Source organism: Magnolia sinica, chromosome 6, assembly GCF_029962835.1.
Source record: "Magnolia sinica isolate HGM2019 chromosome 6, MsV1, whole genome shotgun sequence".
Classification (NCBI taxonomy): domain Eukaryota; kingdom Viridiplantae; phylum Streptophyta; class Magnoliopsida; order Magnoliales; family Magnoliaceae; genus Magnolia; species Magnolia sinica.
Genome location: NC_080578.1, coordinates 17,896,021 through 18,040,199, shown reverse-complemented (window position 1 = coordinate 18,040,199; position 144,179 = coordinate 17,896,021). Strand labels below are relative to the sequence as shown.

Here is a 144,179-nt window from a genome sequence, read left to right as displayed (position 1 = left end):
TTACTCGACTACTTAATGAATAACATGTCATTGCTTGATGCACTCAAGCTACATTTGGCAATACTACAGTGATACATGTGTTTTATCCAACCGTCCACCCAAGTCGTGTTTCCGGATTGGGATTGCCTTTTGACCCTAACAGTAGGGAGTGGCTGCTGGTCGGTGCCCTGTAGCCCACCATGATGTATGTATTTTATCCACGATGTCCATTAATCTTGTCATATCATTCTATGACATGAGCCAAAAAAATGAGTCAGATCCAAATTAATATCAGGTGGCCGGACCACACCACAGGAAACACAAGTCATTGAGCGCCCATCATTAAAAACTTCTTATGGGACATGAATTTTTTGGATCAAGCTGATAGTTGTTTTCCCTTCTTCAGGTCTGTGTGACCTCATCAACAGGCCAGATGGCAACAACAAAAAAAAATTACAGTGGGCCATAGGAAGTTGTTAATGGTGGGCATTCCATCACCACTGTTTTCATGCGCCCCTGGTCCATCTAAAATTCAGTTTTGACTCACTTTTGGGCTTGTAACCTAGAATGATATGGAAAAATGGATGGAGGGTGTGGATAAAACACATACATCGACTAGTAGTCCCCTCACTACTTGTAGCGTGCAAACCTGCAATAGGAAACTAGGTGAGGCCCATTATACTGTTTGTGAAAAATTCATTCCGTCCATTAATTCTACCAAAATATATTAGGGCATGAACCCAAAAATGAGGCAAATCCAAAACCGAAGTGGCAGCATGATAGGAGACAATGAGGATCGAACATGCACAACAGTAAGGATTGAATGTCCACAATTGAAACATTGGTGGGCCACAAATTTTTTTTTTTTGTCAGGCTAATATTTTTGTGATTTCAGTTCATCGCAAATGACCTATGAACAATGTGGATGACATATATAAACATCACGGTGGACTTGACCAAAGTTTCAACAGTAGGCATTTTTCTAACCACGCACCTTTTCTCCTTCTGCCCACTTGAGTTTTGGATCTGCATGCCGGTGGATTAGGTGAGACCCTAGACTCACCCAAAGACTGTGCAGCCCTTACAGTGGGGCCCACCTTGATGTATATATTCTGTATTCAGGGGGTTCATTCATTTTTCTAGATCATTTCAGGGCATTATATATGTCAAAAAATATCCAATAATCAGGTGAACCATACCATAGGAAACAGTGGTGATTCAAGGCTCCAACATTAAAAACTTCTTAGGGCACACTTTAATCTTTCTATACTATTTATTTGCCATCCAATACGTTGACAAGGTCACATAAACGTGGACAAAGGGAAAAAGCAAACGTCAGCTTGATCAAAAACTTTTGTGCTCATTAATGGTCAATCAACATTGTTTCCAATGGTATGGTCCACTTGATTATTGAATATACTTTAATTTTGGATCATCGTGGATACAAATTACATACACTAAGGTGGCCCTAGGGTAAGGGCTGCACCCTCTTGGGTGAGGCTGGGTCTCACCCAATCCTTCTATCTTTTGGCCTATATCCTAACATGATCGAAAAAAAATAAATGGGTAGAGAAAATTTCTTACAAATATTAGGGTAGCCCCACCTAGCTTCCTCGGTGGCAAGTTCTCAGCCTGCATCTGTCTGATTACCCATCTTTCTGGAAGTATTTTACATGCGGCCTAGCCTCGCCCAAGACAGTATTCCCCTTACCTTGGGGCCCCACCTTGATATATGCATTGTATATCCACATCATCCATCCATTTTGCAAAATCATTTTAGGACATAAGCCTAAAAAATGAAGCAGCTCCAAATCTTAGGTGGGCCATATTGAAGAAATAGTGGTGGTTAATTGAATGCTCCACCATTAAAAACTTCTTAGGGCCCACGTAATGTTTTGCTAATGTTCATTTGCCATCCAACCTGTTGATAAGGTCACAAAGTTGATGAAAGGATCAAAGAAATATCAGCTTGATCCAAAAAAATTGTGACCAACAAAGTGTTAATGGTCAATCACCACTGTTTCCTGTGGTGTACAATACACCAAAAATGTGACTATTTTTTTAATTCTGGTACGGCTTAAGACCGTACCAAATTTGCAACAGTAAATTTAAAGAAAAAACCGTACTTTCAGCCCCAGCCGCAGCCACTCTCTCTCTCTCTCTGGATCTCTCCCTTTCTCCCACTCCCGATCTCCCTCCCTCTCGATCTCTCTCCCTATCTCTCTCCTGCTCCCGATCTACCTCCCTCTCAATCTCTCTCCCGCTCCCTCATTCCCAATCTCCCTCCCTCTCGATCCAATTTCGATTGAACCGCATGTCCCGATAGCAGATTCGATCTCTCTATCGATCAGGATATCTGATGGCGGAGATATATGGAGAGCTCGAGGACTGGCTCTCTTAGAGATTGAAAAATGCTTGGCCTCGCATAGAAGAATGCCGGGTTCTGTAATTCTCCCGTCGTCTGTCAAACCGGTTTGGGCGAACGGAATCTGGTCTAAAGCACAAGCTGACATCGCCTTCGATCAGCACCAAAAGGTTTTTCTTTTTCTTTTTCCTTTTTTTTTTGTATTTTCTTGAGGAAATGGTTATAGTGGCTTAGTCAAGTCACTTTAGATGGGTTTAAGATGCACATTTCTGTCCCCACTACAACAATTGGGACGGCGCTAGTCAAGCGCCGCCAATTGTAAGCGCGGGTAAAAGTCACTCCTAGCGCCAGTAAAAGTGGTTTGTGGACACTTTTCCTCACGAAAAAGCGTCGTAAGATTTCTACACAAGCGCCGGTAAAGGCCTTTGTATGGATTTAAGAGGCCCTAGCATACCAGTAATTTTTTATTATTATATATAATTCAATCAAACCTGTATTTTTTTAAATATTTGAAACATAAAAATGATGCAATACAAATAAAACTGAATATTAAACAAAATTTATATTACTACAATTAAAAAATATATATAAATTTATTACAATAAATAGTCTTGAATATAAATAAATAAATAAAAACAAATCCTCTATATGGTCTACTCCTAGCACGAGTGGCGTCAAAAGGCTGAAGTTATTTGAACTCTGGATTGCCCCACTTGTATGCCGTTTGAGATGGCGTCTGCATAGTGGCCAGAGATGCAGAAGAAGCATCAAAGTCAAGAGTACTGTATGCAGAACCGTTATTGCTAGGAACTCTAATTTCTTCCTTCTCAGATGTGCCTAGCATCATTGTCATTTGCTTCAAATCTTTGAGCTTGGATTACGTCAACTTCGGATTCGGCTCCTACTGACAAACCTCCAAGTTCTTCTGAAAATTCAAACGGACCACGGTGTTCCTTGTCAGAAAACATGTAAGAGGGCTGCAAGTTTTGTAAATTTTCAGTTAGATGAGTAAGGAAACTTCAAAACTCATTATCATCATCATCTAAGCCTTACCCCAACTAATTAGGTTCAGCAGAGAAGTTGAAAACTACATAAGATTTTTTATTCTTCTTCTTCTGGATGCTGTTCTAAAACAAGGCATTTTTTCTAAAACTAGAGATCCCAATCCCCCAGTTAGATGCTTCTGGATGTTGTTCCATATATTCTGTCATATCAAATGAAACCTGTTCAAAAGATAAAACACAACATTTAATCCAAGGCCCAAGATTATAGCTACACATGTACTTACATTCATAGGAAAATAAAACTCCTTGATTTTAATCAAGAAACCTAATTACAACAATTGAGCATAACTCATAAGGAACTAGCATAAAGCACTCAACGTCCAATGGTGCAGATTAGCTATAAACTTTAGAAGTCAAACCAAATTCGGATGGATACACAAGTGAAGAAAAGAAAATTTGCATAGACTATGGTTTGTCACTTCTTTCACTTAACATGGAAGGAACTGTTGGATTAGCTATAAACTGTAAATTAATTAAATTTGCATGAATGCATAAGAGACAAAAACAGATAAAACTCCTTGATCTCTAATACATATGAACAAGACCGATAAAAAGTCTATTCAACAAACAAAACAAGAATGAAATGAAAGACGTATAACAAATCAACCACCTGTAAACATGAACCACTTAACTCTTAACTGTTGCTTCCATAAGTCATCCAGGCAATAATACTCAGCTGATGAATCCAAGATACTCCAACATTTATCTATCCAGCCATTAGTAGATCAGCAGTTACTCCCCTATACAGAGTAAAAACAGAAAATATCAGATTCTCACCCTGCACAAAAAGGAAAGAAAATATCAGATTCTTGCCCTGCACAAAAAGATGAGACTTGGATATGTGGAGCCACAGGAAACTATGTAAAGAACAAAACAGTGAAATTCAAGTAAGCTAACATGTTCAAGGTCTGCAAGATCTGGAAATCTTCCTCACGAAAGCGGAAAAAAAAAAAAAAAAAAAAAAAGGAAGAAGAAGAAGAAGAAGAGAAACTAAAATATAGTGAGAATCAGCAAACAAAATGCAGAGGAGCTAAAAGACCCTGGTTACAAGTTCCAAATCCCAATTTCAGGTTCAAGATGATGACACTGAACCATGCACCAAAAAAATCTACATCTAAGAGATGATTGTCTATAAAGATGAATTGGATCCAGGGACTCTCACTTCTTGCCAAGGAACTGCCCCATATGAGCTTCCCATTGGCTGCATTTGTGCAGTTAAATAATGATGGAAATCTGGACAAAAAGAATATTCACTGGTATTAAAGAAAGCATCAAACGACCTTGCTTTTGTCAGATAAATAATGTTGGCTACAGTCTCTGAAGTTGTTGCCATCGGATATACTCCAACAGTCATGACCATTATCACAGTCATCCCGTCGTAAATTGCCAGAAAACCATGACAAATCAATTTCATCTGTAGGCACCTCATCCATAACTTCAGCTGACAAATAATACTATGATTAGAAGATAATTGGATTGCAGAAATGAGGATCTCATGTCAAATGGACTGAATATAAAGGCTCTAGAGTAAATATAACCAACCTGCCTCTTTGACAACACTCTCAAGCCTAACTGTGTGTGCCTGCGATATGAATGAAATCTACATTCAGACAACGAAAAAGTCCAAACAATGTGAGAGAGGCAGAACACAAACCTCTTGTCCAGGCCCACTAATTTGAAACTCTCCATCCATCATTAAGTTTTTATTGGCAACATTTATTTCATCCACCGATGGGCCAGGCAGAACTGTAGGCTCCTGTGATTTCTGATCCTTATTGGAAGGATCAGAATTTGAAGTCATATTGACCATCACTGAGATCCTTGGAACTGGATGGTTTCCATCTGTTTGGGAGAACAATTCCCGCAACCCTTTTACAGTACAAAGCAACAGGCATTGATTAATTACGGAAGAAATACCAATATTGGGTCATGAAAATAACTCTTGCAACAAAATGTGAGGTAAGACGAGCAAAATTTCAAGACCACCATAAGTTCTTAGAGGTATCCATGTTAAACATACCCCTCATGTATCTATGTATCCTACTCGCATATCAACCAAAACGTGCTTTACAATCAAATTTCCTGTGTGTTAACTAGTTCACCTCATACCTGTTGAGAATAGGCAGGATTCCACTGCTGGCCCGGTGCTTGAGGAGCCTGTGGCCAAGCTTGAGGTTGAAGTCCATAACCTGCAGCCCACTGGTTCTGTGCATTTGGATATATATGCACCTATGAGCGATTGAGCTTGTGAAGGAACAGCTGCTTAATAGGTCCTGACTATTAAGAAGAAATCAATCAAATAATGCATATCTTCGGGTTTCCACGTAATCAAATTAGCAGATTGAGAGAAGCACTTCAGATTTCTCATGAAAGTAGAATAATTTCATGTACAAACACTTGATTGTTAGAAGAAGTGGATAATAGATCTCTTGGCCAATTGGGTTGACCAAGATCATTCTACCACTTTATTCTAACATTAAGATGTGGCAAACCCTGAAATTAGACCATTTCCTCAAGCTAAAGTGGAGAAAAGATCATTCTACTGTGAACATGAACTATCATCCTACACATGCAGATTAAACTAGTTGCTTGTGATCTTTAGTCATTGTACATGTACCATCTTCATAATAATATACCTTGTAAATCACATTGATATGATTTTACGTAAAACCAATATCTATCATTTATGACATTTGTCTTTATTTATTTGCCTATGCCAAGCCAAATAACTTATGAAAGAATACCAATAATTTGTCTAATCATCATGTGAACCACCAGTTACTATCTTTTAGAATAAAAACTTGCTCATGATATACATCCAATATCCACGTGTAGATTGCTTGATGAGTGGACTATCCTGATTTTTGTATGGACATTTTGATGGTGAGCCCCTCTACCTAGTGTTCAAATGTCCCACAAGCTTGCCACATTAAAATTTGCATTACATGTGAAGGTGCAAATAAAGGGCGTGTTAAGGGTTATAAATACTTAAATGTGATAAACTGTTGACATACTCATAAATCATAATGTACATTGCATTGTGGCTTAGATTGTGCCATGATTTTTTTTTTTAAATGCTGGCCTCACATGTGGAAGTATATATCATAAAATGATCTGGTTCCACGGCTTAGTTTAGACAGACAGTGTTTCAACTATAAGATCATGTGTTTGAGTGACCATGTGGTGTGATGTGGGCGTGTGACCGTGTAAAAAAAAAAAGTATATTGTGTAAGTGCAGGTTTTATGAGTCCAAGAGTCACCATGTTATGAACCCCAATGGTTTATGAGTTCTAATGCTTTCGGCAAGTTGGTTGGGCTCTTAGCAATTGGTAAAAGAGCCAACACCACATACTGTGTTTGGTTCACGAAAGAAGCCAGTTGCAGCTGCACAAAGTAACTGAGGACTAGACTAAAAGTAGCTCTGATCTCGTGATTATTTGAAAACCAGTAGATTCAACATGTCATGTGAGTCTCTAGAGGACAGGCAGTACAAAAAAAGGGGCCATGCCACACCTAGCTAAATGTAAACATATACAACACTGAAAAGCCAAAACCTGTCAAAGGCCTATAACTGAACAGAGGACAGATAGCTAAACTCACTTGGCCACTCAGAACAGTGGCAACCGCTGCACAAGAGCCAGAACCGCGACTAAAGATCTGCAGCAACTTCAGTGGCTTGGAAATTCTTCCCCATGCGCCCCTCCAGTGCAAGGAGCAGGCAAGCGGATAAGAAGCAGACACTGCACCATTGTTCCAGCAACCACAAGATTTTCAGCAGCCAGCAGCTCAAACAAGAAATGCACAGCCCGCTCCTGGAGTAAAAACAATTCAATGACAAATAGAACTGCAAGCAGCCCATATCCAATTTAGAACATATGATGATGTCCTATAAAGAGAATAAGGGACATTGATGTATTTCTCATTAAAAAATTTGATATTTAGAAAATACAATAAAAGTAAGAGTAACTCTACAGAAAAGCACGACAATGATGAAACCCTGTAGTGTGGTCAAAGAGAGCAATTGGTGCATCTGGATAATCCATATGGTGGACCAATTATGCTGAACAAACAGTAGAAAAATTACACCCGGGGTCAGGAATTATGCCCAATTTATTTGGTTTTCAAACCTTCAAACACCCCCGCAAGAAAAAAGAAAATAAAATAAAAAAGCACTAAAAGTCGGTAATGTTTGTACCACTAAAAGTGAACTGTTTTGCTCAATTGCAAACAATAGTTGCTTCCACCGCTGAATTGAAAAAGACAAAACAGAGGAAGCCAATAGTTAATACTGCAGGCCCTAAATTCTTGCCACCTCCACCCTTTAAAGAATGCTTTCCAAAGAGCACAAAAGAATGCAGGCATGTGTTGGTTTCTTTTCTTTTCTGTTTTTTTTTTTTTTTTTCATTTCCCTTCTTTAAATACTGTTTAATGCATTTGATGTAAGGAATGTTATCACATGTTGTTTCATTTTAGTAGATTTGTTTTACATTATAGGATTTGTTCTCCACAGTTTCTAAACTTAAAATTTTTTTTTCATCTTCTATTCAGGATTGAACCAGGGTGTTAGTGGTCTTCCACTAAAAGGATGGCCTCCACTTGTGATATTAGACAAACCAGGCTCATGACTACCAAAGCCATGCATTCATGGGGTGCCTCCTCTTGTGATCCAAATGACACCATGCCAAAGCCATGCACGTAACTTTTGAGAAAATTTACTGGATGTCTCCACTTGTGATTCAGATGAAATGAGAAAAGATCATGACAGAATTTCATGGCAAGAATGGAGGAAAAATATTATTGCATTTGGTACACATGATGATCAAGATGCATATGCATTGAACAAGAGTAGTCCACACTGGTTTACAATAAGAAATTCAGAATTCTTAACATTGCCATTAAGGCCTATCCCAGTTATTTGGGATAGGCTGAAATTCATACATGAGATGAAATTAGAACATTTCATTGAGTATGCATACCTCATCAAATTGAACACTTCCAACTCTTGATAATTGTCAGCAATTAGATGCAAACTCTGGTCCAAAATATTCTGCAACTTGCCACATTAAAATAAAATAAAATAAAAAAATTTTAAAAAAAAAAAGGAAGAAGAAGAAGAAGAAGAAGAAGAAGAAGTTAAAAACGTGCTTCAATATAAAAAATTTTAAGATTCAACAATATAAAAAAAATGTATAGAAACAATAACAAGGAAATATTTTCATGCATTATATACAGGGTTGTTTGCTAGACACTTAAAAATGTGTTCATCTCATTTTAGTTACTCATAATATGTATTAGAGATCATGAATGTTGGTTATCAAGATTCTTTTTAATCCTGGAATGTGATATCTAATACATGATAAAGATTGACGGATATGAGATGAACTCAATTTAGGCGTCTACCAAACAGTCCATGAATGTGGACAACTTCTACATTAAATAGAGCACCACTAACAAACCTGTATTTGTTTAATGCTTTGTAGCTCTTCAGCCCCGTATTGTTGAGTCTCAACCTATAGGAATTTAACAATAATAAAATCAGGACAAGATATACCGGTGTAGCAGCAAAATACTAAATTCATGAAAGAGCCAAAACCTATGAGACACGACATAGATAGAGTAACATAGGCTAAACAAGTGCTATTCTAAACACTTGAGTGTCTTCCTTTGCCTTCCTAAGCTTCAAGAAACCCTTGATCAGCCCATGGTAAACACTCACATCAAGCTATCTTATCCCCTCCATAAACCAAAGCAGCTAATGTTGTATTAGCAGCACTAATCCCTCTCTTGAGCATTTCGTCAAACACCATTTATGCTTCATTCAGCTTCCCCTTTCTACACAACCAAATGATCAACAGATTTCCATAAAAAAATCCTCAACCATAAAAATACTATAAAAAAATCATAAAATCAACAGATTTTCAGCAGAAAAGGGGGGAAAAGTGAAGATCGAAGGGATGGATCTGACTGTCTCCGTCCTTCTCAAACATGCCAAATGCCTCCTTGAACTCAGAGATCTGATAATCCCCAAACTCACCTCTCTCAGCGTCGATGTCGGCGTGGACGGCAAACCGAGCATCTTCAACGAGAGAGAGAGAGAGAGAGGAAAATCGAGACCGAGAGCAAGAGAGGAACAGTCGATTGAGGAGAAGACGATGGAGAGATAAAGGTATTTTGTGGAGAAGTCGAGAGATTGGGTTTTTTTTTTTTTTTGGGAGAAATGGTTAGTCGGTGGGTTTTTTAGGGAGGAGAAGAGAGTTAGAGAGAGAGAGAGAGAGAGGTGAGGCGATTTGGGTTCCGGGACTTCTTCAACATATTTGTGACCGCAGGTGATTTATGGGAACTATCCGTCAGACACTTGTAAAAAAGCGCCGGTTATTCCAGCATTTCTTGTAGTGCTCACAGGGTTATGGTTCAATCATCAAGGGATACATCCTCGATGGTGTTCTTTTGGGGCCGGCAAGACGATTGTCATCCCTTGGAAGGTACCTAATGCCTTCGCAGAAACCCTTGACCTTCTCAATGCATTAATACAGATTGTTTAACGGTTAAGGTCTGAGGAAAGGCAACTCCTTTGGATGTCAATTTTCCCTATTTTTCCACATCTGGCGACCTCATTTCAATACGGTGGTCTAAATACCTGTTTATGACTAGTGGAGCTATGATTCGGCTGAATAATGTATCCTACTTAGCAATTTTATCTTCCATTTAAGTGCCAACGGGGGCCACATTAACTCCCAAGCTACTTGTGAATCTGATGGCACTGATCATTTGGCTGCTGGCTTGTGTTACAGTAGAACTGACAATCTTTTTCTAGTAGATGTAATGTGATTTTGTTTTCAATTGTAGCATTTAGAGGCAAGGAAAGACTACAAGTTTTGAGGGATTCCTTTTGGCATTCAAGTAGAACTGACAATCTTTATCTAGTAGTTCTATGTTGGATTAACAATGAGGATTATGGGGGAGTCATAGTTCATGAAGATGCAATGTGTACTGTTTATACAAGATTTAATCAGCAATTATGATATTTGCAAGTTCTCTGCATTTTTATTTTGGTCTACTTATACTTCTTCTCTGTCAGCTGCCTGAAGAACGGAAACTAGATTTGCTAAAGAGCCTTGCAGAATGTTCACCTCATACAACACCACAGGATTCATGCCAGCTGCTTCCATCTGTTGTTCGGCTGTTAATGGTACATATTTGCACAGTCTAGATTGCGGTTGAGCGGAAGCGTCTGTTTTCAGTAGTTTGGGTTCATACTCTTCTTAGCATTCAGCTACATCTCTACAGCTATTTCATATCCTTCATTTCCTGCTGCTATGTAAATGGGACACTTGCATCTTTGTTGGCGTCAAAAACACATTTGGGGTGTCCGAAACTGGGACTGTTAGAAGTAAGGCTAAAACAAAACGTCACAATGCCAGTTACAAAGGGAACAGCTACTCTACGTGGAGTTATGCTATGAAAAATGCTTGCTGAATAGTGGCTATTGTTTTCTCGACAATGGCTTTTATATAATGGATTAGCAGCTGTTATCAACACCAGGATATATGGCATTAAGTTGTGATATGTGATGCCTTACATTGAATGTTTGTTGTACACATTTCACCATTTAGCTCACAAGGTTAGTGAAACCTTTTCAATCTATTGACTTATTTTATGTTTGTCTGGTTGTCCTTGCTGAATTGGTACTAAATCTGATGCAGACTCCTATTGCCATGAATAGTCTGCGCGGTTACAAGATAGTGACTGGCCAACCATCTGACAGGCTCGGGGAGGATTTTTCAGACCAGTACAAGGACTTCACTGAGAGGTAAAACTGTTATCAAAATAATTTGATCACTATTTCCTATTTCATATAGGGCGGACATTAATGCTTAACTTTTGTGAACATCTACCAATGAAAAGTTTGTAAAAAAAAAGAAGAAGAAGAAGGAAAAGATTCTTAGCTTTGGCGTTCTTACCATAAGAAATGTTTTTTTTTTCCTTTATAATTTTTTAATTCCTTTTTTGTTTCTTGTATTTCATTTGCAAGTCATTGCTTAGAGGTTAAATCTTTGTATTGGTATATGAAGTAATAGGAAGTAATAGTACCTCTTCTAGAATCTCTCATCATGAATGTGCATGCTATAATCTGCCCTTGCCCGTGCACATGCAAGGGTACTTTTCATAGGAAGGTCCTTATGTAGTAGTGGAACTTAGATTTCCTTATGATTTTTGGTTTTGACTATGTGCTGTATAGAGAAAAAGGTCCTTTGTTGTGCATCTGTTCTCCCTGGTCTGGTGAGCCAGTTGGCTTGGTTGCTGGAAGAAGTTGCAGTGCAACCTTAGTTCTTCCATTTGTCTGGTTTAAAATGTTCCACCAGTAAGGAGCATGTATTTGTGCTATTCTGATATGTTCCTGATTTTTGTCTTCTATTGGAATTTCCACAGACAAGGCAACAAGGATCTCCCTTCTTAACAGAGCTGAAGCAGAGACTGCTGCTTCCTTAGGGTGAGGCTGCACTGGCTGGGACTCGATACAACGTGCCCCTAATAAACTCCCTTGTGCTTTACGTAGGAATGCAGGTAACTTCTTTTGCACCGTTCGTGGTTCTTTATTTATATTATCATCTCCAGGTTTTCAAAAGAGGACAAATTTCAAAACTCACTATTTTAGACATACCTAGTGCAAGAAGATTGCTGTGAAGTTTTGTAATTGAAAGTAATGCTTCTGAAGTGATGAAATACCTGGTATTGTTTTCCCATAAGGCCATGTTTGGAAACCATGGATTCCATGCCTGACAATGGAAACGGAAAGGGGTTTGCCTTTAATATGATGACTTGTTTTGCTTGGATGGCAAAGAAAGGATGGTTTCCACCCAGTAATAATTACACTTTTCCATCCTCAAGAAACTAGCAGAGTATTTTGAGAGGAGTATGAGATTTCCACTTGCTATCCAAACAAGAACTCAAAATTGGAATCCATGTTTTAATAGCTCTCTTGGAAATCATCATTGGATAATTTATTTATTTTTCTTTTCCCCTGGATTCCATATATCCAAACATGCCCTAAGTGGTATTGGTTTTGGAATTAAAAGAGATGCTTCTGAACTGATGAATTACCCTCTAGTTTTTTTTTTTTTTCACCGAGAACCCCCTTCAATGATTTTTCTTTTAAAAAGTTTTTTGAAATTGATGAATAAACTGCAAACAAAGAGAAACAAAGCCCAAAAAGATCAGTAGAGATGGGTGACCCAACAACACCCACACACACATGCACACACACAAATAAAATAAGAAGCCCCAAATCAAAAGGCCACTCCTCCCTAGAACACTAGGAAGGAATTATGGCAAAAAAAGATCAACAGCGATGGGTGATCCTCTGGTCACCCTGCCAAGATTAAAAGACGGCTTAGCCAACACCGGTGATCTTCTGTCACCCTTCCAAGATTGAAAGACTGATAACATTAATTTCCAAGAAGTGTCCTCCCTACGTGTTGGCATCAGAACGAATCAAATGTCATTGTGAAATAATGCTAATTGCAGCAGGATGTAGCATCTGTAGCCGGTTGTTATTATTAAATAAGGCTATGATAGCGCCGGTCTTTAACCTCATGCTTATTTACATAGTGGCAATAGTCAAAGATATGATTTTGTAAAATTGTCATGGAGCTGTTTCGTTGTACTGGATTTCCACCTAGAAGAAAACAGAACATCTTTTGACTCTTTGAGTTTCGGAGCACTGCGGGCTATCCTTGAGCACTTGCTGTATATTTTGACTCCTCTCTCTCTCTCTCTCTCTCTCTCTCTCTCTCTTCATAAAGCTGACCCCAAATAATTCTTTTATCATGATAAATAATGAAACCTGGAGGATCTTAAAATTTCATCACTGTAAAAATTAATGGAAGAATGACTGAAGCCCTAACAAATGACAAAACCACCTGACATTCTCTATCCCCACCACCACAATAAACTTCATGATCATCATCATTTAAAATCAAATCACAGGAGCACTTTCTTTCTTTCTTTCTTTCTTTCTTTCTTTCTTTCTTTCTTCTTCTTCTTCTTCTTCTTCTTCTTCTTTTGAGTATTTGTATTATCTGGTGGTGTTTTTGGTCCTGCATATCTAGAAACTGATGACAATGGTTTGGGTTAGTATCAAATCATGTAGATCAGCTTCTACTGAGTACAACATTCGACAAATTTCTATTTAGCACATCTTTGAAATGTTAATAGCCTAAATTTCCAAATTAACTGAAGCTTCAGGAGTTTGCATTTTATTTACCTTTTCATGTTTGTTGAAATTCGTTAATTGTTACTAAAATGGCTGATCAATCGTGGAGGATTGAATAAAAATACATCAAACTGCTTTTAAGAAAAAGAAATAAAAAACCTGCCTTGAATGTGTACTTATTGAAGTTTGGTTGTGGCAGATTGTTTCTTCTAGTAATTCTTAGCTACTGATTATATTCCCGTCTGTATATAGTATTGTATGTATCAAACAATTTTGCTTGTTCATTCCAAAAATGAGCATTAACTTATATTTCATTGTTTATAATTCATTTATGGTTGCAGGACATCATCCAGGAGCAAATAATGAGGGTGTTGTTGGAGCGCCTAATTGTCAACCGACCCCATTCCTGGGGTCTTCTCATCTCTTTCATTGAACTCATCAAGGTAAATTAAAATAATTGGAACCATCAGTATACTGAGAATCCAAATGTTGAGTTTTTGTTCTTCTGGGCTGTTGGTATCTTTGTTTTTTTTTTTTTTTTGTTTGTTTTTTAAACTAGAATCAATCTCCTCCTTGTACCAAAGTTTTTGTTTTTGTTTTTTTTTTTCAGATCCTTTTATTCTGATTTTATTTGTTATATTGGATATCTTGATTGTTTATCAGACTTCTCAGACTTTCTCATATAGTTCTGATGGAAAGTTTCTAGCATCCTTAGGAAGTAGTGGTCCTTGTTGGGTTTGGTACCTAACTTCATTGACAGTTGTAGACAATTTACCAAGAGAAAATGTGAGCAGCTTGTTTAACTTACCTTTTTTCTTTCGATAGGCAATCTAGGCCCGAACCTATAATACTGTTTCATGTATTGCTGATTTTGAAACTGTTTCACAGGCCAGCATGGATGCATTGTTTCTCAACATGGCATCCAATATTGACCTATGAGATTGTGATGGGATTCAAGGGTATTTTCATTATTTTAATGGCTTAAAAAAAGTCCATTTCCTTCATTAAACCGACCCTTGGAAATTAGGTGTTTACCAATTTTCCTAGTCAGTGCTATATGGCATGCTTGCTTCTACTGTAAAGCTTTCTGCCTTAGCCCATACCTGCTTTCTTTTCTTTTTCTGCATTAACTTTTCTTCCTAGCTTCATTTTGTAATTTATTTAACCTGTCAATATGTGGATGCAATGGAGCAATTACTAGCGGGGGAGAGGAAGTGGAGAAAGCATAGGATAATTTTAAGTGAGAAGGATATTTTAGTATGTGCTCTTGAGCATCTGCACGACTAGCATGCAACACACATCAGTCACTTTCCTATTGTAAATATAAATAAGGGAGATGGGTCATTGTATGGAAAATTCTCAATATATCATTTCAAAACAAACACAAGATACATATCAATCTGTGATCTGAGAGACTTTGTATAAACAGAGAGATTGAAATATGGTTAAGTTCTCAATGCAGTTTGAAGGACAGCTTGTTCCTAAATGGAAAGATGCATTTGTTGATTACTGGTAGTTGAAAAAGGATCTGAAAAAAAATACATCTTCTCAATGAAAAGAATATGGTCTCAAAGCAGGAGAAACCTTCTGTCTTATACCAATCTCTTCTTCTCACGTTTCAGGAATTTCTTCATTTGGGGTCATGATCATAGGGACCATGGTGTCATTCAGGCATTTCTCTCTCTCTCTCTCTCTCTCTCTCTCTCTCTCTCTCTCTCTCCTTTTGTTTTATTAGCTGTACTTGAAAATTTAATGTTGTTATATGTTGTTCTTATTTGGGTCTCTCTCTCTCTCTCTCATGGTTATTGTAATTATCATTTTCATGTACTCTCTCTCTCTCTCTCTCTCTCTCTCTCTCTCTCTCTCTCTCTCTCTCTCTCTCTCTCTCTCATGGTTATTGTAATTGTCATTTCCTTATTTGGGCTCTCTCTCTCATGGTTATTGTAATTGTCATTTCCTTATTTGGGCTCTCTCTCATGGTTATTGTAATTGTCATTTTGCTGTTTTCTTCTTCTTTCTCAAAGGGATTTCTTGGTGTTGTTCTTTCATGTTTTTCTGGCAATGCAGGTTACTGATTTTCAATTAGCAAGGGAGAATCAACAGAATGTTTTGAAGCTCCATGCCCATTTCCATCTTTATATTGCTAACAGAATGTCCTTTACCTTCACTATGGTTTTATTCAAGATGATGGTTTTCATACCTTTTCTTTTCTTTTTCAGACTATTCAACGTCTATGTTCATGGCTTGCTCAGCTCCAAGAGACATACATGTTGCAAGGTACCTATATGGTAACCATTCCTTTTTGTTGCGTCGAAGAAATGAAACGTTAATCTTGGAATTGTTTCAAAATACTTGATCTTTTGTTGTTATAGCTGTTTATGGTTTTTCATTCTAGTTTCACATAAATAAAATTCAGGTGGAATGATTCCACGTTTCCTTGCAAAAAAAAGAAGAAAAAAAGACCATCAGCCATCTATTTTTTTTTTTTAATTATTTTTTAAAGGTGATTATGGTTTGAAGGTTGTGTGTGTTGGGTGTGTGTGTGCATGTGTAATAACAAAAAAAAAAAAAAAGTTGTGTCAGGAATATTATATTGTATTGATGCTGAGGGTCTTTTAAGAATTTGTCTGTTCTCAATATTGTTATGCAGGATTTGGCAACTGTGGTCCCAGATCTTGAACTAGCAGAAATATTATAATGCAGGGGCATTTTCACACTAGGCTTGAGTGGGGTCGCCTGTGGGATGCAGGGGCACACTCGAGGTGGGTGACCCATGCGATTTGGGGCCCACGGGGGAGGTCTCGTATTCAAGACTCTTTACCAGGGATGATTAATGCACATTTCACACCGGGTTCGAGTGGGGTGGCCCGTGGGATGCGGGGACACACTCAAGGTGGGCGACCCATGTGATTTGGGGCCCACGAAGGGAGTTCAACCGAGGTCCTAACCCATAAGATATGGGGCCTGGGCTATGAGATAAAAGGATTAATTCACCATACTCTAACAGTTCGAGCCTTTAGAGCAAGGGGTTAATTGTCCTACATCATATTATATATGGAAAACAGTGAGGGAGGATATGATGTCTCTTCTGTGGCATAAGTTCAAGGTTTGATCAGTTTGTTGGACCACTTTCTCTGAAATATTAACCCAATGTTCACTTTCCATTGCAGCTGACATGAATGAAATCAGGTTAAAAGTTGTTTTATGTGGCGGGTTTTGATAGGATATGGTGCCACTGGCTACAATTCGTCAGATGCCACAATTCCTTGACTATAATCTTCACTTGAATATTAACCCAATGTTCACTTTCCATTGTACAATTTTTTGGTTAAAAACCGTTCCAAAATAAGAAAAAAATACTATTCCTAAAATATAAAATTGAGCTGAATTTTTGCGACGGTTTTCAACCGTCCCTATTTTTTTGTAACACCCTATTTCAGAAACGGTTTTCAACTGTCCCTAATTTTTTGCGACGCCCAATTTACTCACGGTTGAAAACCGTTCCTAAAAAGTTTTTTCAACCATTCCTAGAGAGGGATTTTGGTGTAGTGTGTGGTCCACCTAAGATTTGAATCTGCTTCATTTTTGGGCTCATGCCATAAAATGATGGGAAAAATGGATGGATGGCTTGACATGGCCTAATTTTCCTCCTGCATTAATCAGACATGCTAATTTAATGCATGTTCTTACTACAGCTCATTCTACGGTCCTTAAGAGCATAGTTTCAAAATCGAAAAATCGACTAATCTTAGGGGACGCTCAAATGCCTGAAATTTTTTTAGTTGTAAACACATTACACCTGAAAAGAGTATCAGGTGTAATTGGTTTACATACTATTTCGTTTTGCTTTTAACTAGTAATTTGTTCACAGGTAAACAGATTGTGTTTGTCTAGCCTGCAAAGTGTTTACAATGAGTAAGTATTTATGCCATAGAAAGACTTGATTTTTTAGGGCCCTAAGAAAGCATTAAAACATGCACACACTAAATGTATTGGATGTCTTCCACCCATCATAGTGGGGCCTAAATGCAATCTAGAAGTTTTTTATGGTGGACATCCCATCCTTCCCTTATGTGGTCCATTTGATAATGGATGAGCTATTTTTTAGGGCCACATGAGAGCATCAAAGGAAGTACTGTAACATCCCGTCTAACCAGAACAGTGCCCTGGAGCCTCTACGTAGGATTTGCCATAGAACCATTCGCTTAAACCACTCGTAGGTGGGGTACCACAAATAAATTAACTTATGATTAGCCCATTAAGGTGGACCAATCTGGTTATGATCAAACTAAATACAGGCCTTCAATCCAGATAGCCCATTTGCACTTAACAACGGCCCGTGCGGGCCATACAGCTGCTAAGGAAGGTCAGAAAAATCTAAAAATTTAGAGAACCACAGATCTCACTGGGCTTATGGTCCATTGCGGACCACGGACTCAGTAGACATCCAAAAATTAATTATCCACGCCGTCCCAACGGCACTTGCCAAGTGCAACTCACCCCAGCCTACTAGACTCTAAATCTGACACTCTTAAATGAAACGGAGATATAAGACATTTCAGCCGTCGAATTTCTTTTAAATTTATGTTGAGGGCCTAAAGTATTTTTCTACCTCCGTCCACAAAATTGGGAACCCGATCGTGTGACGGTGACCGTTGATCGTAAATCGGACCCGTACGATAAAACCCCGCGTCCGTTTGCGTTCAAATTTTGCACGCCCCTTCATCGGGCCATGGAGCACCTATCCTGTAAGTTTCATAGCCAGGGGGCCATAAGAACCGCCCTAACAACTAGAATGGACCTCGTAGGGCCATTTAAAGATCGGAGCCGTACGATGAAACCCCGCGTCCGATCATCGTCAAATTTTGCATAGCCCCTCATCGGGCCATGAGACACCTACACACAAAATTTTGTAGCCCAATGGGTGATAAGGCCACCCTAAAGCTAAAAAAGGGAGTCCTAGAGGGCCATTGAGGGAATTTGTTAAACCTAAGGCCAATGGGCCCAAGTCTAAGAAATAAAGCCCTAAGGCTCTTCCTCTCATAACTCTCACCATCACTCCATCAACCAAAGAGAGTAAAGAGAGAGCAAAGAGAGCAAAGAGAGAAGAAGGAGAGTAAAGGTGAGAGTGAAGGTGGACCATAGATCGAAGTGGAGCCCAAGGGAGTTTCATCTAGCAAACCCCTACCTCTTCTTCAAGAAAACCCTCCACCACAACTGCAAGAACCGCTCCAGCTGATTTTATAGGTAAATTCCTTGTCTCTTTTTCTTGAAACCCTTGTGTGGAGAGGGGATTTGCATGGAGTTCTAACATGCAAGTGCTTTGCCTTAAGGATTCTGGCCAATTGACCCCAAAATCCACACTTTTAGGTCGTTCCCGAGATCTCAACGATCCATAGGTGAGGACTATTATTCTTAAGTGGCCTAGCACCAATTTTAGTATGAATCTAATGATTATGATTACTTGAAGATGTATTTGAAGAATCTAGAGAAAACCTAAGCTAGACCTTACATTTTAGATCCTCGCAATTAACAAGGATTGATTATGGCATGATTGTTGTTCCTCAACATGATTGGGCATGGGTTTGGTGAATGCATGTTCATTATTGCTTGATTCTTGTGTGATGATCCCTTATAGTTTGTATGTTACATTAATCCTTGTTGTATACATGTGCTTACTTAAGTCTTCAGTGTATGATATGCTAGCATTAGCCCTTGTTGCATGTTTGTATTATAAATGGTTTATAGCTCTTGATCTCCTCGCTAACCCCCACCACACATATGCACGTTTATCTTATAATACTGTTAGCATTTAAAATTATAGAAAAATCTGAACTTTCATATTTTAAAGTATGAATGCATGACATCACTTGTGTTAGATGTTAAATTCAGAATTGTTGAAGTGTCATTGATTACCCTCAAATCCCTATGTTAGTCAGGAAACCGAGGTGAGAGTAGGTGGTCCCGTTGGCAGGACTTCCCTGAGGCTACACCGGCGGATTTAGGCGGATGCGAATGAGCGACAGTAGTTAGACTACATGGGTCGCTTATACCCGATGTCGTCCGTCACGTGCTCGCATGGACTCGCCCAGTCTAGTCCACATACTGACTATGTTTGTTAACCCTGTTTGCTCACGCCTGTATGGAACCTAGAACACCCTTCAACCGTTGAAGCCTATCGATAACCAATTGAAACCGATCCACCAACTCATGAGCCGGGCATGGTGAAATGGGACACTATGTTCGAGTTGTCGGCCTACGCTGAGGTGACAAGCCTCCCCGTAGTAACCGTGAGCGATCCTTTTTTTTAGCATTCCCCATGTGCTTGAAGTCGGGAATGGGGAATCCGACGGGATCAAGGATCGCGGGGTCCTGACCTCGCACTTTGAGGGGCCTTGGCCTCGCAACTAGTTGAGGGCATTGATATGTGGGGTGTATCAGTTTTTCCAACCTGCTGGATGAATGAAATTAAATAAGAACTCGGCTAACATTATCATAATTGCATCGCACTAGTTAGGTTGGCGACTTGGCAACTGAGGTCGCGATGAGGGAGTGTTGGTCATACGCGATCGTTAGACGGAGTCGCTCGAGGGAGTGTTGTGGCGAGGTCATGCATCATATTATTTATCATGCATCTGCATTAACAAAATTGTTAGGTCTTTATGGATGCTTGTCTTTCATTAAATTCATAATGAAATTGATGTTTGTTACAACTTAACACTAATAGCACCCACTGAGTTGATCACTCACTCCCACTCTGAGATGGTCTTTTAAAACACCAACCAGACTCTCCCATAGTTGCAGGTGACGCAGAGTACGAGGAGCCTGGCGACGCGAGTCTTGATGAGGAGGACAAGCTGTCCTACTTCCAGCTGATGGGCAGTTCTCCACCAGCCTAGTAGACGGATTTGGATCGTTGGGTGTTGGACTAGCTCATCATTCTTTTTGGATATATTTTTGTGATTTTGTTGGGCAACACCTTGTGCACCCATTCATATTATTTTGAACTTGTATATATTTAGCCTCTTTCATTTCAGTAGACTAGTTGTGGCTGTGCTTCATGTTTCAAGAAATTCCATATTGCGCATCTAAACCTAATTAAATGTAAATTAGTAAAATCGGTTATAAATGATACCCGGGAACTTGGGAGTCGAGTGTATGCACGACTCCCAATTTTCAGGGCGTTATAAGTACATGATGGATAGATTGGATGTATCATAAACATTACGATGGGCCCCACATATCATGAGTGTATATTAACCATGGTGTTTTAACATGTATAATATCTTTTTAATGGTAAAGACTTTACCTGTAATATGTAATATGGCTTTTTATCAGGTTTCATATTACAGTTAAAATTTGTAATCTGTTTACAGCATATAAAGGCTTTACAGGCAAGTACATACATCCAAACAGCTCATGTAATTAGATTACCTATAATTCCTTTACTACTTGAGAACTTTACAAGTATCCAAATGACTCCTTAATGTGTATTCGGCTAGGTTGACTCGAAGGCTCTTACAACTCTTTACTAGAGTTGATATTTAATAATTAAATTAATCACGTTTATAAATATTTAAAAATAATTATATATTCAAAGAGTGTAAAAATAATGAAAAGGGATACAAGTGCATAGTGCTTGGTTTGTTGATTTGAAGCGTTGTTACCGTTATCAGAGGTCATAAGGAATCTTTTCAAGCGAGTTGACTCAGCCAAGTTTCAAGTCAAGTTACTGAGTTTTAGAACTATGCATGAGAGGATTTAGAGATATGTTAAAGCTATTGTCTCGGGCTAATATTTACTCAGCCATGTGATTTGGCTTTACGACCCTTTTCGACCAGGTTGGTGTCTCATTAATTGTAGGTCTAACTCAGTTATTGTATCTTCCTTGTTTCTAATCACATCTTTGTTGATCGAGTGCCTTTAATCTAGTGCAGTGTTGTTTCGTTGATTGAGGAATTCTTAGGTCGACTGAAGCATGTTGTCATGTTTCCGATCGATCGAGATCTGTTTCAGTTGACCGAGAGATTGTTGATCTCTCGGTCAACTAATGGTGCAACTAAATAGAATGTGTAAGTGTAGGTTTTTGTTTCTAATTTCGTGCGGAAGTGTATAAACTGGCTTCTAATTATGAATTAGGGAGAACAAAAGGAGTTTAGTACATTTTCAAGGGTTTTGATTTAGAAGTTCGGGTTTCTCATCTGTAAGTTATTTTATTTCTTGTAACTTTCTATTCATAGTAGATTGTTTGTCACTTGGTATGTGGTTTTTTCCTATAAGAATTTTTCTACATAAAATTTGTATGTTCTTTGCGATTGCTTGAATTTTTCTTTTCCAATTGCATTGTGTGATTCCGTTTGAGGTTGCTTCCACACCTGACAAGCCGTGTTAGTGCTTATCGCGTCCCTAACAAATGGTATCAGAGTGAACGTTGGGTTTTTTAAATTGAATCCAAGACATGACATTAAGGGGATCGAATGTGAAGTTCGAGATAGAAATTCACGGATAAAAATAATTTTGAATTATAAAGGTTGAAGATGAAAGCCCTCCAAATTTAGCAAAAGCTGCAGCAAGCACTCCTTAGTAAATTGAAACATACTGAATCAATGAAAGAAGAGAATAGGGATGAACTTATCAAAGGGCGATTAACACAATATTTCAATTGTGTTTAGCCAATGAAGTCCTTTACAATGTCATTAATGAGATGATTACCACGAGCATATGGGTGAAGTTAGAGAGCATCTGCATGACAAAGTCCCCTTTAATCATATATATTTGAAGAGACAACATTATACTCGGAGGATGGCAGATGGTTAAATCTCTCAAAGCACATCAATACCCTTAACAAACTGATTTGTAAACTAACAAGTATGGAGTTGAAGATCAATGAAGAAGACAAAACCTTAATTTTATTGATGTCTATAAGTATCTAATGAATACTTTGTGTCGTAGTAGGGATATCTTAGACCTTGATACAGTTATCTCATCTATTCAATCAAAGCGGTTTAGAAGAAATAATGGTAGGAAAGGCACTTCTACGAGTGCACTAGTTGCTAAGGGAAGATTGCCTGAGTGAGAGAAGGGTAAGTCGCAATCAAAGTCCAAGTTGAATGACAAAGGGAAGTATTGGAATTATGGTAGGATGGGACATATATGGTAGGATGGGACATATAAAGGACTTTATAAATTCCAGAACTCAGAAGGATAAAAATCAGATGATTCGCCGATGGAGGCCAATTTAGTAAAATCTAATATAGAAATGAGTGGTTGTGATGTACCATTCGTGTCCAAGGTCTATCACTTATACAATGAAAGTAAGAATGAGTAAATTTTGGATAGGGGGCATCATACCTTATGTGTATTCATTGGAGTTGGTTAACCACGTACATCGATTATGATGGTGTAGATAAAACCCATACATTATGTTGGCTCCTCATTGCCCTGTCCATTCCTAGCCAGGGACACAGGAGGAGGTAGTGCCAATCTGCGTCCGCTAATACCAATCCAATTTGGATGGCATGGGCCGTTTGGAGGACCCATCACCAATCGCTCCTTGTAATAAATTACTTTGTTGTGAAGATGCTTTTGCAGAGTCCCGTCTACACAAGAAGAAAATAAATGAGATATGAATACATACAGCTCATTGCATCCACGTGCATAAACAAACAACCCTTTCATCATGCCAATGTGTCAGATGTTCAGGACATCAAAGCTGTGCAAAAAGTGAGCATGACATGAAAACCGTTTGACTTGGAAAATCAGGCCGATTCACTCTTTAATTGAATTACACCTGAACATTGAATCAGACCATGGACAGTTTGACTGACTTGGACAGTTTGTCCTGCTTGAGTATCAGCCCAAACTTGAATTGTCCATGAATGATAGGGCTGCATCATCCCGTATCTGATGCAGAGCGGGTTGTGGACAGTTTCATGGCCAAGATGGATAAAAAAAGGCACGTTCGGAAGTGAAAGTGATCTTGACCGTCCAGATCTTAAAACGGACGTATCTTGCAAACCGGAATGAGTTATTCAGCGTACCATATATGATTTTGGAGTAGGACAAGCTACTTTAGCCACCCAACCTGCTACGTCAGGTTGAGCATGCCGAATTTGCGAAATATCATCATGTCAGCAGTGGATTTCCTATTTTAATTTCATTTTTACTATTTATGGTAAGTTTTAGTTTGAGTATAACTCTTCATTTGTTGGGCTTTAAGAGTTGTGCCCAACATGAAAAGCACTTAGAATAATTAGGAGAATAGTCATGACCACCTATAAATAGTAAGTTTACTATTTATAGTAAGTCACAATTTTTAGGAGTTTTAGTTGTAGTTTAATTCCGAAACTTCTTCCATGGCCTAGTATCCTTATTTAAAGGGTTGTAAACTCATTCATTTGGATTATCAATTAATTTATGAATTTTCTAAAATTTATTTCTATTTTTCTTATTCTTTTCTTCGTGGATTCGAGAAGTCTATGTGATGAGTCACATAAGTTTCATGGATTCGGAGTAGTTATCCCTGAGGAAGAAAGTGATCGGCCTCATCATGTTCAACCCTGCATCAGTATCAGCCCAAAACAACTAGAAACAGAGTGATACAGGGTGTATCGCTGGTGAACAATATGATACCTGACACTGGTTTTAAACAATAGCCAAGAGGTCCATTATCATATTAACCCGCCTTTCAAATGAGGGATTTCAATGAGCTTGGTCAATCACAGCGTGAGCCTGACCGGAACATACAACAAATGTCCGAGTCCCAGACTGGCTAGTTTAGCAATTTTTATGTGTATATTTGTAATCAGGCCTAGTCAGTTGATGAGCTTGATGTTAGCAAAGTCCAAAAACTAATCTGGCCCATCCAATGATAGGCCTAGTTGAAGGGCCTCACCGTTTGGCACTCTTATTTAAAAGGATCATGCTACGGAGGAGATGAGACCATGACAAGGCCTGCCTCGCTTCATGCCTCGCTTCATGTGGACGATCATTTGGATTGGGGTAATTCAAATGTCCATGTATTTTAAACCTATTATCTTTACAATTCCCATGTTTGGAGGACAATGGACATAGAAAATTATGGCTGTAAGAGCCCATGGGTTGTTTTCAGGTAGGTACGTCTAGAGCTGTAGAGAGTCGAACCGAGTTGAGCTTGACACAGCTAGAACTCGGCTCGGCTCGGTTCGGTCAGCAGTTCAGGCCAATTCGAGCCGAGTTCAAACTTATACGGCACTTTCTCAAACACATGAAGTACACCTTCAATCTCTTACAACTTACAAAACAGCAGCAGCAGTTTACAAGTATTTCATCAAACACTTAGTATACTACATCAAAATCAAGATTCAAGGGTAGTTTTATCATATATTGTTTGTTTTTTTAGTAGTGCTTTGTTTCATATCCATATCTTCCTCTGCCGGCCGATCCTATGGAGAATGCATCCACCTGAAACAACACTTCATTTAGTCATTTCATCAAACACTTGGTGGGCAACGTCAATATCAAAATAACCGAGTCACTGAACTAGTTCAATCCGAGTTTGATTCAAGTTGAGGTTCGATCCAAGTCGATTCAAGCTCAGCCAAGCTCGAACTAGACTTGAAATTTCTTCATTCTTCAAAAATCAGCTCGATTCAGCTCAAACTTAGTTTTGAACCGAGTCGAATCGAGCTTTTTCGAGTCGAGTCGAGCGAGTTAACCGAGCTAACTCAGTTCGCGTACAGCTCTAGGTACGTCAAAGGGCTAGCTATGGGGCTTTCGGGCTTGCTCCTTGGACCAGTGTATCTGGCATGAGGGCCAAGCCAGGGCGTCAAATTCAAGCCCATTTATTACCTGAGCCAGGCGTGGGCTGTGAATTGGCAACGTCCAATCCCACCCTATTTACTGTTTTCGATGGCATTTTCTTACTATATCACGACCACAGTTTTTTGTTGTCCATATCACGTGTATGGTCAGGACTAATGATCTTGCACAAAAGTGGGTGAACGTGCAAGTCTCACGACTATCTTTTCTGCCCCATCATGGGCCTGGCCGAGCTGGAGCCTAAGATTTTCTTTTCAGGCCAAGGCTCGGACATACCTGGGTCCATCCGTTGACAGCCCTAGGTTTGGGCTGGGAAGTGTCGAAAGTTACATGGTTCAAACATGCAGAAACAGTTGAACGATAGGAACATTGTATTCTCTGGTATTGCCAATGGTCCAATAATCATACTACAGAGAGCATCCTCACCGTTGATTTGTGGAATTGAATGTGGGTCATTGAGAACTTTCTTTTCAATGATCCACATTCAGCTAACAAAGGTCAGATTCACCTGTTCACCCTAAATTTCTTACTGTGCCCGTCAACTAGACACGGACGGTCTCTATTCTTGGACTATCTCTACATGTGGGCCCAAGCTGGTGTATGGCTCTTTAGAAAGTGGGTGCACTACCAACTCTACCAAGGAGCGGTCGGTGATGGGAAATGACTACTTAACCAACAAGGGAAGTTACCTATACCGGCAGGAGATGTGCCAGATTTCATACGGCATACATGATACAAAATGCCCAAATGGTGGGGCCCACTTTTTATGGAGATTCTCAAACACGGACGCGGATTGGGTACTACCCCACCCGCCGAAGCTACGAACGGACAGGACCCTGAGGAGCCACCCTGATTTACGGGTTTTATCTGCACCGTCCATCCATTGTGCCATATCATTTTACGGTACAAACCAAAAAATGAGGCTTATCCAAGACTCAAGTGGACCACACCAAAGGAAGCAGCAGTGATAATGTCACCTACTGTTGAAACCTTTCTAGGGCCCACCGTGATGGTTAATTCCCATCCACCCTGTTCATAAGGTCACATAGATCTGGATGAAGGGAAGCACAAATACCAGATTGATCCAAAACTTTTGTGGGCCCCAAAAAGTTTTCAACGGTGGTTATTTAATCCTGAATGTGTGGTCCACTTGAGCATTGGAACTGCCTATTTTTGGGATCGTACCTTTTTTAAGGCATGATAAAATGGATGGATGGTGCGGATAAAACCCATACATCACGATGGCCCCTCAGAGCCGCTGTCCGTTCCTGGAGTGAAACCCAATCCGCTTCCCCGAAACACATGACTTCGTCGTTGAACATAGACATTTGCCGTTTTCCATCGAACATCTATTTGAATGCCACCAATTGGATGGTCAGGATCATCCCACAAGTTTGTTTTCGATCTATGTTCCACCGGAAATAGGGCCCGGTTAGATTGGACAATTTATATGAACGTTATGGGCACGGTTAGTAAAAGCCAAAAAGAATTCCAGTTTCAACGAATCCCTGGTAGCCTTTCGCTTTCTAATCTCATAACGTATCACTTATCCAAGTGCGAGGAGGATATGGTCTTTTCCATTGTTTTGACTGGCGCCCACTTCGCGGGCATTAGCTGATCCAGGTTCCCAGAGACAAGGAACTGCATGATCCTCGACCCGGCAATATGAATAATATCCTCGGGCCCTGAGTACATAGAAGTGGGGGCAATGTCTCCATGATCAAAACCATTGATACGATGATCCCAACCATATATAGAGGATGGCTCAAGTTGCGAAGACTGTGGACGCCCAATCGTTTGTCTTTTTAATTTTTTCCACCAAACGTGGGCCATTGATGGATTTCTCTCTGACCATCTATTTTCAGGCGTGTTGGTCGTGTCTGAGGTCTGTGACTTTCTATCAGGTGAGATTCTGCGAAATCGTCTATACTAATGCTACTTATTTATAAACGGTCACAATCTCTCTCAAATGAGGCCATATATGTATTTGGGCCAAAAGTCAATCTAGCCCACTTACACTGATTGTATATGTTCTACCCAGAGGGAGTCGATCGAGGGCCTTTACGTGGCCTACTGTAATGTAGGTGTTTTATTTACGAAATCTATCTGTTTTGTACGACCATTTTAGAATATGAACTACAAAAAAAAGAGACAAATCCAAAGCTTAAGTGAACCACATCACATAATGCAGTGGTAATAAGATGCTCGGGTTGAAACCTTATTAAGGCCCATGATGATATTTTTTTTCCTTCCAACCTATTCACAAGGTCATATAAATATAGCTGAAGGAAATATCAGCTTGATTCAAAACTTATGCATCTCTCAATAAACTTTTAATGGTAGACGATTCAATCCTTAATGTGGTCTACTTGAGCCCTGGATCTGCATCATTTTTTTAGTTCACAAACTAAATTTATCTGCCAAAATGGATGGACGGCTTATGTCAAGTTAGGCCCTGCCAGAACCGAGACCATCGTGGCAGGGGCAGAACGCAGTTCGCATCCACACGTTGGAGTTAAAGACGGTCAGGATAGTATGGCCAACATCTCATATTCACCAAACAAATAGAGCCAACATACAAGGGGAACAGTCCCGATAATTGGGCTAGGTAAGTTCTCAGCCATGCGTTCCGCGAAGAAAACATTAATCTCAAGCGAGCGAGCCACTACATATGCATCCTATGCCCGAGGATAATAACAAAATTCCACACCAACGAACACTTGCGCTCAAACCGCCTTGCATGTCGACCCGCCAATATGCAAAATCTCCTCCTATCGTCTTCACTCTCTGATCTCACCACATCCATCCGTTGATGTCATCCTCTTCTCATAAGAATTAAAAACATCATCTCTCTTCATCCCACTCTCTCCGTTAAAGACGGATTCCAGAAAAGTAAAAAGAGAGAGGAAAGAAAACGGAGATCGTCTCAAATTCCGAAATCCATTTCCCAAGGTGTTCTTTCAATCTCTCCTTCAATGCCGATTTGAATTTCAATTCCCCATTCCGCTCTCCGTTTTCAAGGTCTGATCGAATCTAATCTTATTTCAAATGTTGTATTTTTCCGCCTCGGACTCCTCGATTCCTTTCATTGTTTTTGCATTGAGCGAATCAGCCTATCGAATTCTTTGTTTTGAGAGAAAGACACAATCCGCATGTTTGGATTCTGATTTAGGTCTTTCCAATGGCATTTCCTTCTCTGACTTTGATATTTTTCCAATGGCATTTTCCTCTATGATTTTGATCTTTCTCCAATGGAAATTTCCTTTTCTGTTTTTGATATTTTTGGGCATTTGCATTTCCAATCCCTTTACGGAATGTACATTTGAAAGATTGAGAGCTTGAGTTGGTAATCATCTTCGTTTTGCTTTTACAGGAGCTTGGTGTATTTATTGCGTCTGTTTGATTTGCAGATTTCTAATATTCAGGTACGAGGAGATACAAGTCATGCTGGCTATTAGATCGATTCCGGATCGAATTTGAGTAGAACGATATGAACTCAGATGAATATCTTTGTTTATTTTTGATATTTCAGATTAGTCTTTATTATTATTATTATTATTTTATGCAGTCAACATTTTCAAAGTCGATATGACCTTTTTTTTTATAGACAGTTAATAAATAATCTAATGTGGTATTGGTAGGTCAGAAAAATATAATGGAACAAGAAACCCCCAAAAAAAGAGAAATTGCTGATACAGGGGAAAGCAGAGCATTGCCTTCAATAATACAAGGGGAGAGTTCGGCAGTTCTGGTTCCAGGCGGACTGCTCCATGATAGAGAATGGAATGCGATGGAACCTCCAGGCAGTGAAGATTCGTTGCGATCTTCGAATTGGGATAACGTGACTGAGGCTTCTGAAACTTCTTTGGGAAAGGCCATGGCAGAATTGGATGAGGCTTTGGCTACAGATATGAAATGTGATCCTTGTGAGAGTCTGGAATTGGAGAAACTATCTGCTCAGGGGCTCAGGCAGTCCTCATCATCGGCTAGTTTCAATTCTTCCTCAACTTTCCATGGAGAGAGTGCGGTCTCTTCTCCAATTGGGTCACCGTCAAAACCAAGGAATATGAAGCCTGCGATGCCCAATGTATCGCCGGAGCTCCTCCATTTGGTTGATTCGGCTATAATGGGGAACCCCGGGAGCTTAGAGAGGCTGAGGGGCATAGTCAATGGTAAGGAGGATCTTGGAGGGGAAGAGGAAATTGAATGTGTGTCTTTTTCTGTGGTGGATGCGCTTCTGGCCACAATGGGTGGCGTTGAATGTTTTGATGAGAGTGGAGATAGTTGTCTGCCTACTGTAATGATGAATTCCCGGGCTGCGGTTGTGGCTGGTGAGCTGATTCCTTGGCTTCCTTGGAAGGGAGATTCAGAATGTCACACGTCACCTAGGACACGAATGGTTAGAGGATTGCTGGCAATATTGAGGGCTTGCACAAGAAACAGATCAATGTGCTCATCAGCTGGCCTTCTGGCTGCACTTTTATGGTCGGTGGAGAAGATGTTTCTGCAAGATGTCAATTGGACAGAGAAAATGCTTTGGGATGCTACCCATTTCTGTGATTGTATTCAGCTTTTAGCAACTCATTCCCTCTGTGTGCTTGATCTGCATAGGTGGCTTCAGATGATCAAGAGGACACTTTCCACAGTATGGGCAGCACATCTGATGCTTGCATTGGAGAAGGCTATGGGAGGGATGGAAACGAGGGGCCCGGCATGCACTTTTGAGTTTGATGGTGAAACTTCTGGCTTGCTTGGCCCGGGTGACAGCCGCTGGCCATTTGCTAATGGGTTTGCATTTGCAACATGGATATATGTAGAATCATTCTCGGACATTCATAATACTGAGACAACTGCTGCTGCGATAGCTGCTGCTGCGGCGGCCAGAGCTGGAAAATCCTCAACTATCTCTGCTGCAGCCGCAGTAAGTATGCTTACTGGTGAAAGTACCGCGCACATGCCACGGCTGTTTAGTTTCATGTCTGCTGATAACCAGGGCATGGAGGCATATTTTCATGCACAGTTTTTAGCAGTGGAATGTGGTGGTGGCAGGGGCAAGAAATCTTCTTTGCATTTCACTTACACATTCAAACCACAATGCTGGTACTTTATCGGTCTAGAGCACACATGCAAAAATGGTCTGCTTGGGAAACAAGAAAGTGAATTGAGATTGTATATTGATGGCTCTTTATATGAAAGCTTTCCATTTGAGTTCCCTCGGATATCCAAACCTCTTGCATTTTGCTGCATTGGGACAAACCGTCCTCCTGCCATGGCTGGTTCACAGCGCCGTCGCCGTCACTGTCCACTATTTGCTGAAATGGGGCCCATTTATATCTTCAAGGAGCCGATTGGTCCAGAGTTGATGTCTCGTTTGGCTTCTAGGGGAGGCGATGTTCTGCCTTCTTTTGGCAATGGTGCGGGCTTGCCATGGTTGGCAACAAATGACCATGTGAGGGGCTTGGCCGCAGAAAGTTTGTCACTGGATGAAGAAATTGGAGGATGCCTTCACCTTCTCTACCACCCCAATTTGCTCAGTGGGCGCTTCTGTCCTGATGCTTCTCCTTCTGGTGCAGCAGGTTGGCAAGAGTACCCCCATATTAAACTTTTCAAAGATACTATTTTGTCAATATGCTAATTCTGCAAGTTATTGTTTTATTTCTTCTCTCACGGACAATCAGAGGAGCTTGCATAAACTCTCCCAGGTTTCAAGAGTGTGTCCATTACCACAATTTCGGCCTTTTGACTGTTGCTTGCCTTTTGGAAACTTACTATCTCTTTCAGTCTTGAATTAGATTACATGGGTTTTATTCGTAAGTATTGTGGTTTGTTCTAAAACTCTGTAGTTTACTGCATCCCCATTAATAATTGGGGTCGGTTTCTCAGAGTAAACCTAATAACAACAACAACAACAACAACTCTAACCAGCTCCTGTCTACTGTCTGTGATGTACATGTCCCTTTATTCTGCCTGTAATGTATATTTTCTCATTCATCGGTGTCCTTTAGGATGATTGAGATAACCTTTTGTGCTTCATGTTCTTCAATGCAATCTATTTTCTTCTTTTAAATTAGGAACTAAAGTTTGTTGGCAGGATGATAGCATGTGCGTGGATCTCTCACACAAGAACGACTCTTGGGGTTTAGCCTGTTTTTTCCTTCAACAAAAACCATGGGAATGGATTGATGATCTTTATATATTGGAATTGATGTAGAGGCTAGGGAAAAGAGAGTATCTAAGTGTAACCATCACCAGACTGACACAATAATGTTATTAATACAAAGGTGACCACAATGGTACTCCACAGGACTACATAAACAGTACAATGAAATGAGCCAAAAAACACTATAGTACATTGCATGACTACAAAAATATGTCTACACTCCGCTCTCAACTTGGAGTGCAAATGTCAATCATGGCTGATTCTCTGATTGCCCTTTTACCAGCAAACCACTTTGTGTCTTTGATTGTCACGAACAGTCTCTCTGACAAGTAACAAACAAATCAGGGTTCTAAAATCAATCAACTGTAAAGGTTAACTGACAATCACCATCATCATCTAATCCTTGTCCAACTAATTGGGGTTGGTTTGGTTAACTGACAAAATATGGCTCTTAAATCAGGTTTGGATATGGAGCTATAAACTGTGCCACTAGTAAGATAATCTGAACAAACTTTCTTCTAGTTGTAGTCATTGTTTGAATTATCTCCGATATTATCATTATCTTCAGCTTGGCGATACCGATAACACCGGTAGTATTAGAAATTCCAAGCACCAACAATGTATTGCTAAGTACTGCCAACGAATCGATATTGCCAATATTTTCAATTGTGTAAATTCCAGGCGTAGCTTGTATTACTAATGTACCAATATCGCCAATGTATCACCAATATTTTCAACTGTGTAAATTATAAGTGACGCTTGTATCACGAGTGCATTGGCGATATTCCAATAATATTGCCAATGTAGTGATATCACAAAAAGTTTGTTTATTAAAAAAAAATCTATTTCAATTTTTTTTATGAATGCATTTTTGTATGCAGTTTTCAATTTATCATTGCTAATATTGATAATATCTCAATATTATCATTATTGCAACATGCGCGATATCAAGACCACAATCTTTTGTTTCCTTTCCTGTTGTTGATGATTTCTTTCCAAATATCATGAGTTGTCGATATTCTGCAATATCGATGGAAGTTTGGATGGAAGGTTGGATGGATGGGATGGTTAGCAAAGCCTGCAAATGGTTCTTACGATGACACACATGCTTTTAAGCCCCCATTAAATGGAAACTTATTGTGTATACATTATTTTTATAATTTTTTTAATTCCTTAGTATGAAAATATGTGTATTTTAGCATCTCCTGAAGTTTCACTGAAAATTCTATCATTTTCCCCATGTTTTCTCGCATTTCTGGTTATCAGCGATATTATCAGCAATATCGATATTGTTTCCGTATCCCTGACCAGCGAAACTTGTAGTGATACCGATACTTCGAACGTTGGTTGTAGTATAAATTGATCTTACCATTCTCTTCAGAGGATTTTATTTTGCTTATTATTATTATTATTATTTTAATATCCATGTAAATGAGCAATAGATTTGCCATAATACTTGGCATTAAATAATAGCTTCATGAAAGAGCAAAGCATGTAATGCTGTATTATCACAACATAAGACAGGATGCTGTAACAAATGTCTAAGTCTAATGTAAATGTATTCCTAGCAATGCATATATCTATAGATGGTTATTTAGGAGAAACCTCCTACAAAAAAATGATTAAGGTAATCAATAAATGCTGTAAATGGTCGATCTTTATTCAATCTGGAGAGTATGGGTTGGTCATGTAAATGTTTCTTTTTGGTTCTAAATGGTTAGGTTCTTTGGTTTCTATAGTCCCATGCTGGGATCGTCCAAGAGTCTATTTCTTATGGTCACTCAGATCTAGACTTAGTCCATAGCTTGAAGTTCCTGCAATCACATTCGCTTGCAAGAAAGAAAGTTGTCATAAAAAATTCCTATAAAGTACTCACAGACAAGCTTATTAAGAAATTGCTTCTATACCCATTGCCACTAGATAATGGTTGTCCATGGTAAAAGTTGTTCATGCTAGTGCTTACTATATCGATATTGCGTTACGTATCACACCTTTGGGATACAAATACGTATTGGTTATCGCACGGTATTGGGTAATGTATCGCACTTTTTGGGAAATATAGGGAAACATTAAGAAATTGGCCGAATTTTTCAATGAAACTTAAGGGATTGTTAAAAAAGACCTTAATACACACTTTTAAATCATAACATCACCAAAAAAAAAAGTGCACATAATAGTTTTCATTTGTATAGGGTCCTAAGCTATGCATTGTCTCACCGAACTGATGCAACTATATTCATGCATGTTTGATTTTGTGTTTAGAGTGTAAGATTGCAACCAATTTGGAAGATTTGGGGAAATTTTTTATTTTTTTTCCAATCTCCCCCAAATCGGACCACCTACCCTCAAATGTTGAAATTGAATATTCAAATCCTTGATTTTTCATGCAAAACATTAAGAATCAAGAATTGCTAACCTTTCAACAGTGATTTTATAGGATTTACATGAAAAGGGGATTGAAATGCAAAAACACTCACTGAATGAGAACCAGCCTCAAATCCAGAAAAATCATGATTCCGCTTTTAAATCTACATTTTTCTCCCAAAAGATTGCAAAGGACAGACCCGAAATCCACCTACAATCTCTTTAGAAGAGAGAAGATTGAAAGCAAAAGTGATAAAAAAAAAAAATAAAAGAGGAGTTAGAAGGGGTTTTTGGAGGAAGTCCCTGTGGTTCCTGTTTGGTGTCGACGATATCATCAATACAAAGAAATTTTTTAAAGGAAAGATCGCCGATATCTCGCGATATATTGTGATATTGGTGATGCATTGTGATACTCTGGCAATACATTGTGATGCATTGACTGATATCAGGGAATTGGTACATTCCAGGCAGGTTTTATATTGACCACGTGCGATACCGGTAATATCGGCCAATATTATTGATATTGTAAACATTGGTTCACGCTACTTGTGTTAATGCCACGCACATTGGTACTGTTTGTGAGACGTGGCTTCTGTGCTGTCATAAAGGAAGGACAGTTTTAGCTAGCTAAGGATGTCTTCACATTTTAACCCCTGGAGCTAGGGTACATTCTGATACCTGACATTGTCTGGATTATGTGCTCTCCCTAATGGCATATTGTGTAACAACTTACAATTCATCATTACCATTGATTGATGAATTGTGAGGCATTTTGGCTGACATGCATCCTTCTTTATACATCATTTGGTGCCTTGCCTATATGTGGTGTCTGTACTGTATCAGATGGTAGCTTTGAGATATAACCTGCCTCTTCATTTTTGGGCTGAATGAATGTCGCAAACTCAAGTTATAGTTCTGCATCTTCTATATGATTTTCAGGAAGTGTTTTTGTTTCAGTTGTTTGAAACTGATATGTTGTAATGTTTCAGGAACTCAGCGAAGATCTGCCGAGGTTCTTGGGCAGGTTCACATTGCTGCTCGGATACGGCCGGCAGAGTCTTTGTGGGCCTTGGCTTATGGTGGTCCAATGTCTTTACTTCCCCTGGCAGTAAGCAACGTACAAAAAGAAACATTGGAACCGCAGCATGGAGATTTTCATTTGTCTCTGGCCACAGCTTCACTGTCTGCTCCAATATTCAGAATTATTTCCATGGCTATTCAACATCCTGGAAATAATGAGGAGTTGTGTCGCACTCGAGGGCCTGAAGTTTTGTCTGTAGTTTTGCACTATCTTGTGCGAACTCTGTCTATATTGGCTCCTGGAAAGCAAAATGCACTTAGAGATGAGGAACTTGTTGCAGCTGTTGTGTCTCTATGTCAGTCTCAGAGAAGTAATCATACACTAAAAGTTCATCTTTTACGTTCTCTGCTTTTGGATTTGAAGATTTGGAGTTTATGCAACTATGGACTACAGAAGAAGCTTATGTCTTCACTTTCAGACATGGTTTTCACAGAGTCATCTGCAATGCGGGATGCTAACGCAGTGCAGATGCTTCTTGATGGCTGTAGGAGATGCTATTGGATCATTCGTGAAACAGACTCTGTTGACACATTTACACTGCATGAGGCACCACGGCCCATGGGTAAAGTGAATGCTCTGCTTGATGAGCTATTAGTGGTTCTTGAACTTCTAGTGGGAGCAGCATCTCCTTCGCTGGCCGTTGATGATCTCCACAATTTGAATGGGTTCATGGTTGACTGTCCACAACCTAATCAGGTAGCCATGTTTACATTGCCTACTAGAGTTATTTCTTAGCTGACATAATATGTTTGATACATATTCTCTTGTTTGACATGAGGTTGACTGGATTTCAGGACTCTTTGGTATTCTCTTGTTTCTAACTATATTATTGCCTTTCTTGTTCATATTTACCGAGTGAAAACATGATTTTTGAATGCTGAAGTGTCAACAAATGTATTGTGGTGTTTAATTGTACCTGGTCACAGCACCTTTAAATTTTATTTTTTTTTCTCTAGCGATAGAATTTTCTTGACTCACTGTGTTTCATCTGACCAGTTTGTAGACCTATCATGTTTAGAGATTAATAGGAATATTGTTCATAAAATCTTTGTTTGTTGGAGAGATGATTTGTGGTTGAGGCTATATTCTTCAAGGTCTGGATCTGTATGTTTCCTTAACCTGAAATTAGAGTAAGCTCTGTTGTGCATGCTTAGAGCTTTTTAGGAATATTGTTCGTAAAATCTTTGTTTTTTAGAGATGATTTGTGCTTGAGGCTTATAACTTTTAAGGTCTGGATCCATATGTTTCCTGAATCTGAAATTAGACCAACCCCTGTTACGGCTGCTTCTACAATCTTTTCATTGACAAAATCATTATTTCTTAGCCTTGTCCCAGCTATTTGTTGTCACTTTGAATCTCATAGCTATCACAAACACATATATATGATATGCTAATTTCGACAAGTGCTTAATGAAGTCCTGTCTTTATTTTGTTTCTTTGGTATTTTTGTGTTAGAAAGGATTTCAGATAGATGTTTGTTTCCAGGTTGCCAGGGTGTTGCACCTAATCTACAGGTTAGTGGTACAAAAAAATATATCCAAGGCTCAAATATTCGCAGAGTCATTTATTTCTTCTGGAGGGATAGAAACGCTTCTTGTCCTTCTGCAGAGAGAAGCAAAAGCTGGTAATCACTTAATTTTAGAAAATTCCAGCATAAAGTGTGCTGAAAACATATCAGTTCAAGGATCTGGACTGGACCCATGTAATGTTCAAGATAGAAGTGAGCCTGGATCTCTTGAGGAAAAGGTATCTCTTTCTCATGAAGGTTCTCAATTGCAACATTCCGGTAGTGGTGATAACTCCTCTATGATTTCCTTGCGCACAAATATAGAGAGAATGTTATCGTCTGAAAATCTTTTTACGAGGTATTTGGGTGATGTCGGCTTCTCAACAAGCCCTGAAAGTGCTAGCAACAACATTTATAGTGTTGACAATGATGATGGGATTGTTGTCGGGATAATCTGTCTGTTGGGTGCATTAGTGAGATCAGGCCATCTGAAATTTGGAGCAAATGCTGCATCTCCATATCTGCCTAGCATTCTCGATATGCCTGATGACGGTAGTACCATGTTTTCCGATAAAGTTTCTCTGCTACTCTTTGCTTTACAGAAAGCTTTTCAGGCAGCACCACAGAGGCTTATGACTGCCAACGTATACATGGCTTTACTGGGGGCAACGGTATGGCTAAATTTTGATTTTCTTTTTTCAATATTTCATTTTTCCCTTCCATATGATTTTCTTTGAAATTTCTGTAGTCCATTAATTAGCTCCTTCATGTACATTTCTAGTGGAATCTGCATTACATTCAGCGGTGGTAACATATCTTGGAAGTTTCTTTTGCATATGAATGGGAGCACTCCGGCTGGATCTGAGCACCATTTAACAACTGTTGACTGTGATGCTAGTGTCTTTTCTCCCACTGAATATTTCATAGACTGCTTTCAATCTTTAGTTGTGGGGATTCAGTTCTATGTTTACTTTCTCATGATCATAAATTGATTTATACTTTATGACATTCAGGGTTATGCATTGAAGTTTAGAGTTTTCAATATATGTATGGACAAACACGACATTTTTTTCAATGCTTTACTCAGTCCAATTCAGAGTTTTCCTTCACTCACTGTCACATCTATGTTTTTTTTTTTTTTTTTTTTTTTAACTGCACATCTATGTAATTGTGTTATGTTTAGATTGTTCCTTCTGTTTGTAAATTATGATTTGATCATCGGTAAAACTTCCATTTGCCTTTGTTAAGTTGCACAGACTCGCAGTAAGCTATGATTTGATCATCGACAAGAAGTTCCATTTTCCTTTCTTAAGTTGCACAAACTCGCAGTAATTGCTTTTCCTAATTTCATTGCTGTTGTTGTCATCATCATCTAAGTCTCCTATCAATTGGGAGAAGATTGTGACCATTACAAGTGGAGGGGTATTCAATAAGAGCTCCTACCTACTTGGGCTGCAAAGTGAAATCCAGGGCAGTGGGGTTTTATGTGTACTATTGACAAGATAACCTTGCTTCATTATAGAGACTGAGTTTAACCATGTACTGCATGAAGCAAATGACATTGCCAACCTTTTAGCTAGAGACGGGGAATTTATCCTCTTTGTGTACTGATTGACGAATCTCTGCATCTACCTTAGTTCGTATGTCTTTCTAATCTTAGTAAGGATTTATGACTAATAAAAAAAGAGTGGTAACTATAGAAATTATCTATGTGATGAAGACATGTTACTTATTGAAATTCGCTGTCTTGGCTCATGTCTTTGTCTCCATTCCAATGCTTTTGGATGCTGTTCGTATAGAAAACTATTTTTTATGCTTAATTATTATTATCTTATATTTCAGAGTTACCTTTTGAGTATACATAATTGAATTCTAGTTTTATGTCTATTGTTATCATTACTGTTATTTGATTTTTTTACTTAGAGTTAATTACAAATTTAAAATATACTATTCATCATCATTATAGTCTTCCCCTAACTATTTAGGTTCAGCTTTACAATCATCACCATGATCATAATCATCTTAGCCTTTCACCCACTAATGGGGTTGGCTTTTAAATGGTTGACTCACATAACTTTTGCAGTTTAAAATTAAAATATAATACTTTTTGAGGAACGCTCAAGCACAATGGGGTGTACTTATAAGTACACCCTGGTACTTTTAGATATGTGGATTGTCTGTCCAATCATTAACCTGGACCATCCATTATGTTTATCTAACTCTTCATGGTCCACCTTGAGAAATACTTAGTGATCAAAGGATCCTCTCCATCCAACCAATGCCTACAATGGTTTCTATCATCTACACGAAAAAAAGGTCCAATTGTCAAATTGAACCATCTTTTTGGAAGGAGCCACTTTAGATAGCTCGTGCCTACAAAATCATTTTCATTAGATAATCATAACCATCCCATAAATCATTTTCATTAGATAATCATAACCATCCCATCTGTGTCCTGGAAAGTTGATATTTATGGAAAATTTGATTGCATTTTGTTGGTTAGGATCATTTGATCAATATGAATTTTTCATTATCCATGACAGTTATCCTGAACCTAATGCACTGTCTAGGTCAACAGCTGGACAGTCCAGATGTTTAAAAACACTGGGATGCAGTTAAAGCTTCAGTACACCTAGGTGTACTTGAGAATTCCTCATATTATTAGGATTATTTGTACAGACATGGTGAGTTTTAAGGCCAAGTGTCAGTGTCCAAGTTGCATCGGTCATTACATAATAGTTGGGCTATGTTATTGTGATTAATCCCAAGCATGATGAGCTTATTATGCACTTCTATGGTAAAACTATGGTGTTACCGAGTTTACCGTGACAAAACTATGGTGTTACCGAGTTTACCGTGACGTTTACTTCCTTGATTACTCTAGAGTTAGATATTGTAAACCATTAGGTAGGCATGTGAACAATTTTACTTAAGGGATCTCAATTATCTTTCATCTCTAACAATTTTTGTATTTCCATTTATAAAGCAGGTGGTTACTTATATAGTGCTGTAAATATATTTTGTGATATAACTCTTTGATTTGGTTACTGTCTTGGGCCTTTTTTCATCTTGATGATAATGACATACTGGAAGCATCCATTGTCTGCTCAGTTTTTGGGAAACCGATATTTCCAGGAACTTTTTATTAATTTCTCTGTAAGGGTATAATCAGGTGATTTTCCTTTTGTTGTTAGACACACATAGTACGCACACCCACACACTCAGGGACACCCACACATATACATATATTGTGATGGATTTTTTTATTTTCATTTTGTTTCTACTCTCTTGCTTTGTTTTGATTTTAGTGTTTGCTTCTGTCCAGTTCTTTCTGTGTTTCTTATGTTGAAAGAATGTTCTGGACTTTTAAATAATGCTTTGATCAATCCTACGGGACTCAGGTCTATTATGTGATTATTCATGCTTCACTGATTTCGACTTACATATCTGGGCTTTATTTAGAGAAATCATCTTTCTTCTAAGCCATTTCCTTTCATGTCACATTTTGCCTTACAGATTAACAATTCTTCAAAGGAGGATGGCCTAAAACTTTATGATTCTGCTCAACACTTCGAACACGTTCAGCTTTTTCTAGTTCTTCTTCGTTCACTTCCATATGCATCGAGTTCATTTCAATTTCAGGCCATACAGGTAGAGCCTTTCAAGCTTTCAAGTCTTTTATTTCAAACCTTTTTTTTCATTATGAAAGTTGAGTGCATGCTTACAAATTATTCTGCATGGTTATGTGTGTGTGTGTGTGTGTCAATATTTTGCATGGATATATTGACTGGCATATGCATAAAAGACATGTATTGGCTACATGTACAAATAAATCTATATAACACTTTTTAAGCACCCCAACAAAAAAGCAGTCCTGTGCTTATGCTACATGTATTTTGTTAGTCTGAGTTATGGTGGATAAAGATTTTACAAACATGACTTATAAGCAGCCGCATGCATTAGGAGGAGTGAAGTTTCTAAAGGCCAATATCTTATAGACCCTACAGGATAAACATCTCATCAAACCGTGTTTTCAAAGTCATTTCCTCAGTAGATAGATTTGATTATGCATCTCTTGGAGTATCTGTTTTCTCGAAGAAACCAAATGCATATCAAAACAGCTTTCCAAGTAGATAATGCTTTCAGTTCTTGCTTCCATTATGATTATCTATGGTTCATTTTCCTCAAAATACCATAAAGGTGTATGTAGGTGTTAAACTCAAGAGACTATATCATGGAAGACATGGAGAGCAAGTAAAGAGAGAAAAGAAGAGACTCTCTCTCTCTCTCTCTCTCTCTCTCTCTCTCTCTCTCTCTCTCTCTCTCTCTCTACTATTATTTATGGACTATTTGTTACAACTGATAATCTCAAAATATATGCAAATGAAATCTAAAAGATGCACCATTATCTCTAAGGATGTGGTGCAGAACAAGACAACTAAATATATGTGTACTCTCATAGTCAAATACACTATAATGCACAAACACCGAAGACTATGTACTCTAGCACTCCCCCTCAAGCTGCAGCATGTATATCATGCATGCCAAGCTTGCTGATGATTTTGGAGACTATAAGAGAGGTTAACTACTCTTTTGGTCATTGAGGTTGCTAGGATTTGACTCATAGGCACTTCTTGTGGCTAGGATGTGAGTTATGAGCATTTTTTTGTGGCTGCAAAGGATTGATCGCTCTTTTGGTGGTTTGTTGTATTATGCGGTTACACATCTAGTGGCTATATGACTTTCTGGCAGCACTTCCAGTGGCTGGATGATGATCCAATAACACTTCTAGTGGCTAGACGATGTTTCAGCAGCAATTCTAGTGTTTGGATGATGATCTGACAACACTTTTAGTGGTTGCTGATACACAACAAGGCTCTTTTTATTTCTAGGCAGATCTAGAGAGGCCATTAAATCTTCCTGAGGGAGAGCCCTTTATAGCGTCATGACAGGGTTGTAAAAAAGAAAAAGAGAGAGAGAGAGAGAGAGAGGAGTAAAAGAAGAAAAAAAAGAAAACGAGAGACTATTTTCTTCATATTTGTCTCCCTCTACTCGCTCTTATTTATAGACATTTGTTACAACTGATAAGCTCAAAATAAATGCAAATGAAATCTAAAAGATATATCACTGTCTCCGAGGATATGGTGCACAACAAGACAGCTAAATATACGTGTACCAGTCTTTTAAATAACTTTTCTATGTAGCGTGTGGCTTACATTACGTAGCATAGCTTAGCCTTAACACCACGTAGCTCATGAAAATAGCTCAAGTCACGTCTAGCCTATGCCACATGCTAATTTTGCATATGTTACACACTACATAGCCTATGATACACACTGCATGGCTTACACTACATAGCCTATGATACACGCTGCATGGCTTACATACAAATTAGTTTTCACCAAAACATTAAATCAATTAATATTTATAACAATTTGTTACATTTTTCATTTTTCATGACAAATAGTTAATCTGTTCAATGATTTTAGTAAAATAATATTAGTCTTAAATTAGTTAGGTTGCTCTTTCTTTGATCTATGACTATTTTTCCTAATATTTTAGGTTGTGTTTGGTGCACTGTATGTTATTAAATTTCATTATTAATTAGACTAATTTAGTGGAAAATATCATGAAATTTCATGATATTTGGCACAACCAAGCACAACCTTAACTAAAATGCTAGAAGTAGCATATAGCTTATGCTACATGCTATGTGGCTTAAGCCTTGCACTTTAGAGGGGTGAATGCTACACCGCATGCTATTTGCTATTTAAGACACTGATGTGTACTTTCACACTTAAATACATTGCAATGCACATACACCCAAGACTATGTACTCTATCAATAGGTAAGCAAGGGTAGTTATTTATTAGTTTGTCATGAAATGTTGATTGAGAAATGCTAAATTTTTCTTTGAGAATTTGTTATTTGATGCTCATAACATATATAAACTATTACTGATGCAGGACAATTAACCACTTGCTCTAAAAGCTCGAACTAATAGAGCATGGCGAATTAATCCCTTTATCTCATAGCCCAGGCCCCAAATCCATGGGTTAGGTCATCGGTCGAACCCTACTAGTGGGCCCTAAAAATATGGGTTCCGCGGGCCGCCCACCTCGAGTGTGCCCCTGCATCCCACAGGCCAACCCACTCAAGCCCGGTGTGAAAATGCCCCCGCATTAATCATCCCCCGGTGAGGAGTCTCGAACACAAGACATCCCGCTCTTATACCAATTTGATGCAGGACAATTAATCACTTGCTCTACAGGCTCGAACTGATAAAGCGTGGCGAATTAATCCATTTATCTCATAGCCTAGGCCCCAAATCCATGGGTTAGGTCATCAGCCAAACCCTCCTCATGGGCCCCAAATCCATGGGTTCTGTGGGCCGCCCACCCCGAGTGTGCCCCTGCATCCCACAGGCCACCAACCCACTCGAGCCTTGGGCGAAAATGCCCCCGCATTAATTACCTATTTTTTGTTCTTTGATTCTTTCTACATGCTTTTAGATGCTTGAACAAGATTTGGTCATGTGAAAACGCATGAAAAGAGATGATCTAATGGGAATTATGGAAGAAAGAAGAGAAAAGAAGAGAAAGGAAGGAGAGAGAGAGAGAGAGAGAGAGAGAGAGAGAGAGAGAGAGAGAGAGAGAGAGAGAGAAGAAGAAGAAGAAGAAGAAGAAGAAGAAGAAGAAGAAGAGGAAGAAGAAGAAGAAGAAGAGAGTGGATTGATCGCCACAATGTATAATCTGCATCTGAATAATTCTGGAGATGACCATGAGATCTATACAGGATACCTTTCCTAAGTAAACACAACCTGAGGATTCTTATAATTGTTGCTAAATGTGAAGCTCCTGGACTTTGGATAAATTGACTAACCATGTCAATAGAAAATGCGATGCTAGTCATTTAACGCTCAAATAAACGAGCTTGCTAACGAGTTAACTATACATGCCAGGGTCTGTCAAAAACTCTCCTTGCGCTCAAGTTTGAGATATTGGTGTATTTACAGGCTTGGTGCCTAGCATACCTCTCTCTTCCAATAAGTCACAAACATATTTCCTTTAACATATATTTACTCCAACTTTATACCTCGCCACTTTGATGCATAAATTTTTTTGAAGATGACCAAAATCTTTGATTTGAAACTAAGATTAAAGATACGAATTCAGTTTCTCAATACCCTTTAAGTCATCACTGGTCATTATAATATCATTGACATACACAACAAGTACAATATAGTCAAATGCGGTATGCTTTAAGAAAACAGAGTGATCTACTTTACTCTTCAATCCATATGATACCGCCACAATGTTAAACTTCTCAGACTAGACTCTTAGCAACTGCTTCAATCCATATATATACTTATTTAGTTTGCACACTTTAGAAAACTCCCCCTAAGCAACATACCCAAGACGTTGCTCCATATAAACCCTTTTGTGTAATTCTCTATGCAAAAATGCATTCTTTACATCTAGCTGATAGTTGGGTCAATCATTATTTGTAGTTACTAATATAACAACCTTTTTTTTTTTTTTTTTTTTTTTTTTAAAAAAAAAAGTGGACTCTTGCCACGAGAAATTCATTCAAATTTGAAGATGAAACTACACATTCGAGCAGGTCCCAACAAAAAAATAAGGACCATGCCTATCATATACACCCCAACAAAACAGGCACCCTGTGCCAGAAAATCCCAAGACCGCCTACCTAGTAGAGCTACACGTGGTGCTCCTAACGGAATTTCTGAGCGCCCCTAAGCCGATTTTATCTAACCTATATAGGCCCCTGATGTAGTTTGGGAGAGCATTCACGTTGTCATACACCGTATCAATCTGGCTCATAGCTCCTGCCTTTGCTAATCCATCAGCTGGGTCGTTCCCTTCTCTCGGGATCAGGGAAAAGGCAAAGGTACACCTGTTCTTCAAAGAGGAGATCCGAGTCCACCAATATATCCATCGCCAGGTCGGTGAGGACCTCCCATTGAAGATATCAGCTGCACATTCCGAATCTGATTCAAGCAGAATGTGATCATAACCAAAATTTGCACATAGAACCATCGCATCATACAGAGCGCGGAGTTCCGCTCTGTTATTTGTACCTGTCCCGTACGCATCAGAGAACGCAAAAAGGAAAGACCCAGCTAGGTCCCTGCAAATGCCGCCTCCCCTAGAGGGCCCAGGATTACCAAGGGCTGACCCGTCCACGTTTACCTTCACCCATCCTGCGGTTGGTCTGGACCATTTAACAATCTGAGACATCATAGTAACAGTGGGCCTAACCGAAATGCCTAGACTGTGGAGGAGGGAGTTAACAGAAATGGAGGTGGGCCTGGTGGCAGGGAGGTTGATCTTTAAATTTGCCAACCACCATTTAACTCGAGCCACAACTTTACCCACCATGGGGCTAATCCCATCGAACCTGGCTGCATTCCTGGCTTTCCAAAGTTCCCATAAAACCAAGCAGGGCGTGATGCGACGTAATCTGGAAGATGAAATGTGTGGGAGCTGAACATTCCACCATGAGTTGAGCCTGTCGCTGACTAAAGCTTGGGTGCGGATATGGAGATTGAATAGAGTGTTGAACATTGCCCAAACCTTTACCGCTAGTGCTCCAGATAAGAAAAGATGAGAGATAGTTTCTGGTTGCGGGGTGAACTCATCATGACCTTCGCAGCATATGCATTTTGACGCCAAAGAAACGCCTTTTTTTTGGACTTTAACATCGACTGGGGAGGCTCCCAGGATCAGCCGCCAGATGAAAATAGAGATTTTCAGCGGGATGTCAACACTCCAATTCTTCTCACCCCATGATTTTTCCTACCCTATGGACCTGCAGATACTCCAACTAGATTTAACTGAAAAATAGCCCGTGCGGTCGAGTGGCCAGAACAATTGATCAGGCTCTTCGGAGATGCAGAAGCCCCCTGCGTTGATATGCTCAGCTACCTCAACCGAGAGGAGGCTGACAGCGGGAGAGCACGTGTGAAGCCCGTCATGGTGGAGCACCTCCCGAATTTTGAGCTGATCGAGCTGCTGGGGAATAGCGTGGGGGATGCAGTCAGCGAGTGGTCCAAGACCCGTCTAGTTACAGTACCAAAAACTGAGATCGCCCCGCCCCACATGCCATTGAGCAGAAGAGGCAATCAAAGGAGAAAGTCTCACAATCTGTCTCCAAAGTGGCGAAGCGAACGCAGGAAGGTTGAAATCAGTTGTGCCAGATCCATATTTGGAGTGAACAAAATCTACCCAAAGACTTGAGCCATTTCTGTTAGCCACCGCCCAGGCCATCTTTAGTCGGAAAGCTTTCAAGACCTCCTTTAATCTCCTGATCCCCAACCCACCTTCCAGCTTTGGTTGGGCCACTTTATCCCAGCTCAGCCAATGGAACTTCCTCTTACCTTCATGCCATCCCCAGAAAAAGTTGGCGATTTTTGCTTCTATCGTTGCCAACACTTGGGAGGGGATCGTAGTGGCCGCCATTGTGTGGATTAGGATGCTGCAGAGCACATGATTAATGAGAGTATAACGACCTACTTGTGAAAGGAACCTAGCAGACCAACCCTGAATTTTTGCCTCAATTTTTTCCACAAGAGGCCAGTACAAGGAGCACCTGATTCTGCCAGCTACAAGCGGAACTCCGAGGTACGTAAACGAGGCAGTAGAAGTAGGAATCCCCAGAATTCTCTCAATGGTCCTAGATCTGCTCGACAGGAGGGACGAGGAATGGTAAACGCAACTCTTCATATAGTTGATCTTCTGACCCGAGAGGGACTGGTAGGAGGCCAGGAATTCAACCACGGCTTTTAACCACTGCACTACCACCATTGAGAAAGAGAATTGTGTCGTCCGCGTAGAGCTGATGGGTCACGAGCTTATATCCTTGCTTAAGCTTGAAAGGAGAGCGGCGCCCGGTAGACACGAGGTTGGAGAAACCTCTGCTAAGCACTTCAGAGGCGAGGATGAATAGACTGGGGGAAAGCGGGTCACCTTGGCGCAGACCTCGGGACGACTTGAAGAAGCCAACCCCTTCGCCATTAATGAGGACCGAGAACCAACTATTATTCCAACATTTCTCAATCATATTAATCCAGCAAGCGCTGAAGCCGAATCGGAGGAGGACCTGCTTAAGAAAGTCCCATTCAATCCTTTCATAAGCCTTTTCCATATCTAATTTCAGAATGATGTTCCCTTCACGCACCTTTCGATTGATATCTCTGAAAATTTCTTGGCCCAGTGCAATACTTTCTGCAATTGATCGGCCTTTCACGAAAGCCCCTTGTTCTAACGAAATTAATTTCGGGAGGAGTTTGGCAAGCCTAGAGGCAATGACTTTGGCAAAAACCTTGTAAATGCAGTTGCAGAGACTGATGGGTCTGAAATCGGAAAATCTTCTTGGGGCTGACATTTTTGGGATCAGACAAATCAGCGTGGTGGTGAACGCTCTTGGCAAAACGCCCCCCTGGAACAGGTAAATGACCGCCTTGAGAATATCAAGACCAATCACCTCCCTGCTCCCTGCGAAGAATGCCGCAGAAAATCCGTCCGGACCGGGAGCCCTGTCTTTTGGGATGGACAACACCGCCTCTCTGACTTCATCCAAAGTAGGGAGCTCCAGCAGCTCCTGGTTATCGCCATCCGTGAGAAGGGTTGGAATAGCTGCCAGCAGGTGATCCACCTGACCATGAGTTTTCGATTGAAATAGATTGGAGAAAAATTCAGCAGCCGCAGCCTTGATTTGGGTTAGGTCTGATGTGGTCGTATTGTCGTCGAGCTGCATTTATCCAATAGCAGTCCGCCTTGACCTTTCAGTAGCTGAAAGGTGGAAAAATCTGGTATTACGGTCTCCTTCCATCAGCCAGTTATTGCGGGCTTTTTGCTTCCAATATATTTCCTCGGAAAGTTCCAGCTGCGCCAGATGTCGTCGTGCCTCGACAAGCGCAGATTGGCTGATCTCCAAAGCGCCGGTCTAGGCCTGATTTTTAAGCTGCATAAGATTGATTTCAACAGCTTTGAGATGTAGGAAAATATTCCCGCATGTGTTCCTATTCCAATCCTTCAAACGGTCTTTCACTTTTCTCATTTTAAGCATCAGGTTGATCATTGGCTGATCCGACAGGTCATCCTTCCAAGCATCAACAATGAGCTGCTCGTACCCTTGGTGGAGCTGCCACATCCTTTGAAAACGAAAGGGCTTGGCACCGAACTGGTTAGCACTAGGGAAATTCAGCAGTAAAGGGGCGTGGTCTGAGTTGACCCGGAGAAGATGCTCAACATGGAAACGAGGAAACTGGGTTGCCCAATCACTATTATAAAGAACACGGTCCAGCCTGGCCCATACTCGTGCGTTACCAGCTTGATTGTTACACCAAGTGAAGCGATTTCCGGTGAAGCCCGCGTCTATTAAAGCTGCATTTTCAATAACTTCAGCGAATTCAGACGTGCTTCCACTGTCGAAATTTCTGCTTCCTCTTCGTTCTGCAATAGACAGGACAGCGTTGAAGTCCCCACCCATGACCCAAGGTCCTGTAATATTACTAGCCAAAGAAGAAATGTCTACCCAAAGTGCTCTCCTTTGCAGTTTAGAACATTTAGCATATACAATAGTAATAGTGAAATGCTGTAAAGAATTTCTAACTTTTATCGAAAAGGATATCATTTGCGAGGAAGTTTACAAAACCGAAACCTCTAGACTTGAGTGAAAAAAGAACCAGATTTTGCCTCCAACTTCCGCATTGGAATATGACGAGTGAAAACCCAACTTCAATCCGACTGCAGAACCAGATTTTGCCTCCAACTTCCGCATTGGAATATGATGAGTGAAAACCCAACTTCAATCCGACTGCAGTTCGTCTATCCTCCTTGTCCATAGGCTCCAAGATGGCTAGCCACCAAGGGTGATGCCTACAAATGAGCCTGTTGGCCGATCTCAGCGTCGCGGAATTGGCCACGCCTCTGGCGTTCCAGATAATGACTTTATCCATCGGTCACATTTCCGAAAGTGATCGTACGCCTTTTCAGCCTCTTGATCTTCCCACACCAATCCACAGTCAACCCAACGTTTCTATTACTTACAAATTTCCTCCTGCCTGTCCTTTTTTTTCTTTTGATGGAAGTTTTCCAAGAGTGGGGCAAGATCCTGGACTGCGAAATTCTGCTAAGCTTTTGAAATTGCTGAGACAAGGGGATATCAACATCCAGGTCATCTACCTGGGCATCATTGTCCTGTTCTGTCTGTATGAGGTTTGTTGTTCGCTGCGCCTCCTCCTCGCTGATAAAATATGACTCCGTAGCTGGAAAAGTGTCGAATGTGTGCCCATCATTTACCGCCTGAAGCTTCTGGACTGGTGGGAGGTCCATAGTGCGAATGATCGAGCAGACGTCATCCTTGGGAACTTCAGACCTAGTAGGGGCCTATGTGAACCTTGTTGGCCTCCGCGAGTTTACTTTGGAGGGGCTACCCGACTGCCATAGGTTGATAGGGGAGTTACCCGCCGATCTGGACCTGGGCTGAGAGGGGCCGCACCCCGAGTCGGTATCTCGGACCATCGTCGGTCTGGAGCAGGCTCGGTTCGTGTTCTGACTAGCAGGGAACTATTGACCTGTATCCTGGAACACGGGCAGCGCCTCTGGGTGCACGGGGAAAGGGAGATGACCAAGATCGGGCATTGCACTGTCGCCACAGGCAGAACCTTGGAGCTCCTGGACAGAAATAGGCTGATGGGGCAAGATGTTGGGGCTCGCACACCGGTGGCAAGATATAAGAGGAATGATGTCCATCCGGGAATCAGCCATTGGGATAATGTGTACCCAGCCATTGGCGAAGGGAGGAGGGTCCGAGTCGGGGATAGGGGATGTGCTAGGCCGGGACGAGACACGGACGGGGATAGGGGATGGGGCAGAAATGGTGTGGGAGGGTTGGGGTGTAGATGTAATGTGTAAGGTTGGGGGTGGGACAAGGCATGCACTGGAAGGGGTATCAGCGCAAACAGATGGTAGGGTGCTGGGAGGGAGTGGTAAGGGTGGGGTTATGGAGGGAAGTTCGGGCAGGCTAGTGCCAAGCTTAGGTGCAGGGATGGGAGGGGTTGAAAGGAGAACAGGACCCGGTGAGTTATCGGGGTTAGACTGACAGACCAATGCATCGGAAGCAGGAGGGGGACCTTGAGGGGTGGTAGATGTGGAAATGGGCAGTGGGGAATTATTACAAACATCTGCTGGGCGGTCGGTACCCGGAATAGTCCCCCCCCCCGGGAAAGACTTGATCACCCACTGTTTGGTTGTTTCCAGCGGATAGGGTTTGTCCGAAACGGCAGGATTTATGGCACTCGTCATCTTACAGTCTTCAAGAAAACCCAGAATTGGGAAATCCCTACCATTGACAGAAAGGTTCCTGACTCTGGAGAGATCAGGTGAAGGTTGGGGCCGGACCCGCACTCTAACGAATCCCTGGAAGGTACCAAGAGCAGCAACACTATCAATCTCGAGAACTTCCCCAAAAGTGCTGGCCAACTGATGAAGGACGCCTGGGTACAATGCGTGAGTGGGGATTCCCAAGAGTCGAAGCCAAACACCCTGAGATAGGGTAGTAACAGTCGGAGACCAAGCTGCAACGTTGATAATCCTCATCTGGCGATGTAGAGTCAAATCCCTTTCGAAAACCACCATGTCTTGTCTAGCTTTGAATTTCAAGAGGAATCTGTTCGACGCTAACAACTTGTACCGAATTAAGCTTCACCATTAGTGAAAAGTATATAGATAATTTACTCCATAAACTTGAGCATACTCCCTATCAACTAACCAGACTGTGTAACGATTAATTTATCCATCAGGTAAAAATTTTACCATGTAAACTCATCTACACTTAATTGATGTCTTATCTAATGACAAATCAATTATTTCCCATGTATCATTGGAATACATGGTATTCATCTCTTCATCCATAACCCCTTTTTCAATTTTCATCCAACTATGCATCCTGAATGAACTTAAGGACAAACGTCAGACATGTCAAGACCAAACTTCTGATAATTTGTAGACAAGTGTGTAAATGTAACAAAATTGGAGATTAGATGAGAAATACCTGAATATTTACCTTTATGAATCGCAATAGGTAGATCATTGATGACTTCTGCAAACTTAAAAAGAAAAGTTTAGCCACATTGGAGGCATCCGACGTTTTCGAGCACGGAATGAAATGGGCCATTTTGGAAAAAACAGTCCATAACCACAAATATGGAATCGTGTTTCTTGATGGTTGTTGGTAAACCCAACACGAAACCCATACTAATGTCTTGCCACGAAGTATGGGGCACTGACAAAGGCGTATATAATCCTATATTTTGCTTTCTCTACTTAGTTGGTTGACAAATCCTACACTGCCAAACTATTTTGGCTACAACTCTCTTGAGACTTGGCCAATAGAACATATCCTCCACAAGAGCAATGGTCTTGTCCCTCCCCAAATGACCATCTACCCCTCCTGGATGAAGTTCCCAAACTAGGAAATTACGGAGGGAAGTACGGGGAATGCAGAGTCTATCACATTTAAATAGGAACTCATCGATAATGACAAACCCATGACTATTGCTCGACTGACCATCTCGTAATGACGCATACAACTCACCAAAGTCGGGGCATATAGGATACTCTCATCTCAGCCGCTCAAACCCAGTCACTTCCACACTCATACTCTGGAGTAGCGCCACACGACAACTAAGGGCATTAACAGGTTTATTCTCAACCCCGGTCTTATGTTTGAGAACGAAAGCAGATTCCTGAAGAAATTGAACCCATTTAGCATGCCTAGGGTTTAATTTCTTCTGGGAATTGATGCTCTTTCTAGTTTGGTGTCAGAGGAAGATGGTGCACTAGTTGCATTCTTCCGTGAATCATCGAAAGGTATGGATGTAATGGACATGCGTCCTTAGAGATGGCTCTAATGTCTGTGGCTATAGGCACCTTGAGCCATGCAACGACAACAATGTCGTAGATCAATATATTGAATATTATCCACAACTGTCCATGTGAGGGATAGGTTTCTTGATCTCTTGGAGGCTCTTTAACTCATTTGAACCAACTGGGCTCCTATGGTTTCTCAAACCCATTAGGCTGCCTCAATTTCAATCCAGTGGGACACCGTTCCTTGCCCATCATCTCTAGCCCTCAAGACTTCCCGACATGAAACTGCATATCTAGGTGTAAGTCTGGTTTTAAGAACTGGATCAACCGCACTCAACTTCTCTTTCGGTGTCTTGCAAGTCCCAACAACACGTGTTCCAGTTTGCCGGATCTATTAGCATGTCTTGACTCTATTCAACACAAGCCCTCATGCAGTCAATGGTGCATTTATATTCAATTCAGTGTAAATCTCTCAACAAGCGAGCCATGCACCTAACTGTTTGATTTTGGACATCTCAAACAGTTGCATTTGCCTTTCCAGTTTGTGCTACAAGATCAAGTTTCATCATTGAACAAGGTACAATTTCAGGTGTTAGAAAGTTATTTGGGGCCTACTGCTGCAATTGCTCTATGACTGCCTAACCAGAAGTGGATGCGCACATAGTAGACCTGATGATGGCTCCCAGATTGACAACTGATTCTAGAACTAGTGCTCCTGCTGTGGACAATGAAAGCTTTAGTCACAGGTAGGCAGACTCAGGAGAGCCTTAATTCAATTAGTTGACCAACTTCAGCAAGATTAGAAGGCCCTTAAAAGGCTAATTAAGATGGTTAAAGCACTTGCATTTCCTTCAGGATGGATATAAAAGACTCTACTAAAGCATATTACAAGAGGAAAGTTTGGGTGGAAGCCATGAAAGGCAGATTGCATGAGGTCCCAATTCTTCTCCCTAACCATTCCCAAACCAATGCCCTCTTTCCTCCTTGGCTTTTGTACTTCCCCCCAATTTACATGATGGAATTGTGACCTTCTTTCCTTATTAAAGAAATTTTCTTTGCAACCTTTCTCTTCTCAATCCTTTCAATGATAACATCCCAAAATGTAACAATTGATGCCTTAACCTAGTCTGAATTCTGAGTGCTTCGCAAGGTGATTCTTTTCTTTTCTTTTCACCATTTGTCCTTCTTACATTTTTCTTTTTTAAACCCAAGTTACCCAATCAATCTGCCAAAATTTGCACCTCTTCCTCAGACACTACAACACCAACGTGTTCCGTATCCGTTATGATACGACCGTAAAGGCCAATACATATAGGTAATGGCCGTGATTATTACGCGATATGAGGGTGAAATAGAGTAGTTGGTTTTTTGGGACCATATCGGCTGTAACGGCTACTACGGTGCATAATGACCGTTACCCCGGTAACAGTTGAAAAATGACCACTTTTTTTTTTTTTTTAAATCCATTTTCTCATCATGTTTTTCACTTTTTTCATTCCAAAAACTTTTTAAAATTATTTTACAGTAAATTTCAACTACTCTTACTATAGCTTTTAGGATTAAAATCATAGGTTGAAGTAATTTGGATGAATAGAAGCTCCAAGGATCTTTTTTTAAAATCAAAAAAATTAATATTTATGCCTTTTTTTTTTTTTTTTACAATTTCTAGTTTTAATGCTTGATTGTGGTGTGCAAATATTAGAGGCACATAACCATGTTCATAAATTCACCAAATAACTAGATACAACACTCTCACCAAAGAATGGACCGTTACCATAAACATGTTTAAAACAAAAAATAAATACATATTTGGAATATTTACATTATTTTGGATTTTCTAAATAAATTTTTAAAATTTTTCTGGCAACAAAAAAAAAAAAAAAAAAAAAACATTATGGGGGTTGTAACGGTCGTTACGCCCCCATATCAGCCGTTACAGCCGATAGTTGTATCGGTAACAGTGGTGACCATTATGGCCGCCATTACAAATACAGAATACCTTGTACCACACTGACCATGGTACTTTTACTTACATTCACCTAAAGACTAGATACTGCTTCGAAGCATCAACAAATGCTTTAAGATTTTTTACTTGCTCCACAAATACATCAGTTGATATTGTTCGTGAACTAGAGATGAGAAATTATTGATTCTAGCTTGCCTAAAGAAAAACCCATAATATGACCGAGATAGGATGCCCTTCTAGAGGCAAACCTAGGTTCCCTACAAAAATAGAGAAACGGAAAGGAGAAGGCAGGTCACCTAGCCAAAGTCTTCTTGAGTGGTTGAAAATGTGGAAGGTGAACCGTTAACTAATATCAAGAAAGACACTAACGATATGCACCCACTGAACCATTTTATCCACAATTCCCCAAAACCCATTCTACACAAATACTTTTAAGAAATTCCAATCCATATGATCATATGCTTTTTCCTTATCAATCTTTCACAGAGTGCCAACTTCACCTATACTTTTTTTTGAGCAATACATTTTTTGGCCAATAAAATCCCATCCATCATATGTTTGTCCTTCATGCATGCTCCTTGGGATGAGCCCATGAACTCCCTTAATCTGATCGAGGAGAATTTCACAAGAACTTTGTATACATTCCAACTAAGACACTGTGCCGAAATCATTTAAATCAATTGCCTCCTTAACTTTTGGAATATGAGTGCTGACAAGAGTTTTTAAAACACTTTAAATAAAAGGGTTTGAGCTTCAAGTGAAAAAATGATGTTGAAGATGGAGAGAAGAAAATGGGGGATTGATTTGAGAGAAAAGACAATCTTTTTTAACAGGAAATTGAGATTTTGAAGGGAGGGAGAGATTGAGGAAGAGGAAATTAATGGAATAAGATATTTTAGGAGAAAAATGAAAGAGGAAGACAACGAACCCGCGGAATGTGCTTAATAGGCCACCTGATCAAAGATTGACAAATTGTGAGTGTTAGAGGATGGAGTGGATTTTATCGGTTGGGCGCTTGATGAAGTAGAGAGTTGGATCAAATGACTCTTTCTATTGAATGAATGGAATTTAGTATAAATGTATGGTATTTATAAACCTCTCAAATCTATACCTTGAAAGATTTTAGAGATTTTCTCAAGCTTATTTAGAGAGACACCGGAGATATTTTCAAATCCTATCTAAATTATCTAAATAGATTACACAAAAATCCATATACAACATAGAGTTTACGTAGAACGCCCTCCTACACATTACACCACAATGTCTCTACAGAAGCCACCTTTTCTTAACGAGGGTTGGGAGTGGTTGGAATCCTCCAACTTCCTTTCTTATGAATGTTGATCAAAATTTATGTCCAATTTTTTTAAGTTGACCAAAATCTATTTATGATCATTATTTTCTTCAGGTTATGGTCATCTTAAAAATTTTAGGGAAGTTTGAATAATTTATTCGATACATGTATTTACTTTTTTTTCCCATCATGCTTCATCTCTCTTATTGCATACGTTCTTTTGTTATGAAGAACTAGCTGGATTTTCATGTAGATTCTGATTTCTGAACTATTTCTCTCTATATGATTTCAGGATCTTCTGTTTTTGGCTTGCAGTCATCCAGAGAACAGAAAAGCTCTCACTTGCATGGGTGTATGGCCTGAGTGGATCTTGGAGGTTCTTATTTCAAATTATGAGGTTTGTATTTGATTCGAGCTTTAATCCATTTCAAACTACTTCTTTCCATTCTTATAATAGTCTTAGTTAGCTAATGTGATGTATACTTAATGATCAAAATGCTTTAAAGTCTTGTTGATTGCACTAAAAAGGTGGCTTTTTCAACGGTGTGGATGTTGTTATATCAATATCATGAGTTTTATATGTTGTCTTCACTTTTCCAATGAAATTACCTACTCCTGTAGAAGGGTTCAAGCAAATGTTCAAATGGAGCCAGCTTTGGAGATGTGGAAGACCTAATACACAACTTCCTGATCATCATTTTAGAGCATTCAATGTTCAAGAAGAATGGTTGGAAGGTCTGTTTTTATTTTCTTTTCTTGCATGTCCATTCCATTATTCTTCTTTGTAATTGGCAGTAATTCTTACTATGGGTCTACATATCCTTTTAAAAACACTCACCCTCCATTTTTGCTAGTTTACATCTTATATATGATATATCTACATTGTACTTTTAATTTGCTAGCTATTTTTTAGAGCTGATTAGGTCCACCCTCATTACACAATACAGGTGAACTGGTCCATTAAGTGATAGATAGAGAGAGAGATATATAGATAGATAGAGAGAGAGAGAGAGACTATTGTGCGCTAGTCTAATGTGACTAACACAACGTTATTAAGAACGTTAATCATGAAAAAGAGTATAGTAGTCTGCATGTCTACATAAACCCATGCACCCCACACACATATTTCTCTAGACTTTTCCCCAAGGTGGAGCATGAATATCAATCATGGCCAGCTTGTGACATGCATTGTGAAGTTGATTACAACCTATGCCCTTTGTTAAGAAATTGACAAGCTAACCTCTTAGTAAGGCACCTTTTAACGAAGTGACAAAAAACTTTGATATGCTTTGGTATGTTCATGGTAAATAGGATGAAAGACACGTGAATCGCTGCCAAATTGTAATAATGAAGCGTAATAGGAAGAGACATGAATGGTCAGCTTGTTTAATAATGTCTTCAAACAAAGGAGTTCACACAACCCATTTGCCATGGCCCAATATTCAGCCTTGAAATGGCAGGCAACAACTGGTTTTTTAAAAAAAAAAAAAAAACACTTCCATGTAACCAAATTTGATATTGTAGAGGATACAGAAACATGTATCAACATCATTGATATTGTTGCTGATATCTGGAAATGTATTGCTGATGGAGAGAAACATGGGAAAGTCAGTGGAATTTTTTGCGAAACTTCAGGAGACGTTAAAATACACATTTTCATATTGAGGAATCAAAAGATTGCAAAAAAGGCACATACATAATAAGTTTCCATTTGATGGGGGACTAAAAGTATATGTTGTCATAGAAAATCAGTGCAATAGTAAGTAAAATGAGTTAATGTAATACAAATGTAGGTCGTAAACAATAACTAAGACATCTAAAACTAAAAAAACTAAAAAATATACCCATCCAACCAACCATCCATCCATGCATGCATACTTACATACATAAACACATGCATGATGATCCATCCATCCATCCATCCATGAACACTTACATACACACATGCATGATGATTCATCCATTCAACCATCCATCCATCCATCCATCAATCATTCATGCATGCATGCAGACATACATTCACACATGCATGATCCATGCATCCATCCATTGATCCATGCATGTATACATACATATATACATATAATGACACATACACATGCATGGTCCATCCTTCCATCCATGCATGCACACATACATAAATGCATGATCAATCCTCCAACCATCCATCCATCCATCCGTCCATGCATGCATGCATACATGCTTACATGCATTTTATCATACAACCATGCATCCATACAAAAAACTAAACAAAAAAAATTACTAGATAAAATTCAAATGATTTTTTTTTTAAATAAGAATTTTTTATTTTATTTTTTAAAATTGACTTTCCACCAACAAATGCAACCCATTGATCATAAACATGGATATAAATAAGAGCTATCAGAACAAGACAAAAATCTTTTAAAAGTTGAAATTATTATTATTATTATTATTATTATTTTAAAATATAAATAATTAAAAAAAAAATTGAAATTTTGAGTGATCAATATGAATCTATATATTACCTCACCCTTATATGTTAAAATTTAGGCCCCGAATTTCTTATTTTAGGTAAGAAAATGGGGAAAATCGGATTTCCCTAATTTCTCTAAATTTTTACATATTGATCCTCTTTAACCTCTCAATTTTCCGCTCAAATCCATGTCAATGCTTGAGAACCATGCTTAAACATGGAACTAAAGTGAAATCCATGAGAAAATTAAAGAAAAAACCCATTATATGACAATATTTTATATTTTCTTAATTTTGGCCCATCGAGCTTCTGATTTGCGATTTCTCCCCCAATGGGAGATTTAATCTATAAGAAATGAAGAAGTGGTACCGAAATCAACCCCCCCAAACTTAGATCTACAAAAAAAATTCAAAATATTTCGATTTTATTTTTTTATTCTTGAATTTCTTGGAATAATGTTTTGAAATATCGACCTACCAGACTACTTCATAGTGAAACATCCCTCCTTCCTATTTACCAAATGTGATTTCCTAACATTATTGGGACCACACCAAAGAGATTTTCTTTTCTTTGAATTTTCTCTAACTTATCCACCATTTTTGCTGGGTAGTAGAAGAGGGACAAAACTTATCACTACAATTAACACATCACAAATGAAGTAACAATCCACCTTGATGTGTTTAGTCCTCTCGTCAAAGATAAGATTGGAGGCAATTTGAACAACGTTGGTGTTATCTACATGAAGAGGAATTAGGGTAGTGATATGAATTCTGAAATCCGAAAGAAGTCCTTGTAGCCAAACAACCTCACTATAGGTAGAAGACATGACTCTATACTCAACCTCCATACTGGATTTGGAGGTTGTTGTTTGCTTCTTGCATTTCTAAGATATAAGGGAAGTATCAAGAAACATACAATACCCTGTCATAGATCTTTGAGTGAGGGCAAATCCAGCCCTATCAACATTGACAAAGGCAACAAACTTAAGTGGATATGTAGAGAAAATGAATAATGACCGATCTATGGTGCCTCGCAAATATTGAATAATTCGCAAGACAATTGTCATATGCAAGGTACGAGGCTTAGCAACGAATTGACTAGAAACTTGTATAACATAGGTGATGTTAGTCTGGTCATTGTTAAGTAAAGTAGACTGCCAACCAGGCGACGAAATAGTGTAGGATGTTCCAAGATATCACCATCTTGTCTACCATATTGGACATTCAATTCCATTGGCGTCTCAACCATCCTTTGATCAGAAAGGTGGGCGAGGTTGATTAGATCCAGGGTATTTTTTTGTTGGCCTACCAAAATTCCACGATTAGTGCGCGAGACTTCTAATACAAGGAAGTATGTTTGTGGGCCCAGATCCTTCATGTCAAAGGATGATTGAAGAACTTGTTGAAGCTCCATGATAGCAGCCGTGTCATTGCTGAGGAGTAAATAGTCAACATAAACTAATAGAATCATAATACCCAAGATGAAGATCATGTGAATAAGGATGGATCATGACCACTCTAACTAAGACTAACACTAATTACAACGTCGTGGAACCATTGGAACCAAGCACGAGGTACATGTTTAAGCCCATATAATGCCTTCCTAAGTCTACACCAAAAATTTCTGACCTATGGTGAAATCAAGAGGTTGAGTCATGTACATAGTTTGGTGCAGTGTTTGAAATATCGATACTATCGGCCGACGTTATCGCACCACTATGAGACGATACACTCGCGATAACCCCCGGAAGATACCAAAAAATCCCAAATACCAGATATCGGCCGATATATCGTCGATATCGCACGAGAATTAAAAAAAAAACTTGAATTAGAAAAAAGAAAAAAAAAAAGAAATCGGAGAGTACCTGGCTGTGGCGGTGATCGGAGGTGGGCCATTCGACAGGTAAGTAGGATTTTCTTGCCATTTTCTTCAACTTCCCTCTTTCTCGGAGATTCCGGCGAGGAATCAGGCTGGATCGACGAACACTTCCTTCCGGAACGAGATTCGAGGGGTTGTGTTACTGCGTGGATGGGGGTAAAAATGGAGATATAAAGTGAAAGAGGGGCGCAGATTGGGGAGGGAAAGTGAAAGAGGGAAATCGGATTGCGTACTAAGTTACTCTGTATGCTCTTATCATACTGAGTTACTCTGTACGCTCTTATCGTACTGAGTAAACTCTGTAGGGTCCATTGTCATCCCTACACGCAGCCCATAGTTCATCCACACCGTCCATCCGTTTTTCCAGATCATTTTAGGGGTTGAGCCCAAAAATAAAGTATATCAAAATCTCAAGTAGACCATACCAAAGGAAAAAGTGGAAGTATTGATTTCCACCGTTGAAATATTTATAAAGCCCCTAATGATGTTTATTTGTCATCCAAACTGTTCATAATATCACAAAGACATGGATGAATGGAAAAGACAACTATCATCTTGATCTAAAACTTCTATGGGCCCCCACGAACTTTTCAACGGTAGACTTCAATTCAAACTGTTTCAGGTGGTGTGGTCCACTTGAGCTTTGGATATGATTAATTTTTCGTTTAAATCCCTGAAATTATATGATAAAATGAATGGACGGATTTGATAAAATTCATGAATGACAGTGGGCCCCACACAGTTTACTCAGTACACAGTGCGCAATCCATCTTTAATGTACTCTCTTATCGTACATTACTCAGTGGTGCGTTACTCAGTACGCTCTTATCGTACTAAGTAAACTCACTTGGGCCCACCTTTATTGTATGTGGTCCATCCGCTTTCCCATCTAATTTAAGGGTTGATCCCAAATTTTAGAAAAATATAAGATCATACCACAGGAAACAGTGGTGATACTGATTTCCACCGTTGAAACCTTTCTCCACTGTTTTCTATGGTGGGGTCCACTCAAGCTCTGGATCTGACCCATTTTTTGGCTCATGCTATAAAATGATCTCTTCAAATGTATGGACGGTGTAGATAGAAAAAATACATCATGGTGGGACCCACGTAACTTGGTGATGTCTTGTGGCCCATCAGGGACGCAGATTGAGTACTGAGTAACTCAGCACGCTAAGCGTACTGAGTAAACTCTGTGGGGCCCACCATGATTTACATATGTTATCTACTTCGCCCATCCATTTTAAAGATAATTTGAGGGCTCTAGCCCAAAAATGAAGTATATCCAAATCTCAAGTGGACCTCACCACGGGAAACAGTGAATTGAAATTCTACTGTCGAAAATTTCTTAGGGCCACAGAAGTTTTGGATCAATCTGTTATTTGTTTTTTCCCTTCGTCCATGTCTGTGGGATATTATGAAATGGTTGGATGACAAATAAACATCACTGTAGGCCCTACTAAGATTTCAATGGTGGAAGTCATTATTCCCACTGTTTACTGTGGTGTGGCACACTTGAGCTTTGGGCATTCTTCAATTTTCTATTCAACAACTAAAATGAGTTGGAAAAACGGATGGACGGCATGGATAACCCACACACATTCATGGTATGCCCAACTGAGTTTACTCAATACGATAAAAGTGTACTGAGTAACTCAGTACGCAATCCGAATTCGCCCGTCAGTGACGGGCGTTCATATGCGTACTCAGTATGCTCTTATCTTACTGAGTAAACTCTGTTGGGCCCACCATGATTACACGTGGTTTATCCACGCCGTCCATCCGTTTTTACTGATCATTTTAGGTGTTAAGACCAAAATTGAACCATATCCACAACTCAAGTGGACCACATTACAGGAAACAGTGTTGAATGAACGTTGACCATTAAAAACGTTTTGGGAGCCATAAAAGCTTTGGATCAACCTGATATTTATTTTTTCCCTTCATCTGGGTCTTTAGGACCCAATCAACAGATTGGATGTCAAATAAACAGTATAGTGGGCCTTAGGAGGATTTTAATGGTGGATATCCAATCATTATTGTTTTCCTTTGGTGTGGTCCACCTGCGATTTATATCCCTATTATTTATTGTATCAATCCTAAAATGATCCGTAGAAATGGATGAACGGAATGGATGAAACAAATATATTATGGTGGGGCCCACAGAGCACCGACCACAACTAGTCCCCATCATTAATATGTATATTTCTCAAATTTTACTTATTCAGTTCTTCTTTTCCTTTTCAATAAATTGGTTGTGTTTTCATACATGACTATGATATATTTATAAATATCATGCATTCAATTTAAATATAGTTGCGTTAGTTCAGTTAAACAACACATAGATTAGGACCCTATACAAAGGAAATTTATTATGTGCATCTTTTTTTGAGATGTTATGATTTAAAAGTGTGTATTAAGGGCCTTTTTAACAATCCCCAAAGTTTCATTAAAAAATTCAATCATTTTCCCAATGTTTCCCCATGTTTCCCAAAAAGTGCGATAAACTATGCGATACAAACGATATATCTCGTGCGATAACCGATACGTATCTGTATCCCAAGGCTGCGTTACATTGTGCGATACCGATATTACGAACACTGGTTTTGTGTAAATCCCCGTGAAGGAATGCATTCTTGACGTCCATCTTTTGAATAGCCCAATTACGAATAGCAACAACTTCAATAAGCATGCAACCAGTATTCATCTTGGCCACAAGGGCAAAGGTCTCATCGTTGTTAATACTATACTCCTGCTAATAACCTTGGGCAACAAGACGGGCCTTGTACAGATCAAGGGATCCATATGACTTGAGCTTAACAGGCTACCAATTACCTTTTGACAGGGTTGACGAGGAACAAGGTCCCATGTGTGATTATCTGCTAATACTTGTAATTCTTCTGCCATAGCTTTCTTCTTTTTTCTACACTCATGGATGCTATGACCATGGATTCTGCAAAAGTCGCATAGAGGACTATCTTTGTTGGTTGTAGCAAGATGGTTGAACTTCTTGCACTGATGACAATAAATGCATGTCACTGTGTTCGATGCGGCAGGAAGTTGGGGTATACCAGAGAGAGTTTTGAGGTGCTGCTCTTCAGCCAACAAATCAAATATCACAATACTCATACCACGAAGTGGACTTCGATAAGTACAAAGGCTCGACAATGTTGGATTTCAGGATGTAGTTTCATAAGGAACTACCGAACATGGGTTCCCTCTCTCATATCTTGAAAAATGGAGATGGCATCTTCTAAAAATTCAAGTTCCATCATTGACATCTCAATCCAAATAGCTAGCATTAAAAAATTCCTGAACTGCCCGATCACCTTATGATATCTAGGCCAATTCTTGCTCTAGCCAATACAAGTGACCTTCATTACTTTGATGATAGATCATTTTCAAATGATCCCACATTGCTTTCACGATCCTATGAGGGGTTAGGCTAATGGCAATGGTCGTGTCGACCGAGTCCAAAATTCAGGTTACAATTTTTCCATTCTTCATTTTCCACTCAAACAGTTCTTTGGGTTTATCCATTCAAGGAATGGGGCCAATTCCTGCAACCATACCCCATAATCCTCGCCCTTCAAGAAAATTCTCAAAATGGGTGGACCAAAGTCCATAGTTTCGTCCATCAAACGTATAACGAGGAGAGAAATCATTATCCATAATAGAAGTAATAAGGTTACTTTAAGAACCAAATGAATATGAAAAGTACCTTAATCCAAGACAAGGATGATCTTGTAGGAACACCACTGTGAGACCAATAACTGTAAAAGGGGCTTAGGGACCACACAATGGAAGCAAAGCGCTGCTTGAGTAGTGAAGATGATTGAATCTCTGATCACTTGGGTGCTCTAGCGGAGCACATGTCAATCGACACCAGTGGAAGATGGAAGATATACAAAGGTGCTCCACGATATGATGGAGGCCCATAATCAATCGGCTTCTGGGTTTACGGTCAGTTGAGGCAAAGGCTGCGAGGGTTATGTTGCGATGGGTATGAGTCTTTGTTGACGACAATGGCAAGGCTTCGACAGCTAAGGAGATCACAAGACAACAACAACAAACGGCGGAGTAAGGAGATGATCTTGATGGAGAGGATCACGGCGATAGGTGGTGGAGTGAGGAAATGTATCAATGATTGACGACACAGATGAACCACTTTGATATCATGATAACTTGAAAATATTTAGAGAATTCTCCTAAGTTTTTTTGTCTATTACTTCACCCCATATAGGGTTTATATAGTGATGTACAACAGATATACCTGGAAGGTGAATTAAGGGAATGGGAATACATGGAAGGTAAATCAATTACCACTACAATTAACACATCACAATTATCAATTACAACCTAGTGTCATATCAACATTGTGCGATATCAATATTATCGACCGATATTATAAATACTAGAATCATTGCATACTAAAATGCTTCATATTGGTACCAATTATATGACCATAGAACAAGGGTAAACCAAAACTTTTTTTTTCATCTTCTTTTTGTAGTATTCATATGAAAGAGTGGGATGAGCATTACCTAATCCAGATACACGAGTTGAAGTACTATCAACCAATGTTATAGAGGACATGAAAGTAGATTTATCCAACTAAGAAAAAATCTAGACTCACAAGTCATGTGGTTTGAAGCTCATGAATCAATTACTCACGGGACAGTTTTAGAGGAAGGAAGACATTATACCTGATTTAGCAATAGTAACAATGGAGGAGGATGGCTGAATTGAATGATCCTTTAGGAGTTTGGCTTACTCATCCTTGGAAAATGTAATTGTATCACATACTAGGTTCAAAATGAGAGGAGATAGGCCTAGTTGTTGGAACTGTTATCAAAAGTTTGACCTTGATTAGACCAAGCTGGCTTGCCAATGAGATCCCAGCACTTCTTGTGACCAGGGAGCCACAATGAGAGCGCCACTAATTTCCAAAACTTTGGCCAAGACTACCACTTAAATATGTACCATGACCTTCCGGAATATATCTACCATGAAAATAACCTCCCCATGAATCTCTGCCACCAAATTGTCCACCACAACTTCCTACATCTCCTCTATTAGGAGAAGAAACAAGTGCAGATCGATAAGAGATAAGTGAACTCATGTTGTTCATACTAACGGTGCATTGAATGCATGTAAATATCACTATAGTATATGGAACCTCACTACCTTCAAGAATCTGAGCTCACACAGCCTTGAATCCAGGACGAATACCATAAAAGAATTTAGTTCTAGGAAATTCCTCTCACCACCTTCTCTTAGCCTTATAGTCAGAGGTAAGTGAACTCGCAGAACTAACTGCTCGTTGAATGCTTGCAAATACCTCCATAGTATATGGAACCTCACTACTTACAAGAATTTGAGCTTGCATAGGCTCAAATAAGGGCGAACACTAAAAAAGAATTTAATGACGCAGAATTCCTCTTATTACCCTTTCATGCCTCATAATTAGTTGACAGGTGTTGGTATATGTTAAGTTCTCACATGTCATGCAATGCAGAATAGTACTCCCTTACAATCTTACCTCCTTGATCAAGCACAAAGATGTTTTGCTCCAACTCATATAAATGAGTTAAATTTTTGTCATCTGAGTATATCTCTTTGAAGTTTTCCCAAACTTCTTTTTTCAATTCTAAAGAAGATAACATTTGCACTAATATGTGGTTTGATGTTATTCCATAACAAGGCTCTAAAGTGGGCATCTTCTACCAACCAATATTTGAACCATGTGGATTTTTCTTCAAGCTTAGAAGATGGCAAATATGTTAACTTCATTCTTCTTGTAAGAAAAACTTCAACCCATGTTGCCCATTGTAAATAATTTGCACTATTAAGCTTGGTCAATGTGTTTTCAGGATTCATTGACTCAGATAGAGTCAGGAGACTACTTTTAGTATCACTCTTCGCATCCATTTTAAGGAAAGCAGATTGTTGATTGTCACCACACACATACCCTGCTGTCCACTGATCGATGTTTGATATCGATCCTTCACAAACATTTGATCTTAAATTTGACTATAGATGCACAACAACCCACTTTGAACCATCATGATTGGTTTATTGGTTTATGAGGAAGAAACTAGATTAGAAAAGCTCCAAAACCCACGTGGATTTACATAGACATTGAACACCCCCCCCCCCACACCACCCCCCCAAATTGTAATACGTACTCATAAGGTGTACATAATAAAGAGATTTATGAACAAAAGGTAAAAAGGAAATGAGTTGTATGATCATATGGCTATCCAGGTGGACCACACATCACAATCAATCTGGACCATGGGTCATAAGATCAAACGTGATCTTTGTCAACACGTATTTCTCACATTGTTTAACACCTACAAAGTGGTCCAGAAAACGTGATGTAAATAAGGGTACCCCCAAGCAGCACCTTTAACCTTTTTTATTCCTTCGCTTTTGCTTATTTGATGCTTCTGCATCAAGCTTATAAAATATGCTAAAACATACAAATCAAGTCTCTAAGATACTCTAACATTAATAGTTGTGTCCATGCCAAACATCTTCATTTAAGCTAGACGTAGATTCTTTTGAGCAGCGATATTATTGGGCCCAATGAAGACATATTATCTCTTATAGGGATTTGGGTGTGAATTGTGAAATTGCTACCGTGCTTATCTAAGGATTGGATTGCGTGTTCACATGTAAAATCTGTAGGAAGTTTTCTCATTTGTTTGAAGTTGGCCACTGCCACTTTTTTCATTGTCCTAGCCTTTCGTCTTGTGTTGTGTATAAGTCTTCGAAACCCTTTAATGCTTTGAACACTCAAACAAGCCTTCACTATAGGTTGTAGCCACACCTTTTACTCATTTTCTGTCTTAGAACTAGTTATCCAAACAATGTTACATCTTCATTTTTGTTAAGGTATCCCATTCACATTTATTTACTATTGGCACTTATATGCTTAACTTACATACTTATTCGCCCCTTTCATGTATATTATTTGATCACCACTCCTTTTTACAGGATGTTGAAGCTATAATTCATTGTGCAGAGTGGTTGTCTGTGATTGGTGGATCAAGTACTGGAGACCAACGAGTCAGGTATCACTAGTTCTTCCTCATTTTAACTTGTATAACCCAAATGACTAATCTATTCACTGATGTAGTTAGGGACCTGAACGTTTGATAACCCTTGTTTATTAGGAAGTTTTCTGAACATGGCAGCCCAAGGAAAGTTCATGTATAATTTTTATTCACTTTTTGAACACGTTCCTACCATATGATGGTCAAAGAATGGTTCTTCATTTAAGGCTGGTTTGATAATTGTTAATCCATGGATAAACAAAGGAATCTGGAGTAATTATTTCCCAAGGTACTATTGATGAATGTTTCAAAGGGATTCCATTTTAAGTGGGATGTTTGATTTGCATGTGGAAATCTCCACTTGATCTCACAAGGGTTATATTAGATTTTGTGCTTGAGAATTGTAGAAATGGAGAAGTGTAATGATTACATTAGGAATCCGTGATTTCCTCTGTAAATCAAACAAGAGAAAACAATAATGACTTCAATTTCACTTTCTTTTTTCATAGATTCCCCCTTATCGAATAGGCCATTAGAGAGATTTTGGTGCAGTCGACTGATGGGAAGGATCCACCCAAATGTAGGCACCTCTGAGCTAAGTGCAAGAATCACAAAGAAAGTAAAAACAATTACTAGAATTTTTTATTCATTTCCAAGGTATCTTGATACTATTAACGCCATGCCCTTAAATAGGGTTTTTCGTACAAAATACAAAGAAGGAAGGTTCTTAATGTCATTGACAACTAATGACTTATTGCGAAAATGAAAGAGTGAATAAAAATTATGCTTAATGGATAAGAGATATCTAATGAGATTTTATTGCATGGTTGGCTGATTGATTTTGCATAGCTAGCTACCTAATTAGCAGGCTTGTGCATCCTTATTAATGGGCCAACTGTGGGGCTTAGGCTTGGGCATGGCCTATGGATTTTTGGCCCAATTCAGCATGCATTGGTCCTCCCTGACTTGAAAGAACTCAACTCTCGTGAGTTAATGGCCTGATATTGCTTGTAGAGGTCAACATTTAGGCGTTGGAAGTCTGTAGTTATGATCCATGTTATATCAAAGAGAGGTCATCCTTGTCAATGGACAAGGAACTTCTGGTAACCACCTCAGCACGTAGAGACGATCTGATAATTGAGAACTTCAATGATAGTGTCTGTAAGTGGCAAAATAGTCAAAAGTGTGATAACTTGTTCCTTGATACCATCACCGGGATGGTGCTCACGATAGATGGAAAGATCTTCCACATTGAAAGTAGGATTGATAAGTTAACCTATAGAACATAAGCATTGGCACTAATCTTTTTTATGATTTGAATGGTCCTGTATTGTGAGGATGGAGCTTCTTTGAGGATCCCAGAGGGTATATGTTCAAGACCATAACCATAAAACGACATCTTATATCTACATGTTGCTTATAATTTTCATTAGTTGTGGCGATATTGTGTTAAACTTCGTCATCCACCTGCTGCATATGATGGATGAAGTCATTAACTTTTGCACTTGGTCTTGACTCTATGGGTAGAGGAACCAAATCGACTAGAAGACGAGGATGTATACCAGTTGCTGTTTCAAATGGTGGTGTCACCGTTGACCTATTGACTAAGTTAACTTACCCAAATTCAGCCATGGGTATTATTAGGTCCCATGTAACTATATGATCGCAAAAAAGATATTATAATAACTTACCTAAGCTACAGTTGATCGCTTTGACCATCGTATAAGTTTGGTAGGAATTATAGACCTGAAGCTTGGTCTTTGTTCTTGTCCAAAGAGTGGTCTAAAAATAGCTCACAAACTTTTGAAATTGCGGTAATGACTGCTTTAGTTGAAGTAGGAATATGCTAAGATGTCCTAGAGGGGGGTGAATACGACTTTTTAGTATTTTATGATATTTTAAAACCTATCAACCCTATCCTGAATAAATATGCGAGTATCAGGATTTCTTCAAAATAACTCTAATGACTTCCAAGCCAAATAGAGGATCCAATCACAAAACTATTCAAAAGATGAACAAGATGCATAACATAGTTCATGATGGATGTGATTGTGTGTGAGGTGTGATTCTACTTAGTTCCAGAAAGACATGTGCATATGAAATATGAAGACAATCGGAGAAATCACACAAACAGTAGAAGTAAATGGCAATCTCAAACACAGTCATTTTTATAGTGGTTCGACTACGTGTTTACTCCACTTCTGGCGGACGCACTCAACCCTTGAGTGTACCGGATCTCACTAACGGAGGTTTCAAATCAGGTTCACCTCAAACCAGTACAACCTCCTCTAGGCTGACTCTAACATGTCTACACGACATAAGTTTATGCCCCACACAGGAGCAAGGGTTAATACACAGCACCCAAGTTTTAGGCCACACAGGCCAAGGATCCACATAAGGAACCTACCAGTTTATACTCCCATGAGCAAGGGACAACACACAACACCCAGGTTTTAGACCACACAGGTCAAGGACCTACACAAGGACCTAGGTTTATGCTCTCCACAGAGCAAGGGTCAACACACAGCACCCCCACATACACTCCCGCCGGAGGCCTCCTATGAGGACTTGAAAGGGGTGAGAAGTACCTTTGACCTAATCCTACAAAAGGAATGATCACAAGGGTTCTCTGGACTCCAATGACTTACAGATAAGTAGATGAGCCTCATTAAGCACGTTGATGAAGATCTCCTCCTTTGACGACGAAGAATCTTCAGCTCCCTTGAACCGCAACTCGGATGATGTACCAATGTAAGGCAATGGGTTGGGTCAAGGTTATGATGGAATCCTACTCTATTAAATATTTTCCTATAAAGGAGACATAGTAATTCCAATCATCTATGCATTTAAGGCATCCCAGCTTAATGATTTGCTATTAAGATGGTAGCTGCAGGATCCTTGAATGCGGAAGTTCATTCCCCAATCCACTCTATTGAATGTCAATGATGAGGGTGGATTGGAGGATGAACTTCCATGAGAGAAAAGGCTTAGGATATATGATCTAAATGTAAACACTCAAAAGCACTCTCTATTTTCTCTCACAACAACCAAAGGCAAGCTCTCATTAAATAGGCAAAAGGTTCCAACAGATATAAAACGGTCATATTTTTTACAGAGTTCGATATCATCGAGCAGGGTTCGATATCATCGAGCATATTCTCGATAGCATCGAATGACCGCTCGATGATACGAACTCAAACTGTCAAACGCTTTTGAAACTTTTTGCCAACTGGTCGAGGGGATCGAACATGCTTCGATGTCATCGAATTTCGAACTCCGATTTTATCAAAACAAGGTTCGATTCCTCGACATTTGAAAATGAGAGAGTAGATGCCATCGAAACTAATCAGGTATATGATATGATCGAGCATCACTCGATATCATCAGAATTTAAATATCGATGACAGTGTCGATTCATCGATAATTTCAAGGAATTTTCCTATAAGCTTGCTGGACAGTTTATGTCCTATTTCGATGACATCTACCACACCTCGATATGATCGATATTTGAATATCGATTTTATCGAGTGATCCTCGATACATGAAAACTTTAACTTGAAAACTTGCTGGATAGATTTGTGTCCCAATCCCGATATCATCGAAGGTCTACCGATATCATCGAGATTTGAATTTTGAGGATATCGAGGATCCCTTCAATATATCGAGAATCACATGTTTAGCCTTAGCAGTATATTGGACACAACTAACCAGATGTCGATTTTATCGAGTCGACTCGATGGACTCGAGATTCAAAAGTCGATGATATCGAACAGTCCATCGATTCATCAATAATTCAGTCCAGAGTTTTTTATAGTTGTTGGACATCTGAAGTCCTCAATTCGATAATATCGAGTGAGTTTCAAGGACATCAACAACAGGGTTCGATCTCATCGAACCTAGAGTCGATAAATCGACAAAGGCAGAAAACTTGGATTTTCCTGATTTTGCAAATTAGTTTTCTTACCAAAAACCCTAGGATGTTCTATTCAATTTTAAGGGTTTTATATACCTGGTGTTTTGGGACATGGGATGTGAGGCTAAGGTTTACCTTTGGCAAGTTCTAGACCACATCCTGTTGAGGCAAACGCTTGAACAATCTTCTTATGGGACTCCTTTGTCTTGTTGACTCAACGCCCACGCTAATTGACAAACCAGGGCACTTTCAACTTTGGTATCAAAATCTGACATAATTATAATTATCTTCAGAAGCCCATGAAGATGAATAACCTCTCAAAAAAATAATTGAGCAATCTTGAGATCGTCTATTGTATTCAAACATGGTATGAAATGAGCCATCTTTGGAAATCGTTTAACCACCATAAATACTTCCGAGTAGTTTTTGGCAAACTCATTATGAATTCCATGCTAAGATCTTCCCAAGGAGCATGCTACATGCAAGATGGTAGTGGTTGATACAATCCACCATTTTTATTTTGACCCTTAGCGAGTTCACAAACCCTTCATAACAAATTTTCACAACATCTAATTTTAGATGAGGCCAAAAGTATTTATCACCAATGAGGTTTGGGTTCTTATCATGGCCTAAGTGACCACTACATCCATCATTGTGTAATTCCTTCACAACATACACATTGATGGTCATGCCGGGTAGGCAAAGTTGTGTCTCCTCGAACAAGTAGCTATCATGAATGTTGAAATGTGGGCGTTTCGTATGCTCTCCACTAAGAGTGTGTAAATACATTTGAAATCCTTGCCTTCTCCATACTCATGTCATGTCTCTTAGAATGATAGTGGTAGACATTAATGACAATAAATGGCTAAGGCATCACCAACCTAATTGTCCTTTCCAGCCTTGTGATGGATGACAAATGAGAACTCCTGTAGGTAAGTGCTCCACTTGACACGAAGAGCACTCATCTTCTGCTGGGAGTTTAGATACTTGAGTTCTTCATGATTAGAGTATAAGACAAACTCCTTGTCAACCAAATATTAATACAATTCCGTGGTAGCCAAATGACATAAAACTACAAGTCATAAGTGGAGTACCATTGCTTCGCATCGGAGAGCTTCTTACTAAAGAATGCTATTTGATGACCTCTTAATTGAGAACCACATCAATTCCCATGTTAGAAGTGTCGCAACCCACCAAGTCTGAAAGGCACAAAATTTGAGCTTTAGTCATCTTAGTCTTGATCCTATCAAACACTCTTGTTGTTGCACTTTGAAAACCGGGAGGAGCTGAAAGCTTTTGTGTATTTGAGACAACTCAAAAGGGTTGAATATATAGAGATTACAATCATCTATACAAGGAAAATAATAAAATCAGAATCCTCTACATATGGAAACGGGCTATACAAGGTATACTAGCTATATAAGGTATGTGAGCCTGTCTAACATCCCCCCTCAAACTAATGCTGGTCATCGACAAGTAATAGTTTGCCAACTAGAAATGAATGACGTGCAGAAGTGAGGGACTTGGTAAGAATGTCTGCAATCTAATCATGAGATGCAACATGTGGAAGAGAAATGAGCCCAGACTGAAATTTCTCATAGATAAAGTGACAGTCAACTTCAATATGCTTCGTCCGTTCATGAAAAACCGGGTTAGAGGCAATCTGAATAGCACTTAGATTATCGACATGGAGTGGAGTAGGATTCTGCAGAGGAATGCCCAAGTCGGAAAGAAGTCCACGTAACCAGACAAGCTCACTACACGCAGCGGACATCACCGATACTCGGCTTCTGTGCTCGATTTGGAAACAGTGGCCTGCTTCTTACACTTCCAAGAGATGAGAGAAGTGCCAGGAAAAACACAATAGCCAGTGGTAGATCTTTGTGTGAGAGTGCAACCGGCCCAATCAGCATCCGAATAAGCACGAAGGTCCAGAGTCGTCATGGAGAAGAAGAACAGTGATCGATCTAGAATTCCACGTAGGTACCGTAGGATGCGTAACACTGCAGTCATATGAAGAGTCCGAGGAACAGAAACAAACTGACTGACGACTTGGACAGCGTAGGCAATATTAGGGCGAGTCATAGTTAAGTAAACCAGACTCCCAACCAAACGGCGGTAGAAGTCAGGCTGTGCAAGGAGATCACCATCGTCACGGCCATATTGAACGTTAAGTTCTAAGGGAGTCTGAACTGTCTTCTGATCCGTCAATGATGCCAAGGCGAGAAGATCCTTGGTATATTTACTCTGGCTGACTAGGATCCCACGTTTAGAACGTGAAATTTTAAGCCCAAGAAAGTGTGTAAGATGGCCGAGGTCTTTCATCTTGAAGGATGATTGCAGAACTTCCTTTAAAACCGAGATGCCAATAGCATCGCTACCAATCAGAAGTAGGTCATCAACATAGACGAGAACAATGACAATTCCACGAGTAGTGGTGCGCAAAAATAAGGATGGGTCATGACTACTTTGAGTTGGAACCATGCCCGAGGTGCCTGTTTGAGGCCATACAGGGCTTTCTTTAGGCGACATACCTTATTTTCAGGGATTAAAGAGCTAGGAGGAGGTTTCAAATATATGGTTTTTTGGAGGTCTCCATGAAGAAAAGCATTTTTCACATCCATCTGAGCAAGTGGCCAAGAGCAAACAGAAGATATTGCCAGAAGAGTACGAACAGTTTTCATCTTGGCCACTGGAGCGAATGTCTCATCATAATCAACTCTATATTCCTGTTTGTATCCCTGAGCAACAAGTCGAGCCTTATATCGATCCAATGATCCATCAGACTTGAGCTTCACAAAATAAATCCATTTGCTACCAATTAGCTGTTGGTCAGCGGGTCGAGTGACAATGTCGCACGTATGATTTTCATCCAATGCCGCAAGTTCTTCTGCCATAGCATTCTTCCAATAATCATGAGTGGCTGCCTGAGAGTATGAAGTAGGAATAGAAACAGTATCCAGAGTAGCATTCATGGCAGACATAGAGCATATCAAGTGATCGGGCTCTCGATGTACACAAGCGGAATGATGTATCGAGGTAGGTTTAGGATCTGCAACATGTATAGTAGGTTCGGGTTGAGTAATAGGTGGTGGAGCTGTACGTGGTCGACGCGAGTAAACCTACAACGGACGAGGGAGAATACTCGAGGCAAAATGAATATCAGGAAAGGTGGTTAGACCAGGAGAATTTAGGGTGTGCGAAGGAGGAAGAGATAAATGAAAGGCAATATGTTCAAGAAAAACAATATGTCGTGAAACCCGAACACGATGAGAAACTGGATCATAACATTGAAAACCCTTCTGAGTTTCTCCAAATCCCAAGTACATACATTTGATCGATTTTGGAGATAGTTTGTTACGCTCACGTGAAGCCAAGTGAACATAACAGACACAACCAAAAACACGAAATGTGGAATATGCAGGAGGTAAGCCGTTGAGAACAAAGTATGAAGATTTACTATTTAGAACGTTGGTTGCAATCCGGTTAATCAAGTAGACGGAATGTAACATTGCTTCTGCCCAAAAAGAATGAGGAACACTCATAGTTGTCATCAGAGTGTTGGCAGTTTTAACAATATGGCGATTTTTTCGTTTAGCCACTTCGTTTTGTTGTGGAATATCAGAACAGGTGGTCTGATATATAATCCCATGACCCTGAAGAAATGTACAAAAATCTGTTGAGAGATATTCCCCCCCTGAGTCAAAGCAGAGAGTTTAAATTGAGACTTCCACCATAGAGTGAATATCTTGAATTTTTCAAAAACCTGTAACTTAGAGTGCAAAAAGTAAATCTAGATGTAATTTGTGAAATCATCAATAAATATAACATAGTATCGTAACCCAGAGAGAGACATAATTGCTAAAGGACCCCAGACATCTGTATGCTCAAGTTTTTTTTTTTGCCAAAAAAAATGAAAAAATATGGATTAAATCCGGAATATTCTAAGCATTCTAAATATGCATTCATTTATAAATTGGAACATGTTTATGGTGGTGTAACGGTCCACTCTTTGGTGAGAAGTTGTATCTGGATGAATTTATGAACCGGATAACCTGAATTTGACTACAAAATTCATATATTTAATTTTCTAACTATCTACTATCAATGATAGATATATTAGAATGAATGTAATATGAAAATATCTTACATTTAGGTGTTTGCAATTATTTTTTAGGGCCAAAATTCATGCGTAAATAGAAAAAAATATAAAATGGCACCCCAAATATGTAAAATGCACATTAACATGTTCTACTATGATTAACACATCATATGGCATCATTAAAACAACAAAAGAATCATTAAAAAATGATTTTTCGAATTTTCAAAAAAAGGGCCAAAATAAATGCGTAAATAGAAAAAAATATTAAAAAAATATAAAATGGCACCCCAAATCTGTAAAATGCACATTAACATGTTCTACTATGATTAACACATCATATGACATCATTAAAACAGCAAAAGAATCATTAAAAAATTATTTTTCAAATTTTCAAAAAAAAGGCCGAAATAAATGCATAAATAGAAAAAAATATAAAAATATATAAAATGGCACCCCAAATCTGTAAACTGCACATTAACATGTTCTACTATGATTAACATCATATAACATGATTAAAACAGCAAAAGAATCATTAAAAAATGATTTTTTGAATTTTCAAAAAAAGGGCCGAAATAAACGCGTAAATAGAAAAAAAATATTAAAAAAATATAAAATGGCACCCCAAATCTGTAAAATGCACATTAACATGTTCTACTATGATTAACACATCAAATGACATGATTAAAACAGCAAAACAACCATTAAAAATTAAAATTTCGAATTTTAAAAGAAGGGGCCAAAATTCATGCGTAAATAGGGAAAAATATAAAAAAATTATTAAATAGCACCCCAAATTTGTAAAATGCATATTAACATGTTCTACTATGATTACAACATCATATGGCATTGTTAAAACAACAAAACATATTAAAAAAAGTATAAATACTTATTTTTGACGAATTTCTGAAAAATGGCCCACCGAGCTTTGATTCAAGAAAATCCATAATATAATGTGTTTTTATCTCAAATACCTAGCTTGGTCGAAATTAGTAGTAGAAGGAGTGAGAAACAGTTTGGAAGTAAGAGGTTTCAAAAAAACAGCAAAAACAGAGCTTAAAATGGGAAAAAAAAAAAAAGTCTGTGACTTCGAGTGCAGAAAGTAAATCCAATTGTGTAACATGTGAAATCATCAATGAATATAACATAGTAACGTAACCCAGAGAGAGACATAATAGGTGAAAGACCCCGGACATCTGTATGAACTAGTTCAAATATAGAAGATGATTTTTGTAATACTTAGAGAAAAAAGAATACACTTACTTTTTGAAAGACAACAAGATGAACAAGAATAATCCAAATCTTTTTTATTAAGAGAAACGTTCTCTAACATGCTAGAAGAAAATAACTGAATTAACCGATTGAAATGTGGATGACCCAGGCGAAAGTGCCACAGTTTCCACAATTTATTTGCCGAACAAATATCTGATGAAGATAGAGAAAAGAAACAACGAGCTGGAGTGACAGATGGATCAAAGTTCAGCACGTACAGACGACCATGCCGCCTACCCATCCCAAGTACCTTCCCCGTTGCCAGATCCTGCATAAAACAACAGTTGGGAAGAAATATGACTAAGCAATTATTGGATGTGAGTTGACCAACTGAAATTAAATTGGAGGAGAGGTTAGGGACATGAAACACATCACGAAGGGTGAACTGGCGATGAGCAGAAGGAGAGAACGTCAATAATCCAACGGACTGAATAGGTAGTCTAGTGCCATCCGCAGTAGAAATAGACTGATTTTTGGTGTAGGGACGAATGTCACGAAGATGGGATACAGCACCAGTCATATGATTGGAAGCACACGAATCGAAGAACCATGTAGAAGATGGGGATATACCTGACATACTAACCGCAGAAAGGGCCTGAACGATTTGTTGGAGCATCGTAGAAGTCAAAGGTGATGAATGACCTTCAGCAGAAACAGTAGATGCAGAATTACTAACAGACGGTTCGGAAGAAATAGTAGCAGCAGTAGCAGAAAAAGCACGACCACCACGTCCACGACCGAAAGAAGATGCATAGGCACGTGTTCGGCAGTCCTGAATGCCATGACCAGTCCGTCGACAATAAGAACACCATTCTTTGTATTGAGTGACAACATGACCCACCTTGTTGCAGCCACGACAATTCAAAGGAGTGGAACCACGTGTTGGTGTAGTGGTGGACACAGCAAGTACCATATCAGAGGATCCCGGAGTTGAGGAAGGAATAGAGAGAACTTTCAGTCGTTGTTCCTCAGCCAATAAATCATTAATAACCGAATTCAATGAAGGAGTAGGGCTACGGTTCAAGAGAGCAGCCCGACAATGCTCAAATTTTGGACGCAGCTTCATAAGAAATTGTCGAACTTGCGCACTCTCGCGCATAGTTTGGAATATCTTAAAGTCATGAGGAAATGTTGGATCCATCATAGCCATCTCTGTCCAAATTGTGACAATTTTGGAGTAAAATGATTGAATACTGTCATCACCCTAAGTTTAACGAGATCCTGTTCCAGGCGGTATAACTGGGCTGCATTACTCTGTTGATAAATTGTCTGGAGATGTTCCCACATTGCCTTAGTAGTGCGATGAGGTGTGAGGCCAACAGCAATGGACCGATCGACCGAATCAAGAATCCAGGTAATAATCCGTCCATTGTTCATTTCCCAATCAGATAATTTGTCGGCATCTGTGGAAGTGGGGATAGTAACAGATCCATCAGTTAGTCCCCACAAACCACGACCCTTGAGGAAGTTCTGAAAATGGATGGCCCATAGACAATAGCTGGTACCATCAAAACTACAACGTGGGGCCTCTGTACGTGATGAGTCTTTGTCCATTGATCTGAAGGAATGTAAAGCACGTAAATAGTTGCAGCAGAAGAGGGTTTTAGATGTACCATACAGCAGGAGATACCCAAGGGTTTGCAGTTTTTGGATCTAGCGGAATAACAACAGCAACAGGGGCGCTGGATCTAGATCTGGACGATGCAGGAGCGCTGGACATGCAAGAGGGGTGGTCAGACGAGCAGGGCCGATGCTGTAGGGTGGTCGGACGAGCAGGGGCGACGCTATAGGGTGGTTGAAAGACGCAGTGATGGTCAGACAACGCAGTAGAGGTGGCCGGACGACGCAGGGGCGCTCGAACAAGCAGGGATGGTGGCCGAACGCAGCAGGGATGGTTGGATCTGACAGGTGGTGCCGGTTTTGGATCAGTATAGCTCTGATACCATGAAAACTGGGAGGAGCTGAAAGCTTTTGTGTATTTGAGACAACCCAAAGGGGTTGAATATATAGAGATTACAGTTATCTATACAAGGAAAATAATAAAATCAGAATCCTCTACATATGGAAACGGGCTATACAAGATATACTAGCTATACAAGGTATGTGAGCCTTTTTAACACACTTATCTATTAAAACTCTCTTTATTTAATGCAATCAGTGATTGGAGCCATGATGCCGCTTAAGTTCCACACAAAACATCTATAAAATGTGGCGAGGCTGTTGAAGTGAGTGTTTTAAAGTCCCTCAATATACAATGATATATTCTAGAGCAAGTGGTTATTTAACATGGTATAAGATCGGAAGGTCAAATGTTTGAATCCTAGGGGCAACAAATGTGCTCCCTAATATATTCTACCACGAGGGGCTAGGAAAATCAAGTCTGGCCTGGGGACCGGGAAATAAAGCCCGGCCTATTTATGGTATGAGTGTCCCTCCACCCTTGCCTAGTATGTTCCCGTGCAGCGCACATGTGGGGGAGTGTTAAACTCCCTCAATATACATTGATACACCTTCCTCTAATGGCTCGAGCTTTTAGAGCAGGTGGTTATTTAACCTAGTATCAGAAGAAAGCACTTAGGCAGGGAATCTGATATTGAGTTGATGGTCATCTTCAAGTAGAGGCATTTGTTCTAATTGGGTAGGTTCCATCATCGATAGATGATCTACTTCAGGATATTATACCTTTGTTGGGGGAATTTAGTCACTTGGAAGAGTAAGAAACAGAATGTGGTGGCCTATTCCAGTTTTGAGGCCGAGTACAGAGCCATGGGTCATGCCATTTGTGAGTTGTTATGGCTCAATTCCTTATTACAGGAGCTTCGATGATTTGTAGGCAGTCCTATGATGCTTTATTGCGATAATCAAGCAGCAACCCACATTGCAAATAATCCAGTATTCCATGAGAGGACCAAGCACATTGAAGTTGATTCCATTTCATCCGAGAAAAGATTGCTTCTAAGGAGATTCTCACAACCTATATTCAGTCCAAGTTTCATATTGCAGATATTTTCACTAAAGCTTTATCATATACATAGTTCTCTTTACTTGGTTCCAAGCTGGGTATGACTGATATTTATGCTCCAACTTAAGGGGGAGTGTTGAAGTGAGCATATATTATGTTTGGGTGGTCCTATTCACTACCATATTTTTTAGAATTTTTTTTTTTTTTTTTTTCATATAATAGAAAGAGAGGAGTAGGGTAATCCTATTTTGGTTAATTTTAATTTTTGTTTACAAAGGCCATGGAAACTATGAACTTCAGAGATAGTGGTCGGTGTCAACTAATCAACAATGGCTTTCACCTTACTAGAGTCCACCTATACACCTTATAACGAGACAATGTAGCTTAAGAAGACCACGGATGTACTCATGAAGGTGTAATCTTTAATGTTGATGTAGAAGCGCTCATGGGGAAGGACTCCGAAGATAAGACCTAGGTGATTGAGTCCTTGACTCACTATAGATAAGAATGTCATTAAAGTAAACAACAACAAACTTGCTAATAAAGGGGTGTGACGACTAGGTCATGACGTGCATGAAAGTACTAGGCACGTTTGTGAGATTGAATGGCATGACCAACCACTCATAGAGACCGTCCTTCGTCTTGTCTTCCATTTATCACCAGGTTGGATACAGATCTAGGGATATCCACTGCGAAGATCAATCTTGGAAAAGATGTTAGCTCCTGGCATCAAGCCCAACATATCATCAAGTCGAGAAATGAGCAAGCGGTACTTCACCGTGATTTTATTAATAACTCAGTTGTCCACACACATATGCCAACTTCCATCCTTGTTGGGGGTAAGGAGGGCTGGTACAACACATGGGCTTTAGGCTCTCTCGGATGTAGCCCTTTTTTTAACAATTCATCAACATAATGCTTCAACTTGGTGTGCTTCGTTGGACTCATTCAGTGTGTTAGTAAGTTAGTTATGGATGCTCTAGAAACTAAATATATGGCATGATGAATATCCTGTAGCGGAGGTAACTCCTCGGGCAGATCATTAAGACCAAACATTGCAAGTTATAGAGCATAGATTTTACTTCATTAGGACTAGGCTCATCATGATCAGTAATAGGCTCCTGCACCTGTTTTGTGACTAGAGTGAACATATTATGCTTTTTTCTATGCCTTCTTTAAACTTCCATATGGTGAGAACAAGGGAGTTAAGAAGGGCAGCTGGCGTAGACGATAGGGGCGTAGATGAAGGAGGTGACATAAGTTGCAGGAACTATGCATGCTAGCCTCACCGTCACTTTATACCTTTTGGTCAAAGAGTCGAGGTTGATCGAGAAGGATGTGGGTGATATTTACCAAAATTATGTCACACCAAATGTTGTCTTCATAAATGCAGATTTTAAAGGACACCAAACACATTCAAGTTCGGGATGGCAGTGTCATAGACCAATGCAACCTTGTATGGTTTTTGATATCTTTAGTTGGAAATTTAAGCATATCAATAATTTCATATTAGACAATGTTCATCACATTGCTATTATCAATGATCGTATTACATAACCTACATGAACACTTTACTCGTGCACACAAAATAGTGATCCGCTGTCAGCCTTACACTTCCTCCGCAATGGTGCTAAGGAGGTGGCGTATGATGAGAGTGGAGCCTTCAACCTCAGCTTCGACCACAATTTCAGCAGGGGGGGGGGGGGTGGGGGGGGGTGGGGGGGGTCCTCTGGCTGTGATGCAGGCTTTACAAAAGGTTGTTCCATCTCAATATGCTCACCTTAATACTCATGGTCGTTCGAGTAGTAGGGGTCCACATTACCACAATAATGGAGTTTCTTGGCTTACATAAATTCATTAGACAAGTGTTCTCTTTATTTGCAACGCTAATAGTCAACATTCTGTTGTTCTCACCTAAGGGGAGGACAAGGATTAGGACATCAACCTCTAGTGTCATTTCTCTGCAGTGCTGGTTGCGTTTGGTATGAATTCTCTAGCGGAGAGTGCTGCAAAGGTTGTGGTTGCTTTACAAGTGGAGTTTGCATTTGTGGGCATAGCTAAAAAGGGTGTGAAGGTGGTTGGTAACCTGCGGCGGAGTCCAGTTAAGATGTGGATCCAGACCTTTCCTCACAAAAGGCTCCCCGATGAGAGAGTCAAGACCTCAAAGAGTCCTACCACAATTGTTGCTTAACTCACTGAGTCTTCCAATGAACATTGTCGACTAACTCGAAATCATACATGACCATCTCGTGCTAAATCTCTTGGCATAACCATGTCCGATAGTTGTTAGTTGTTACACAATTGGTCTTAAGCATACAACAAACAAAGAACTCATCGAACTTCTATATAGCCATCCACCAATAAAATTCATATGAACAAAAGGGGCTCCTAGAGAAGGGTATCCATGTAGTATAAAGGCAAATACTTACTTTCCAGCTTCTTTCTCATGTCAGCCCACTTGCTAATAGCAGGAGACCCATGATGAAATTGTTATCACCAATGCTTCATCACTAGATTCTTGTTGCGCCCTTCAACTTGACCTTGACAAAGGCCACTTGTTGTACATCTTCTGTGTCGTAACATGTAAAATAATCTTCAAGCAATGTAATCTAATCGACAAATGCCTTTGCATCAAGTCGGCCCGTGAAGTCCAAAACTTCAACTCATACTTTCTTAGTGATATTGTCTTTCTTGGGTGTCTCTATCGAAGTTTCATGGGCTCTCTCTGCAAAGAGCCATTGCATGAAATCATAAACAGACTCCCGATGACTAGTACCATTTTGATTCACCGAGATTTTTGGTTGGAACCTTGGTTACGGATTTGGGTTACTATTAGGATCTCTAATGGAATCAGGTTGCTCTCCATGTAGCTAACTGGTCAACATGTCTTCCAAATTGGCTACCCTTGTGATGATTTAATTGTGTTGTTGATAATTGGTAAGCCTCCCTTGATAGATACAACCACTACGGGTAGACATCATATCAAGGAGCGACGTCGACAAAGTAATGGACATAATAGGGTGGTTTCTGGTTTAGAATATAAGATGGTTAATGGGCTAAAATTTCTAGGCTTTAATGGGTTAGAACAAGGACTGCATTTGGTCTATTTAGTGAGTTGGATTTTGGGCTTTCGTTGGGCTGGGATAGCTGCGGGATTTGGAGTAGAATAGGGCTGGTTTTCAAGGCTTTTGATGGGCTGGATTTTTGGGTTTTTAATGACCTGAAATAAGGTTGGATTTGGATTGTTAATGGCTTAGATTATGGGCTTTTAATGGGCTGGATATGGATTGTTAATGGATTAGATTTTGGGCTTTTAATGGGTTGTAATGAGGGCTGGATTTTTGGACTGCAATAGGGTGGGTTTTCCAGGCTTCTAATGGGCTGGAATTGGGGGCTCGATTCAGGAGGGTATATGGCTACTGAAATTTTGCCAAAGTGTTCCCTTGTCAATTGCTTTGTAAAAGAATTAAAAAGGGGGGTGTTAGGTAGGAGGAATCAGTGTAATGAAGAGAATAAAGGAAAAGATGTAAATTTCTTTGATTAAAAACCTGAAAGTAGAATATTGAGATTGTTGTTGATCCAGGACTCCAATCCAGCCACATGTAGCACCTTCAAGCTAAGCATAAGAATTACAAATTAGACATACGAAGAATGAAGGTTCTTAATGTCATTGACAACTAATGACTTATTGTAAAAATGGAAAAGTAAATAAGAAAGATGCTTAATGGATAATGATGGGGACATCATGCGCACGCCCCCCACCCTACACACATATTCAAGGAGGAGGAGGGCCCCACTTTTGATCAGGATCGATGACGACATCTTTGGAGGGCCTCACAATTAGGGGCTGCGCTATGGGGCTTTGGAGTGGACCCGATCATTACATAGATTCTACCATCTGATCTCATGATTGTGGCCCACTACCTTAGATGATTTAGGATTTTGAGTTTTGACTATTCTCATTATTAGAAACATCATGAATGGCTTTAATTGCATAGATTAGTTATTATTTTATTTACTTTAGCTTTAAATATTAGTGTGCACATGGCGCAAGGGTAAAATTGTCTTTTGGGGTTTAAGGTTTTCTGATAAATAAGCAACCCCATGTAGGTATTGTCAGTGAAGTTTATGAACAAAAATTCTGCATTTTTTCTTCTTCTCTATCTCTTTGGGTTGAAGAATCGAATTGGGTGCGAAACCCTCCCTTCCTGGAAGGGCTAACTACCGTGGTGCGAACCCACAACCATCCCAAATCATCCCCACTTCATTACGCCCCACATCCATCATCCTCTACATCCCTTCCACCTTCAAATTCACCTTTTTTTTTTGTATCCAAGTTCTATCATATAACAGTGCACAGACAAATTTTTAGATTCTGGCCCATTTGAGGGGTTGAAACTTCAGCGAAGCACCACGCACAAATCGTGCATCGGATCGACACGAAATTTGGCATGGAGGCAATCCTACCCTAGCCGATCTCAGCTTAAGAGTCACTTTCCGAATTTGTGGGCCCCACACACGTGTGGACGAGTGGTCATGCACGTATGCCCAGGGCCAGCTGTTGTCCACGCACGTGGCTCATCCAGGTTTTATTTTTTCCTCTATTTTCCTCCTCTTTAGACTTAAATCCAGATCCTTAACCCTAAAGAATCCCAAATCCCAATTATCCCTAAATTTGAGCCCTAGATTTTCCCCCGAATTGAAACATGGTGAATCTCTTGAATTGGGGAATAATCCTTTGCAAGAATAGATGAATCTTACACTCCTTTGGGTTTATTTGGTTTATAATTTTATTTGATCCAGCCCTAAACTTGTGTAGGCTTGGACCCCCATAGATTCCCCTTTTTGAATATTTGATCGTATGTAGGATGTGGAATTTTGTGATTGTTTAAAATTGGTATAATCTAAAGCTTGAACTCTTGCATATCATATTTAATTTCATGTCTTACATCAGATAAAGAGATATTTAATGAAATTTTATTACATGGTTGGTTGATTGATTTTGCATAGTTAGCTACCTAATTAGGAGGCTTGGGCCTCTTTATTGATGGGCCAAATGTGGCCTTGGGCCTAGGCCTAATGGGTCTGGGCCTGGCCCATGGATCTTGGGCCCAATTTAGCCTGCATTAGATTTTGGAGCTGATTTGAAATTTTGTCTATGAACTGAATGAGTTTTTTTTTTTTTTTTTCTAATTCTAAATATTGAGGAATATTTCTCATCATTCCAAGAATTGCTTTCTAGCAATTCGTATGTCAATCCGCTAACTTATTTTGTTATTCTTCCCTTTTTAATGTCTAAAGGCGTGAAGAATCACTGTCTATCTTCAAGCGAAGGCTTTTGGGGGCCTTACTAGATTTTGCTGCTAAGGAACTTGAGGCCCAGGTAATTTTCATTTCTTAAGCCTTATATTTCCCTTATCAAATAAACATTTACACTCATAATTGCATTAATAGTGTTAGAGGTGTTTATTTTTGCTCCGATAATTTAAAACGGCAAAGTCCCATTTGTGCAGCTGGGCTAGCTCATGGTATGCCTTCGCAAATAATGTGAAGGAGTGGGGGTCTATGCAAGATTGAAACTGTTTGGGCACTCTAAAGAGTTACTCAACGATTTATGGGAATGGATGTTGTTCTTTTCACATGTGTCTTGATAGTTCTATAATCAATCATTACATGACATGGATGTTGTTGTATGTGTATTTGTCCATGTAACCAAAACATGCTCACAAGCAGTGATTTAAAATATCAATAATATTAGCCAGTACTATTGATATCACATGGGGCCGATACGATATACAGGGGGAGTTATTGAATTTCCCTGTATTGCACAAAATACTGCAATGCTACTAAAAACCTTGTATAAAATTCCCCCCATATCGTTGATACATGTGATACCTTGCAATTTGTACAATCGATACATAGCGATACATTCCCCACCAGGAAATTCAAAAAAAAAAAAAAAAAAATTCAAAAAAACCCACAAAAACTCCATTTTCTCCCAAATTTGTTTAGAGGAATCTGTTTTTATACTTGTGTTGTATGAGTTATGAATTATACGAACTCATTTTGGATATAATTGCATCACCTTTGTTAGATAGCTCATAGTTTAGGTCCTTGTCCATACTTGTTTTGTGATCTTTTGCCATGTCTCTTACAACATATTAGAAGAATTACATCATCTTCCTAATGTTTCCCTCAAACAGCGATACATTCCTCGATACATGCGATATTTCCCATGCAATATTCATATGTTTCCATATTGTGTGATACATGGATTGATACCGATATTTAAATCACTGGTCACAAGTCAATGGGGGACATGCAAACAAGGTTTAGACACGACAATACATTGTAGATATGCACACAGTTTTTTTTTTTTTTTTTAAAGACTATGCATTGAACGGGGAAGAATAGTACAGCAGGAAACATGCACACATAGTTATACGTTAATGAAAATTATGGCAGTTTCTAGATAATTCGTGCGAGTGTAGATTTCTCTTTAGAATGGAAGAGCAAGATTGGTGATGAGATAGATTGAGTGATGGTATTAGCAGAGTTCTTGGATCATTTTGAGAGCATGAAGAAGTCTCGAAAGGGACTGATCTGAGATTGGATGGCTGGATTAGTGGATAATATGTGGGGGACCCACAAGCCTACTCATGATTGGATCATTATTCAAGGAAGATATTTTAGGAATTTGAGTTCGATATCTTATTGTGTAAGTAATGTTTCAAGTATTTGGGTTTATCGTAAAGTGTCTATATTCATTGTTGAAATAAAGTGTCTAGGTTCATTGTAAAGTGTTTATACTCATTGGTTAAAATAGTGTCTAGATTCATTATTTAAAGTAAAGTGTCTAGGTTCACTGTTTAAAACAACGTGTCCAGGTTCAATGTTTAAAGTGTCTTGATTCTAGTTTTCCGTATATAAATATTTAGCCCTTGCTGGAAAGAAAGGACAGTGGAACTGTGTTGTTCTTTGCATATTAGACTTCTTAGCTTGGTTTCCTAGTGTGATAACCTTAGTGGTAGATCCTGTTTGGATGTGAAATCAACACCGATAAGGTGGTATTTACGTATCTTGCTTTTATCAAGTCTTTGGTTCTTATTATATTTCACATTAGGGAGTTGTGATTGTGTCTATTGGTATCAGAGCCTCTCAATCTTGATCCAACAAGGTTTAGATCAATTCTCTTGTCAATATGCCTTCCTACAAAGCAAGAGGTAGAGGTAGATGTGATGAAGGAGAAGCCAATCCCAATCAGCCCAGCCCACGTGATGTGAAAATTCCAGATTAAAGATACAAGTGGAGATCTTGGCCCAACGCAAGTGCATGGAATTGGCAGTTAGTCATGATGATTTCAATAATGAATCAAAGGGAGGAGACTTTTATAATGAGTTTTATGATAGATCGCTGGTTAGAGGACCTCGGTTGTAGAGTGGAGGTATACCCAAGAGGAGAGAGGACGAGAATTGGATATTCCATTAGACATTCTAGAGTATAGTATTAGTATGGAAGGGGAAGAGTTTTTGGATTGGTTGAATGTTGTGGAAAAGATTTTTTAATACAAAAAATTGGCCAATCATAAACGTTTGAAGTTGGTTGGGTGTTATCTTCTTCGGTTAAAGCAGGCTATGCAAGAGGCTTTGCCTGTCCATCCATTGTCGACAATTACAGAGGTTTACCAACGCGCATTTTTCGTTGAAAATTTCCAAAAGTGGACTTTTGGAAGGGCTGGATCATCGAGTTACTAGACTGACAAGGGGCTGGTTAGAGAGGGCAGTGGTACCAAAGGTGCAGGGTAGTACACTAGGGTTGAACGAGCTCAACTTGGGGCCAACTGCATGACTCCGGGTGGACGACATGGTGCCAAGATTGACGATAGAGGGAAAAGAATGGGTACTGTCTTCTGCTTCGAATGTGGATACATGGGCATATTTCATCCGAAACTAGAAAGAGGGAGGAGCACATTGTGAGAATTCCGCACACGGATGATGATGGTGATGGGGCAGCACATGGTGATGACTTGGATGATCCTTTTATAATGAAGAAGATGTGGATGACATTATTTGTGGAGATTTAGATCAGTCACTTGTGATCCGAATGAGTTTGTTAGCACCTAAGGCTTTGAAGGATGAGGACTGGTTAGGTACGGATATCTTAAATACTTGGTGTATGGTTAATTGACGTTGTTGCTGCATGATCATTGATGGAGGCAGTTGTGAAAATGTCATGGCCCATAAAGTGATCACCAAACTCCATATTCCTACATAGAAGCATCCTAAACCATATTTCCTTTCTTGGTTTAAGAAAGGTAATGGGGTAACAATTTCAGCCATCCACTTATTTTATTTTCGATAGGAGGAAAGTATCATGACAAAGTGTGATGCAATGTTGCCTTGATGGACATGTCCGACATCTTGTTGAGTAGACTGTGGCAGTTTGACCAGTGTTGTACATCATGGCCGGAAGAACACTTTCACTTTTTAGAAAGATAATGTGAAAGTTGGATTGGGTCTCACTAGAGAATGAATCCGTGATACTTAACTTATTGCGGGACGTGAATTTTCTTTGCATGGCATCATTTATAGTGGAGACGAAAGAGAGTGGGATAATATTTGCCGTGGTTGGGAAGGATACGATGAGTGGTATGGAAGTGTTGGATGTAATAAAGCCTATGATGAGGGAATTTGCAGATGTTTTTTATTGATGACTTTCCATCTTGGTGTCTAGTTTGCGCAATAGACTAGCTACCAGATGAGCCCAAAAGAGCATGAGGAGCTCAATCGGCAGGTTAGGGAGTTATTGATCATGGTTATATAGGTGAGGGCATGAGTACCTATGCCGTTTCAGCCAGCCAGCAAGCAACAGCTGCTTCAAAGCTGTGCGCGCTAGCGTGCTCATACGTTTTTCAGCTTGCTGGCTCATTCCAGGTTCGACAAATCATCGTATGTGTCTCTGCCTGGCCAAATGCGCCCTAACATCCATGGTTGGAGTCTTGGAGTTGCTATGGAATGAGATCCTTTGGCTTTCTCTCCTTTTTCTCTGTTTCATACTAAGCACATAGAAGTGGATTGCCACGGGAAAAAGTCTGCCCTCTTAACACCTAAGAAGGACGGATCATGGAGGATGTGCATGGAAAGTACGACCATCAATAATATTACAAAAAAATACAGATTCCAAATTCTAAGGTTAGACGGCATGCTTGATATGTTAATTGGTTGGTGCACGGGTGTTCTCTAAGATAGATTTGAGAAGCCTTTACCACCAAATTAGTATCGCCCCGAGGGATGAATAGAAAACAACATTTAAGACATGTGAATGGCTTTTTGAGTGGCTTGTCATGCAATTTGGTTTGTCAAATGCACCAAGCACTTTCATGCAGGTGATGAACCAAATGCTTGGACCATTCATTGGCAAGTTTGTTGTGGTTTACTTTGATGATATATTGGTTTACTTTGATGATTGATTGGGTGATTTCTTGGGTTATATGGTGTTGGGGTTAGAATTACAGTTGATAATGAGAAAGAGATGGCTCTTTGGGAATGGCCTACCCCTTCTAGCATGTAGGAAGTGTAGAGTTTCCATGTGTTGGTATCTTTCTATCGTCGATTCATAAGAAATTTTAGCACTATCATCACACCAATAACAGGTTGCGTTAAACAGGCTTTGTTTGTTTGGACAAAAGAAGCAAATGATAGCTTCAATGTGATAAAGAAGAATTTATCGGAAGCTCTGGCTTTGGCATTATTGGATTTCGAAAAGGTATTTCAAGTAGATAGGGATGTATTGCATGTCGGCATAAATATAGTGTTAAGCCAAAATGGAAGGCCTATTGCATATTTCAACGAGAAGCTCAATGAAGCTAGGATTCCGTATTCCACTTATGATATCGAATTTTATGCCATCATTCAGGCCCTACGACATTGGTGATATTATCTAATTCAGTGGGAGTTTGTCTTGTACTCTGATCATGATGCACTAAAATATATAAAAGGGAAATATAAAATGAACCACAAGCACAACAAGTGAATTTCTCAGTTGCAGGAATTCACATTCTCTTTGAAGAAAAAGTCCGATCCACGCAACAAGGTGGCTGATGCATTAAGTCTGAAGGTGGCATTATTGGCTACTTTACAGGTGCATGTAATTGGGTTTGATATATTCCTCGGGACGATCCTACTTTGGATAGATTTGGTCAGATATGTAGCAGGGATATCTGGGAGAGTGTCTTATGTAGGATGGGTTTCGATCAAGGGTAGAGGTGTACACGAGTCGGGCCGAGCCAAGCTTTTAGCAGCTCGTGCTCGACTCGTACAGCTTGAGTCTCAACTTGTGCTCAGCTTGGCTCGGCCTTCGAGCTTAGAACAGCAGCTCATGCTCGGCTCAGCCAGTAGCTCGATCCAGTTCGACCCGAGTTCGAGCTGAGTTTTCGAGTTGAGTGGTCGCTGGTCGGATGGGTTCGTCCAACAAACCAGATGTTCGTCCGACTGTACTAGAGCCACCCGACCAGTGGTCGCTAGTCAGATGGGCTTCCGCTTCTCAGACGAACACTACTCGCCGAAAAAAATGGAGAGAGGGGAGGAGAGGACTCACTTTGGGAGAGGAGGTCGTCCAGACAAATGCTGGAAGGAGGAATTTCGCCGGGCGGTGGAGAACAACGAGAGTATTGGGCGAACAGATAGCCAATTTGGGCGAAAGGGAGGGAGAAATGGGTTAGGGTCGGGCGATTTGGCCGCTGGATGCTCGCTGGGTTAGGGTTGGGCGAAATGGGTTAGGTTCGGGTGAATAAGGGTTTTTTTTAAAAGCCCTTATATATGTACTTAAAACTCCATCTGAGTCAAGTTTGAGCCGAGTCGAGCTAGGTCTAGCTCGGACTCGACTCGAAATGTTCTGAGCTCCCAAAAAATGGCTCGACTCGGTTCGAACACAGTTTCAATCCGAGTCAAGTCAAGCTTTTTCGAGTCGAGTCGAGCGAGTTACCAAGCTAACTCTGCTCGTATAGAGCTCTAATCAAGGGGTGTGCTATGCATCCCAAATTACTCCCTTTACGAGTGGATCATATTTAGGTGCTTTGGTGGGTCACTTTAGTCATGACAAGATAATAGCGTTATGGGAACAAGATTATTTTTTGCCCAGATTATGTCAAGAAGTGACTCAATTCATGGAACGTTGTCATATTTGCTAGATGGCTAAAGGTCAAGCTTAAAATTCTAGCATTTAGACTCCACTCACTGTTCCTAAGCCACCATGGGAGATGTCGCATGGATTTCGTATTGGGTCTTCCACGGATCCAATGAGGTACGGACAATGTTTTGTGGTTGTTGACAGGTTCTCTAAAGTGGCACACTTCATTCCTAGTAAGAAGACTTCAGGTGCTTCATATGTGGCCAGCCTTTATTTCTAAGAGGTGACTCAATTGCATAGTCTGCCAAAGATCATTACTTCCAATAGAGGTAGCAAATTCGTGGGCCACTTTTAGTGCACTTTATGGAGGAGATTGGGGACAAACCTATGCTCCAACACTGCCTATCACCCACGTATAGATAAAAAGACTGAAGTTGTTAACAGCAGCCTAGGCAACTTGTTTCATAATTTGGTGGGCCATCGCCCAAGATGGTGGGACAACATGCAAAATTCACCTACAACAACTTGCTCAATAGGTCCACACAGATGAGCCCTTTTGAGATTGCATAAGGGTTATTCCAACTAATATTTTGGACTTTGTACCAATCCAAAAGCCTAGAATAATGAACGAGGGTGTTGAAGATATGGCTTGGAACATTCAAGCAATGCATAACGAAATGTGAACACAATTGCGAGCTAACAATGCCATGTATAAGGAAGCCGCAGATCTAGCTGCAGGTTGATGATTTTCGAGGAGGGAGACTTGCCGTGGGCACTTATAACAAGCTTTAAATAAAGAAGATTGGGCCTTGTCATATTTTAAAAGAAATCAATGACAATGCGTACAAGGTGAAGCTGCCCAAAGATGTGAAGACTTCTGCTTTTTCAACATAGAAGATTCACACCCTAAAAGGGAGAGCAACCGACTGTTGAAGTGCTAGAGGAGGACAAAGAGAACTAGAAGTCAAGTTCTTTTCAGGAAGGGGAGACTGATGATGAGATAGATCGAGTGATGACATTAGTGGAGGAGTTCTTGAGTCATTTTAAGAGCAACAAGAAGGCTCGAAAGATTCCTATTTGAGCTTGGACGGCTGGATTGGTGGATCATCTACATTGAGGACTCACAAGCCTACCCATGATTGGATCATTATTCAAGGAAGATATTTTAGGAATTTGTGTTAGGTATCTTATTGGGTAATTAATGTTTTAACTGTTTTGGTTCATTGTAAAGTGTCCAGATTCATATTTTTTTTGAATGAAGTGTCAAGGTTCGTTGTAAAGTGCCTAGATTTATTGTTTAAAATAAAGTGTCTAGGTTCATTGTTTAAAGTATCTAAATTCTATTTTTCCATCTATAAGTATGTGACCCTTGCTTGGAAAGAAAGGACAGTTGAATTTGTGTAGTTCTTTGCATATTAAAGAATTTTTAGCTTGGTTCCTAGTATGAGAGCCTTGTTGGTAAAGTCAGTTGGGATGTGAAAGTCAGTTGGGATGTGAAATCAACACCAGTAATGTGATATTTTGCGTATCTTCTTGTCTTAACTCTTTGGTTTTTGTTATATTTCACATTGGGGAGTTGTGACTGCGTTAGAGGGTCAATCTCGAGAGACAGGGGATGCTTTGAAGATCACATCAGAGATGCTTCAAAACATTATTGTTAGAATATGAATACACCAAACTGAAAAATACATTCACGTTTTTACTGATATCAGTATCAATAAATGTCTGTTGTTTTTGTTCGATGCATGTCTAACACAACATTTCCTTTTTGGAAACAGACTACTTTTTAATATTGAAATATGTTTATAACATTATTCTTGACTTCATAAACAGGCAATTGCTTGGAATCCTTCATGTCTCTTAATCAACATTTTCCTTTCACTGACATCGTGACTGGGCTCTATTTCCATTATTGTTTCTAAAATTCAGGTTGATGCTTTCAAATATCAGAACTTAACATCAAGTATTTCAATTTTTTAATCAAGTCTCACATGGTTTCTGTGTCTCTGCAGTTGATTAATCTATCATGCCAATCGTGTAATCCTCTTGTGCTCGTATTTATTGGCTTAAAGTTAGGAACTGCCTACAAACGTATATGTTAACCCAGTTGATATGCCATCCTGCTGTTATGCCTTTTGCTTGAGTTAGTTTCAATACCTTCTGTTATTTGCTGCAGACTCAAATTATTGCTGTAGCTACTGCTGCTGTTGCGGCTAAGGGTTCCTCTCCAGAAGATGCTAAAGCAGAACTAGAGTCTACTACTCATCTTTATTTGGCTCTGGCAGATAATGCCGTTGTGATTCTGATGCTTGTAGAGGATCATTTACGGTTTCAAAGCCAACATTGTGTTGCTTCACATTCTACGGGTTGTCCGGGATCTCCAACTTCAGTTCCTTCATCCACTATTAGCCTGTCAAATTCATTAGGCAAAGCTATGGGAGAGTCAATGGAAACTGTTAGCTCTCGAAGAACATCACTATCTAGTGATTCTGGGAATCTCTCTCTTGATGTATGTACATTGCTATACCTGCATATATTTTACTGTCAGCTTGTGCTTGATGAGTTCCAGATTAACTTATTTGCAGATATTTGTGCTGGTGTTGTACTTGCTGTTGCTGCTTTAAAAAACATAAACATATAGTTAGATCTTCCTAATCTTTCACACTTATCTATGCTTGCAACTTGCAACTATTACTTGCATGCAAATCAAGTTTCCTGGTTAAGTCTGCCAATATTCTCATGCCAATTTTTTTTCATTTGATTCTTCCAAAATGATTTATCTGACTAGATGTTGTCCTCTACTTCTAAAAATATAATAAATAAATAAATAATAAAATAAAACAAAAAGAAAGATCGTTTCGCATGCAGCTTCTTGGGGTTTGCATGTGAGCAATCCACTAGAACCTCACATCTGATTTCAGCCACTCTTTTAGTCTCATGTGCTTTCCTCGTATGGGAAAAGTGATGCAACCTTAATTGTTATCTTTTGAAATAAGAATATTTCCCTATTTTTTTCCAAGACTGGTGCTATTTCATGTGGCATTGAGAAAAACTCACAGATAAAACTTTCAATTGTTCTGTTGTTCAACTTCCTTCACACCACTTTATTGTGTGTCGAACATCTACCCCATCAGTCAGATGCACCATTCCATGGTAGGCAATAGGCTTAAAAATCAAGTCAATCCATGACTTGGGTGGGCCACACCACATACAACAGTTAAGAGGGGTTACCCTCCCATTAAATCATTCATAATCATTTATTGGGCCCACCGACATGTGGTTCCCAAATCCAAACCATCCATTGTGTCTCCCACTTGGATGAGGGGTCAGATCAAGTTTCAACCGCATCCGAAACTCAGGTGGGCCCCACCAAGTGCTTTTATATGTTTTAGGCATGTCTTCACATGGTTTTAGATGGTATGGCCTACCTGAGTTCCGTATACGGCTGATTTTTGGGATATCCCATAACCTAAAGGGGACCCATCAAATGCACAATGTTGATGTTTGACACACATCACGATGGGGCCCACACAGCTCGATCTCATGGGAAGTTCCCATGAGGTCGACCTTATAGTACCATTTCCCATATATATGCATATATATACATAGATACATACATACATACATACATATATAGAGAGAGAGTCATGCTCACTTAGGCAAGTTTGCACACGTGTCATGGGCCCAAAATCCAAATAATCCATGTGATGCGGGACCCAATGAAACCCCTAGGGCTCAACTTTCTACCTAAACCAAAACTCTGGTGGGTCATAGCAAAGAGAGAGGCAAATCAAGGGAGGAAATTGTTTCCTTTTGCCATGGCCCACCAAAGTTTTGGATCAAGGTAAAAGTTGGGCCCTAGGGATTTCATGGGGTGACGCATCACATAGACCGTTCAGATTTTGGGCTCATATCACGTGAGATGAGTTCTCAACAAGTTCTCACGAGTTATCATGAGAACTGGTGCGCGGGAGAGCATTTCACTATATATATAGGGAAAAGGTACTATTCGGTCGACCTCATGGGAAGCTTCCCGTGAGGTTGAGCTTTATGGGCCCCAATGTGACGTGTGACAAACATCCATCCCATTAATTAGATGCACCCTTCCATAATGTGCCATGGGCCTTAAAATCAGGCCAATCCATGAATCAGGTGGGCCACACCACAGAAACCAGTTGAGAGTGGATGCTAGCCCATTGAAACCTTCCTGATTATATATAGGGCCCAATGAGATGTAGTTTAGACATCCAGCATATCCATTGTGTGTGTCCCACATGGATGAGTGGTCACACCAAATTTTAGACCATTCCAAAACTCAGATGGGCCCCACCAAGTGCTTTTAGATGTTTTAGGCATGATTTCCCATGGTTTCAGATGGTCTGACCCACCTGAGTTCCAAATACAACTGATTTTTAACACATACCATAACCTAGAGGGGAGTTACCAAATGCATGGTGTGGATGTCCATCACACAACATGGTGGGGCCCATAGAGCTCAACCTCATGGGAAGCTCCCATGAGGTCGACCTCTGGTACCATTTTGGTCCATTATAAACGAGCATGCTGTACACCATGAATCATGGTTTTAACAAATGCATTTTGGTGAATTATATTCTGATAATGTATATAAGAAACATGCTATTGTATCACATTTTTAGAAATGCGATACAAAGCCCTTTGTTGCATTTCTTATAGTTGTATCTCTCTTAGATGTCTGGTATACATATTGATGCAACTCAAAGTGCCGTGATCTTTTATATGGAGGATCATATATATTTTTTTCTTTTTTGTGTGTATGTTTGCATTTCTAAATATAGTACTCCAATTTCGTAAGTCATAGCTGTAGGTAATCAATATAGATGCAAATCATTAAGTTATTATTGACCATGATGTCACGATCGAATCTCGAGAAAGAAAGAGAGGAGAAAGAGGGAAGAAGAGAGGAAAGGAGGAAAAAGAAAGAAAGAAGGAGATAGAGAGCTCAGGGAAACAAGTCAAGTGTTAGCCTCCAATGGCCAACACACTTATATTAATATGATGTAAAGATATGATACTCTAGAGGGTTACAAATATAGCCTACATGTATATAATTCCCTACATTTCCCACAAACTAGAGCTATGGATATCAATCATGCCCAGCTTGGAACACATGAAGCAGATGATGCCGACCAATCCCTTTGGTTAAAAAATTAGCAAGTTGATCATCAGATTTTTTTTATATGACATGAAAATATCCTTCAATGCCACCTTTGTTAAAGTGATAAACACCCTTGATATACATTGATACACCACACTCTGATAGCTTAAGCTTTTGGAGTAAATGGTTGTTTGACATGGTATCAAAGTGGAAGGTCCTATGTTCGAATCTCAAGAGCAGCAAATATGCCTCGCAAATTTATTATTCTCCCACGGGGGGTCAAGAAAAATCAAGTCCGGCCCAAGGACCGGGAAATCAAGCCCGGCCTATTTATGGTGTGAGCATCCCTCCACCCTCGTCAGTATGTTCTTGCGGGGGGGTGTTGAAGTGATAAAGTCCCTTGATATACATTGATACACTACACTGTGACAACTTAAGCTTTTGGAGTAAATGGTTGTTTGAGCCCGGCCTATTTATGGTGTGTGTCCCTCCACCCTCGTCAGTATTTTCCCGTGCAGAATTCCCACGCCGCACGTGCGGGGGGGTGTTAAAGTGATAAAATCCCTTGATATACATTGATACACCACACTCTGATAGCTTAAGCTTTTGGAGTAAATGGTTGTTTGACAACCTTTTCATAGATAAAATAGCAATAAACCTCAATATTCCTAGTGTGAGCTCATGACAAACTGAGTTAAACGAAATGTGGATAGCTGCAAGATTATCACAACGAAAAGTCAACAAGAAAAGAAACTGGAAGACCTAACTCAGTGAACAAGGTCTTCAACCAAAGAAGTTCACATACATCATGAGCCATAGCCAGAAGTTCAGCTTCAGCACCAAAACGGGCCACAACTGAGTATGCCTGAGGTGACCACAATGAGTGCAAACTAGTTTATTCTGCTCATCACAAATTTCTTGGGCCTCGACATAGGTCATTACAACCATGGCCCATACTATAGCCACTAGGTCCAAATCACTCACCTCTAGCAAACCTCCTTTTACGATTGTCTATTCAACTTTGTTTACTACAACTACCAATCACAGTACTAGGTAGAGTAGATTTATTATGAGAACCAGAAGCAGTATCAAACATCACTTTTCGACAACTTTCTTCTCGTTGAAGCAAAGAGAAGCTGCCTCAAGAGGAATAGCCTGAGCCTCTCATCTGAGAACTTAGAACATATAGTCTTGTAGTCGGAATTAAGTCCAGCAAGAAGGTTAAAGATTTGTTGCATCTCAATCTCATCTTGGCAGTCCTGAGCACAACAATAACGGATTTGGAATCACTCATGTTAACCGAAAAACATGAGCTACATTCTTTTCTTTAGAGTAGGTAGCTGTAAAAAAGTTCAAAATCTCTTTCGCAATTTCATAGTGCATGAAAGTTTCAACAATTTCATCCTTCATTGTGTGAAGTAACCACCCCATTATCATCATATTGTCAGCTTCCCAACCTGCATGAGTAGGATTGGACTTCTCAAGTTTTGTAATGGTCCCATCTAAATATCCTAGTTTCCTCCGACCTTCAATGAAATATGGGTCGATTTGGACCATGTTACATAGTTTTCACCATCAAACTTGATAGTGGTAATATGCCACCTTAGATTATCACTCATCCTAGGTGCATTGTTCCACTTGCATATTATTGAATAACTTAAGGTATCACTCAAAAGTGAAGTACCCTCCATATTGCAGTAGACACTCTTAACTACTTGAAGCCATACAAACACAGAATCAAGATCCCCACACCTAGTCACACATAGGTGTGGACACAACCCTAACACACCGCTGTACCTCTTGTATTAGAAAGCACTTGAAAAATCAACAGAAAAAGGCCCAAAAGGGTTTTACAGCAACTATCTTCCACAAAAAATTCCCCGCTAATTTCTTGTTTCCAAAGGCTGCACTGAGTCAACCAACCCAAATCAATATGGAAAAGCTCCACACACACACACACACACACACACACACACACACAAAAAAAAGATACTAGCAAAAACACAAATACGAATTTCCCCTTTTTATTTTTGGTAAAACACCATAAAAACTTACCAAAAATACATGGAAAAATGACCATAATTCATCGAAATCATCCTCTTTCAGATCCTGTATTTTTCTTTCTCACTGGGCCATCTAACTGTGCATTGCTGACAAGACCTGTACGGATTGATGATGTCAGTAGGGGATCAATGCTTTGATACCAAGTGGAAAGGAGTAGAAAGGAGAGAAGATAAAGAAAGAAAGACTGAAAGAGAGGAGAAAGAGGGAAGAAGAAAGAAAGGAGAAAGAGAGAGTTATGGGCAACAAGTGTTAACCCCAATGACTAATAACTTATATTGGTATGAAATAAAGATATGCTACTCCACAAGATTACAAATATAGCCTACACACATACACACATATTTATATAGTTTTGTACAGTGTGATGTATATTTTCTTCTAGTAGATAGGACGTTGTAATGTGTTATTCACTAGTGGTGAAGAAGTATTATTGACTTATATATTGTTGATATGCATGAATAAAAAAAGATGGTTATCTTTGCATTCTTCCCAAACCCATATGTTCATGAACTTCTCTATGCATAATTTAAAAAATCATCCAATTCAGGAAACGAGTTATTTCATTCATTTTATTTGAAAATCAAGCCAGACCTTCTTTGGCAAAATCCTTTCATATTTTTATGCCGTTGCATCTTTACATTTCTATTTGATTCTTTCTTACACTAGTTTCAACTATTTTGCTTCAAATCAGCCTCTTGCTCCCATGGGTGATGCAAATGGGCAAATTTCTGCAGCAATGATGGAGCGTCTTACTGCTGCTGCAGCAGCAGAGCCCTATGAATCTGTTCGATGTGCTTTTGTCTCATATGGTAGCTGTGCCATAGATGTAGCTGAAGGTTGGAAGTATAGGAGCCAAATGTGGTATGGAGTTGGCCTTCCCTCAAAAACTACAGCTTTCGGTGGAGGTGGTAGTGGTTGGGAATCATGGAATTCTACTTTGGAGAAGGATTCAAATGGAAACTGGATTGAACTGCCTTTAGTAAAGAAGTCAGTTGCCATGCTACAGGTCTTGCTGTTAGATGAGTGCAGAGGTGGTGATGTTCTAGGCACTGGAGGATCCAACACTACAGCAGGAGGAATTACAACACTTCAGCAGTTATTGGACAGTGATCAACCATTTTTTTGCATGCTTCGGATGGTACTTGTTTCAATGAGGGAAGAGGACTATGGTGAAGATGACATTTTTATGAGGAATGTAAGCGTCAAGGAAGGCATATCTGAAGGATTACACCAAGCAGGCAACATGATGCCATTAGATGATAATAGCTGCTCATCAACAAGGAAGCCACGTTCAGCTTTACTATGGAGGTATGTCTTCTTGCCTTTTGTATCCAGTATATGTTTTCTAATTTATTGTGTTTTTTACCTGTAAACTAAATATCTTTGAAACTCTTGATAGCAGTCCATTTCTAGCGCTATGAATGAGCTTTTATGATACAGGTCGTGAAAAGTCTTTCCAGGAAAAAAATGGAAAACTTTCTACACAGTTAAACTTTTCAAACCTGTCTTCAATGCAGTTTTATCATTTCTTTGAGGTTTTAGATCAGGAAAGTGGTTGGCAGTCTTGCATATTGTCAGCCTCCCACCCTGTTCGACAGCCAATTGGTCACCGGTAATCCTATAGGACTACAATTTGTGTGGACTACCAAACCTAGGCTCCTTAGCAATTACTTTCATATGTTAAACAGTGTCTTATGATCAGTTGAGTCTATAGGAACGCCCTATTGAAGTGTATCATGATATACTCCTTTGTTGTGCATCCCATATAATATCATCCTTTTCTGTTTTCATATTTCTTAGTTACATTTTCTCATGCACTAAGCAATTTTTGGATGCCTATTTATGCAAGAGCTATGTTTCATGATGCTCTTATTTCCCTATGACACATTGCGAAACTGGGTGACTGAGAGATGAAATATATGTGAGAGTTCAATTGTTTTCTACATGACAATTTCTCTCAATGTATCGATAAAAAAAAATGCTGATAGGTGTTCTTTGGTTGTATAAAGCCTGATTTTATTATTGCAGCCTTCATCATGGAATAATGCTTTTACTTATGCATTTGTATTATTTGTCTTTATGTTCTTGTGCATTTGTATATTTACGTTTAGTATATCGTATGAATGTGCTTGCAGGCATATATACATGTGCATACATACACATGCATGCCTTGCCTAACCACAGCATACATATGTGCACATTATATATGGGATCTTCTAATTGCAATGGTGCTCCTCTTGAAATTTCTAATGCATTTACCCAAAAAAGAGGGATGGATATTTGCAGGAACAGGTTTTCACTTTTTATTTACCAATTCCAATATCAATTCTACTACATTCACTTCCTTGCATGGTTTTCTATTTTGGTCTAAAGAAAGAAGATGAAACAGCTGAGAACCATTATTTCTTCTACAAAACATTATTACTCAACTACCAATGAAATAATGGCAACTATATTAGTCATGGTTGCATACTGTGTTATTAATAGAAAAATAAATAGATGCCAGAACCTAAGAAAGAGAACTTAATTAGATCGAGTATTCATAGTCAGTGTTCAGAGTGTTGGTGTTGTTTAATACATATCGATGACTGGGGATAAGGAAATATGTATCAATATTGCCGATACCCAGAAGAATATTGCTGACTAGAGTGGAATTTTTCAGTGAAACTTCAGGAGATGTGAAAAGACACTTGTTTACACATTTATGAATAAAAATAAAAATAAAAATCGATTGCTGCAGTATTGGTAATGATACAGAGTAGTAGTCCCTCGATCATTATCCTACCTTAATGCCCTTTTACTGAAGAATATATATAGTGAATCTAGAGGAGAGGGGATGTGTAAGAAATGGCAGAATTTTTGTAGTAAATATCGTTGGCCTCGTTTTGCTGGCCCTGAATTGGTTTTGTTTGCTGAATATTTCAATTGGCTTAATAAGGTGGTTATATCCTACAAATTATTTCATGTTTTGAATGTATGGTGATGAGATGCAAGCTTGCCAAAGTACTGCCAGATGCAAAACCTCATAGGTCAAATGATCTGACTTCTTAATGTAACTCATGTGTCTGGAGAAATTGGTTTTTCTGTTGATAAATACATGTATGTGGTTCACGAATATGGAGGAGAGTATAGTTAGAAGAATCTGGCTTCTTAATGCAATCGCACCAAAGATTTTCTCCAAGGCTAATGGTATTTTACATTAAGAAGCAATTTGATAATTCTAATGGAATTGGGTTGCCACATCTTTGAGAGGTCAATGACCCAAAGGTATTATTGTAGCCATTGAGTTGGCCTTTTTACTAGTTAATGTTATTTTTCACGTAAATGTTCATTGGATAACATTTGTTGATTTACTTTTTACTTTCTGTAAAGTAATTGAGTTTTTTTTTTCCTTTCTTTTTCTTTTTCTTTCTTTCTTACTTTTTCAAGTGTAAATACTTTTTGATGCTTTAGTGTGGTAATACAGAATTTTGCCTGAAGCTTAATTTTTGTGACTGAACTAGCACCAGCATTTCCAAGACTACCATTTAGTTCTTAGATTAAGTTGATATGGATAATCTAAGCTAATACCATGATCATGATGTGCAGTGTGCTTGAACCTGTTTTAAATAGGCCGATTTCTGAGTCCAAGAGACAGAGGGTATTGGTTGCATCTAGTATTCTTTATGCTGAGGTCAGTCGATTTGTCTTCTTATTGTTTTCTGTCTACCCTGAGTTCGAATAAATACTTTCCCCCATTTATTTGATTAAATCTTGCAGTATGCGTAATTAGTGAAAGCAGGAACATGCTTTTATTGCTTTTATACAGGATATATTGCAACATAAATTTAACTTATTTTCCCTTCTTCTTTTTTCTTAATTTCTTCTTGCTTGGAATTTCTCCTAGTTATTTTGTTTATAAATTTTATGATGCAGTTGTGGCATGCAGTTGGGAAGGATAGAAAGCCTCTTCGCAAGCAGTACTTAGGGGCTATTGTACCACCATTTGTTGCTATTCTACGGCGGTGGAGGCCACTTTTGGTGGGAATTCATGAATTAACCTCCTCAGATGGTCTGAATCCCCTCATTGCTGAAGATCGTGCTTTGGCAGCAGATGCATTGCCTCTTGAGGTGATTAAACTTCTCTCCTAGTATTTCTTGTCATGCTTGGAAATTATCACTTGTGCATCCCATTTGTTTAGGATTGAGCTATCTGCAATCTAATTGTTAATCCACTATTTTATCTCAGTTTGTGGTTGTAATTTCTGCATGTTAGAGTTTTCCCTTCATAGATGCTATTAACTTGATCCCTTTTCCAGATTTTCACAATAATGGATGTTAGCATGCAGTTAGACCTCTACAGGAAAAAAAAAAAAAAAAAAGGATCCTTAACTTCCAAATTCCAATACATACAAAATATTCCAGATGTTTATATATTCCATCCACCAGGCAGCTGGTCCAACAATGGAACTAATGTTTATTTTCAATGAAATTCAGGAGATTGTCTCTAGGCTAAACATTTCAGTTGTCATAGTGGGAGAGAGGCAAATGGTATTGCCAATGGCTTGGAAAAAAAGGGTGTTAAGCTTCTGGCTCTGTATTAGGAATCCGTTCCCTATTGTCTACTCTCTCTCTCGTAAGTCATAACAAAGTTTCACCTTCAACTCTTAATGCATACTATGGCCTCTAAGCATGCCCTGCAGTATAGTACTCGGTTAGGGATGCTTCATCATGCATACTGGGATATGTTACAAACTTCGGATTTCTTTAAAAGTAGCATTTCTTCATTCTGCAAACCTGAATGGTTGTCTTTTTTAGCCTCATTTTTATAATCTTTGAGATTAATAATTATACCTCCTCCAGTCTGCTCTTGTGATGATATCTCCGGGTTGGGCTGCTGCTTTTGCTTCTCCACCTGCTGCAATGTCATTGGCAATGATTGCTGCTGGTGCTGGTGGTGGTGAAATTGTGACACCTGCAAGAAATACACAGCTTAGGCGTGACTCATCATTACTTGAGCGCAGAAGGAATAGGCTACACACATTCGCAAGTTTTCAGAAGGACTTTTCCACTCCTAATAAGTCTGCCTCTGTTCCTAAGGACAAGGCTTCTGCAAAGGCTGCTGCTTTGGCTGCTGCACGTGATCTTGAGCGCATTGCCAAGATTGGTTCAGGAAGAGGTCTTAGTGCTGTAGCAATGGCCACTTCAGCACAAAGGAGAAGCGAAAGCAACTCAGACCGTATGAAGAGATGGACTGTTTCTGAAGCCATGGGAACTGCCTGGAATGAGTGCCTACAGTCAGTTGATACAAAATCAGTTTCTGGGAAGGATTTTTCTGTATTGTCCTATAAGTATATTGCTGTCCTAGTTGGAAGTTTTGCCTTAGCAAGAAACATGAAGAGGGTGGAGGTACAATTAATGTGATGCTTCTGGTCCTTTTGCGTTGTCATTGATTGCAGCTAAATGATTAGAAATTTTCACTCTTTTTGCAGATGGATCGGCGTGCACAAGTTGATGTAATAGATCAGCACCGTGCATTCACTGGGACTCATGCATGGCGCAAACTCATTCATCGCCTAATTGAAATGAATGGCCTTTTTGGGCCATTCGGGGACTATCTATGTGATCCTGAGCAGGTACACTGAAATATCCTTCTTTGCAGCATGATTTCCATAAACATTCATGAGTTCTTGCTCTTCCTGAATTCAGTTATAATTTTGTTTTTAAGCATTAACCTTATTCGTTGTGCTGTCATTTAGAATTTACACATATATTTCTCTTAACTTAATTATGCAGGGGTTCTGGAAGTTAGATTTCATGGAAAGTTCCTTGAGGATGCGACTTTGTTTGAGAAGGAATTACAAGGGATCTGACCATTTGGGTGCAGCTGCTGACCACAAAGATCACTTACTGCAACTTAAACTCAATGAAGGGAATTTCAAATGTCATACAAATGATCCAGAGGTATCAGTTACAGCTGGCCTTCCTACTACAATCATGATGGCAGGAGTCTCAATGGAAGAAAGAAAAGACGATGATGAGTGGACGGAAAACAGTCATTTTGAGGATGGTACATTGAGTATGGAACAGAGTGGGGTGAATCAGCAGACACTCTCAGCTACTGCCAAGCAATCTATGCAGGAATCGATGGATTACCAAGATGTTGAAGTTGCAAATGACCAAAATTCTGTTGAAAATGCATCAGAAGTTGCTCCTGGTTATGTACCAAGTGAACTTAGTGAACAAATTATTTTTGAAATTTCTTCATTGATGGTCTGCCCATTAGGTGTTGCACAAGGAACATTTCAAGTAAGTACGATATTTAAAAGTTTCTAAGCTAGATTCATTTGTCAGTTATCCATAGATCACATTTTACTGGTTATTTTTAGGAATATATTTCCTGCTCAGAATTCTTAGCTGTCAAGGCATAGAATCTCCAAGATAAATGGCTTGATCGAAAAGAAGTTATGTTGTTTTAACTTACAAGTTATGTTGTTTTAACTTATAAGTTATGTCGTTATAACTTTTATGCTTCAATGTCTCTTCCATGAGCTTTGATGTTAATCACATCAATTGTTCCTACTAATGGCATGCAAGAAAGTTGTTCTACCAAATATGTGTAGAAATCTGCGAATGGTTTTAGGAATTCTACCTCGTAAACATCCTCAAAGCTCAAAAGCACTTTTTGACATGCTCCCGTTAACCTCACGAATAATAAGAATGCCCCCGCTATCATTTTTTAAACTGTTGCTTCCACTTCCTTGAACTACTTCTGGCATCTTATAGAGTTATATTTCTATTTTGTGCTTCTTTCTATTAAAATATGTATCTTCCGCAAATATCACATTTCGGGATTTGATTTCAATCCATCTACCATGTTCTTCATATACTAACACAGAACTATTTTGAATGGTCAGAATACTGAATGAATGTGCACTTAATTATTCTTTTATCTTACTTTTGTTCAGATTGGGAAGTAAAGTGTGACCCAATGAACCCCATTGACATAAATCACCTAATGATGGTCTCCTACCAATCCATATTTCAAAAGGCATTTTGGGAATCGATTTTGAAAGAACTCTATTTAATACATAAACAGTTGTAAGTAGTATGTCTCCTCAAAAGGTAGTTTCCAGATTTGCATAAGTCATCTTATATTTGACCGGTTCTATCTCTCCTTTCAACTACACCATTTTGCAAAGGACTACAAAGCATGGTATATTGTCAAGCAATGTCGGCATTTTCGTAATACTATTTGAAGATATCTAATGTGTACTCCCCATCCCTAGTTGTCCGCAATACTTGCAATAATTTTATTCAACTAATTCTCTACTTCTAGTCTATACTCATGAAAGCAATCAAGTGCTTTCGACTTTTGAGAAATTAGATGTGTCGTTTCATATTGTAAGTAGTCATCAATAAAATATAAGGTACTAACAACCATTTCAAGCTCGCACATTCAATAGCTTACATATATTACTGTGTAAGATCTATAAAAGTTCTTTAGATCTAGCTACCTTAGGGAATAGTTTTCTTCGCAAATAGGTAAATTTACTCTTGCAATTCTTGCAATACTTGCAATTCTTCGCAAATAAGTAAATTTACTCTTACAATTCTTGCAAATAGGTAAACGTACTCCTCATCCCTAGTTGTCTGCAATACTTGCAATTCTTTTATTCAACTAATTCTCTACTTCTAGTCTATACTTATGAAAGCAATCAAGTGCTTTCGACTTTTGAGAAATTAGATGTGTTGTTTCGTATTGTAAGTAGTCATCAATAAAATATAAGGTACTCCAAATCCGTGTGTTTACATGGTATCAGAGCCAAGTTTCTGAACCGGCGCTCCTCCTTTGATTCCGGTGGTCCCTCTTCGATTTCCAGTATTCCACGATTCCAGCAGCCTCCTCCATTGATTCCGGTGGCTCTATCATCTTCTCTGCAACCTGCCATCATCTCCATCGTACTCCATCAGCGTGCTCGCTGTCAAAAACCATCTCTAGATCCCGCTGTAGTTACAGCTAGTCTCTACCATCTCCAAATCCGGCGGCCTATACCTGCTGCACGACCACAAAAACCTCCAGATCCACATCAAATTTGGTCCTGCTCTCCATTAACAATCTCGTTCTACTCATCAGATTTGGTCCTGCTCGTCAGATCCAATCCTGCTCGCCAGATCGAATCCCTGCTACACCTGCTGCGCCCGACCCCTCCTGTTGTGCACGCCCCTGCTGTGCTCGCCCTTGCTGTTGCTATTGCTGTTGTTGTTGCTGTTAAGCATGCCCTGCGCACGTCCGATCTGTTTGTTGTTGCTACCGCGCAAGCCCTTGCTGCGCTCATCCTTTTGCTGTTGCGCATGCCCCTACTGCTGTTGTTGTTCTGATTTGATCCGGCTCGTCCCCTACTGCGCTCCCTCCTTTTGTTGTTCTGATCTGTTGCCATTTGCTGGTTACGGTTCTGATCTGTTAGTGGTGATATAAACCCTCTTGCTGATTGTTGTTCTAATCTGTTGCGGTTCTATTGCCTGCAACCAACTCTCCTACTGCAAGGTACCTTCTTCCTTGGCGTAGTTTATATCTTTTCCTATCTATGGACAAAGACTCCCGTACAGAGGCCCCACGATGTAGTTTCGATGGCACCAACTATAATCTATGGGCCATCTACTTTCAAAGTTTTCTCAAGGGTCATGGTTTGTGGAGACTGATTGATGGATCTATTCCTGTTCCCGCTTCCACCGATGTCGATAAAATGGCTGATTGGGAAATGAAAAATGGACGGATTATTACCTGGATTCTTGATTCCGTCGATCGATCAATAGTTGTTGGCCTCACGCCACATCGCACTACTAAGGTTATGTGGGAGCATCTCCAGACAATATATCAATAGAGTAATGCGGCTAGGTAATACCTCCTAGAACAAGATCTGGTTCACCTTACTCAAGGTCACAAAAGTATTCAATCTTTCTATTCTACAATGGTTACAATTTGGACAGAGATGGCTATGATGGATCCTAACTTCCCAAATGACTTTAAAATATTCCACACAATGCGCGAGAGTGCGCAAGTTAGACAGTTTCTTATGAAACTGCGTCCGGAATTTGAGCATTGCAGGGCTGCTCTACTGAACCGTAGCCCAACTCCTTTAATGAATTCGGTTATTAATGATTTATTAGCCGAGGAACAACGACTGCAGGTCCTCTCTCAAGGGACATCTCAGGGACCATCTGACCTGGCACTTACTGTATCCACCTCTGCACCAAACCGTAGTTCCACTCCTTTAACTTGTCGCGGCTGTAACAAAGTGGGACATGTCGTCGCTCAGTGCAAAGATTGGTGCATGTATTGTCGAAGGACTGGTCATGGTCTTCAGGACTGTCATTCACGTACCTACGCATCCTCATTCAGCCGTAGACGTGGTGGTCAAGGTCGTGGCCATGGTCGTGCTCTTTCTGCTACTTCTGTGCCTACTTCTTCCGAGCCTTCTGTTAGTGATACTGCATCCACTGATTCTGTTGACGGTCTTTCCTCACCTTTAACTCCTGCGATGCTCCAGCAGATCGTGCAGGCCCTTTTTGCGGCCGGTATGTCAGGTATAACCGCATCTTCACCATGGTTCTTCGATTCTGGTGCTTCAAATCATATGACTAGTGATGTATCCCATCTTCGCAATATTCGTCCCTACACTGGCAATCAGGCTATTTCTACTGCAGATGGAACTAAACTACCAATTCAGTCCGTTAGTTCCTTAACTTTCTCTCCTTCTGACCATCGCCAGTTTACCCTTCGTGATGTTTTTCATATCCCTAAACTCTCCTCAAATTTAATTTCAGTTGGTCAACTTACATCCAATAACTGCCTAGTCATATTTCTTCCAAATTATTGTTTTGTGCAGGATCTGGCAACGAAGAAGGTACTTGGGAAGGGTAGGCGGCATGGATGTTTGTACGTGCTGGACTTTCACTCATCAGTTACTCTAGCTCGTTGTTTCTTCTCTCCCTCTTCCTCGGATATTTGTTCGGCAAATAAAATGTGGAAACTCTAGCACTTTCACTTGGATCATCCACATTCTGATCGTTTGATTCAGCTCTGATACCATGTAAACACACAGATTTGGAGAATGTTTTTCTGTATTTCAGACAACCCTAAAGGGTTGAATATATAGAGTTTTACAACGACTATACAAGGTAAGATGATAAATAGAAAATCTTCTATAGAAGGAATGTGGGCTGTCTAACACTAACAACCATTTCAAGCTCGCACATTCAATAGCTTACATATATTACTATGTAAGATCTATAAAAGTTCTTTAGATCTAGCTACCTTAGGGAATAGTTTTCTTCGCAAATAGGTAAATTTACTCTTGTTAATGTTCCCAGTAATCTATTTTGTGTTGATCTCATCATACTTTTTTTATTATGTCCCAATATGTTATACCACTTAATGGATTCAGATACAACACTAGTATTAGTGAAAGATGAGTTGTTTGGTCTTAATGAAAATCTATTTACGACATCTAGCTTAAATAGGTCTTGAGAATTCACTCCAAGAAAGCATTACATTTATTCATCAATGAGATCTTATTTTTACAAAATCTTACATCAAAATTCTTTCTAACTAGAAACGTGACCAATGTTAGATTTCTTCTCATCCCAGAAGAAAAAAAAAAAAAAGAGTACTTTTAAGTAGCAGGGAGTCTATGACTTCCCAGTGAGGTAGTCTGAGAGTACATAAAACGTTTCATGTCCTTTGTCAAATGCTCGGTTGCACCTAAATCCACAAAGATTGAAACATTGCTATAATTTTCTGATTTTTTGTCTTAGCACAACCTACATTTTCGCTATAATTAGCATTCTATATGAATGAAATTCCATCTACATAGTTCTGATCTTCGCATCCAATATTTTGGCATAAGACTTAATTAAGGCATCCCACATTTTCATGGCAGTCCTATAAATTTCATATGGAAGGATCAGTTCTTTGTTCATGGAGCCAAGGAGGATGTTTCTAACACTTTTGTTATTTTTATTTCATTTCTTGTATTTATTTTTTTATTGCGCAATCTTCAGACTAATTAAAACATCCTCGTATTTTATCTACAATTTTTTTTCTAACAGTTTTTAGTGTACAAAACATTCTCATTGTCCAATAAAATCCTAATAAACCTATTCCAATCATCAAAGTTATTCCCATCAAATTTCTCTCCTTTCAAAAGATCAACAACAACTAATTCGGATGTCATTGCTTCTCACCACATCAGGTGAGAGTATCCTAAATTAGTCAATAGGGAAACACATATGAGACATTTTCTTTTAATTTTATTCATGTGCAATCATCATCAGTGATCCAAATTAGCTTCACTTAAACCAAGTAATGTGAGGGTAATAAGGTCATTGTCAATCCATCCAAAAGTTCCACTTACCCCATTGGTTTTTTTTTTGGTTAGTTTGTTAGTACACCCCACTGTCAATTCACACTTCACTGTTACCCACCCCCACTAGGGAATCAATACCATGACCTCAGTGTTGAAACGAGGCTTACCCAATTGGGTGAAGCAGAACAAGCAAAGTCAAAAGGACCAAAAAGGGTTCCCTCTATAGAAATAGCCAGGTGATAACCACAATAAATAACTAAAATTATAAGGTATATCCAAAAGATCTTGTAGTGCACAATAAATTTATATATTTTATAATGTACAAGTGTTACGTAACTGTGGGCTATTTTCGCCCAATGGCACATAGTGATTATAAATGAATTGCCTACTGTATATTCCCATGCAGTGTGACCTGTGCAAGGCAATAAAAATTCACATCAAAATCCATTTTACTATTCCTCTCCTTGGAATTGCATCAATCACCGTGCTGGTACCACTGTCGGGTGCATGCAAACATCATGGCACATTATATTTCAGGTTATGACAGATCGAGTGGCACGATTTCATAATAGCTGAATCAGGGAGCCAAAACATGGAAATCAACGGCCCACTCAAGTCAGCCACACTACGAGAAAACAAGCCAATTCACTAACCTGATTCAACAAAAGCAATGGTAGCCAAAAAAATGTGGTTTTGATCAAGCATGCAAGCGAGTCTCCCCTTTTCTCTCCTCTTCCTCCTCTAGTGGGCATGCCCGCACACATGCTCTCTCTCTCTCTCTCTCTCTCTCCCCCCCCCCCCCCCCCGCCTAAAGAAGAGAAAAGGGAGAGGTCCCTCTACACTACCACGTGTGGGTGGGCCCCACTAGAGGTTGCCCCCCAACACGTCTTACACATGTGTCCAACAGGATACGTGAAATGCAAGGCAAAATAAAAGAAAATAATAATAATTATTCGATGATGATTTCCATGAGAACTATTGCAACAAGAATTCCAATTTTGAGTTCTTGTTTGGGTATCAAGTGGAAATCCCATATTCCTCTCACCAGTGTTCGAATTATCTCCAATATTACTGAAATATCTCCGATATTATCTTTATCTCCAGCTCAACGATACCAATAACACTGGTAGCGATACCAATAACGTTGGTAGTATCAGAAATTTCAGGTATTAGCAATGTATCGCTAAGTATCACCAATGTATCATTGTCGTTAATATAATTGCCAATATTTTCAACTATCTAAATTCTAGGTGTCGCTTGTATTGCGAATGCATCAATATCGCCAATGTATCACCAATGTTTTCGACTATGTAAAGTCTAGGTAATGCTTGTATTATAAGTATATCGGCGATCGTATTGATATAATCAAAATTTTGTTTATTAGAAATGTTTTTATTTTAGTTTTTTTTTTCATGGGCACATGTTTGTATGTAGTGTTCAATTTGTCCTTGATAATATTGATAATATCTCAATCTTATCGATATCGCAACATGCGTGATATTGAGACTATAATCTTTCGTTTCCTTTCCAATTGTTGATGATTTCTTGGTGAAATATCATGTGTTGTTGATATTTTGCAATATCGATGGATGTTTGGATGGAAGGTTGGATGGTTAAATAAGCCGGATGGGATGGTTGGACTGATTTCTTACAACAGAACATGCTTTTAAGGCCCCATTAAATGGAAACTTGTTATGTATGCATTCCTTTTGCAATTTTTTTTCTAAATATACAAATATGTACATTTTAACGTCTCCTGAAGTTTCATTAAAAATTCCATCGTTTTTCCCATGTTTCCCCGCATTTTCGGTTATCGGCGATATCGATATTGTTTCCATATTCCTAGCCAGCGAAACTTGTAGCGATACCGATACTTCGAACACTGCCTCTCACAATACACATCTATATCCGTGTGCCAGGACTAAATTATGGAAAGGTGTAATGATTGCTTGGTGGAATCCACCCTTTTCTTTGCTATCCAAATAGCACAAAAATCATCACATCAAAGGAAATCCCTTTTCCTTTTCCACTGTTTGGCATGGAATTCATGGTTTCCCATCATGGCCTAAAGGCAATGATGTGTGGTAGATGATGGCATTCACGATTCTTTAGCATCTTTGGAAAGAAAGGTATAATGGGATATTTGATAGCAAGGCATCATTGAGAAGATGGTGAAAAGAAGAGTTGTTCCTATAAATTTATATTGGATTTGGTTTCTCCATAATTCCAAAATTCAAGGTTAGCTCTTTCTACAAATCATCCAAGATTTCGAGGGGAGGAGAGGCTCAATCTAGGCTGAATGAAGTGGGAGTAGCCTCATGGGATCCACCCACCGGTTGCGTTAAACTCCATCTTGATGGTTGTTCCTTGGGTATAAGCTTCCTTCTAGGATGGGTTGAGTTTTTCTCTTGAGGCCTATCGAGGGAGTTTGGTGTGAATGATTCATCTCTGTTTGGTCTTAGAAAGAAACAAAATCATTGAAGAGAAAGGAATAGTCTCACTTGTGGACATCTAGAGTGGAAGCAATGTATAGATAGATGTCTGCCACTGCTTCTAAGTTCACATGGCTCAAACTGTTCCTCTACAAAACAGAAGTTATCTCAAGTGATTTTGTGTTATGCATTATGAAAATCAGATCACAACTCAGATAGCAGCTTCTAGAAGAAAAGCAATAAGGGGAATTGCAACTGTCCACCAGAGAAAGTAACCAAGGTACATTTCAATACTCGTCAAACTAGGCAAATGATGCAGGACATGAAAATTAAATATGATATGCGAGATTTCAGGCTTAAGATCGCATTAGTTCAGAAACAATTACACAAATTCCATATCCCACATGAAAGTCCAAACATTCAATTAAGGGGAATCTATGCGGGTCCAAGCCTACACATGATAGGGATGGATCAAAATAAATTATGAACCAAACGATACTAAAAAATAAGAAATAATCATCCACACATGCATAGTAATCAGTCCCTAATCCAAGGGATTCACCAATTTCAAATCAAGGAACCCTAGGGTGGAAAAAGGGGCATAAAATTGGAGATTTGAGTAATTTAGGGTTAGGTTTAGGGATTTTGGGTGAAAGCGGAGTGAAAGAGAGGAGAGAGACGAACCAGAGAAGTACCGCACGCGTGAACAACAACAATGGCCCAGACGCGCATGCGTGTGATCTCGGTCGCACGTGTGTGGGGCCCACTATTCAGAAAAAGGCCACCTTGGCTTTGATTGGCCAATAATGGACTTCAAAACTCCCAAATCTCAGCTCGATCTAATGTACGGTTTGTGCATGGTGCTCCGCCGAAGTTTCAGCCCTCCTGTAGGGCCAGATTCTGAAATTCTGCTGTGGGGAGGAGAATTGCTGCAATAGATGATTGATTCGAAGTGTAGATGATGGGGTGAGATAAGAAGAAGGGATGGTAGAAGATGGGTAGTAAAGATAGCGATGGATGGAGGCGAATCGAGATAGATGTGGCTTCGCACCATGGTAGTTAACCCTTCGATGAAGGAAGGTTTCACACCTAATTAGGCTTTACAACTCAGAGAGTAAGAAAATGCAGAATTTTTATTAATCTTCAATGAATGAAAAAAGCTACAAGGGGTGCCTATTTATAAGAAAACTCAATACCCCAAAACTTGCGCCATGTGCGCAACCTATTACTTGGCGATGAAGTAAATTAAAATAAAAATCAAACAAAGAAATCTAAAGCATTCACGATGTTCTAAATAATAACAATAAGCAAAACCTAAAATATGAAATCAATCCGACGAGTGGGCCACGATCATGAGATCCCATGATGGGTTTTTCTTAACTATCGGGCCCACCCTTTTGAACCAAAACTTCGTCTTCTAGCTAGGAAGCCCTCCCTAGACGTCGTCATTGAGCCAGATCGATGGTGGGGCCCTCCTTCTGTGTACGTACGTGTGTAGAGGGGGTGGTGTGCGTGTGCGTGTGCGCATGATATCCCCATCAATTCTCCCCGGCTACGAAGATTTCGCCACTAGCGAACTAAAACTCCTAAACCGATGCAGGATGTTAGGATCAAGTCTCTAAAGCTCCTCAGTGAGCCACGTGCTGTCTGAAGCTAGGCGTGACTTCCATTTAACCAGGTATTTCTAAAACCCACCGTCCGACGTGAATATTATCTGATGGTCCAAAATATCCTCTATTTCCTCTCTAGGTGTGGAAATGGTAGGTATGTGAGGTAGAGGCTAAGAAAATGGGTTGGGAAGGGTAGGTATGGGACGTAGTAGCTGGGAAGATGGGTCAAGACAGGTAGGTATGAGAGGTAGAGGCTGGGAAAATGGGTCGGGACGGGGTAGGTATGGGAGGTAGAGGTTGGAAAAATGGGTTGAGAAGGTTAGGTATGGGACATAGTATCTGGGAAGATGGGTTGAGATGGATAGGTATGGGAGGTAGAGGCTGGAAAAATGGGTCGGGAGGGGGCCATGGATCAATGGAAAGGTCTAATGAATCAGGATAGTTAGGCGAAAAGCTGAACAATGCATCAATAGCCCCTTGAAATGCAACTAGATCCTCCACATTGAATGTGGAACTAATTCCCATACAGGGTGGAAGAGTTGCCACCTACGCATTGAGACCGTTTCATTTTGTAATTTTGACGGGTCCAGTGCTATGCGCGTGTAACTTACGAACCGCCCTTAGAGGATACTGCTCGGGCCTGATGCGGACCATCACAGAGTCCCTTACATTAAATTCTTTGAAACATTTATGCTGGTCTGCAGAAAATTTGTAATGTTCATTACCAGTAGTGATCTTCTGCCTGATTTCTTGATGCCATGAATGAATGTGATGCACAAAAGACTCTGCAGGCTCTGACGGCCTATGGGACAGTGACATAGGGACAAGATCAATAGGTTTCTCAGGTTTATAACCAGTAACGACTTCATAAGGACTGAGACCTGTAGACTTATCGACGGAACTATTAAACGCAAACTCAGCTGTAGGTATTATAGTGTCCCATATTCTGGTGTGCTCTATATCCTTCCTAGGGGGAGACTCATCTGGTAGATCATCAGGAAAGACATCACGAAACTCATCTACTACCGGAATGGCCTCAGTGGGTAAATCTATACTAGCCTCTGGGGCACTCTCTCTAGCCACAAGGTCGTACGTATTGTGCCTCTCAAAATAGTGGTCTTGATGTCCCTCTTGGGGTGGGTGCACGGGTGCATGCCCATGACTGATTCCTTGGCCTCCTTCATTCATTGGTCTATCCTCCTGGCCACCTGCTTGAGATTGGACATCTACCCCAATGTTGGGATTTGTCCCGGCAGAGGCCTTTAGTTGGGTAATGCGCGCATCAAATTGATCAAAGCGTTGGTCTGTATATTGTTCATAGCGCTTACCCAAATACTTGATCTGCTGGGACAACTTATTCAATGACTCTAGCAGTTGCTCCATGTTGAGTGTAGGGTGCAAGCCAAAACCATAACCCGTACGTGTGGGCATACACTAGCTAACTCAACGTAAGGACTTTCCATGACGACTATATACAACTAAGTGAGGCTAAATGATCCTTTGTGACTTTATATGAGGGAACTATACAGAGTTACTAAAATTCAGCAATATAGCTATCAACTAAAGGGATAACGGAAATTCCAACAGCTTGTATCAGGATTTATGGACCTCTAAAAAAACTATATATGATGAGACTAGATGCATGATGACATAAATAAACTAAACCCTAAATATGTAATGAATCCCCCTATAAGAACCCTAGGCTCTGATACCAAATTTGATGCAAGATATGAAAATTAAATATGATATGCGAGATTTCAGGCTTAAGATCACGTTAGTTCAGAAACAATTACACAAATTCCATATCCCACATGAAAGTCCAAACATTCAATTAAGGGGAATCTATGCGGGTCCAGACCTACACATGATAGGGCTGAATCAATAAAAATTATGAGCCAAACGATACTAAAAAAATAAGAAATAATCATCCACACATGCATAGTAATCAGTCCCTAATCTAAGGGATTCACCAATTTCAAATCAAGGAACCCTAAGGTGAGAAAAGGGGCATAAAATTGGAGATTTGAGTAATTTAGGGTTAGGTTTAGGGATTTTGGGTGAAAGCGGAGTGAAAAAGAGGAGAGAGACGAACCAGAGAAGTACCGCAGCTTGGACAACAACATTGGCCCAGACGCACATGCGTGTGATCTCGGCCGCATGTGTGTGGAGCCTACTATTCAGAAAAAGGCCACCTTGGCTTTAATCGGTCGGTGATGGACTCCAAAACCCCCAAATCTCAGCTCGATCCGATATACGGTTTGTGCGTGGTACTCCGTCGAAGTTTCAGCCCTCCTGTAAGGCCAGATTCTGAAATTTTGCTGTGGGGAGGAGAATTGCTGCAATAGATGATTGATTCGAAGTGTAGATGATGGGGTGAGATGAGAAGAAGGGATGGTAGAAGATGGGTAGTAGAGATGGCAATGGATGGGGACAAATCGGGATAGATGTGGCTTCGCACCAAGGTAGTTAACCCTTTGATGAATGAAGGGCTTCGCACCCAATTAGGCTTTACAACTCAGAGTAAGAAAATGCAGAATTTTTATTAATCTTCAATGAATGAAAAAAGCTACAAGGGGTGCCTATTTATAAGAAAACCCTATATCCCAAAACTTGCGCCATGTGCGCAACTTATTACTTGGCGATGAAGTAAACTAAAATAAAAATCAAATAAAGAAATCGAAAGCGTTCACGATGTTTTAAATAATAACAATAAGCAAAACCTAAAATATAAAATCAATCCGACGAGTGGGCCATGATCATGAGATCCCATGATGGGCTTTTCTTGACTATCAGGTCCACCCTTTTGAACCAAAACTTCGTCTTCTAGCTAGGAGGCCCTCCCTGGACGTCGTCATTGAGCCAGATCGATGGTGGGGCCCTCCTTCTGCGTACATACGTGCGTAGAGGGGGTGGTGTGCATGCGCGTGTACGCATGATGTCCCCATCAATAAAGATCAAGTCCCTTGTAAAAGAAGAGTTTTAAATCATTGGAAAATATAATTTTAGTCTTCATTATTTAATGTAAGATGGGAAGTATCGTCGTGGTTTTGTCTGTTCTATGTGTAATTCATTGCATTTCTTTAACAAAATTCCCAAGGGTTATTATATGTATTATTTTAATACTAAGTATTTCTCAACATGTTTAACAGTGCCACCACATAGGAATTCACAAATGCAGTTTCATTTCCCAATAATTTTCCTGTTCCTAACTAATTATGGAATTAATGTCCTTGTTTAGATTACAACAAAGAGAATCAATTTCATAGTTGATGAATACTGTGATGACAATACAATGGATGATGGGTTGAATCCTAGCGGTCAAAACAGAGTCCAAGAAAAGAATCGGAGCTGGTTAATCTCTTCCCTCCATCAAATGTTTAGCAGAAGGTGAGTTGGTTACAATTTCTGGTCAATTTTCTACTTCTTCTTTCATCTCATGCTACTGCATTTCTGTCATTTTAGGTCACCATTCTCTATCATTTTGGCCTTATACACATGCAAAAACATCCCATTAGCTACCTGCAATCAGTTCTAATTGTGGAGAGATTATTGTTTTCTTTTTGGCCCTTTGCCCCAGGTTTTGAATTTTGAATAAATATTATACTGGTACTGTATCTATTGCATATACAAAACTCTAATACGCAGTACAGCATTTCTACAGTTTTGCATGTATTCTATTTGGCTTAAAGGATGTCAAAATGTTGGATGTGGATATCTTAACCACGTTGACATGACTGAGGCCATTTGTTCAAAGTTGGTAGACTTGAGACTAACTGGAGTGAGAAGAGCTAAATGCAATCACTGGACACTTTGCAAAACACATTCTTGATTTCAGAGTGTGACTTGCGCCATTTGTTCAAAGTTGGTAGACTTGAGACTAACTGGAGTGAGAAGAGCTAAATGCAATCACTGGACACTTTGCAAAACACATTCTTGATTTCAGAGTGTGACTTGCCCTAGTCCAAACCATTACAACTCATTTTAGGATTTTTATGGTGGGTGAGTCATAGAGGCCTCCTATTTTCTGTATAGAAACAAATCAGAAGGAATGGGGAAAATGATTAATTTTAGAATAGAAAAAAAAAAAAGATGTGAAAATGTTCTTGTGATTATTAGGTTGATATTTGCTTGTCTATTTGTTTGGATCCTTGATGTTTAAATGGATAATGAAAAGATAAAATGGAATATGACAATTAAAAAACAATAAAAATAGTAAGATACAACAACAGAACCCAATCAACATGAACAACCCAGATCAAGTGCCAAATCCATTGATCTTGGTGCTTTAATGGGTTGCAAATAAAAACAAAATGCATAGTAGCAAAAGGGAACCAAATAGTTATGTGAGTGGTACCATTTAGTAGCATAGTTATACTGTATCATGCAGCCCTCAATATACTCGAAAGTTGTCTTGCATGGGTCAACAGCACACACCATACAGCTGCCAGAGACAACTTAGTATTAGTGCATCCCTGTAAGAAATAGCATCATATATGTTATTAGTTCTATTCTGGTGCTTGCTTTCATCATTTTTCACTAAATTTCCCTAAAACTTCTTGTGGCAGTAGGGACGACCTTGAAGTAGGTTTGCTTGTATGTTGTCCTTTGAAACAATTCCTTTTGTATGGTTAAGGTTGCAATATGTGTTACCCATAGTTGTTGACTTATATTGCCACAAGGAATAGTTCTTCTGTTTGAAAGTACACTGAACCTTCTACTGCCAATTTAATGTTGGTGCTGGTTACAATTGCATTTTTGCCTAATGCAAAACTCCCAGTTTTCATGGAAGGAAGCAACTGTCTGCTCCTTCTGAAAGATCTGTGCTTTTCTTTTCTTTTTCTTTTTTTTTAAATTCTCTAAAAGATCTATTCTTTGGTCATATTTTGTCTTGCCTTAATACTTTGTTTGTATGAAAGAGAGTTTTTTTATTTATTTATTTGCATATCCTGTTATTTTAGAATTATTTATGGTGTGGTAATTGAATGTGGAACTATTTCCATCCAGGACATCTTTCTTTTCTTTTTTTTTTAATTCTCAAATCTTTTTCATTTCATGACATTATGTTGCTTAAATGAACAACATGCTTCCATAGTCCCTACTCTCATTTATGCTGTTATATCTCTGCAGATATCTTTTGAGAAGAAGCGCACTAGAATTGTTTATGGTTGACCGGTCAAACTTCTTCTTTCACTTCGGGGTATAATCTGTATGAAATATATTTCTTTTTCCTTTTGCTTCAATTTATTTATAGAATCCATCTTAGTGGCATGCTTTAATCATTTCAGTGAGAGTATTCATTGTTTTGCATTGTGCTTGGGTTTTCTCTAGAGTACTGAAGGTCGAAAAAATGCATACCGTGCTATTGTTCAAGCACAACCTCCTCATTTGAACAACATCTATCTGGCAACGCAGGTGTGTACCTTGCAATGCCTCAATTATAAACATTTCAGACAACTAAAAAATAATATAAATTTCTAGACTTTCAACCATTCTATTACTTACATGCTCGTTTCTATATAACTTTTCTTGTTGTAGAGACCGGTGCATTTTCTTAAAAGGACTCAGCTTATGGAACGTTGGGCTAGGTGGGAGGTAAACAAGACTAATTTGTAAAGAATGTGATTTTTAAACATAATATAAATTCATAGGCTTGCATTTTCAATAATTCGAACTTTTTGAATTCTTAGAATTAGGGTTAACAAACAGCTAAGCTAACTACAATTTCCTACAGATTAGCAATTTTGAATATCTAATGAAGCTTAATACCCTGGCTGGAAGAAGTTACAACGATATCACACAGGTGGATTTCCTGATAGTGGGTTGTAATAATTTTTTTCCATTAAGAGGTAATGCATACTGTTTCTAAGCGTCCTCCTGTTTGCAGTATCCTGTGTTTCCATGGATTCTTGCAGATTACAGTTCTAAGAACTTGGATCTTGGGGATCCTTCTTCATATCGAGACCTTTCTAAGGTTTGTATACGCTTATTTCTTTCCTCTTCTTGGTTACTACAAAGATGCGACCAGTGTTTAAAAATCCATACCAGGCTTCTTCCTCGAGGCAGAGCAGCCTCGATGGACTATCCTTGATGCATATATTTCAAAGTTGAGCCCTTATCTGAAGTTCATATGTTCTTGCAGCCCATTGGCGCATTAAATGCTGATCGGCTAAGAAAGTTCCAAGAAAGGTATTCAAGCTTTGTTGATCCAATCATCCCTAAGTATCATTATTCTTCACATTACTCCAGTGCCAGAACAGTAAGTCCAATCCAGTTGTTATTTTTCTTAGCTGCTACTAGAGAAGGGGCTATTGTATATCTTCAGGCTGCAGCCAGCACTTGAAGCTTGCAGTTATCTTTGAGTGTGTTTTCTCTGTTGATATGCTTATATCATGTCAGTAATGACTAGCAGCTCAGATTTTATTGTTGCAAGACTATTGAAATGGTGTCTAGTCTTGAAAGCTGTGTAGGTCAGATCTCTAGGTGTTTCATTAAAGCATCATCTTTTGAAGGATTTAGAATGAACTTTAACACATGGAATGGTTCTATAACAGCTCTAATCTTTATATTAACTGCGACTATATGCAGTGCATATACATCTGCTCATCCTTTATTCATTTACAAACTATCATCATCGTATTTGGCCTAGGTGATGTATTTATGTGGATTTCTTGATGCATATGCGGCCTCTTATGTATGCTGGTATACTTCTAAATACCAATGTAATTGTTTCTGAAGTCTATTTTATATGTAAAACTCTTTCCTATATTTGACAAGATCAAATCTCAGTTGTTTTCAAGGCAAAGCAACATAGGCCACTGCCTCTCTGTGTCTACTGACTGCTTGGGTTCCACTTGTGCAACTGGGCATGATTGATTGTTTCATATACATGGGTATGGACAACAAATCCCACAATTCCTGAATACATTTATCAAGATCAACCATCTGAAAGCTCTTGAGATTGTCTTTTGAATCCAATATTTTAATCTACCTTGTTAAGCCATGCAAACTCCAAATTAACAAGTGGATTCTGGCAAATATAAGAATTGGGAGACCTGAACTTACAAGGGAACTTATTTGAAGGTACTGATTTGAATATTCAATTTGTCCAGCTTGAAATGAATTGAGAACTTATTTGCAGTGAACTACCAAGGGTTACATTTGCACAGTTCACAGCAAATAGAGTAACTTTGCTAATTTTGCAAACAATGTTTGTAACATGAAGATTATTGATCAGTTGATATTCATAATGTTTAGTTTTGATGTGGCATATCATACTTGTTGGAAGTGAATCTGCGATTAAGTTACTGAGCAATTTAGTGAACTTCTTTGGACAGTGGTTTCTTCTATATATATATATATATATATATATATATATATATAGAGAGAGAGAGAGAGAGAGAGAGAGAGAGAGAGACCTCTCTCTCTCTCTCTCTCTCTCTCTCTCTCTCTCTCTCTCTCTCTCTCTCAATGAGGAACAGACTGCAGTCCTTATACATTTCATTATTGTTTCTGTGGTCTGAACAATGTAACTTAGGAATTGCCTTTTACCTTCATAGCTCTCTTGTATTAACTGGACCTACATATCTATTGTTTGGGTGTCCACTTAGGCATTGAATGCTACTAGAATATAGTGATCTCAGGTAAAAATTCGTCTGACAGCTGATACTTCTTCTACAGGTTTTATACTATCTTGTTAGGCTAGAACCATTTACTACTGTTTCAGTTCAACTACAAGGTGGAAAATTTGAACATCCAGACCGGATGTTTTCAGATATAGGTGCTACTTGGAATGGCGTTCTCGGGGACATGAGTGATGTGAAAGAGTTGGTAAGAATCTGCATAACCACCAGTACATAAACATCATTGCTGTTAGTTCTATCCTTGATGTCTTGTGCATTGTTCTTAGATGTCTGCACCTGGTCATCAATTGCTTCTCTTTATTGACCTTCGTTCATAGTTCCATTTGCAAAAGTGGTTAGTCATACCTGCTTCTTTGTTTGTCCATAATTAGGTTCCTGAGCTGTTTTACCTCCCTGAGGCTCTTAAAAATGGAAATTCAATTGATTTTGGGACAACACAACTTGGAGGCAAGATTGGTATGAATATTTCCTCAAGTACTAGGGATAAATAAAACATGAATTGTACGGAGAAATTGATGTCCCAATTTGACGAATTGCCATCTTGATTCATCATTGCAGATTCCGTCAAACTTCCTCCTTGGGCTGATAGCCCTGTTGATTTCATTCATAAGCATCGCAAAGCTCTTGAGAGTGAGCATGTATCTGCTCATTTGCATGAATGGATTGACCTTATATTTGGGTAGGCATGTTTTACCTGTACTAATAATTTTGTAGATTCCAACTACTTTCCCCATGCTCTGCATTGCGCTGTACTATCTCAATCTTGATATCATGAAAAGTACAAGTTATTTGTCTCATTTTCTCATTGACTAATATTTAATGGGATAAATTGAGACTTTCAGTTACAAGCAGCAAGGAAAGGAAGCTATTTCGGCCAACAATGTGTTCTTTTACATGACTTATGAAGAAAAAATAGATATTGATAAAATTTCAGACCCAGTAAGCTACTTTTACCCTCTTTTATGTTGTTCCCTGAATGTGACATGGCACTTACTTTATCCCCTGAAATATCACAAAAGGTACAAATATGTGCTATACAAGACCAGATTGCATCCCTCGGACAAACTCCTTCCCAGCTTCTAACTGTTCCACACATGAAGAGGAGACCACTGGCAGAAGTTTTGCACCTGCAGGTACATTTTGTTTTCAATTAACTGGGCCTAGTTATCTTGTTGTGTGATATTGTAGAGAATATGCTTTCAATCCATCTCCACTCGCACGGTTTTGTAAATACATGATCAATTTAATAGCAAAGAGTGTGTAAGTTAGCAAATAACTTGGAAATAACTGGCCTGCAAGTTGCCAACCAGAACAATTTTGTCATGTATGGATTGTGGAAGCTGATTAGGTTCAGAGTGACTGGTGGCGTTTATCCTTTGACATTGAAATAGATTCTGTCGTTACCAGGGATCTGATATGGTTTTTTTCATTTTTCCCAGAATGCCATTCACCAGATGGCATCACTCAAGCTGTACAAATGCTCGGCCACACAGCTTCCACATACACTAGACAGTGAAGAGATATTGTCTGGAGACATTTCTACAATATGCATCCACAATCATTCAGGCCATATTTACTGAATGTCGAACTTGCAAAAACATGCCAAACTAAAAGTGATGAACTTCTTCTCTAATAACAAGATTTTAAACCATTGTTAGTGTAAGGTTTCACTTCCACTAAATTGTCTCTAAACCACTGTCTGATGTATGAAAGATTGTTCAACTTCAAAAACAGAGAAGTTGGTTTTTAAATTTGACTGGCGTAACATATACACCCGATTCAAGTGATTTTCCTGATCCAAATTGAGTAAGCATTGAACTTTTGCTAGCCCTTGTTGCCTTGTGTGTGTTGTTTCATGTTGCACATCAAACTAATTATGTAAAAAAAATAAAATAAATAAAATAAAATAAAACAAAATAAAAATCTAACCCTAATTTAAAATCACGATTTATTTATTTATTTATTTATTCATTTATTATTTTTTTTTGAACTCAGACCATCTTTCGGAACCCTAATGAGATCAGACCTTATGTGGTTCCAAATCCAGAACGCTGCAATGTGCCTGCTGCAGCTATTTTTGCATACCCCGACTCCATTATGGTAATTGACAGAAATGCTCCAGCTGCTCATGTAGCATTGCACAAGTGGCAGCCAAATACACCTGATGGCCATGGCACACCTTTTCTATTTCAACATGGTAAAGCCGCGACAAATTCTGCTGGAGGACCTTTCAGGCGAATGTTCAAAGGGCCTGGTGGATCTGATTTAGAAGAATGGCAATTTCCTCGGGCATTGGCATTTGCAACATCTGGAATCAGGAGCTCAGCTGTTGTTGCTGTCACATATGACAAAGAAATCATCACAGGTATATCTTCATTTATCTTGATCATCCATTCACCAAATATCTTATGGTGAAATGCAATTTTCTAGATTTTTACACTTTCATCAATTTCCTAAAAGAAAGTTCCCTGGATTTTTGTTCTTTTTTTCTTTTCCTTTCATCTCAGTAGGCTACACTTTTTTTTTTGTGGCAATGATAGTAGTTTTTGGAGAAATGAAAGTAATTGATGAAAGGAATAGCTCTTAAGATCCTCAACATTTGTCTATCCTTTTCAGACTGTAGTTGCAAAAGGTTCCATTGTTTTTAATATGGGGAGGTCAAATTTGGGCTTGTAAGTCTAGAAAACATGTTATGACAAAGCTACACACAAAAACTGGAAATTCTTCTTTGCTAAATCTGTAAAATGCATGAGAAAAGGCAGGCTAAGAAACTTTGGGCCTTGAAATTCTTTCATGTCTTTTCCTTCACCATCTAGAGACATGTCTTCTCAAATTTTGCAATTTTGGTTCAGGCCTCTCCCAGTGGGGGCGAAGATGATGATATCTGATCATCCAATGGGACACTGTAAGTGGTTCCATTACAGACCAAGCACATCCCAGGGTCATGATTAAAGGTCTAACTATCCAGGTTGAAGATCTTTATGATCCAAACATCTAGATTGAAGATATGGACCAAATTAAGGTTCTCGGCTGATCTAATTGAAGACGAGGTCCATATCACTTGTCCATGATGGGTACTTAGACCAATGTTATCTGCCGTAAATGCTATTTTTTTCTAAATTATAATTGAGTGAACTATTTGATGGGCATCAAAACGCATCCTTAACAATAGCCTTAGTAGTCCCTAATGTCTCTTCTACGTGTCAATCAGGTGGGCATGTGGATAACAGTGTTAAGTTGATCTCATCTGATTGGGTGAAAACCATTGAAACAGCAGCAGGGCACTGCGCGCCAGTCACCTGCCTTGCTCTCTCACCTGACAGTAACTACCTTGTGACGGGATCTCGAGACACGACAGTTATACTATGGAGGATACATCGAGCATGCCCAACACACTCTAGAAGAATTCCAGAGCCTTCTACCACTGTAGGGACACCTACTGGGAGTCCTGTGGCTGGTGGTAGCTCAAAGAACATAACAGAAACAAACCAGAGGCACCGTATACAGGGTCCTATTCATGTTCTGAGAGGCCACCTTAGGGAGATAGTATGTTGTTGTGTCAATTCTGATCTGGGTATCATTGTTTCCTGCTCTCCCTCTTCCGACGTTCTTGTGCATTCTATAAGGAAGGGCCGGTTGATAAGAAAGCTATCTGCTGTGGAGGCACATGCAGTCTGCATTTCATCATCAGGAGTCATAATGACTTGGAATGGGCTGAAGCAAACGCTAAGCACATTCACCATCAATGGAGTTCCCATTGCAACAGCCATTCTGTCACCTTTCCCAGGAAACATCAGCTGCATGGAGGTTTCTCTGGATGGACAAAGTGCTCTAATCGGTACAAGTTCATGTTCCACTGGTAACACAGACTCAGAATCAGACAAGCCTGATGTCGAAGGTCTTGCATTGGGGTTGAAGGACAAAAACAGGAATCAGTTAGCAGTTCCAGTGCCTTCAGTTTGCTTCCTGGATATGCATACTCTGAAGGTATGGGAAACTGGATATGGAGAACAATCTGCCTTTCATGCATCCTCTCATCTTCATGATTATTTCCTCAGGTATCTTCTTTTAATAAGCAAAGAATCCTGTTCTGCAGATATTCCATACCCTGGAGCTAGCTGAAGGGCAAGATATTACTGCAATGGCTTTAAGCAAGGATAACACGAACCTTTTGGTATCGACAGCAGATAAACAGTTGATAATCTTTACTGATCCAGCTGTAAGTCCTTTATGTTTTATAGTTGATTTTTGGTTTTCTTCCAATTGGAATCCTAAAGATTGGAGATGAACAAAAGGCTTGGAAAAGAAAAGATACACATTATAAGAAAATGAGAGAGAGAGAGAGAGAGAGAGAGAGAGAGAGAGAGAAAGGGGTAGACTACTATGTGCCATATCCACCATACGTGTGGCATTCGTCTATGTTAATCAAATCATGAGCCCCATTTTCAATGGAAAAACACACTTAATCGATGCTCCTAACATCCAATTGGTGATCAAATGGGCGGTTAAGAAAATGTCAGCATTCCATATTCAAACGCTAGTATCAGATGGTTATGATCATGCAGTCAAGTCTATGATATGCTTTGTCCACTATGGGGCCCATGATTTGGACCCTATTGTATATCAGACAGTCTGGATCAATTTTACATATGCCACATGTACGGTGGACCATCTAAGAATCATGGTAAACATATATGGTAGTGTAGCCAAAGAGGAAAAAGTTTGCCATGTTACTTAATTACTCCGGATATTACATTTTCTTAGCTGCTAGATAACTGTTAAATTCTCAAAGGAGGCACGGGCTACTGTTTCGTACTTAATGTTTCCATAGTAAACAGAGCAGCATTGATTCCTTGTTTTTGTGACTTCATTGTTTTCTTCCCCATATGAACTTCCCGCCTTATATTAACTGTCACTTCCAACTTCTCTGGGTTTATAGTTGAGCTTGAAGGCAGGGGATCAAATGCTTCGGCCTAGTCATGAAGGTGATGAGAGAAGCCCTCGGACTAAATAAAGTCTCAAGCCATTGGATTTTGTTCGGAGAATGGGAATGCATGGGATGAAATCGACACTAGAGTGGCCTATGCTTGACACAAAATTTCACCATTGATGTGGTAATGCCAAAATATATGTATGCAGCTAAGGGGTTTCAAGTGTAACATATGTATCCATCAAGTGATTGTGGTCCAGGTCTTTATTTTGTACAGGGTTGTTCCACTCTTCTTCTTCTTCTTCTTCTTCTTTTGAGTTGAAGGTTTTGTATCCTGGACACGATTCTTCCCTTCAGCCATTTGCTGTATCGTTTCTCTTCATCTTTTTCTGCAACTCTTTGGAAATTAAATTTTGATCGTCTGTGAATGAATCCAATTTGAGTAGCTCTTTCTATCTGTCTAATTTCTTTTCTTTCTTACATGCCTTCACAAGTTTAGGCGCTTCTGTTTCTTTTATTTCTTTCTATTTTTTTCTCTGAGGGTTTTTTTTTTTTTTTTGTTAGTACACCCTACTGTCAGTTCACACATCTCTGAGGGTTTGTTTACTGTAAAACCTGTTAAGTAGAAAGTGAATCATATCGCAATATAATGAAAATATACGTAAACAAGCTTCTGTCAGGATCCTTACTCTTGCTCCAGTGGTAGACTCTCAGGGGGTGTTTGGAGCATGGGATTAGATGGGTTCAAGTGGGATGGAATTACCTAAATGTAATGATTACAGTGTCAGGGATTGTCGTATAATCCCATGGCTTGGAGGCCATCCCACTTCATGTTTGGGAAATAGATTGGCTACTCATCTTGCCACTACCGGTTGCTATGTGGGCCCTACCATGATGTATGTGTTTCATCCATGCCGTCCACCCATTCGTCCATGTCATTTTATAGTATGAGCCCAAAAATGAGTTTGAGCCAAATCTCAAGTGGACCGCACTGTTGGCCCTAGGAGGCTTTTAATGGTGTAGTTCAGTCACTACTGTTTTCCCATGGTGTGGTCCATCTGAGATTTATATCCACCTCATTTTTGGGATTAAGCCCTAAAATTATATTTCAAAATGGATGGACGGCATAGATAAAACACATACATCATGGTGGGGTCCACATAGCACTGACCATAGCTATACAAATCCGAAAGTAAGATTGCAGAAACCTTTGCCGGCTCTGATTCTAAGAAGAGTTTCACAAACCATACCTTATGTGAGTCTCAAACAGGACATTGCAACCATCCATGCAATCTTAAAACCCACTCTCACCGAATCCCATTTAAACCCATGTGCCAAACACCCCCCAGGAGTTTCAACACCCGGTCAAGGGTTTGAGTATCCATAGGTACTGAAATCCCACTGCAGCGTGGGTATGTGGGGGTGTGTCCGCGCGCGTGTATTTTAAATTTTAAATTTTAAAAAAAAAAAAAAAAAACCTTCTTTCATTTGAATAGGACAAAGAATCTCCACGGAGATCACCCAAAAATATTACATGTCCAAAAAATAAAGTTAGTAGTGTCCACCCCTATCCATCCCCTGAAAGTAAAACATCAAGAAGATACAAATATCCAGTGCACCATGCCACTGGAAAATGGCCATTACAATCTTTTTGTAGACAACAAAAGCTTTACATGAAACTGATATTTGTATTTTACCCTCATCCATATCTTTTTGACCTTACCAACGGTTTGTATGGAAAAAATAAATAAATAAATAAATTTACGGGTCTGCTTACATTTGGCCTGTGGAAGTTTTTAATGGTTAGCGTTCAATCATCAATGTTTCATGTGGTGTGGTCCAGCTGAGAAATGGATCAGCTTAAATTTTGGGACCGCACTCTAAAATGGGCTGGAAAAACTGATGGACGGCGTGGATAGACAACACGAGTTGGGCCCCACAGTAAGGGTAGCAGCCGTGTTACCTGGGTAACAGGTATGTCCTTTGCTGCTGGACAAATCTGCCACGCCAATAATACATGAGAAAATGACCACTGTAGACAAAACCTTTTACCCAGCGGTTTTTATGAAAGAATACAAACTTAAGTGACCAAGTTAGACTATCACGTGCGGACAGCGACTTTGAGGACGAAACTACCCCTCCTTTTTACGGCCGTTGCTTTTCCTCCCCCTTTAACAGAAAACGCATGCGCTTTTTCTCGGTACACATCCCTACGTTCCATTGCAACGAAAAACCGACGCACGGCCGTTTTACTTATCATTTCCCTTACTAAAATTCGAACTTTATCATCTCCGTATTATCATTCTACATTTGGCATTTTCTATCTTGGTGAGGGTTACGTAGAATCCTTCAAAGTGGTTGCACCTCCGATCTTCAGAAAGGTACAAATTAATCCCTCATTTGAAAGCATTCGTCCTCAACTTGCATTGAGCGAGGCTACGGTTGCGGGAGGTACAGATATTAAAAAAAAAAAAATACCCTAGTGTGGTTTATAGATTCTTTCCTTTGTATTATTGAACAACGATTAACTAGGTACCTGTGGAAATTCAGCTTGTAATTCAGCAAAGGTGCTTGGTCAAACTTAGCCATTGCACACTTTAATTTGAAGAAAGAACTCACAAAAATTGAGACGAGTGGAAGTCAACGACAATTAATCGACTACTCATCGAATTTTATGTGAAGTTCGGTGAATTTCATGTCAGGCTCTTATAATTTCATTTGATAGGCTTAGTCAATTTTATGCGTTGATCGTTCAAATTCATGTGAAACTTGTTTAATTCCATTTTAGGGCTCACTCAATTCATTTTAGAGTCGCTCAATTTCATGTTTGCCCAGCTCAATTTAATGCTATGCTAGCTCAATTCAATGTTTGCCCAACTCAATTTCATGGTAGGCTCGCTCAATTCAATGTTTGCCCAACTCAATTTCATGGTAGGCTCGCTCAATTCAATGTTCGCCTAACTCAATTTCATGGTAGAATTGCTCAAGTTAATGTTTGCCAACTCGATCTCATGCTAGGCTCGCTCAATTTAATGTTTGTATTGATAAATTTCATGTTTGCCTCAATGAATTTCATTCTTGTCTCACTGAATTTCATGTTTGTGTTGCTCAATTTCTAGTTTGCCACGCTCAATTTTCAGTTTGCCATGCTCAATTTCAGCTTTCCTCGATCAAATGTTAGTTTGTCTCGCTCAATATATACTTTACCTTGCTCAATTTTTCCTCTTCCCTTGCTGAATTTCTTGTTTGCCTCGCTCAATATATACTTTACCTTGCTCAATTTTCCCTCTTCCCTTGCTGAATTTCTTGTTTGCCTTGTTCAAAATCTAGGTTGCGTAGCTAAATTTCCAGGCTTCCCTTGCTCAATTATTTATTTTGTGTCGCTCAAATTCGAACTTCCCTCGATCGATTTCATTTTTCCCTCGTTTAATTTGTAGTTTGCCTTGCCCAATTTCTAGCCTGTCTCGCTGAACTTTCGCTTTTCCTTCATTGAATATCTAGTTTGCCTCGTTCAATTTATAGGCTGCCTCGTTGAATTTCTAGTTTGCCTCGTTCAATTTATAGGTTGCGTCGCTGAATTTTCATGTTTGCCTTAATCATTTCCATCTTTGCCGCGCTTAATTCTAGTTGAGGTTTATTCCATTTTATTCGAACCTCGCTCAAATTTATCAAGTGCTTGATATTTAGTATTAATGTATATGATGTAATGCTTAAATTCTTATTACTCTAATTCTAATTAACCATGTGTAGAGAATTTAGCCTTCTATCCCCTTATGGTACATTTGTAATTGCTTAAATATAGGTATATTTCTAGTAGATATGACATGAACCGTCAAATTACATTTTATTTTGTCTTATACACCATACAATGTGGAATATTTGTTGAATATTGAATGAACTTTTAAATATTCCAAATTGCTTAACCATACTTGAGATTGATATGACACATTTGTGGGCTGTCATTTGAGCTTAGAGGAATTATAAGAATCCATCTTAAATTCATGTGTTGATGTTTAATATAATGATTTGATAATATGTACAATTTAAAGAGCAATCTGGACAAAATTTAAGGGATGTACGTGGGTACCATGATGCCATGATGTATAACATCCACCCATGACATATGAGCTTTACCGGGTGCTCAATGTAAGCCACATGCTGCTCCAGTTACTAGAATAGCTAATTGAACCTATATAGAATTCCCTCAGAAGAAGTAAAATTGCGAACCTAGGGACGTAAAAGTTTAGGACCTTAGGAAATTTCAGATTTAGTTGTTTGAACGTAGAAATGAAACTTAGGTTCCCTTAAAATCATTAGAATAGCCATTCAAACTTGGTTGAAATCACTTTGGAATTATGACATTTGAGAAGATAGAGACTCAATATTTTAAGTTCTCTAGGAAATTGATTGCATAACCATGAAACCTAGGAACAAAACGTAGGTCCCCATTAAAAACTTTTAGAATGATTGTTTGAACTTAGAACTAAACTTAGGAATTATGGGAGAACAAACAATCTGTTATGATGTATATTAGACTAAACAAGAATGTTCCTTGAACTTGACCTTCATTGAACTTTTTAGTAACTTAGGATTTGAATTTTACCATAATTTTCCTTAGTTGAAATGACATTGCGAAGGCACTCAGTAGACAGTAGGTGAAATGAGTTTAGGCATTGTAAGCAGTTCCTTACCCATTACATGTACATTAGATCTAATTTAAGCACTCCCTACACTTAAAACCTGCACTAGGAGTTAACAATGAAAATTCAATAAGAAATCTCATAAGTTAGGGATGATATTTCTCATAACTTTTAGCAATTAGCACTAACTAGAAGCAAATGTATAAAGGTTTGAGGAAAAAATTTCAGCACTAAATGGAGCATATTGAGATTAGGATTTTGTATTTCGAATCCCCAAATACATCTCATTGATCAGAAACAACATCTCTCGTGTGCTTTAACAATTAGAAATAATTAATAGTGAAATTTTAGGTGAAATTTCAACCCTAGACTCTGGTTGTTGAGACTATCTTTGAAAATATATGTAAGTTTAACATATTTTGAACCCAAATCCTCATGTAGAAATGTTAAGTTTGTATATTTTTTTTTGAAAGTGTACTAGGTCATCATAGAATTGTCCCTTATTAAAATAGAAGACTATATGGATATCCCATGATAGATAGCATCACTGAATTTAACAAGCACCACATGAAATCATTCTTATCTCTGAATTTATAATCCATATAAGCTCTTCTTGTTTATTTAAAAAAAAATTAACGCATTGTTTACATTTTATTTCCTTAAGCTATGTATCATCGTCATCTATTATGGAACGTGAGTACTCGCTCCTCTATTATTTAATCGAGTTTTGTCTTATGGCAAGCTTCTATTGCTTAATGATTCACTAATATAATGTCATTGTATCGGTTTTCAGATAATGTCTACTACGAGAATCATCTGCTGTTATGGCGGGAAGATTGAATATGAGAACAAGCGATACTCGTACACTGGTGGGGATTCGAAAACTTTTTCAATACGTGTCGAGACTACGTACGAGGAGCTTCTATATAGAATTTACAGGATTATTAAGAGTCAACCAACAGATTGTGATATTAGGATGAAAGTAATGTATCCTTGCACAAATGAATCAATCCCTCCAACTGTAATCGCAGACGACGATGACATGCGAGAGTTCCTGGTAACACAGTTGGAGCATTCGGATAAATTCATTCCCTTAGTCATCGAGACAACGCAACACATTAATTGGAAAACACACATAGATAGCTTGCCTGAGGAGCATGGCGTGGAATTTGAATACAGGGCATCTCCATTACAAGTGGTAGTGAGCAATGATCAACTGCCCAAGCCGCCTCAAACATCAAACTTTGTGAGTAGCCAAGTCAGCTGGGCATGTGACCTTAACCTCACTTATGAGTATATGGCACTGCCTTTAGCAACAACAGCAGATCTGCCATCATCATCCACCACCCGAGCTGTACGTGTAAGCGACACTCCGCTTTCAGACCTTGCTAAAAGCGGAAACTTCATCACTCGTCAAGTTCCCGTGCCATTTGATGATGCTGCATTCACCAATGCAGCACTGCTAGAATATACAGATTCGTTGGGTGAACCGATCGATATAGCTGTTGGACAAATATTTAAGGACAAGAGTCGATGCCAGTATGTTCTAAGCTAATTTGCAATTCGCAATAAATTCCAGTATAAGGTACTGTACTCAAATTCCAGCAGATTTAGCGTGGTGTGCTTTGAAGATAAATGCAACTGGAGGGTTGACGCAAGTCGGTTGAATGATACCGGAATATTCAAGATACGAAATTATATGTCAGAACACACGTGCGGCATGTCGTGGATGAAGAGTGATCACCGGCAAGCAAGCAGTAAGTTAGCATGTGATCTGATTGTTAGTCGCATTGAGCAACGGTTAGGTTTGAGGCCACGTGATATTATCTTCGCTGTGCAAGAGAAATATAATATTCTTATCAGTTATAGGAAGGCATGGAAAGCTAAGGAGCTTGCAATTAAACAGGTGATAGGGTCTTACGAAGACTCTTACAATCAACTCCCCCTGTATTTGCATGAGTTGAGGATGGTCAACCCAGGGACGGTGACTGCCGTGCTCGTTAACCAAGAGACTTGGAGGTTTGAGAGGTGTTTTGTAGCGCTCGGACAATGCGTTCGAAGTTTTCAGAATTCTATGGGGAGGGTATTAGCCATTGATGGGACACACTTAAAGGGTAAATACAAGGGTGTTCTATTCATCGCCACGGCCTTAGATGGGGACAATTGTATATTTTCAATTGCGTTTGGCATCGGGGAATCAGAGAACAGCATGAGTTGGAATTGGTTCCTTACCTACTTTAACGATGCGTTAGGGTATCTGGAGGGTCTTCTGATTATTTCCGATCGACATAAAGGTTTAATGAAAGAGGTTCCCCAAGTATTCCCACATGCAATTCATGGGTATTGTGCGTACCATATTTATAGAAAATTGGTGGACACCTTTAAAGATAAGTCGTTGGAGATATACTACTGGCGGGTAGTTAAGACTTGCAGGAGGGCTGAATTTGAAAAATTAATACATGATATTGAAATGGCCAACCCCCCAGTACATGCATGGCTGACAGAAATCGGCTAAGAAAGATGGGCATCGTCTCACTTTACAGGTAAAAGATTCAACTTGGTCACCACAAATATATCTGAGTGTGTTAACTCCCTCTTCAAAGAAGCGCGGGAATACCCTGTTACCAAATTGATAGAGGCTGTAAGATGTAAGATACAAGAATCATTTTACAAGAGAAGAGAATCTGCAGCCTCATTTGTCAGTCCGTTGACACCATGGGCTGAGCAACAGTTGAAGGATCTTATACAGAAGGCGCGAGATGTTCGCTGTCATCCGATTTCTCGAGATTAGTACCACGTCGTGGGAAATTATAATGATACAGTCAAGCTCAGCTCGCTTTCATGTACATGTCGTGAGTTTGACATGAAGGGATACCCTTGTTTGCATGCCCTGTCCTCATGTATAAATTACAATCTTCCTCATTACTCATACTGCTCCCTATTCTACACAGTGCAAAATTACTTGAGCACATTTAACGAATCGGTGTACCCAGTACGTGATATGAGCGAATGGGAGATTACCGATGGCTTCAAGGAGTACTGTGCGAAAATTAAACCCCCGGGACAGAAGAGGCCATCTGGAAGACCAAAAAAGTTAAGAATTCCCTCACGTGGAGAAGAATCAAAAACATTAAAGTGCGGTCGATGCAAACAATCCGGACATAATCGTTGGACGTGCAAGTTTCCCATACCTGATGTGTAGCATACTTTGTAATTTATTTAGTGTTTTGTATGATATATGTTGTAATATATTTTCTCTCATGCAATAATGTTTTGGTTGTCTTGCTCAATTTCTAAGTAACCTCGCTCATTTTCAGTTTGTCGTACTAAATTTCTTATGCTGCCTCACTTAATTTCTTATGTTGTAATATATTGGCACTGATATGATAGGCTGAGTATTTGACACAAGCATAAGGAGCCCTGTTCAAATCTATTGTGTAAAACGAAGTTGCCAGGAGCACCGGAGCATTAAACTAAGGCTGGACAATTACACGATGATACAAAGATGACAATGGAACAAAGGAAATTAAGAGGAATATCAGAAAACAAAAAAATTGAGCGGAAAAGAAAAGAAACACAAAAGAAAAGGTACATTTGGTTAAGAAAGTCAAGTGAAGCCAACATATGTGGGAAAATGGCAAAAGAACATTTCAATCAACCACATGACAGTACCGAGGAAAAGTTACAAAAGATTAAGGCATGATAATTTGAGATATAAATGACCCGTAAAGCAGCTGCTTTCTTTGGTAGAATCTACACCTATATAAGAAAAAATAAAAGTGTAACAAGAAAAAGGATGAATTGGTGGATATGGGAAGCATACCAGGACAATCACATTACTGCACTGCCTGTTACCCATTGACTACAACTCAGCACCGCAACCTAGTTGTTGTTAGTACCTCACTGGTTTCAAATGGCTGATTTGAATTTAGAAGTATACCCAGGGCAATTTGACAGTGAGCAAGTTGCAACTTCCACAATTTCCAGTTTGGCCCGCTTAATTACCAGTTTGTTCCACTCAATTTCCAAATTGGCCCACTGAAATTCATTCAATGTCCCGCTCAATTTCCAGTTTATCCCACTCAATTTCCAGTTTGGCCAGCTTAATTTCAAGTTTGGTCCGCTAAATTTCCAATTTGGCCCGCTGAAATTCTAGTTTGTCCCGCTCATTTCCACGTTTGCCCGCTTAATTTCCAATTTGGCCCGCTCAATTTTGGCCCCCTCAATTTCCAGTTTGGCTTGCTCAATTTTCAGTTTGGCCCACTCAATTTCCAATTTGGCCAACTCAATTTCCTGTTTGTCTCACTCAATTTCCAGTTTGTCCCGCTCATTTCCATGTTTGCCCGCTCAATTTCCAATCATTTTCCAGTTTGTCCCGCTCATTTTCCAGTTTAGCCCGCTCAATTTCCAGTTTGGCCCACTAAATTTCCAGTTTGTCCCGCTCAAATGAATATTCCAAGGACTACTAGTTGAGCACTAAAATAAATCCCCAACTAAAAGGAGTAATATGCATATGAAAGAATCTATTTCTTACAAGGGAAAATAAACCATGCATACATAAAGAAAACATAGCAACTTCAAGTTTCCCGATCAGTTATGGTAACAGACCCACTGGCTTGTCTTCCAATAAGACCTGTCTCAACCACTATCTGCAATAATGAATAGGCTTCGCGTTTACATGCTTGGAATGCTCATCTGATAGTGATATGGACAAGCAGTAACGATTGAGGAATTTTAGGAATTATATACTTTCATGATTTTCCAGCAACAAAAAACATAAGATAAGCTTACCAGAAATAGATTAAGGTTTCCAGAAAGTCAATCAAGTTTCATGGCAATTGCCACAAGATATCTAGCTCTAGACTCTTTTGATTAGTGCTTTTTGCAATTTTCAAATATCTTGAGGAAATAAAACTAACTTTTCATAGGAATCCATGATAAAGAGATTGAGCACCCCACTTTTCAAGATATCATGAGGAAATAAAACCAACTTTACTTAGGTGTATTTTATGTAAATTACATATCTTGTTTGATAAACACAGTAGGGTTGGACATCTAACCCCACTAGTCTCTCCTTTCCTTCAAAGCTTTTCTACTTACACAGAAAATAGGAGCTTTTAATGAACATCCAATCCCACTCAATTTCCAGTTTGGCCCACTCATTTCCTCGTTTGCCCCGCTCAATATCCAGTTTGAACCGCTCGTTTCCTAGTTTGGCCCGCTCAATATCCAGTTTGTCCCGCTTAATTTCCAATTTGGCCCGCTCATTTTCTTGTTTGGCCTGCTCATTTTTCAGTTTGTCCCGCTCAATTTTCAGTTTGGCCTGCTCATTTTCGAGTTTATCCTGCTTAATTTCCAATCTGGCCAGCTCAATTTCCAGTTTGGCCCGCTCAATTCCCGGTCAATTCGCTTCACTTCACGGTCATTTCCATGCATTTAACGGTCATTCCCGGCGATTCCGTGTTGATTCACGATCATTTCCATGCATTTCATGGTGAATTCCCTTCACTTCATGGTCATTTCCACGCATTTCACGGTCAATTCGCTCCACTTCACAGTCATTTCCATGCATTTCACGGTCAATTCGCTCCACTTCATAGTCATTTCCATGCATTTCACGGTCAATCCCGTCGATTCCGTGTTGATTCACGGCCATTTCAATGCACTTCACGGTCATTTCCCTTCACTTCACGGTCATTTCCATGCATTTCACGGTCAATTCCCTTCACTTCACCATCATTTCCATGCATTTTTTTCTAAACAAACAAACTGAAGTATAGGACTACTCCATTACAAGTTGTATTTTCTATCAAGCAATTTATTTGGGAGAGGGAAATCCAGCATATCTTGTTAGCTTGAGGGGAGGCATTGGAATTTCCTTTGCCTTCAACACAGATGATCTGCACTCAATTATAATTAATTTATAAGAAACTTATATATTAATCGAGTTTGTGTTGGGTCAGGCAACCCAAGACCTCAATCCGAGCTCAACCCAAGTTTTATCAGGTTGGTGTTTATATGGCCCAACCCCAAGACCAAACTCGATACATCCTGCCCAAGCCCAACCCAATGTTGGGTCGGCCATAGGTTGGTCGGGTTGAGCCCGCCCAACTTCTAGCCCTATAATCATATACGGTATGTTAAGTAACTAATTTTGGTTTAGAAAATATTCTTGTTATATGAATAAAGAAAGAAATTTTAAAAAAAAGTGATAATTTTTTTTTTTTGCATATGCTTATATATACATATTTATATAAATGTTATCTCACCATCCTCTACCAAAACCCCAATCAGCTCAAGGCAGCAAGGATTATGTACAATAGCTAAGATATGCACATCTTTCTATTGGTCAGAAAGGAATGAAGACTAATCGAGCAAAAACAATGTATTTTACTATTAGAATATCATTAAGAAGACAACATGTTGCTTTGCTGCAGATAACATTTGAGGAAAGAGCTCTTAAGCTACAGTATCTTTTATGATCATTCATTTCCCTTAGGCATCAATACTCATAGACTGCAGTTAGGACTTAAGAGTCCTACCTTGACTAATGAGAAGCCTTTCTGACATCACAGTGGTCTGACATCCATTTAGTGTGATTTTCAGCTTTAGTCCATTCAGAATGGAGGTCATGATTTGGAATGGTCTAAATTGGCTTACACGTATGCCAAATATATCGATGGGTAAATGGTGATGGCATTATGCACACCCATGGTTCTGAATGTCAGTATCAGTTGGTGTATCGGGCTAGCGAAAAAATGAATAAATTAGAGAGAGAGAGAGAGAGAGAGAGAGAGAGAGAGTTTGTCTTTATGAGAAAACAATACTTGTAAATTAAAGAACGAAATTTTCTTTTTATGAGAAAACACCACGAAGAATTAGAAGGCAGCACTGAAGATCCCTTTTTTCCTGTTGAGGTAAAAGGTAAGCTGATTTCATTTTTGTATGAAACTTCCAATTTCTCCATTTTTGCTGCTGGGAACAATCTCTGACATTTCCTTGTAGGAATCAGAACTAACGAGCATTTTGATCTAATTAAATAGAACAGAGAACATACTATAATTGGAGCAGCACCAAATCGCCACTTGTTCACGGGATTTTTCAGGTTGGTCACAGTTGCCATGTATCCATTCAAACCAGCAGCTAGAATGTGATAGCAGATGTGCCCAAGAACCTGCACAGATTTGATTCTTAATCATGCACAGATCATCAACATAACTCGAAAAGGAAAGAAAGCTGTTGTTTTTTAGAACATACATAGGCATATTCACAGTCAAACTTCAATGGTAAAGAACCCCGGGCCTGATAGCCAAAGAAGTGGCAGATAGCATTGAATTTCTTTCCTTTGTAAGTACCTTCTTTCTGAACAGATCCACTAATATGTCAGTCTACCAGAATATTAGGGATAAAGATAATGAACCTACAGCATTGAAGTTTACCAATCTCTTGTTCATCTCATTCTCTACCAACTGCGCTAGGAGTATCGAGTCTCAATTTGAACAAAAATTTCAAAGCACACAATCATGGCACCGTGTAACAAGGACTTGAAATAAGCAAGTTAACCATGTCAATAGACTCAGCATCTATGATTTTCTTTTTCTTTTTTGTTCCCAAATAATTTCATTGTTTTTTCTTGATTTTCTAGCTTTGCTATCTCTGCTTTAATGTATTACCAATTCTCCATTAATAAGATGGATAGATAAAGCCTACATCTATGATGACGTCATCACCTACTACTCGAGTTTCCTCTCAGAAGAGAAGTGGATGCAGCCGAGCCCAGACAAGCAAATGTTCGATAGGATCTTGGAGGTGGAAGCTGAGGCCCTTAGCATGTCAGGCCCCATTGTCGGACAGCCTGGATAGAATACATACCTCAGGTGGGTCCCACTCGACGACTTGTAATGGAGTAGTCCTATACTTTAGTTTGTTTTTTTAGAAAAAAATGACCCTGAAATGATGGTGAAGTGAAGGGAATTGACCGTGAAATGAAATGGAATCACTGGAATTGACCGTGAAATACATGAAAATGACCGTGAAATTTTGTGGAAATGACCGTGAAGTGCATGGAAATGATCAGTGACCACACTAGCTTCCCTCGAAACGTGATAAAAATATCAGCACGGACCTTATACCAACTTTTTTAGTTTTGCTGACAATGAAATTTGATCTGCATTTTCTACATCTCTTTCCACTTTAACCAGCCTAGAAAACAAATGAGACTCACCTGCCTTGTTGGAGTCTCACCGGTCTGAAACACCATATTGTTTCTCCCTAGTCACTTCTCATAACACCAACTAAATTTTTTTGTTCCGTGTTGTCGCTGTTCAAGCTCTTTCCATACAGATGCCAAAGTGACACAAAACTCATTTTCACTAATTTTAACCAACTGATAAAAAATTCTTGATAATGTCTCTCACTCACTTCTAATGATACTCTATTTTCAAAGAATTTCTTATTCCTTTCCTTCTAGATCCACCAGATTATGTCAAATGAAAGCATCCTCAAAATTCACCCTACTTGATTAAACAACAATTTCATTCACCCACCTACGACCAAGGCCACTTTTCTGGAGAACCCAACAAATTAAAAAGCGTTTGAAGAAGTTCCATATCCCTAGGCATTCTACAAACAAGATATAGGTGATAGAATGATTTTTCTATTTCTCTACACAAGTGGCACATTTCTTGCTTGCTGAGGTCATATCATCTTTGTTGAAATCATTCAGACTCTGGAAGATCCTAGCCTTTTTTTGCTGTTGTGGCCTGAAAATATCTTTGGAGGCTTCCTGTCTCTTCATGGCACCCAACAATGTAATAATGGCATTAAGTAAACATGACAATTAGAAAACACTGGTTTGATGAGAGTAATTCAGCCTCTAGACAAATTGAATGTTTTTTTTAAAAGACAAATTCAATACCAAAAGGTCTTTCCATTCAAATACGCACATTCATTTGTTGTCTGCTAGTCACATGTAGGACTGTCAATGAGCCAGGCCCAGGCCAAGCGAAAACAAATTTTTAGTTTGAAAATTTATTTCATAGCATTTTCTGGTTTGTCCCGCTCATTTTCCAGTTTGGCCAGTTTGGCCCGCTTAATTTCCACTTTGGTCCGCTCATTTTCTAGTTTGGCCCGCTCATTTTCCAGTTTGGCCCGCTCATTTTCCTATTTGGTCCGCTCAACCAGCTTAATTTTCAGTTTGGTTCGCTCAATTTCTAGTTTGGCCCGCTCATTTTCCAGTTTGTCCTGCTTAATTTCCAGTTTGGCCCGCTCAATTCCCGCTAAATTCGCTTCACTTCACGGTCATTCCCGACAATTCCGTGTTGATTCACGATCATTTCCAGTTTGTCCCGCTCATTTTCTAGTTTGGCCCGCTTAATGTTTAGTTCGCTCAATTTCCAGTTTGGCCTGCTTAATTTCCAGTTTGGCCCGCTCAATTCCTGTTAAATTCGCTTCACTTCACGGTCATTCCCGGCAATTTCGTGTTGATTCACGATCATTTCCATGCATTTCACGGTAAATCCCGGCGATTCCGTGTTGATTCACGGTCATTTCCATACACTTCACGGTCATTTCCATGCATTTCATCATTTCACGGTCAATTTCCTTCACTTCACCCTCATTTCACGGTCATTTCCCTTCACTAATTTTGGTTTAGAATGTATTCTTGCTATAGGAATAAAGAAAGAAATGAGACAAAGTATAACTGTAAATTTTTTTTAATATGCTTATATATATACACATATTTATATAAAATACGTGTTAGAGAAAAATTGTAGGTAGAATAAAATTTTACATGTCAAAACAGGAATACGACTATAGCTACGGTTATAATCCGTAGCCATAGATTCGGCGATCAATCGCGAATCCTGCGATTCCGCCCCAACTCGCTGTCCCATTCGGGGATCAATCGTAGATCCCGCGATTCCACTGCCTAACCCGGCTCGGCCCCGCCTCCTTGGGTGCTGCCCTCCTCTTTCCCATGAGGGAAATGATCAACGAAGAGGAGAAGAATGAGGCGATAGCTCCAAGAAGGGTCATTTTCTTACAAACTCAAAGGTGAATGATGCAAGGGCTGAAGCTTGGATAGAGGGATTCCACCGCGATTTGACGATTTGGGGACTTGAGGATTTCGAAGTCAGTAGGATTTGGGGATTGGAAGATTTCGAAAGTAGTAGGATTTGGGGATTTAAAGATTTTGAAATTTTTGTAGGAGTTGGGGATGTGAGGATTTCAAAATTTGTAGGGTTTAGGGATTCGAAATGAAAAGAGGGTGAAAGAAGAAGATACGATGGATGTTGAAGTGGGAATGATGTAAGGGATAATGAGATGAAAGGTGAAATGGATGAAGGCCTGGGGATTCCGATTTGAGAGGGTTGAGGGAAGCAAAGAGGGTGAGAGTAGTGAGGAAAAGGAGAGATTTGAGTGAGTGAGTGAAGTAGTGAGACGCCCCACTCACGTACTGACTTAAATGGGGGGTGGCCTGATCGGCGATTAATCGCGGATCCCGCGATTCCGCCCCCACTCCCTGTCCCATTCGGGGATCAATCCCGGATCCCGCGATTCCGCCCCCACTCCCTGTCCCATTCGGGGATCAATCCCGGATCCCGCGATTCCACCCCCACTCCCTGTCCCATTCGGGGATCAATCCCGGATCCGGTGATTCCGCCCCAAATCGCTGCCTCAATCAGCGATCAATCACGGTGGGCCCCACTTTGGTGACCATGGGGGGAAATAGGATTGTGTACTGAGTTACTCAGTACGCTTTTATCGTACTGAGTAAACTCAGTTGGGCCTAAGTATGAATGTATGTGGGTTATCCACGCCGTCCATCCGTTTTTCAAGATAATTTCAGTGCTTGAGTCTAAAATAAAAGTATTCCCAAAGCTCAAGTGGACCACACTATAAGAAACAATGGGACTAATGACTTCCACTGTTGAAACCTTGCTAGGGCCGACAGTGATTTTTATTTGTCATCCAACCTATTCATAAGATTACACAGAGATGGATGAAGGTAAAAAACAATTATCAGCTTAATCCAAAACATCTGTGGCCCCCAAGAAATTTTCAACAGTATAATTTCAATTCACACTATTTCCCGTGGTGAGGTCCACTTGAGAATTGGATATATCTCATTTTTGGCATCAAGCCATACAATTATCTGTTAAAATGGATGAAACAGCGGCTATAGAGGGGGGCTTCTATGAGCAACAGGACTCTAATAATTGCTGTCATAAAAAGAGCATACGACGAGGAGAAGGCCACGGAGCCAATATTCTCATTGAGAGCTTTCGCTTAGGCGAAAATACCGAGTTCTTGTTTGGTCACCTCCTCCTCGTCGCTGTCGACCAGACATCCTTTGATCGGTGCAATCCCCTACGCCTGCATTGCTACAAACTTGTTACGGACATGGTAGATCACTGGAGAGAAGTTATACATGTTGGGTGATTTTATTAAAATGATGTGGAGGAGAACTATCTTCCTTGCTGATGTTCTTAGACGTGGTTATAACTTCATCTTCACAGTGAGTCAATGAAAAAATGAAAAAATAAAAGAAAAGAAAAGAAAGACAGATGTATTTCAGCTGCAATTGGGAGTATGTTGCTTGGCCACCAGGGATGGGGCCCACATGGCTGCAATGTCAGATAATCTGTACTGTCCATTATGTGGGATCAATTGTCAAGGGCCAGTATAGAAAGTCAGTGCTGATAGAAAGTCAGTGCTGATGTAGCATCGTGATTGCAGCTTTGTTAACATGAAAAGGATGGAAGTAACTAAGAAACAAGCAAAATAGTGTATGATCCATGCTTCACAGACATTGTGTGAAATGCCATCCACACCACACATGGATGTGGTTGGGAGTGTTGATCTAGTGACCATTATATGGACAGGCAATAAGACAGAAATCATAGTGATTGGCAACTCTGGACAATTGTTGTAGGTTTTGCTCATTGAATGTTGCTTGTTTGAGCTAGCAATCCCCTTTTTAGGCCACTGATTGTATGGCTAGCACAGTTCGATTGATTTGCTTTTCAAGATACACAACACTCACATGGTTAAGCTTTGACTGGTTAAGCTTGGAACTTGCCATAGTTGGAGTTCTATCGAAACTGAAGATGGGAGAATTAACTTCAGACTGAAGAGGTGAATTTTCTGCGATTAGAAGATCATCAAGCAGTACATCTGCAAAAATAGCATAACAGCATTGGACAGTAACTCAAGAAGAATGGTTAATATACAAATTTTCTAGACCAACGCCATTCAAAATGAGTGGGCCAAACTGAAAATTGAGCAGGACAAACTGGAAAATCGAGCCGGCCAAACTAGGAAATGAGCGGGCCAATCTAGAAATTGAGCGGGCCAAACTGGAAATTCAGCGAGCCAAACTGCAAATTAAGCGGGGCAAACTAGCCTAACTGGAAAATGAGCGGGACAAACTGGAAAATGAGCGGGACAAACTGGAAAATGAGCGGGACAAACTGGAAAATGAGCGAGCAAACATGAAAATGAGCGGGACAAACTGGAAATTGAGGGGACCAAACATGGAAATGAGCGGGCCAATCTAGAAATTGAGCGGGCCAAACTGGAAATTCAGCGAGCCAAACTGCAAATTAAGCGGGGCAAACTAGCCTAATCGAAAATGAGCGGACAAATCGAAAATGAGGGACAAATCAGAAATGAGCGGACAAATCGAAATTGAGCGGGCAAACATGGAAATGAGCAGACCACATCGAAATTGAGCGGGCCAAACATGGAAATGAGCGGGCCAATCTAGAAATTGAGCGGGCTAAATTGGAAATTCAGAGGCAAACTGGAAATTAAGCGGGCCAAACTAGCCTAACTGGAAAATGAGCGGGACAAACTGGAAAATGAGCGGGACAAACTAGAAAATGAGCGGGCCAAACAGGAAAATGAGCAAGCCAAATTGGAAATTGAGTAGGACAAACTGGAAATTGAGCAGGGGAAACATGAAATCAGCGGGGCAAACCGGAAAATCATTATGCCCACCTTTTCCTGTGGTATGATTCACTTGATATTTTGATATGCTTCAATTTGGGGCTCAACCCCTTAATTAGATAGAAAAACAGATCGACGGCGTTGATATACTACATGAAACGGATTGACTACTCCCCCTACCACCAGCTAATGGCTGGTGTTCGGTGCTCTGTGGGCCCCATCATGATGTATGTGTTTCAACCATGCTGTCCGTCTTTTTTTATATATCATTTTATGATATTATACAAAAAAATGTGGTATATCCTAATCTCAATTGGACCACATTATAGGAAACAATGTTTAATGAACATCGACCAATAAAAACCTTTTGGTGGCCATAAAAGTATTGGATCAAGCTGATCTTTGTTTTTAGCCTTCATCTGGGTCTTTATGATGTAATAAACAGATTGGATTTCAGATAAACAGTACAATTGGCCTCAGAAGGATTTAAATGATGGATATCTAATCACTATTGTTTTCCTGTATTGTGGTACATCTAAGATTTATATCCCTCATATTTTTAGGAAAAAGCCCTGAAATGACAATAGGGAAGGATGAAGATTTCCTACTAAGTAGTTTCAGCAACATAACCATTAGAATGTTGTCTATGTAATGAAGGACTTGGTCCCATGGCTGGCTAGTGGTAGACTCAGGACATGATTTAAGGTCTAATTTGAGGCCCACATATCCAACCAAATTTCACTGATTGGACTTGGTCCCACATATCCAGAACTGGTAGCCTTATTGTTGGGTTTATGCAAAAAACCATAGAGTATGGGAGGGTTTCATACAACCATACACATATCCAAGCCCATGCGGTTGTACATAGAAGAAGTAGCTGAGTGGGTTTTTAGAGTCATTAAGTTGGGACCTCTTATTAAATTTTCTTTCCTTCATGATGGATGGATTAAGTCGAGTTCGACTCGTGTTGAGGTGGGCCAAGCTCGGCTTAACTCGTCCATGCTGAGTCAAGTAGAGTTCGAGTCGAGTCGAGTTGCAATATACCATGGTCGAACTCGGCTTGAACTCAACTTTACTCGCCTCGAGTTGGCCTTTCAATACGAGCTGTCTTAGGTTTGATGTTAATTTTGTAGGAGCTGTATATTGTTGTGAATGATGTCTTTACTTCACAGTCATTACCATGCATTTCACGGTCAATTACGGCGATGTCGTATCTTTTCATGGTAATTTTCATGCATTGTTCAGGCCTGTTCATGGCTCTAGAGGTGGATGGCCCGCTCAATTTTCAGTTTGTCCCGCTCATTTCCATGTTTGCCCGCTCAATTTTCAGTTTGTCTCGCTCAATTTTCAGTTTATCCCGCTCAATTTTCAGTTTGTCCCGCTCATTTTCTAGTTTGTCCCACTCATTTTCCAGTTTGGCCCGCTCAATTTCCGATTTGGCCCGCTCATTTTCGATTTGGCTGCTCAATTCCAATTTGTCGCTCAATTCCCAATTTGGCCGCTCAATTTTCAGCTTGTCGCTCGATTTCGATTTGTCGCTCAATTTCGATTTATCCGCTCAAATTCCGGTTTGGCCCGCTCAATTTCTGTTTGACCGTGAAATGAGTTTTTTCCGCTCATTTCCATGTTTGCTCGCTCAATTTCGATTTGTCCCGCTCAATTTCTAGTTTATCCGCTCGATTTCGATTTGGCGCTTAATTTCGATTTGTCGCTCGATTTTCGATTTGTCGCTCAATTTCTAGTTTGTGCCACCCAACTTTCGGCCATAAAATCCTATATGATACGTCAAGTAACTAATTTTGGTTTAGAAGATATTCTTGTTATATGGTTAAAGAAAGAAATGGAGAAAAAAGAGATAAAATTTTGTTTATATGCTTATATATACATATTGATTATAACTATGTGTAGGTGGAATAAAATGAAAAAGGATGAAAACTAAATGCAAGGAAAACATTAAATTCCTCTTATGTA

At 39.4% G+C, this 144,179-nt stretch overlaps 2 protein-coding genes and 2 long non-coding RNA genes across 6 annotated transcripts; 2 read left to right on the top strand and 2 right to left on the bottom strand.

The window, feature by feature from the left end:
• Positions 1 to 2,491: 2,491 nt before the first annotated feature.
• LOC131248443 (apoptosis inhibitor 5-like protein API5) lies at positions 2,492 to 13,138 on the top strand. Of its 3 annotated transcripts, XM_058248725.1 has the most exons (4): positions 2,492 to 2,615; positions 9,802 to 10,597; positions 11,112 to 11,218; positions 11,839 to 13,138. In XM_058248725.1, the coding sequence occupies exons 2-4, from the start codon at positions 10,427 to 10,429 to the stop codon at positions 11,864 to 11,866; spliced, it is 306 nt and encodes a 101-aa protein (XP_058104708.1). In that variant the 5' UTR covers positions 2,492 to 2,615; positions 9,802 to 10,426; the 3' UTR covers positions 11,867 to 13,138. The 3 variants fall into 3 exon arrangements, 1 of the variants encoding a protein (XP_058104708.1); XR_009172231.1 differs by lacking the exon at positions 11,112 to 11,218; XR_009172232.1 differs by lacking the exons at positions 2,492 to 2,615; positions 9,802 to 10,597 and adding an exon at positions 10,604 to 11,029.
• LOC131248445 (uncharacterized) lies at positions 3,860 to 6,288 on the bottom strand. The gene is made up of 3 exons (XR_009172234.1): positions 5,518 to 6,288; positions 4,571 to 4,641; positions 3,860 to 4,148 (listed from the first exon to the last, which is right to left on the bottom strand). It is a non-coding gene; the product is annotated as an uncharacterized LOC131248445 (long non-coding RNA).
• LOC131248444 (uncharacterized) lies at positions 6,759 to 9,650 on the bottom strand. Its single transcript, XR_009172233.1, has 3 exons — positions 9,002 to 9,650; positions 8,865 to 8,918; positions 6,759 to 8,455 (listed from the first exon to the last, which is right to left on the bottom strand). It is a non-coding gene; the product is annotated as an uncharacterized LOC131248444 (long non-coding RNA).
• Positions 13,139 to 29,069: 15,931 nt separating the features above from the next.
• On the top strand, positions 29,070 to 125,067 carry LOC131248442 (BEACH domain-containing protein C2). The gene is made up of 31 exons (XM_058248724.1): positions 29,070 to 30,996; positions 34,934 to 35,721; positions 36,511 to 37,203; positions 40,049 to 40,183; positions 54,979 to 55,083; positions 55,308 to 55,421; positions 66,022 to 66,098; positions 83,628 to 83,709; positions 91,630 to 91,962; positions 97,346 to 97,962; positions 100,243 to 100,327; positions 100,570 to 100,764; positions 101,497 to 102,042; positions 102,126 to 102,269; positions 102,430 to 102,942; positions 115,283 to 115,431; positions 117,172 to 117,241; positions 117,373 to 117,456; positions 117,580 to 117,636; positions 117,776 to 117,844; positions 117,929 to 118,015; positions 118,184 to 118,300; positions 119,722 to 119,871; positions 120,056 to 120,140; positions 120,243 to 120,363; positions 120,527 to 120,623; positions 120,704 to 120,817; positions 121,680 to 122,049; positions 122,896 to 123,671; positions 123,781 to 123,903; positions 124,624 to 125,067. Exons 1-31 carry the CDS (start codon positions 29,076 to 29,078, stop codon positions 124,696 to 124,698), a joined length of 8,892 nt encoding a protein of 2,963 aa, XP_058104707.1. The 5' UTR covers positions 29,070 to 29,075; the 3' UTR covers positions 124,699 to 125,067.
• Positions 125,068 to 144,179: the final 19,112 nt, after the last annotated feature.

Coding starts and splice junctions, on each gene's coding strand:
- LOC131248442 (XM_058248724.1), top strand. CDS start 29,076: ATGGAACAAGAAACCCCCAAAAAAAGAGAAATTGCTGATACAGGGGAA. Junction 120,624..120,703: donor TTGATAAAATTTCAGACCCA/GTAAGCTACTTT, acceptor ATATCACAAAAG/GTACAAATATGTGCTATACA. Junction 123,904..124,623: donor TAATCTTTACTGATCCAGCT/GTAAGTCCTTTA, acceptor CTGGGTTTATAG/TTGAGCTTGAAGGCAGGGGA.
- LOC131248443 (XM_058248725.1), top strand. CDS start 10,427: ATGATATTTGCAAGTTCTCTGCATTTTTATTTTGGTCTACTTATACTT. Junction 10,598..11,111: donor CTGTTGTTCGGCTGTTAATG/GTACATATTTGC, acceptor AATCTGATGCAG/ACTCCTATTGCCATGAATAG. Junction 11,219..11,838: donor TACAAGGACTTCACTGAGAG/GTAAAACTGTTA, acceptor GAATTTCCACAG/ACAAGGCAACAAGGATCTCC.